Source organism: Taudactylus pleione, unplaced genomic scaffold (assembly GCF_031769625.1).
Source record: "Taudactylus pleione unplaced genomic scaffold, aTauple2 ptg000036l, whole genome shotgun sequence".
Taxonomy (NCBI): domain Eukaryota; kingdom Metazoa; phylum Chordata; class Amphibia; order Anura; family Myobatrachidae; genus Taudactylus; species Taudactylus pleione.
The window spans coordinates 7,094,588-7,238,766 of NW_028284438.1; the positions used below are offsets into that span (position 1 = coordinate 7,094,588).

A 144,179-nucleotide genomic window follows, 5' to 3' on the forward strand; every position below is an offset into this window, starting at 1 on the left:
GGGGAAAAATAGATGTAAGCTACAAGTAAGAATGATTATAAACAGAAAATTGACAGTCCTGCGCAGCACACCCTGCCCTGCAGTGCCCACGTGTCGCACCACCCTAGTTACAGTGCTGGACTGTTGTGCACAGGATATCTATCTATGTTAGCAGGTGCAGCCATCAGCTGGACAAGTAGAAAGCAACCCACTGTAGCCCTATTCACCACTGAGGCAGAATATATGGCACTTTCAGAGGCAGCTTAGGAAGCACTATTCCTAAAAGAGACTGTGTGAATTGACTCTGTTAGATCAGGATGAAACTATCAACATGGAATGTGATAACAAAGGTGCAATTGACATGTCCTACAACACCATGGACAATCCAAACACATTGCTATTAGACACCACATCATCGGTTTGTAGTAAGTAATAATAATCATGCAGATACTGTATGTTCACAAATGGACTAATGTCACAGTTACTAACCATGATAGGGAAATGTGGACTGAAAAGTACTTTAATTGTTGAAATGTTTTATTGTTTATTTCTTTGATGCATAACCCCTGTTTTTGGTTACAGGAGATTTACCTTAAGCCAATAAGGTAAAATTAATTTTTTGTAGCCAGAGACAGCCTGCAGTGAGGGGGGTGTTAGAGAGGAGTGTGCTCCAGCTCTTTCTCCGTTCCTGCATTGAGCCGACAATCGGCAATTCTTCCAGTTTTATGCTTACTAATAAAAGGTAATGGTCAATATTGTATAGTAGCTGCCTGTCAGTAATATGCTTAATAGATATCATAATCATAAATTAGAGTAATTATTTATTTTTCATTGCTAGTTGAAGATACTGTATTACAGATATTGGAGAATGATCCTAACATTTTTGTGCCATACTGCAATGTAGCGATGATTTTTTTACCCACTTTCATGTAAAATTTTATGTAAATTTCAGAGTTTGTTTATGCATAAAGATCTGCATTGTTGGTCTTGATTTCATTTGGGCCTGCATACAACTGTGATCTGTGGGCCCGATGCAGACCTGCTCGCAAGCGCATTACGCTCGCAAGCGGGTCGATGGTGGCCCAGTCAAAAAGCACTTGCTCCATGGCTCACTACAAAAGGGCGGCTGTCGATGTTGATCAGGCGTGGCGGGGGGGTGGCTTCACAAACGGAGGCGTTCCCATGCGAACGCCTGCCGTTTGTGGGCGGCCCCACTGACATCACCAGTGATGTCAGTGGGAGAGCTTCCGGCTCTATTAGAGCCAGAAGCTCTCTGGGGCTTGCGGCCACGAGACCCTACCACAAGGGTCTCGTCGTAAGCCCGATGGTCACGATGGTCTTTACCATCGCGACCATCATCCTGGTCGCTCGCATAAGCTGTGGGTGGTAACCTGTTGACAAATAGGAATTATATTAGTATAATTAATGTATATACTGTAGCACCACTGTATTAATCTACCACACGCACATGTTTGACAGCATTGAATTAATCTACAAATATAATTTTGGACTGTGCAGCACCTCTCAGAGCACACAGAGGAAACTCACACAAACACAGGGAGAACACAAAAACTCCAGTCAATAATATCCTAGTTGGAACTGGACCATACTTGCTTACTCTCCTGGAACCTGTAGAGAGGCTCCCGATTATTTTGGGTAGCACCAAGCACCGCCCAGAAGAGTAGGCACTCCTACCACATCCTGCCCACTTTCTGGTGAATCGGGCAGAATCTAAACTGGAAATGGCAGATCCATGAGGAGGGGCGGGGCATAATTATTAGAGATGTGCGCCGACCCTAGTGTTTTGGTTTTGGATCTGGATCTCCCCTTGGTGTTTTGGTTTTCGATTTTGGTTTTGGATCTGGATTTTTTCTTAAAATATCATAAAAACAGCAAAACTCACTTAAAATGGGCTTTTTTTGTTCCTACAGTATTATTAACCTCAATAACATTTATTTCCAGTCAATTCCAATCAATTTTGACCACCTCACAATGTTATTTTTTTCATCTAGTTAAGGCCAAAAGGTTGCATCCAGCTAGCTGGCTGACTAAGCTAAGCAACACAGTGGGCCGCACTAACATGTGGAAGTTCAGCTTCCTATTTCCAACATGGCTACATTGTGTTGTACAGTGTGGGTTGGATACAACAACAGTGCACTTACTGTGACAGCAGTGTCGGCAGAGCGGGGTTGCTGATGGTGTTCTCAGTACATGGGATGGCAGTGCTGCGGTGCTGGCAGTGTCCTCAGTGCAAGGTAATGGCAGTGTCAGCAGAGCGGGGGTGCCAGCGGTGCCTTCAGTGTAGGTTTGCTGGCTGTGTCAGCAGTGCGAGGGTTGCTGACGGTGTTCTCAGTACATGGGATGGCAGTGCTGCGGTGCTAGCAGTGTCCTCAGTGCAAGGTAATGGCAGTGTCAGCAGAGCAGGGGTGCTGGCTGTGTCGGCAGTGCGGGGGTTTCTGATGGCGTCCTCAGTACATGGAATGGCACTGCTGCAGTCCTGGCAGTGTCCTCAGTGAAGGGTACCGGCGATGTCGGCAGTGCCAGTGGCGTCTTCAGTGCAGATATGCTGGCTGTGTCAGCAGTGTAGGGGTTGCTGATGGTGTCCTCAGTACATGGGATGGCAGTGATGCGGTGCTGGTAGTGTCCTCAGTGCAGGGTACCAGTGGTGTAGGCAGAGCGGGGGTGCCAGCGGTGTCCTCATTGCAGGTTTGCTGACTGTGTTGGCAGTTCAGTGGTGTTCTCAATGCAGGGTGCCGGCGGTGTCGGCAGCATGGGGGAGCCAGTGGTGTCAGCAGTGGGGCTGCTGATGGTGTCAGCAGTGGGGGTGCTGGCAGCAGGTGTGTCGGCAGCGGGGGGTGTCGACCATGGGAACCAGCGCCATCTTCTTTTATTTTTTTCCCTGTGTTCAATGGGTTTAACTCTCATTGGCTGAGAGCCGTGACAGATGGCTCTGTTAGCTAATCAGCGCTTTGCCCATTGAAGGCAAAGGGATTTTCAAAAATGGCCGCTTGAGGCAAAAACCTTGAGATCCGACAGCACATCGCGAGGTTTTGCCTTGGGAGAGGGATCCGAAGCAGGCAGGGAGATCTGATCTGAGAACCGAACCCGCTCATCCCTAATAATTATGTGATTCTATGATAATCACATCAATTGGCTCCACCTCCTATTTAAAATGCTCGATTTGCAGAAATTTGCCACAATGGGTTTAATGAAGTGTCTGGCCTATCCCCCATCACCGCCCACCTGCGTCTCCTCTCCTGTCTTCTCCCAGAGAGGAGAGTCTAAAGGTAGACAAGCATGAACTGAACCCATGAGCCCAAGGTCAACTGAACATGCCCATTTGTTTGGAACTTAAGTCTACTTGATGTCAACAACTAAACTTGATGCCATGTACACTTAGTACTAGATAGTATCTATCCAGTACATATGTATACTTTCTTCTGTTTATTTCTTCCACTTGAACATAATTATAGGCATTCCATAACCAAGAACAACTACAATATAAACTATATATTATATAATATGAAAACAATAGCCTTCAACAACTAAACTTGATGCCAAAAGTTGGTCTATGATACAGTAAAACATATCAGAGCTTGGACACGATAAAATAAACTTTTGTAGTTACTTAGAGATCATACAGCACCTCTGTATACAAGACTCTCTGAAATATGGTAAAATGATATACAATGGACACTACTAAATTGGGCACCAGGTATGGGATTATATATTTTTTATGCAGCACTGATTGTGGGTCTATTCAATATATTTGGCTCCAGATGTGGCTCTACATACTACACATAACACTAGATATGGCTTATGCATATTAGTCTTAGTACAGACATACCATTGATCTACCTTGGACAGGCCTGGCAACAAAGTTGGCCCTGCATATACTCTTTGCACCATGTACACTTAGTACTAGATAGTATCTATCCAGTACATATGTATACTTTCTACTGTTTATTTCTTCCACTTGAACATAATTATAGGCATTCCATAACCAAGAACAACTACAATATAAACTATATATTATATAATATGAAAACAATAGCCTTCAACAACTAAACTTGATGCCAAAAGTTGGTCTATGATACAGTAAAACATATCAGAGCTTGGACACGATAAAATAAACTTTTGTAGTTACTTAGAGATCATACAGCACCTCTGTATACAAGACTCTCTTAAATATGCTCTATCAAGTAATGCAAAGTTGAAAAGGGTGCAGAACACAGCTGCTTTCTTACCAGTCTCTTTCTGGTTCACATCTGGAGGAAGCTGGCCTGGAAAATACCACTGGTAATCTGGCTACACAGAATAATAAAACCTTATTACAACAATATGGACTTCATGAATACTTCAAACAAAAACTCAGCAGCAAGCTCAAAATATAAACATACTAAAGGACTTTTTGTTTGTCGTACAGAAGTAATTTAGCTCAAGCTTTTTTGGCTCAGCAAAACCACTGTTATAACTCACTGGGTTGTTTGCTGTTTTCCCATGAGATGTACTTTGGCTGTCTGTACCCGTCATAAACATTTTATATATACCACAAGATGCTATCCGCAAAACACATATTGGAACAATTAATTAACACACAAAGAGACTAAGGAACAGTGAGAATGAGAGCACAGCTGAAGTCGAAGACTGCCACACAGGAAAGGTGAAAGAACGGTGTCTATATTTCAAAATATTCACTTTTTATTAAAATGTAACATTATTGGCATTTAAAGAAATTTCCATTTAAATTGTCAGCAGATGGACTTTTTAAAGTTTTTATGTCACAAAAACACTGGTGCTTAATGAATGGCAAATAGTGAATGAATGAAGGAATGAATGAATGGTAGAAAATACTACATCATGTTTACACTGAAAACATAAAGCGGTTGTTCATTATTATGAGTGATAAGGGTAATAGAGCAGTCTATTTATACCCCTAATGTACAATCTCATAGAATATACTGCTGCAACTATATAAACTTTAGTATTAGTAACTGCACTGCATACATTAGGCTTACATAAAACACCAGTGATAGTAATATTTATATATTAATTCCTGTAATACAATATCTGGATTACTTATAGCATCACTTAATTTAGTTCACTGTTGATTAAGAAGACTTGTGTGTCATAAGAAATAATGTATCGCCTACTGTAAATTATTATATTAGAATTCACACATAATAGAATATATATACATTTATATAATTTATTGTGTATTGTTTATTACATCTGGAGAGGTGGAACAAGGGAGGACAAGCATAGGCCGTGTAGTAGTAAAGATGTGTTTATTATATATTTGCAATGCAATTAGACATGGAAGTTTCAAAGTGTCTCTGTAGGGTTGGTAAAATAATATACAATGGACACTACTAACTTGGGCACCAGGTATGGGATTATATATTTTTTATGCAGCACTGATTGTGGGTCTATTCAATATATTTGGCTCCAGATGTGGCTCTGCATACTACACATAACACTAGATATGGCTTATGCATATTAGTCTTAGTACAGACATACCATAGATCTACCTTGGATAGGTCTGGCAACAATGCTGGCCCTGCATATACACTTTGCACCATGTACACTTAGTACTAGATAGTATCTACAGTGGCGTAACTAGGGTATTTGGAACCCAGGGCAAATTTGAAAAGGGAGCCCCCGCTCACCCCACCACCACAACCCCGATATGGGTGTGGTCACTTAAAAATGGGGTGTGTCAACATGACACACCCTCTTTATTTTCACGCTGAACATTCCTATCCATATGCACCTTAACCCCAGTAGTACCCCTTATACAGTACCCCCAGTATGCAGATGTGGTCCCTCTTATGCAGGCCCATAGTAGTGCCCCTTATACAGTATCCCCAGTAGTGGTCCCCCTTATACAGCCCCCAATTAGTTCCCCTTACTCAGTGCCCCCAGTAGTGGTCCCCCCAAATGCAGTGCCCTATGTGGTGTTCCCCCTTATGCAGTGCCCCCAGTAGCAGTTCCCACAATGCAGTGCACCCAGTAGTGGTATCCCCTTATGCAGTGCCCTTTATATAGTGCCCCCAGTAGTAGTCCCCCCCATGCAGGTTTCCCAGTAGTGGTCCCCCTTATGCAGGCACCCAGTAGTGATCCCCCCTATCTAGTGCCCCCTGTAGTGGTCCCCGCAGTGCCCCTGGCAGAAAGCCCCTTATATAGTGCCCCCAGCAGTAGTCCCCCCCCCGCTCCCATGCAGTGCCCCAGTAGTGGTCCCCCTGATGCAGGCTCCCAGTAGTGACCCCCTCTATCCAGTGGTCCCTGTAGTGGTCCTTCCTGTTATTGCCCCCAGTTGTGGTCCCCCCAGTGCAGTGCCCTAAGTAGTAGGCCCCTTTTATAATGCCCCCAGTAGTAGTTCCCCCCCAAGTAGTGGTCCCCAGTTGAGGTTCCCCCTCCCGATTAAGTGCCCCCTGTAATTGCCCCCCTCAGTAGAGGTCCTTCCAATAATGGTGCCCCCAGTAATAGCCCCCCCCCAGTAGAGGTCCTCCTAATAATGGTGCCCCCAGTAATAGCCCCCCCCAGTAGAGGTCCTCCTAATAACGGTGCCCCCAGTAATAGCCCCCCCAGTAGAGGTCCTCTTAATAATGGTGCCCCCAGTAGTAGCCCTGCCAGTAGAGGTCCTCCTAATAATGGTGCCCCCAGTAATAGCCCCCCCCCCAGTAGAGGTCCTCCTAATAATGGTGCCCCCAGTAATAGCCCCCCCCAGTAGAGGTCCTCCTAATAATGGTGCCCCCAGTACTAGCCCCCCCAGTAGAGGTCCTCCTAATAATGGTGCCCCCAGTAATAGCCCCCCCGTTGTGCCCCCACCCCAGTAGAGGGCCCCCCAGTGGTAGCCACCCCCGTTGTGCCCCCAGTAGTGCTGACAGGTTTTTAAAAATATATATATAAAAACATGCTTACCTGAATCCACGCTGCTGCTCCTCTAGTCCGCGCCGCCGCTCCCGCTGCCGCCGCCACCCGCCAGTCCTCCCGGGCTGGGGCGCTCAGCATAATGGGACAGACATCATGACGTCTGTCCCATTACCCACTGCAGGAGCCGGACGGAAGTCCGGCTCTTGCAGTGGGTGCTGCAGCAGTCAATGAGAGTCTATCTGACTCTCATTGGCTGCTGTTTAACACGCATCGCCGCCAGCGCTGGCGGCGATGCGTGTTATGCACAGCCTGAGCCCGCCTCCTGGCGCTATTGGGCAAGCGCTCAGGGGGAGGGAACGTGCTCAGGTGTGCAGCACAGGACTGGCGCTGGAAGCCTAGCGCCGGTCCTGTGTAAATGTGTAGCGCTGACCGCACTCATTGCGGTTGGCGCTACGCTGGTGGCTAACTAGGGCGGGCCGGTACCGTGGCCGGCGGCGCCCCCCCACGCCGCCGGTCCCACGGCGCCCAGGACATGCACCCTGCCCGACCCCCCCTAGTTACGCCACTGAGTATCTATCCAGTACATATGTACATATGTACTAGATATAGCTTTGCATATTGTCTTTGGCACCAGATATGGATCCATGTTATTTCCACAATTTATGCTGCGGGCATGTCTTGGAGACATGGCTGTGTGCCTCATAATTACATGCTGCAGGGACTTTTGCTTATTTATTTATTGTACGGTTCTTTAACATGCCATGTTTTCTAACATGTTTTCTACCATGTACAATTGCCTGCCATGTTTTTTTTTATATGAGATACGCTGTCCAGCCCATCCACTGACCCCGCTGTTTGTTGCTGTTTTTGCATACCATGTTGTCTACCATGTGCACTTGCATGCCATGTTTTCTCCCTTCCTTTTTCCTTTTTTTCAATTGTTTCCATTTTCCACTGCTCTTGCATTTTTCCATCACGTTTTTTTGGAGTTATAGTGATTGCCATATATATTCTGTTTTTTATCGTGGCACACTTGGTGGTTTGTGGTGGTGGCTTGGTGGTTTGTGGTTTGCTTTGTGTCTGCAGCTCCTCTGCTGTGAGTGACGGCGATACATACTACAGTTTTTGCTCTTTTGGACCCACACATCCAACTGACGACCTGGCAGCCAATGAGATTGCGGTTGTGGCAGGCTCGGCTGGAGAGTCCCAGCTTGTGGGCAATCTGGAAGTAATTTACATGTTTTTGCAGCCTTTTTGGCTACAGTATATACAGTGCATCCAGGAAAGTATTCACAGCGCTTCACTTTTTCCACATTTTGTTATGTCAGTCTTATTCCAAAATGGAATAAATTCATTTTTGTCCTCAAAATTCTGCACACAATACCCCATAATAACAATGTGTAAAATGTTTTTTTGAGATTTGTGCAAATGTAATAAAAAAAAAATCTAAGAAATCACATGTACATAAGTATTCACAGCCTTTGCCATGAAGCTCAAAATTGAGCTCAGGTGCATCTTGTTTCAACTGATTATCCTTGAGATGTTTCTACAGCTTAAGGCCCCCATACATCAGAGATGGATTGCAGCAATCGTGCAATTTGCAATCGATTGTGTATAAAAATCTGCAATGTATGGGCTTCACAGATCACAGATTGCAACCAAAAAGTGATTGGAATTGTTTAATCAGATTGTCCAACATGTTGGATTTCACAGATCGATTGGGGCTATAGATTGCTAGTGTATGGCCATGATCAGCAGATTTGCAGACCGTTTCTAGCAAAATGATGGGCCTTTCAAGATTGCCAGATCTGTTTTTGCTGCAATCGATCTGCAAATCACTGAAAAAGATCTGTAGTGTATGGGTGCAGATTGCTCAATTGGGAAATCCTAAGATCGGGCAATAAATCTTCAAATTGTTCAATTGTGGTTTTTTAGATTGCTGATGTATGGGGGCCTTGAATTGGAGTCTACCTGTGGTAAATTCAGTTGTTTGGACATGATTTTGAAAGGCATACACCTGTCTATATAAGAACCCACACTTGACAGTGCATGTCAGAGCACAAACCAAGCCTGAAGTCCAAGAAATTGTCTGTAGACCTCCGAGACAGGATTGTCTCGAGGCACAAATCTGGGGAAGGGAACAGAAAAATATCTGCTGCTTTGAAGGTCCCAATAAGCACAGCGGTCTCCATCATCCGTAAATGGAAGAAGTTCGGAACCACAAGGACTCTTCCTAGAGTTGGCCGGCTGGCCGTCTAAACTGAGCGATCGTGGGAGAAGTGCCCTAGTCAGGGAGGTAATCAAGAGCCCTATGGTCACTTTGTCAGAACTACAGCATTCCTCTGTGGAGAGAGGAGAACCTTCCAGAAAGACAACCATCACTGCAGCAATCCACCAATCAGGCCTGTATGGTAGAGTGGCCAGACAGAAGCCACTCCTTAGTAAAAAGCACATGACAGCCCGCCTGGAGTTTGCCAATATGCACCTGATGAGACAAAGATTGAACTCTTTGGCGTCAATGACAGGCGTTATGTTTGGAGGAAACCAGGCACCGTGGGGGTAGAAATCTTAAAGACATTCTAGTGAAGAGTGACATAATCCCTCTTAGACGGAAGAATAATTTTACATCTACAAAACAACCTGGATGCTATAGGTGCATTTCATGTACCACATGCAAATACTTGGAGATGGGTTCCACTTTTAAGCACCCACATACTGGTAGAGTGTTTAACATTAAACATGTGGTTACCTGTTCATCTCGTTTTGTGGTATATATGATAACTTGTCCGTGTGGTCTTTGCTACATTGGACAAACAATCAGAATGTTTAAAGAGAGGATGGCCCTCCATCGTTCGGCCATTAAAGAGGCCATCAGAGGCAAAGCAAGCGAGCAACCAGTGGCCAGACACTTCAGTGAAGCAAAGCACCAATTAAAAGATCTGAGTTATAAAATCATTGATCATATACCCCCATTGAGTCGAGGACAGGGCAAAATTGCTCTCGATAAGGGAAGCACGTTGGATATTTTCCCTTAATACAGTATCTCCTGGTGGGCTCAATGAAAAGCTTTCCTGGAATACATGTCTATAACTAGCCTGTATATTTAAGATTAAGTATAGGATTAAACTAATGCTGACTTGTATTTACCAGTATTGACCACATTGGATGTTTATAATATAAATCTTGGGACTTATATATATACTAATATCTATTTGCTGCTCTATACTACTTTTGCCGCTTACGTTAACCTGTGTTTTTTAAATATTTATCTGATTTGCTTTTATTTATATGTGCACTGTTCACTTTTGAATATTTGAATATATTATGATTTTGTTTGTTCACAGTTGCTCTCTCTGGGAGCAGCAGAGGTCCGCGGCCCGGGGCATCACATATTCCTTTCAGAGATGTTTGTTTACTATTGCCCGGTAACAGTTTCCTAGACAATGCTGGGGGAATTCCTTGCAGGTCTAGACGCAGAGTGATGAGGACCCTGTGCTCCACGAGACGACGCTGGTCACGGAAAGCAGCTGGTGCTAGATTTTTCTTTGATGCACTTGGGTATATAGGTAAGCTTATTTTTGGTTTATTTGTTTAATGTATATCCTGATGAAAAGACCGTGTAGGTCTTGAAACGTCGATTTTGCATGGGGGGGGCGGACTGCCACGTGGAAGGGGGGGGGATAGGCCAGACTGCAGCAGGGAGGGGGGGTAGGGTGCATTTGTGTGAAAGACGTGTGTATCTGTGTCAGTGTGTGTATCTGTGTCACTGTGTGTGTCTGTATCTGTGTCAGTGTGTGTGTATCTGTCAGTGTGTGTCAGCATGTGTGCTTATCTGTGTCAGTGTGTTTGTGTCAGTGTGTGTGTGTATCTTTGTCAGTGTGCATCAGTGTGTGTGTGTATCTGTTTCAGTGTGTGTGTGTGTCTGTCATGGCGTGGCTTAGAGATGATGCAGGGGGAGAGGCGATGGTGTGCCTGAGAGACGACGCAGGGGGGAGGTGATGGTGTGGCTGAGAGATGATGCAGTAGGGAGGTAATGGTGTGCTGAGAGATGATGCGGGGGGAGGTGATGGTGTGGCTGAGAGATGATGCAGGGGGGGAGGTGGTGGTTTGGCTGAGATGATGCAGGGGGATGCAATGGTGTGCTGAGAGACCACACGGGGGGGAGGCGATGGTGTGGCTGAGAGATGATGTAGGGGGGGAGGCAATGGGGTGCTGAGAGATGACACAGAGGGAGAGGTGATGGTGTGGTGAGAGACGACGCAGGGGGGAGGCAATGGTGTACTGAGAGATGATGCAGGGGGCTGAGGAAATGGTGTGGCACAGGGGGAATGAGTCTGGTTTAACCACTGTTGTATTATGATGACCATCTTAATATTCCTACACAATCAGGCATCTTCCAGACGATGTGACCTACAGTACATGAATAGTGAATACCGACTCAAGATACCGTCATCCCAGGGAGGATATATTTCATCAGAGGTTCCACATTGTGAGGTAAGGTGCATATAAAATGGAAAGGAATCTTCCCAGAGTGTCGAGAAATGGGTGGCTTGTCATGTTGGCACACCCCATTTTCAGTGACCATGCCCCTTCGGTATGAGACCACGCCCATTTATTTGCATTATGCGCGCTAATATATTTTGCTATCTGCTTGTGTATGTGAGGTGGGGCGACGTTCTTCAACTTGCCCTGGGCTCCAAAAAACCTAATTACGCCACTCATTTGGGGTGACAGTTAGTGCGGTTCCCCTATTTTACTTTTGGACTGCACTGCAGCATAGCCTCTGGTGTTACCACTGCTAAGGACTTAACACTTTGACTAGGTTTTTTTCAATTTAGATACTTGACTTGCTTTGTATTTGGATTTTTAATTTTTTCATTTTTTTGGTGACCCACAGCTATACGAGCGTCCAGGAGGACGCTGCATTTTAATGGAGGAGGGCCCTGATTCAGAGCGAGCGCTCTGGTCAGAGCGTCCGGCTCTGAATCAGGCCCCATGTAGGAAGGAACATACTGTAATTAAGTGCAAGAGACCAAACAGTCCAGCAACTATACTTGTAAATGTATAGAATTACTTGTAGACTCACAGCAATTTTTAGGTTCTGTACAGTGGAAATACAGTTCTATTACACAAATTATTGGCTGTAAATCTGATATTTGCTATGTGACTATTACGTTGAATTCTGTGATACTGACTGACAAAGTAGAGCTCTAACTTATTAACATTGCATTTACGTCTGGCAGAAAATTTGTACTCAGCCACAACTGTTAAGTGCAAGTTATACAACACATTCAGATGTCTGATTGGTTGCTATTGAACATTTTTTAATGCAAAATATTCCCCTAAATGCAAGGTTAGTGAAAAAGTCCTAATATCTACTGTTACCTTAGCATTTGCTATAATGTGAGTTAGAATTATGGGCCTGATACAGAGTTAAACAGAGATCTGGTGTATATTGCTCCAGAACTAAAAAGCTCATTCAAACCCGCTCGCTAAGATGTAAACGCTCGCTGCTACCGATGGCATGCAGTGTGTATGCATTGCGCGCATGCGTATGCAACGCAGTGCGCATGTGCATACCTTAGCGAAAGTTCACAATGTGTTCGATCGCTGCGCATAGACAGCCCAGCACAGTGAGTGACAGGGGAAGCCGTTTGTAGGTGGTAACAGGGGCTGCTCTGTTACGGGGGAGTGGAGGTGCAAACGCAGGTGTGCCTGACCATCTCAACGGCGTTTTAGAGGTGTGCATAATTAAAAGACAGCATCATAGCACACATCACCTGGCTTGTTTTTACAATGAAGTGCTCGCAGTGCTTGCGGCAGGGTATGGTCAACCTCAAGCGCTGCGATCGCATCCGATGTACCGATGGTTGCATACACTTCCTGGACATGACGTGCACAAGTGGGCATTTTAAGACAGGCTGGTGGGTGTCTGCATACACTGTGTGATCGCTCTCTAAGAAATACTGGGCATGCTAATACATTGCTGTGCGATTGCACTGCCTACGCAATTTGCACTGCCTACGCATCGTGGGAGTAATTGCATTTAGTGAGCGGCTCTGAATCAGCTCCTAAGTGTGTAGAAACAATATGTATATTAGCCCATATGTATAGTTGTGCCCCAGCTCCTATGTGTAACCTTGGTTTGCTATAATCATCATCATGCTATGACTATTACTATATACTGGTGATATACCTTAGAACTAGTACTTTGTCTATATTAGCTGTCTTTCTGTTATTGGTACTCAAATTCCGCCAGCATTTCAGCACTTGTGTAGTAAGGATTTATAATGTATAAATCATGTTTCCAGTCGCTAGATGACAGACGGCTAAGAAGTGTGATGGTGGCTCTCTGTTCTCATGCCCCGAGATCTATCACATCAGTGCACTCTTTCATCTACCCTATACTAGATGCAAAAAGATACTCCTGCCATCACTTATACATACACTTACATCCAACTCTGCATCACCTACAATTCCATTGAAATAAGTCTGTGCACTGACACATTTCTGCACTGCATCAGATTATGGTGTGCCAATGTGGACTTTGGGTTTCCCCTGATCAAAATATGTATCCCTTTGCCTGTTCTGAAGTGAAAATCACCCATTAATTAGATAAAACAAACATACACCAGGGGGTAAATTTACTAAGACTCGAGTCTGGGAGAGTTTGCTTTTTTTTTCAACTCGATTAGCTTCACTTAAACTCGGATGATTTGAAGCTCCTGAGACTCGCAAATTTACAAAGAAGGGAGTTTAGCTGAGAGTGAGATGTCCGATGGTGAAGCAGAATGAGATTTCTCCCCCGAGTAGCAGGTTTTGCAGGAGATGACTCACCCGAGATTGCAGTGTCTTCTTTCTGCAAAACTCTCCCGAGCAAGCAACCTGCACATATCAGTGAGATGTGTAAGCTGCTTGTTTTGTAACTGTAAAAAAAAGTGTTAAAAGTTTTTTTTAAAAATGGCATAGGCCCAACCCACCCAAAGCTTAACCAGCCCCGGACTTGCCAGCCTGTCCTGGTTTCTAAAATGATGGGGAACAAAATGTGTAGGGTTCCACCGTAATTTAGAAACCAACACCAGGCTGCAGGACCAGTCCTGGTTTCAAATATAGTGGGGAAAAAATTGCGTAGGGTCCCCCCTATATGTAAAACCAGCACCAGACTCAAAACGGCCGGGCTGTAATGCCACAGCCAGGAGACCCTATCACCGGGGCTCTGGGGCCAAAGCATTATCAGCCCAAGCCGGTGATCTCAGGGGAGGTGAGAACCCCCTCAAGAAGAGGTTCCCCCCCCTGAAACCCCAGGCTTGTACTGAAGCCCGGAGCTCTTTTCCACACCCCTGGAGCGTTGGGTACGGGGGTAAGTGGGGAAATATAAGTAAACTATTGTATTTTACACATTTTGTTCCCCGTTTTTTAGAAACCAGGACTAGCTGGCAAGCTTGGGGCTGGTTAGGCTTTTGGAGGGGGGACCCTATGTCATTATTTTTCTGATATTTAAATTTTTTTCTATATTTACAGGCAGAAACATACATGGATTACAGCGATCTGTGTATGTTTCTGCCAAACTGTCAGATCACAGGCAGGTGTATTTTTTTCGTGAGTTTTTACAGGAGAGTTTTTCCATCTCATGAGAGTTTAGAAACTCCCTGCTTGGTAAATTCCAGAATCCTATCTTCACTAGTGAAAAGGTCTAGTTCTGCCGATGGTGAACTGAAGAGAGTTTGCTAACTCTCCAGTATTTTCCCGTAGCAAAGGAGATCTCTTTTCCAACTTTGACATTAGTAAATCTGAGAGTGGGAAAAAATGCCCAAACTCTACAAAGTTTGCAAACTCTCCCAAACTCTCAGCTTAGTAAATTTGGCCCCTGGAATGCAGAAAAATACACCATGAAGAAATAAAAAGAAAGACAGGGACAATACTTCACCCCATTGGGCTTTTTCACATTTTGCTGTGTTACAACAGGGCACCATGATTGTTTTAATTGAAGTTTTCTTCCTACAAATCCACAAATTTTTCCCCAAAATTGTAATCCAACCATTTGTCAAAATTAATGAGAAACAAACAACTAAATATAAATAATTGCATTAGTACTCATCCCCTTGATATATCCATATTAGATTTCCTCTGCAGTAAACAACTATCTTCACAAGTCACATCAGGAACAAGGTCTTTAAGAAGCACCCATTTTCAAGCACCCCAAATTTGATAGGACTACTTATTTTCGCCCAAAAATAGTGCTTAATGCCATTCTTCACCACTTTTGCCTGGACGCTACATTGATCCCCAATGTTCGTGAATCTTTTTTGGGGGGGGTTAGGCTGATTTCCCTAAGTCTGACAGTACTTTCCACCTGTTCTACTTTCGCCTGTTTTGGAATTGAATATGGCGGAAAGCGGGGACGCGCATGATAAGTTTCCGCGTCCAAAACATGCGATGTCAGCGAAAAGTCCGGCAGGCAAACTTTTCCGCGGGTGCGAAACTAATTGAATTCCACCCTCAGATTAAAAGCTTGCCAATAGATATCACGTTTCATTTGGCAGTGTAAATAGCAATATTAGACCAAACCCTTATTATAGCCTTGACTCTTTCTGTCTATCTCAGTTTCTGTGCGGGAAGATTTTAAAGGAGATTGCTGGCTCAAAAGGGACCTTTCAGGCTCCGTATTTCTGCAGTCTGGAGGTCAGTATAGATTGCTTTGAATAGAGGGTTCATTATTCCATGTAAGATTTCCATTCATTTTACAGTGGACAGACATTTTTACAATATATCTGAAAGTCTCTTCTTACTTTGCTTTTACATATTTTTTTTTATCTATACAGTATGTACATATGATATTATAAGTAGTATTGATTTGTTAGTTATCATTGGTTTAATAAATATATTTCAGATACATATATATATTTTTTTCTTAATTTTATTTCTATTCTATTGGTTTAAGATAGTACTAATCTTTTCAGGAGCAGCATTATTAACATTAATAGTAACATACAGCAGCAGTTAGTTCTTCACAATGCGAATTGTGATAAATATGGTTCAAAGGGCTCTATTTACTACAATCCACATATTGAATGCGGATTGTAGTGTGATATTACCGAGTGAATTCGCATTGCGAATTCAGGCAATATCACAGGGATTTACTATAAATCCCTTGCAGGGACAGAGCTTGCAATAAAGCTCTGTCCCTGCGGATCCCATCTGCACTCTAGTCGCTGTATTTTTGGAAAAAATACCGCGACTAAGAGCCCGCGCATGCGCCGACCCACCGTCGCTGCTACCCCCCACCGACGCTAAGCCCCGCCCCCCATGATCGCGGACCCCCGCGACCATCCCTCCCCCCCCGCGACTTCCCCCTCCCTTCATTACACTTACCTGTATCCTCCTGGCCTCTGGTGATCTTCTCCGGGCTTCCCGATCAGGTGATCTCCCATACTGCACTGGGACCCGATCACCTGATGACCGGGCAGCAGGGCACTATGGGAGACCAGCTGAACGGAGAGGAGACATCACCGGAGGCCCGATCACCGGTCCCTGGATTCAGGTAAGTAAAAAAAAATGTTTCAATTTTTTTTTTCTTTTTTTTACAGCAATCGGCTTGCGGTCTGTTTAGACCACATAGCTGATTACTGGTACCGGCTCCCGCCTCTACTCTCCCTGTTAGAGCAGAGTGGGAGCCCGGTAACCGGGGGAGACCCTGGATAACGCCACCTCCAGGTGGCGTTATTATCACAGGGCTTCCCCCGGTATTTTTTTACATTTATTTTTAGTAACTATGGTCGGATCACATTTCCCATTACAATTATGGGAAATGCGATCTGCTTTACTAAAAATAAGTGATACTTAGGGGTTGGAGTAGAATTTTACTAATTCTACTCCAATTGCCCTGTAATAACTACAGGTGAAACTAAAATAATGTGAAAAGGGTGTGAAAACACCCTTTTTCACTTTATTTTAGTAAAAATAATGTTAATAAATAGAGCCCTTAGAGCCTAATTCATTACAGATCGCAGCTGCGTTTACGCACCCAGTTCTGCTGTGAAAATATGCTATTGTTTGCAACTGCTCAGCCAGCATAGAGACGACCACTACTGCTTTCTCACATCCATAAGACATCAGTAACATCGAGTAACATCGGCCCACCTGCAGAATTACAGCAGGTCCGGCCTGTCTCAGAAATAGCAAGTCATGTCGCACGCAGTGAGTACTCAAGCTTCATATGCTGTCGCAGTGGCTAATTTATGCACACCCATGTAACATTTTCAAACGGACAGGCTCGTCTGCATTTCTCCGACCACTCCCCCGTCACCACCACCAAACGCTGACGTCCAGTCACTTGTATCTGCGTGCGTGATAGCAGTGTGATCGCAATGCACACGTGCACTGCGGTGTAGCGTAATATATGCAATATCGGCTGATCTGTGTACGCGGTTGCAATTGTGATCCGTGCTAAATCAGGCTCTTTGGCCTCTATTTACTACAATCCGCACTTGATATGCGGTTGTACTTTAATATTTTCGCCTAAATTTGCATTGTGAATTTAGGAAATATCACAGGAATTTATCAAAATTGTAAAGCAGGGACTGAGCATTTACTGGGAGAGGATCCCCGGAAATGGCCACACGCACATGTCTAGCTAGCTTGATGACCATGTATGCAAGCTAGTGCAGTGGGATACCGGACCTGGAAATAAAGTGATCGCTTTAGCAACCTATCAGGCCCCGTGTCCCTGTATGCGATTCTTGCTAAATGCCAGTGATCCTTAATTCTTATTGCCTTGATAAGTGTTGATAAGAAATTAGAATTATCCAAGTATCTGCAGCTACTGCAACCCCAATTACTAAGCACTATTTCCTTCATGAAGAAGAATGGAAACTCAACACCAATATTTTTTATTATTCCCGTTGGAAGTGGGACTTGTAATTTACCTGATATATATAAGTTTACACATTATTATATTCTTTTCAAGGTCCCACCTTGTTATTCATTCTTAGCTGAAACATTAACCTCTGGTTAGTTTGCTGCAGTTCGTCTTTTTCTTTATTTATTCTCTCTCTGTCAGCTCTTTCTTGTTTAAAGTCTTCTTCATATATCCGGACCTATGAAGAATTTATCATATGTCAAATTGGGATACGTTTTCATAGAAATATGTAGGACTTCAATAAGCAAATTATCATCATAAGTGATCTTCAACAATATAGCAAAATATAATTTCAGGCTTTGTTCACTTTAATTACTGTAATTACCAAATATGTGCGGGTCTGGTTCTCAGAGACCTGACAATAACGGGTTTTGGATTGTATGTTAACAGGTCAAAATGATATCAGTTTAGCGTTTTTTTAATTTAAAAAAAACACAGATCCAAAACCAAAACACATATGAGGGTGGTTTTGCAAAACCAAAACACGAAGATGAATCTGGATCCAAAACCAAAACACAGGGGTCAGTGCACATCTCTAATTTTTACCAAAGGTGTCCACAACCGGCTATAACTGTCATAATGGCAGAATGTCCTTTGCTGTCTGCAGTTTCCATAATCAATGGGGAATAACATCTTTAACGGTTTTAGACACAATCATATTTCAACTGTTACAGTATTTGTAAATAGCTCCTCATGATTACTTTGCTCTTTCATATTTTCCCATCGCCAAAACTGCTTATATTTTCAAAGTATTAATTAAACACAGCTATATAAATAAAAATGCTAATAATGACCAACAGTCTATCAATATGTTCGATAAGAATATATAAAGTACACTACAAATAACACATGTTAAAGATTAGTAATAAAAGTTGATTTTGCTTAGGCATTAGTACATTACACAGCATGGGCAATCTAGAATATATGTACTGGATCAATGGAAAACTACTTCCTGGAACTGCATCTCTGGCTATTAAAACTTAGATTTTATTATTCTTTAAAAGGCCCCATGTTGTGAGCATTTTAGCACAAGGGATGATACATAATGAGGTCATGGATATTTTTTATCGTTTCTTATCCTTAATAGCCAAATACTGTACATGATTCTAAGAATAATAAAAAGACCTTTTAGGAGTCAGTAAATGAATTGCAAAACCGTTTTTGGAGTACCAACACACCTAAAATGCACATTGGTTTAAATCAAAGATCTGTGGATAACATCCACAAGGATTGGTGTAAATTACATGAGATTGCATTAGTAAAATACACTATATTACATGCTGATAATGGTAGTTATCTAACACTATAATTAAGTGCAGAGTCGTTTCCAATTGGAAAAATAGGACAAATTAGATCACACTCGAAGACACTCAAAATATGGGCCTGATTCAGAGCCGAACGCTCTGACCAGAGCGCTCGCTTTGAATCAGTGCCCTCCCCTCCATGAAAATGGAGCGGCCTAATGGCCGCTCGCATAGCTGTGGGTAACCACCCACGGCATATGCGAGCGTCCATGATGATGGTTGCGATGGTCTTGACCATCGCGACCATCGGGCTTGCGTCGGAGACCCTGCGGTAGGGTCTCGCTGCCGCAAGCCCTGGAGTGATTTTGGCTCTATCAGAGCCAAAATCACTCCCACTGACATCACTAGTGATGTCAGTGGGGCCGGCTTCAGACGGTAGGCGTTCCCATGGGAACTGACTTCAAGCAAATGAAAGATCTGCACAGAATGGGTGATATATTGCCAATCCCTGTTATTAATAAGCATATACTTCTCAAATTATTCAATATATGTTTATAATCTGCCTATATATAAGGGATGTGGTGCTACCAAACTCATAAATAGTTTCAAAAAGTAAAGGAGAAGAGAGAATGAGTTATTTAGGTGCACTCTAGGAAATAATTCACCGTAATGATGATATGGTATTTCTGAATTGTCCTATATAATAAAATATAACCTTTAATAGTAATGTTCTAAAAAATGCTAGAGATGAATGATTTGGCGAAATATTAAAAAATATGTTAAGAGTGAATAAAGTATAGAAAAGTGAAATAAAAATTATTAAATAAATTGCTATAACCAAGTGTGTGTGTATACAATCATTAATCAAAACCTGTTATTGGTCAATATATGACCAATAACAGGTTTTGATTAATGATTGTATACACACACACTTGGTTACAGCAATTTATTTAATAATTTTTAGTTCACTTTTCTATAGTTTATTCACTCTTAACATATTTTTTAATATTTCACCGAATCATTCATCTCTAGCATTTTTTAGAACATTACTATTAAAGGTTATATTTTATTATATAGGACAATTCAGAAATACCATATCATCATTACGGTGAATTATTTCCTAGAGTGCACCTAAATAACTCATTCTCTCTTCTCCGTTCCCATGGGAACGCCTCCGTCTGGCAGGCATGCCCCCGGCACGCCCACCAAAGGGGGCGGGCTGTCAATCAACATCGACAGCACACCCCCTTTGGTGCGAGACCCGGAGCGATGGAGAGCCCGTCTCTCGCCGGGTCTCGCGCATGCGCACGTCGGAGCTCCCTCCGTCGTGCGCATGCGCAGTGGGGGAACATCTACCCGCTTGCGAGCATCCTGCGCTCGCGAGCGGGTCTGAATGACCCCCTATGTTTCCAAGAGGTGTATTTACTAAAGTGCAGGTTTTTAGAAGTGGAGATGTTGCCCATGGCAACCAATCAGATTCTAGAAGGTGCTAGATAAATGTTAAGTATAATCTGATTGGTTGCTATGGGCAACATCTCCACTTCTAAAAACCCGCACTTTAGTAAATATACCCCACAAATCTCTGGGCATCTGGAAATTTGTATTGTCTCTTAAAAAAAAAAAAATTGGGCCTGCTGGTAGGATTTCACTAATACATTATATACCTACCCAGATATATCAGAAATAATTTCACAATGAAAAAATAAGAGAAGTCAGTAAAGTATAAATGTACTTGCAATATTACATATTTTATGACACCTTATATGTTTGGTCTCTGTCTCACAGGTTTTACGCTAGGTGACAACTATAGTGCACTTTGAAGTTATGAAAATGTGAAATATTTGGTGCGTTAGATATTACCTTCTCATGTATATAACAATCGGCTAACGTCTGTCAGGTTGTAATCGGTATGAAATACCGCCGCCGGCGGTTTGATTCCCGGCAGCGGCAGCCCGACACTGGAACAGATCCCGGCAGCGGCAGCCCCGACAGCGCTGGAAATCCCGATCGTCGTAAGGTAAGTAATGACTAACCTAACCCCCCTATCCCTAACCCTCCTTAGGGGTGCCTAACCCTAAACTTCCCCCCAAGTGCCTAACCCTAATCCCCCCTGTAAGTGCCTAACCCTAACCCTCCCCTTCCCCTCTAACTACACCTAGGTCCCCGGGGGGTGCCTACCCCTAAGTCCCCCCAGGGGGTGCCTAACCCTAACCCTCCCTCCCCCTAGCCTAACCCTAACCCTCCTGGGGGGGTGCCTAACCCTAAATCCCCCCTGGGTGTGCTAAACCTAACCCTCCCCCCCGGCAGCTGTCCGCTCGCGGCGCTAGGCATCCCTTCGATCGGGATGCCGGGCGCCGGTCTCCCGGCGTAGGTGAAATGAGCGGCATCTAGGCGCCGGGCATTTCACCCTCGCCAGGATATGACAGTCGGGAAGCCGGCTGTCGGTATAATGTCAGCCGGCTTCCCGATTGCATCCCGTCAGGTTGAACAAGTTGGTGAGTACAGAGGACAACTCTGCACCGGGAGTGACGGGGTAAGTATAGAGCGGGGACAGAGCAGAGAGGGGGCGGGTTGTAGATGAGAGGGGGTGAGGTGGAGCAGGGTGCAGACCGAGGTGTCCTGGCATATGCCAGATCCTTTTATTAGTATTAGATTAATGTAAATGGATTTTGTCTGTAGATCTCAAACTTTCAAAAATGCATAGAGTCAAATCCAAACTCCTCACATCTATAATGCCCTTAACCAGTACTCTCCCCTCTACTTCTTTGACCTCATCTCAGTCCACATGCCCACCCATTCACTTTGCTCTACCATGACTGGCACCTTTTTTCCCAACTGATTATCTCATCCCTCTCCTGCTTTCAGGATTTCTCTTAGCTGCTCCCCACCACTGAAACTTCCAGTTGACATGACATATTCGCCGCAATAATAGCCTTTGGGTCCTATGACCGTGCAATGTGTGAACTGTGGTGCCCCACACTTCTTGGTAGAGGAGATTAATGACCATTTTTCAGACTGCTGTCACAATGGAAACATTTCGCTCAATGTGCAATTTTAGCAGAACTCTTTATGACAAATACCCTCAAATTACAATCTCATATGTACTAACATATGTCATCAGTAGAGCAAAGGGCAGCTCTTCCGATAAAAGCTGTCCTTTGCGATCCGCTCAACCCCGTGGACTTCCGGGTTTATGACCTGGGAGTCCATCTGCGCATGCGAAGAGTGATGCAGCGACCGCGGGGCATGCTGGGAGGGATCCAGCGCGATGTGGTAGAAGCCCATAGGCTTCTATAAGGTAACACCAGCAAAAGCTGGCAATACCCTTGCATCAGAACCCCAGCGGCCACACATTAGTGCATATGGAAAATGCGGTAAATCCCAGAAACGGGGTTTTTATTGCATTTTCCATTTAGTACATCTCGCCATATATCTCCATTATATCCTATGTAACTAATATCCATAAAATCCTCAGCAACTAATATCCATAATATCCTCCATAACTTAGGCGGTTATCACTGGGATTCCCTAGTATTAATAATAATAATTATAACAACACTAATAATAATAATAGATTTTACTATTAAAAATGCACATTGGGAACTTTGGAAGGTCCATAGAAATATCATATTGGGAATTTTGTGGTCGTAGAGCCTTTAATGAGCATCTGCAACTACAAAGTGCAAGTGCAGTAACCATCATTATTGGTCATGCAATAGCCATCTGAACACAGAAGCTGTAGGCACAGAGGTGTTTCTGAATGTGGACTAGACACACAAACACTTTTTTTGCTTCCGATAGTAACAAGAGATTTTGTTTTTGAGGATAAGATGATGACATGAAATGGAAATTAGTTTGGAGGCCATTCTCATTGGGTGTATGTCAACTATGTATGTCTTTTCTCTTTTTGCGAGAGAATCCGACGTCAGGGCCCCACTAGTGTAGGGCAGAATGCAGTGATAGTGGTCTGCCCTACACACAGCTGTGTGTTTGTTATAGCAACCAATGAGAGTCAGACAGACTCTCATTGGCTGCTGCACGGAGGGAGCAAACTAGAGCTCGCTCATGAGCTCCATCTTCCAGCTCCCTCCACAATGGGTGATAGAGCAGAGCGGACTGCAGCAGGAGCGGGGATTCAGGTAAGTTTTTATTTCTTTGTGTGTGTGCAAGGGGGTGCTACTGGGGGCATACTACTGGGGGCACTGCTAATGGGGCTATACTACTGGGGGCACTGCTAATGGGGGCATACTATTGGGGACACTGCTAATGGGGGCACTGCTACTGGGGGCACTACTAATGGGGGCACAGTTAATGGGGCATACTACTGGGGGCATACTACTGGTGGACTGCTAATGGGGGCATACTACTAGGGGCACTACCACTGGGGGCATTACTACAGGGGGTATAACTATTGGGGGCACTACTACAAGATGCATTACTACTGGGGGCATTGCATAGGGGGCCCTACTACTAAGGGCACTGCATAGGGGGCACCACTACTGGGGGCATTGTGTAAGGGACACCACTACTGGGGGCATTGTGTAAGGAACACTATTGCTGTGGGCACTGTATAAGGGGCACTACTACTGTGGGCATTGTATAAGGGGCATTACTACTGTGGATATTGTATATAAGGGTCACTAATATGGGCATTGTGTAAAAGGGATACTACTGTGGGCATTGTGTAAAAGGGGCACTACTGTGTGTCGTAACATAAATAATAGACACTACTTTATGGTGTAATGTGAATCGGGCACTATGTGTGGTGTAATGTGAATAAGATTGTGCACTGTGACTCCTTGGGCTGTAGCCCACTTTGTAAACAAGTACTGTGATTCTGCTGGCTGTACCCCACTGGGTGGGTGGGAGGGCCCAAGGACAATTCCATCTTGCACTACCTTTCATTTCTACCACTGCTGTGTGGCAATGTTTCATAGATGTGTTTAGTAACCAGTCAGCTCTGTGCAAACTTTGGCCAATAATGGTGAAAACAATATTATAAGCTGTGAGGTGGTCTAAATTGACTGTAAATTACTGTAAATTAATGTTATGGAGGTTAATAATACTCTAGGAAGAGAAAAAAACAATTTATGTGATTTTACCTTTTTTTGTAAATTTTTGTAAAAAATCCAAATTTAAAAAGAGAGTCAATGCAGTTTGGTAAATACAAAGCCGGAAGATGAATTAGAACCAAATCCAAATCCGGCAAAAATAGTCCGGTGCACATCCCCAGTTTAACCCTTAGTTTGCTGAAATGTTGCAGCTACTACTAATTTGATTTTACTATACAACTGTCAAGCAAAATGAATCACCTGATGTATGAGAACTTCAACCTCTGTTTTCAAATCTTCATGATCCATGTTCTTTCCGGGTGAACTTAAGCATGTCTTCATCACATCAAACTTCTCTTTTCTTGTAGCTTTAAGGAGGTCCTTAAAATAAAATCACAATGTTATTACTATAAATACAGTAATGCTCTATATAAAAGTTACATAAAACAAATTTCTGATTTTTAAACTGATATAAAGTGTATCATAAAGCATGGTATAAATGACAAAGCATTGATTGAAATGTAAGATATAAACCACATAAACATGCAAAAAACAATATAGTGAAATGAGGTGAGGAACAAAATTTATTCTGACATACAATAGCATTTAAAGATATTTGCTGCAAGCTTTCCAGATAACATATAGCTTTCTGCCAGAAAACCCCACAATCTTTATTGTAATAAAGATGAGAAAGAACAATCTACAGTAACAGCACTCCAATACTGAGTCCTGTGATGTACAGTAGGTAATAAAAAGTGGAGGAGACAGCATCACTCTAAACTAGCAAAACAATGTACTGAAGGATATTCACGATTATTTTTGTAACAATGCATACACAATCATTAGCATATCATTCTAGCTTGTCTATTTCCATTTGCAGCTAGACTGTAGGAATGGCACACTAACGTACAGTAGATCTCAGAAGTGAACTGGATGAATAGTGTTTGCTGAGATGACATTATTATTCTTACATAAAATGTGTGGTTTTCTACTTTGGAAAATGAATACCACACTCTTGTATTTGGCGGATGTTTGAGGATTTTAGTAATTGTGAGGATCTAGTTTCAGCTCTAATTTATAATTCATACATTCTAAGTTATACATGTTATGAATACACATTGTGGGAATTATAAGTAGTGATTATAGCATATACAGCACTAAACCGTATTGAGGGGGAGATGTATCAAAGCTTGAAGACAGATAAAGTGGAGACAGATAAAGTACCAACCAGTCATCTTCTAACTGTCATTTTACAGGCTGTGTTTGAACTTTGAAGAAGATGATTGGTTTATACTTTATCTATCTCCAAGGCTTGATACATCTCTCCTGGGTGTTTTGACCATGCTGCATCTTGGTAACTGAAACCATAGCTGCAAAAGTAGATTAAACAAAATAGAGATGCAAACTTAAATTTATATCTGGTAATTCAACATCTTATTGGTTATAAATTCAGTACCAGATTAAGGGAGAGATGTATGAAGCACCGAAGCGGCATGAGCGCACGTTATGTGAGCTGATACCAATTCTCCCCATGTATGATTGGGGCCAGGGGCGTCTTAAGAGAGGAAGGGGCCCGTGTGCACTCCCCGTGTAGGGCCCCCTCCTCTCCTCTTGGTGGCCGGCAGCCGACTGATGCGGCTGGCCAGCCAATGGAGCATTAGTAGACTCCGGGCACCAAAGTGTGCCCAGAGTCTACTGTGCATGCGCAGAACGCCGGGAAAATGGCCGTGGTGGCCATTTTCTGGCATTCTGTGCATGCACAGTAAACTTTGGGTACTAGAGTGTGCCCGGAGTCTACGTGCATGCGCAGAGCATGGAAAAATGGCAGCGGTGGCCATTTTCTGGTGTTCTTAGCAGCGCTGACACCTGCCACGGGACCACGGACAGGTAAGTTTAAAATAATATGGGTGCAGGGTGTTGCAGTGCGGGGTCCCCCTGGACCTGGGGGCCCGTGTGCCCCGCATACACTGCACCCATTACAGATACGCCACTGGTCTGGGTGGAAAATGACAGGGGCGCCCCTGTCATTATCGGCACTGCTATCTATAGCAGCGCTGATAGGCAGGGCTATGTACAGGGCTGGATTAAGGTCTGTGGGGGCCCCTGGGCAACAAACATGTGGGGGCCCCTATTAAACATGGACGAAATGGGGGTATGCGCAATGGGGACCATATCGCTCATAAGTGGTACATTGACAAACAGCTATAAGCTAAGCTTAGCGCTGTTTGTTAAATACTGAACAGAGGACATTTAGCAAGTGACATAACCCCTTTAGCACTGTCTCCCCAGAGAAATCTAACTTCATACACACACAAGAAAAAAAACACAGTATACAACCACAGGAAAAAAAACACACATATAGGCACCCACATGAAATATTACTCACCAGTTGCACAATCTTATCCACATTACACCACACATAGTGCCCCAAATTCACATTACACCACATAGTACTAGTGTCCCTTATTCATGTTATGACACACAGTAGTGCCCCCTTTACACAATGCCCACAGTAGTAGGGCCCCTAATACACATAATGCCCACAGTAGTAGTGCCTCTTATGCAGTGCCCCCAGTAGTGGTGCCTCTTATGCAGTGCCCCCAGTAGTGGTAGTGCCCCTTATGCAGTGCCCCCAATAATGGTTGTGCCCCTTATGCAGTGCCCCCAGTAGTGACAGTGGCCACAGTGGTAGTGCCCCTTTATGCAGAGCCCCCAGTAGTAGTGCCCCCAGGAGTGGTTCCTCCTGTGGTAGTGCCCCCAGTAGTAATGCCCCAGTACTAATGCCCCCTGTAGTAGTTCCATCTGTATAAATGCCCCCACTAGTAATGCCCCAGTAGTAATGCCCCCAGTAGTAATGCTCCCTGTGGTAATACCCCAGTAGTTATGCCCCCCTGTAGTAGAGCCACCTGTATAAATGCCCCACTAGTAATGCCCCCAGTAGTAGAGCCCCCAATATTATTGCCCCCAGTAGTAGTGGCTCCTAAGTAATGCCCCCGAGTATTGCTCACAGTAGTAGTGCCCCTTATACCTTGACTTCTCTGCTGCATTTGACACTGTAGACCACCCTCTCCTCCTGCAAATCCTTTACTCTCTCGGTCTATGTGACACTGCCCTCTCCTGATATCTCCTGTGTTAAGAATTTTCATGAATACTAAAATAATGGTAATTAAGGTAAATGTACTTAAAAACTTTATTTTTGTGTTGATGAATAGGCCCCCAAGTGAGGTATGTCTGTAGTTGCCCAAAGTAACCAATCAGCTTCTAAAGCTAGGTACACACTGAGTGCTGTGTGTACCCAGTGATGCAACTGGTGACCCCCCGCCATCAGGCCGACATATCAGGTGGCCATAACACACTAGATGATCTGGTGCCAGACCGCCCGATAAGTCCGCCCGTGCCGCATCCCGCTTTATGGGGTCGTCAGTAGCATCGTCAGGTTGGCCTGCATGTCGGGCCGACCTGACGATGTGGCTGACGACCCCACAGGATCTTGCACCAGACAACATAGAGCATACACGCTAGACGATTTTGAACTATATGTCGTTTCGATGCATCAGAATCAGGCATATCATTCCAAAAATCATCTAGTGTGTATGCACCTTAACTGTTATTTCAAAGACTGTGCTAAATAAATAACAGAAGTTGATTGGTTGCTTTAGGAAATAATATATATGCTTATGGACAGAGCCGTAACTAGACTTTTTGGTGCCAGGTGCCAGAAAGAGCATTGGCGCCCCCCTCATTTTTCAAAGGGACATAATGCACCCAAAAAAGGGCCATGGCATCATGAGGAAGGGCCAAGGAAGAGATAGGAGAGGCCAGAAGATTCTGGGGATGAAATAAGAGGAAGCTACAAGCAAGAATGATAATAAACAGAAATTTGACAGGCCCAAACAGCACACCCTGACCTGTGGTGCCCTGTGCGATGGCACCGGCTGCACTAGCTACGGCCCTGCTCATGGACAATTGAATGCTAAGACCATGTGGATATTGAGTAGACTACTTCCATAAGAACATAGCTAGATGAATTAAGATGGACGCATGTTTATAAGGACTCTGTATTGGACTGTTGGCCTGATTCAGAGCTGGACTATCGCTCTGAATCAGGGCCCTCCTACCTAAAAATGGAGCGGCCTCCTGGCCGCTCGCATAGCTGTGGGTGACCACTGACATCACAAGTGATGTCAGTGGGAGTGCTTTTGGCTCTGTTTGAGCCGAAAGCACTCTAGGGCTTGCAGCAATGAGACCCTACCACAAGGGTCTTGTCGCAAGCCCGATGGTCGTGATGGTCTTGACCATCGCAACCATCTTCCTGCCCGCTCGCTATAGCTGTGGGTGGTCACCCACAGCTATGTGAGCGGGCAGGAGGCCGTTCAAAAAAAAAAATAGCACGGCCCTGATTCAGAGCGAGCGCTCTGTCAGAGCGTTCTGCTCTGAATCAGGGCCTCTCTACTGATATCTGGAGATTTCATTGGCACCTGCATATACCTATAGAAGTGTATATCAGTGTTTGTTTTAAAGTAGAATAAGGTGGTTCGGTTTAGGGTCACCTAGGCTAGCCTCTGTTAGAGTTGCGTCTTGGAAGTATACCATTTTTTGATACATTCATAAACATGTTCAAAGGAAATTATCATGATTGTAAATAACCCCAAATAAAGATCAGCAGTTCCTGTAGGATTTCCTTGTGGTTTTCTTGTCTATCTCCTACTAGAATATCCATTGTCTGAGAGCAGCTTTCAAAACATCAATAGGATTTTGTTGAAAAAAAAATTACAAGTACCATAAAACACTGTGAAGATTATAATTAATAAGTGGAAAAAACATGGCCAAATAGGGATATTGCCAAAATTAGGAGGCCCTTCCAAGTTTGATGACAGGAGAAGAACAAAACTGATCAGGGAGGCTACCAAGAGGTCCACAGAAAAAATAAATATTTGCAGGAATTTTTCAGAGGAACTACCCTCTCCCTGCATGTGACAGCAATCTCCTGTATTCTGCAAAGAAACTAGCCTCTACCTGCATGTGACAGCAATCTCCTGTATTCTGCAAAGAAACTAGCCTCTACCTGCATGTGACAGCAATCTCCTGTATTCTGCAAAGAAACTAGCCTCTACCTGCATGTGACAGCAATCTCCTGTATTCTGCATAGAAACTAGCTTCTCCATGCATGTGACAGCAATCTCCTGTATTCTGCATAGAAACTACCCTCTCCCTGCATGTGACAGCAATCTCTTGTATTCTGCATAGAAACAAGCCTCTCCCTGCATGTGACAGCAATCTCCTGTATTCTGCATAGAAACTAGTCTGTCCCTGCATGTGACAGCAATCTCCTGTATTCTGCATAGAAAGTAGCCTCTCCCTGCATGTGACAGTAATCTCTTGTATTCTGCAAAGAAACTAGCCTCTCCCTGCATGTGACAGCAATCACCAACAGTGTATTCTGCATAGAAAGTAGCCTCTTCCTGCATATGACAGCAATCTCCTGCATTCTGCATAGAAACTAGCCTCTCCCTGCATGTGACAGCAATCACCTGTATTCTACATAGAAACTAGCCTCTCCCTGCATGTGACAACAATCACCTGTATTCTGCATAGAAAGTAGCATCTCCCTGCATGTGACAGCAATCTCTTGTATTCTGCATAGAAACTAGCCTCTCCCTGCATGTGACAGCTGTCACCTGTATTCTACATAGAAACTAGCCTCTCCCTGCATGTCACAACAATCTCCTCTATTCTGCATAGAAACTAGCTTCTCCATGCTTGTGACAGCAATCTCCTGTATTCTACATAGAAACTAGCCTCTCCCTGCATGTGACAGCAGTCTCCTGTATTCTGCATATAATCTAGCCTCTCCCTGCATGTGACATCAATCACCTACAGCATATTCTACATAGAAACTAGCCTCACCCTGCATGCAACAGCAATCTCCTGTATTCTGCATAGAAATTAGTCTCTCCCTGCATGTGACAACTATCTCCTGTATTCTGCATAAAAACTAGCCTCTCCCTGCATGTGACATCAATCTCCTGTATTCTACATAGAAACTAGCATCTCCCTGCATGTGACAGCAATCACCTACAGTGTTTTCTGCATAGAAAATAGCCTCTTACTGCATGTGACAGCAATCTCCTGTATTCTGCATAGAAACTAGCCTCTCCCTGGATGTGACAGCACTCACCTGTATTCTACATAGAAACTAGCCTCTCCCTGCATGTGACAGCAATCACCTACAGCATATTCTGCATAGAAACTAGCCTCACCCTGCATGCAACAGCAAACTCCTGTATTCTGCATAGAAATTAGCCTCTCCATGCATGTGACAACAATCTCCTGTATTATGCATAGAAATTAGCCTCTCCATGCATGTGACAACAATCTCCTGTATTCTGCATAAAAACTAGCCTCTCCCTGCATGTGACAGCAATCTCCTGTATTCTACATAGAAACTAGCCTCTCCCTGCATGTGACAGCAATCTCCTGTATTCTTCATAGAAACTAGCCTCTCCCTGCATGTGACAGCAATCTCCTGTATTCTACATAGAAACTAGCCTCTCCCTGCATGTGACAGCAATCTCCTGTATTCTGCATAGAAACTAGCCTCTCCCTGCATGTGACAGCAATCTCCTGTATTCTGCATAGAAACTAGCCTCTCCCTGCATGTGACAGCAATCTCCTGTATTCTTCCTAGAAACTAGCCTCTCCCTGCATGTGACAGCAATCTCCTGTATTCTACATAGAAACTAGCCTCTCCCTGCATGTGACAGCAATCTCCTGTATTCTGCATAGATACTAGTCTCTCCCTGCATCTGCCAGCAATCTCCTGTATTCTGCATAGAAATTAGCCTCTCGCTTCATGTGACAGCAATCTCCTGTATTCTGCATGGAAACTAGCCTCTACCTACATGTGACAGCAATCTCCTGTATTCTGCATAGAAATTAGCCTCTCCCTGCATGTGACAGCAATCTCCTGTATTCTGCATAGAAACTAGCCTCTCCCTGCATGTGACAGCAATCTCATGTATTCTGCATAGTAACTAGCCTCTCCCTGCATGTGCCAGCAATCTCCTGTTTTCTGCATAGAAATTAGCCTCTCGCTTCATGTGACAGCAATCTCCTGTATTCTGCATAGAAATTAGCCTCTCGCTTCATGTGACAGCAATCTCCTGTATTCTGCATAATAACTAGCCTCTCCATGCCTGTGCCAGCAATTTCCTGTATTCTGCATAGAAACTAGCCTCTCCCTGCATGTGACAGCAATCTCCTGTATTCTGCAAAGAAACTATCCTCTCCCTGCATATGACAGCAATCTCCTGTATTCAGCATAGTAACTAGCCTCTCCCTGCACGTGACAGCAAACTCCTGTATTCTGCATAGAAAGTAGCATCTCCCTGCATGTGACAGCAATCTCTTGTATTCTGCATAGAAACTAGACTCTCCCTGCATGTTACAGCAATCACCTACAGTGTATTCTGCATAGAAAGTAGCCTCTTCCTGCATGTGACAGCAATCTCCTGTATTCTGCATAGAAACTAGCCTCTTCCTGCATGTGACAGCAATCTCCTGTATTCTACATAGAAATTAGCCTCTCCCTGCATGTGACAGCAGTCACCTGTATTCTAAATAGAAACTAGCCTCTCCCAGCATGTGACAAAAATCTCCTCTATTCTGCATAGAAACCAGCCTCTCCCTGCATGTGACAGCAATCTCCTGTATTCTACATGGAAACTAGCCTCTCCCTGCATGTGACAGCAATCTCCTGTATTCTGCATATAAACTAGCCTCTCCCTGCATGTGACAGCAATCACCTACAGTGTATTCTGCTTAGAAACTAGCCTCACCCTGCATGCAACAGCAATCTCCTGTATTCTGCATAGAAATTAGCCTCTCCCTGCATGTGACAACAATCTCCTGTATTCTGCATAAAAACTAGCCTTTCCCTGCATTTCACAGCAATCTCCTGTATTCTACATAAAAACTAGCCTCTCCCTGCATGTGACAGCAATCTTCTGCATTCTACATAGAAACTAGCCTCTCCCTGCATAGTAACTAGCCTCTCCCTGCATGTGACAGCAATCTCCTGTATTCTGCATAGAAACTAGCCTCTCCCTGCATGTGACAGCAATCTCCTGTATTCTGCATAGAAACTAGCCTCTCCCTGCATGTGACAGCAATCTCCTGTATTCTGCATAGAAACTAGCCTCTCCCTGCATGTGACAGCAATCTCCTGTATTCTGCATAGAAACTAGCCTCTCCCTGCATGTGACAGCAATCTCCTGTATTCTGCATAGAAACTAGCCTCTCCCTGCATGTGACAGCAATCTCCTGTATTCTGCATAGAAACTAGCCTCTCCCTGCATGTGACAGCAATCTCCTGTATTCTGCATAGAAACTAGCCTCTCCCTGCATGTGACAGCAATCTCCTGTATTCTGCATAGAAACTAGCCTCTCTCTGCATGTGACAGCAATCACCTACAGTGTATTCTGCATTGAAAGTAGTCTCTTCCTGCATGTGACAGCAATCTCCTGTATTCTGCATAGAAACTAGCCTCTCCCTGCATGTGACAGCAATCTCATGTATTCTGCATAGTAACTAGCCTCTCCATGCATGGTACAGCAATTTCCTGTATTCTGCATAGAAACTAGCCGCTCCCTGCATGTGACAGCAATCTCCTGTTTTCTACATAGAAACTATCCTCTCCCTGCATATGACAGCAATCTTCTGTATTCTGCATAGAAACTAGCCTCTCCCTGCATGTGACAGCAATCTCCTGTATTCTACATAGTAACTCGCCTGTCCCTGCAAGTAATAGCAATCACCTGTAATCTGCATAGAAAGTAGCATCTCCCTGCATGTGACAGCAATCTCTTGTATTCTGCATAGAAACTAGCCTCTCCCTGCATGTTACAGCAATCACCTACAGTGTATTCTGCATAGAAAGTAGCCTCTTCCTGCATGTGACAGCAATCACCTACAGTGTTTTCTGCATAGAAAGTAGCCTCTTCCTGCATGTGACAGCAATCACCTGTATCCTACATAGAAACTAGCCTCTCCCTGCATGTGACAGCAATCACCTGTATTCTACATAGAAAATAGCCTCTCCCTGCATGTGATAGCTATCTCCTGTATTCTACAAAGAAACTAGCCTCTCCCTGCATGTGACAGCAATCTCCTGTATTCTGCATAGAATTTAGTCTCTCCCTGCATGTGACAGCAATCTCCTGTATTCTTTATAGAAACTCGCCTGTCCCTGCATGTGACAGCAATCTCCTGTATTCTGCATAGTAACTAGCCTCTCACTGCATGTGACAGCAATCTAATGTATGCTGGATATAAACTAGCCTCTCCCTGCATGTGACAGCAATCACCTGTATTCTGCATAGAAATTACCATCCTGCATGTGACAGCAATCACCTACAGTGTATTCTGCATAGAAAGTAGCCTCTTCCTGCATGTGACAGCAATCTCCTGTATTCTGCATAGAAACTAGCCTCTCCCTGCATGTGACAGCAATCACCTGTTTTCTACATAGAAACTAGCCTCTCCCTGCATGTGACAGCAATCTCCTGTATTCTGCATAGAAACTAGCCTCTCCCTGCATGGTACAGCAATTTCCTGTATTCTGCATAGAAAGTAGCCGCTCCCTGCATGTGACAGCAATCTCCTGTTTTCTACATAGAAACTATCCTCTCCCTGCATATGACAGCAATCTTCTGTATTCTGCATAGAAACTAGCCTCTCGCTTCATGTGACAGCAATCTCCTGTATTCTGCATAGAAACTATCCTCTCCCTGCATGTGACAGCAATCTCCTGTATTCTGCATAGTAACTAGCCTCTCACTGCATGTGACAGCAATCTAATGTATGCTGGATATAAACTAGCCTCTCCCTGCATGTGACAGCAATCACCTGTATTCTGCATAGAAATTAGCATCCTGCATGTGACAGCAATCACCTACAGTGTATTCTGCATAGAAAGTAGCCTCTTCCTGCATGTGACAGCAATCTCCTGTATTCTGCATAGAAACTAGCCTCTCCCTGCATGTGACAGCAATCACCTGTTTTCTACATAGAAACTAGCCTCTCCCTGCATGTGACAGCAATCTCCTGTATTCTGCATAGAAACTAGCCTCTCCCTGCATGTGACAACAATCTCCTGTATTCTGCATAGAAACTAGCCTCTCCCTGCATGTGACAGCAATCTTCTGTATTCTGCATAGAAACTAGCCTCTCCCAGCATGTGACAGCAATCTCCTGTATTCTGCATAGAAACTAGCCTGTCCCTGCATGTGACAGCAATCTCCTGTATTCTGCATAGTAACTAGTCTCTCCCTGCATGTGACAGCAATCTCCTGTATTCTGCATATAAACTAGCCCCTCCCTGCATGTGACAGCAATCACCTGTATTCTGCATAGAAAGTAGCATCTCCCTGCATGTGACAGCAATCTCTTGTATTCTGCATAGAAACTAGCCTCTCCCTCCATGTTACAGCAATCACCTACAGTGTATTCTGCATAGAAAGTAGCCTCTTCCTGCATGTGACAGCAATCTCCTGTATTCTGCATAGAAACTAGCCTCTTCCTACATGTGACAGCAATCACCTACAGCATATTCTACATAGAAACTAGCCTCACCCTGCATGCAACAGCAATCTCCTGTATTCTGCATAGAAATTAGTCTCTCCCTGCATGTGACAACAATCTCCTGTATTCTGCATAGAAATTAGTCTCTCCCTGCATGTGACAACAATCTCCTGTATTCTGCATAAAAACTAGCCTCTCCCTGCATGTGACATCAATCTCCTGTATTCTACATAGAAACTAGCATCTCCCTGCATGTGACAGCAATCACCTACAGTGTTTTCTGCATAGAAAATAGCCTCTTACTGCATGTGACAGCAATCTCCTGTATTCTGCATAGAAACTAGCCTCTCCCTGGATGTGACAGCAATCACCTGTATTCTACATAGAAACTAGCCTGTCCAGGCATGTGACAGCAATCTCCTGTATTCTGCATATAAACTAGCCTCTCCCTGCATGTGACAGCAATCACCTACAGCATATTCTGCATATAAACTAGCCTCACCCTGCATGCAACAGCAATCTCCTGTATTCTGCATAGAAATTAGCCTCTCCCTGCATGTGACAGCAATCTCCTGTATTCTGCATAGAAACTAGCCTCTCCCTGCATGTGACAGCAATCTCCTGTATTCTGCATAGAAACTAGCCTCTCCCTGCATGTGACAGCAATCTCCTGTATTCTGCATAGAAACTAGCCTCTCCCTGCATGTGACAGCAATCTCCTGTATTCTGCATAGAAACTAGCCTCTCCCTGCATGTGACAGCAATCTCCTGTATTCTGCATAGAAACTAGCCTCTCCCTGCATGTGACAGCAATCTCCTGTATTCTGCATAGAAACTAGCCTCTCTCTGCATGTGACAGCAATCACCTACAGTGTATTCTGAATTGAAAGTAGTCTCTTCCTGCATGTGACAGCAATCTCCTGTATTCTGCATAGAAACTAGCCTCTCCCTGCATGTGACAGCAATCTCATGTATTCTGCATAGTAACTAGCCTCTCCCTGCATGGTACAGCAATTTCCTGTATTCTGCATAGAAAGTAGCCGCTCCCTGCATGTGACAGCAATCTCCTGTTTTCTACATAGAAACTATCCTCTCCCTGCATATGACAGCAATCTTCTGTATTCTGCATAGAAACTAGCCTCTCGCTTCATGTGACAGCAATCTCCTGTATTCTGCATAGAAACTATCCTCTCCCTGCATATGACAGCAATCTCCTGTATTCTGCATAGTAACTAGCCTCTCCCTGCATGTGACAGCAATCTCCTGTATTCTACATAGTAACTAGCCTGTCCCTGCAAGTAACAGCAATCACCTGTAATCTGCATAGAAAGTAGCATCTCCCTGCATGTGACAGCAATCTCTTGTATTCTGCATAGAAACTAGCCTCTCCCTGCAAGTTACAGCAATCACCTACAGTGTATTCTGCATAGAAAGTAGCCTCTTCCTGCATGTGACAGCAATCACCTACAGTGTTTTCTGCATAGAAAGTAGCCTCTTCCTGCATGTGACAGCAATCACCTGTATCCTACATAGAAACTAGCCTCTCCCTGCATGTGACAGCAATAACCTGTATTCTACATAGAAAATAGCCTCTCCCTGCATGTGATAGCAATCTCCTGTATTCTACAAAGAAACTCGCCTCTCCCTGCATGTGACAGCAATCTCCTGTATTCTGCATAGAATTTAGTCTCTCCCTGCATGTGACAGCAATCTTCTGTATTCTTTATAGAAACTCGCCTGTCCCTGCATGTGACAGCAATCTCCTGTATTCTGCATAGTAACTAGCCTCTCACTGCATGTGAAAGCAATATAATGTATGCTGGATATAAACTAGCCTCTCCCTGCATGTGACAGCAATCACCTGTATTCTGCATAGAAATTAGCATCCTGCATGTGACAGCAATCACCTACAGTGTATTCTGCATAGAAAGTAGCCTCTTCCTGCATGTGACAGCAATCTCCTGTATTCTGCATAGAAACTAGCCTCTCCCTGCATGTGACAGCAATCACCTGTTTTCTACATAGAAACTAGCCTCTCCCTGCATGTGACAGCAATCTCCTGTATTCTGCATAGAAACTAGCCTCTCCCTGCATGTGACAGCAATCTCCTGTATTCTGCATAGAAACTAGCCTCTCCCTGCATGTGACAGCAATCTCCTGTATTCTGCATAGAAACTAGTCTCTCCCTGCATGTGACAGCAGTCTCCTGTATTCTGCATATAATCTAGCCTCTACCTGCATGTGACAGCAATCACCTACAGCATATTCTACATAGAAACTAGCCTCACCCTGCATGCAACAGCAATCTCCTGTATTCTGCATAGAAATTAGTCTCTCCCTGCATGTGACAACAATCTCCTGTATTCTGCATAGAAATTAGCCTCGCCCTGCATGTGACAACAATCTCCTGTATTCTGCATAAAAACTAGCCTCTCCCTGCGTGTGACAGCAATCTCCTGTATTCTACATAGAAAGTAGCATCTCCCTGCATGTGACAGCAATCACCTACAGTGTTTTCTGCATAGAAAATAGCCTCTTACTGCATGTGACAGCAATCTCCTGTATTCTGCATAGAAACTAGCCTCTCCCTGGATGTGACAGCAATCTCCTGTATTCTGCATAGAAACTAGCCTCTCCCTGCATGTGACAGCAATCTCCTGTATTCTGCATAGAAACTAGCCTCTCCCTGCATGTGACAGCAATCTCCTGTATTCTGCATAGAAACTAGCCTCTCCCTGCATGTGACAGCAATCTCCTGTATTCTGCATAGAAACTAGCCTCTCCCTGCATGTGACAGCAATCTCCTGTATTCTGCATAGAAACTAGCCTCTCCCTGCATGTGACAGCAATCTCCTGTATTCTGCATAGAAACTAGCCTCTCCCTGCATGTGACAGCAATCTCCTGTATTCTGCATAGAAACTAGCCTCTCTCTGCATGTGACAGCAATCACATACAGTGTATTCTGCATTGAAAGTAGTCTCTCCCTGCATGTGACAGCAATCTCCTGTATTCTGCATATAAACTAGCCCCTCCCTGCATGTGACAGCAATCACCTGTATTCTACAAAGAAACTAGCCTCTCCCTACATGTGACAGCAATCTCCTGTATTCTGCATAGAATTTAGTCTCTCCCTGCATGTGACAGCAATCTCCTGTATTCTTTATAGAAACTCGCTTGTCCCTGCATGTGACAGCAATCTCCTGTATTCTGCATAGTAACTAGCCTCTCACTGCATGTGAAAGCAATCTAATGTATGCTGGATATAAACTAGCCTCTCCCTGCATGTGACAGCAATCACCTGTATTCTGCATAGAAATTAGCATCCTGCATGTGACAGCAATCACCTACAGTGTATTCTGCATAGAAAGTAGCCTCTTCCTGCATGTGACAGCAATCTCCTGTATTCTGCATAGAAACTAGCCTCTCCCTGCATGTGACAGCAATCACCTGTTTTCTACATAGAAACTAGCCTCTCCCTGCATGTGACAGCAATCTCCTGTATTCTGCATAGAAACTAGCATCTCCCTGCATGTGACAGCAATCTCCTGTATTTTGCATAGAAACTAGCCTCTCCCTGCATGTGACAGCAATCTCCTGTATTCTGCATAGAAACTAGTCTCTCCCTGCATGTGACAGCAGTCTCCTGTATTCTGCATATAATCTAGCCTCTACCTGCATGTGACAGCAATCACCTACAGCATATTCTACATAGAAACTAGCCTCACCCTGCATGCAACAGCAATCTCCTGTATTCTGCATAGAAATTAGTCTCTCCCTGCATGTGACAACAATCTCCTGTATTCTGCATAGAAATTAGCCTCGCCCTGCATGTGACAACAATCTCCTGTATTCTGCATAAAAACTAGCCTCTCCCTGCATGTGACAGCAATCTCCTGTATTCTACATAGAAAGTAGCATCTCCCTGCATGTGACAGCAATCACCTACAGTGTTTTCTGCATAGAAAATAGCCTCTTACTGCATGTGACAGCAATCTCCTGTATTCTGCAAAGAAACTAGCCTCTCCCTGGATGTGACAGCAATCTCCTGTATTCTGCATAGAAACTAGCCTCTCCCTGCATGTGACAGCAGTCTTCTGTTTTCTGCATAGAAACTAGCCTCTCCCTGCATGTGACAGCAATCTCCTGTATTCTGCATAGAAACTAGCCTCTTCCTGCATGTGACAGCAATCTCCTGTATTCTGCATAGAAACTAGCCTCTCCCTGCATGTGACAGCAATCTCCTGTATTCTGCATAGAAACTAGCCTCTCCCTGCATGTGACAGCAATCACATACAGTGTATTCTGCATTGAAACTATCCTCTCCCTGCATATGACAGCAATCTCCTGTATTCAGCATAGTAACTAGCCTCTCCCTGCATGTGACAGCAATCTCCTGTATTCTACATAGTAACTAGCCTGTCCCTGCAAGTAACAGCAATCACCTGTAATCTGCATAGAAAGTAGCATCTCCCTGCATGTGACAGCAATCTCTTGTATTCTGCATAGAAACTAGCCTCTCCCTGCATGTTACAGCAATCACCTACAGTGTATTCTGCATAGAAAGTAGCCTCTTCCTGCATGTGACAGCAATCACCTACTGTGTTTTCTGCATAGAAAGTAGCCTCTTTCTGCATGTGACAGCAATCACCTGTATCCTACATAGAAACTAGCCTCTCCCTGCATGTGACAGCAATCACCTGTATTCTACATAGAAAATAGCCTCTCCCTGCATGTGATAGCAATCTACTGTATTCTACAAAGAAACTAGCCTCTCCCTGCATGTGACAGCAATCTCCTGTATTCTGCATAGAATTTAGTCTCTCCCTGCATGTGACAGCAATCTCCTGTATTCTTTATAGAAACTCGCCTGTCCCTGCATGTGACAGCAATCTCCTGTATTCTGCATAGTAACTAGCCTCTCACTGCATGTGACAGCAATCTAATGTATGCTGGATATAAACTAGCCTGTCCCTTCATGTGACAGCAATCACTTGTATTCTGCATAGAAATTAGCATCCTGCATGTGACAGCAATCACCTACAGTGTATTCTGCATAGAAAGTAGCCTCTTCCTGCTTGTGACAGCAATCTCCTGTATTCTGCATAGAAACTAGCCTCTCCCTGCATGTGACAGCAATCACCTCTTTTCTACATAGAAACTAGCCTCTCCCTGCATGTGACAGCAATCTCCTGTATTCTGCATAGAAACTAGCCTCTCCCTGCATGTGACAGCAATCTCGTGTATTCTGCATTGAAACTAGCCTCTCCCAGCATGTGACAGCAATCTCCTGTATTCTGCATAGAAACTAGCCTGTCCCTGCATGTGACAGCAATCTCCTGTATTCTGCATAGTAACTAGCCTCTCCCTGCATGTGACAGCAATCTCCTGTATTCTGCATATAAACTAGCCCCTTCCTGCATGTGACAGCAATCACCTGTATTCTGCATAGAAAGTAGCATCTCCCTGCATGTGACAGCAATCTCTTGTATTCTGCATAGAAACTAGCCTCTCCCTCCATGTTACAGCAATCACCTACAGTGTATTCTGCATAGAAAGTAGCCTCTTCCTGCATGTGACAGCAATCTCCTGTATTCTGCATAGAAACTAGCCTCTTCCTACATGTTACAGCAATCTCCAGTATTCTACATAGAAACTAGCCTCTCCCTGCATGTGACAGCAGTCACCTGTATTCTACATAGAAACAAGCCTCTCCCTGCATGTCACAACAATCTCCTCTATTCTGCATAGAAACTAGCTTCTCCATGCTTGTGACAGCAATCTCCTGTATTCTACATAGAATCTAGTCTCTCCCTGCATGTGACAGCAGTCTCCTGTATTCTGCATATAATCTAGCCTCTACCTGCATGTGACAGCAATCACCTACAGCATATTCTACATAGAAACTAGCCTCACCCTGCATGCAACAGCAATCTCCTGTATTCTGCATAGAAATTAGTCTCTCCCTGCATGTGACAACAATCTCCTGTATTCTGCATAGAAATTAGCCTCTCCCTGCATGTGACAACAATCTCCTGTATTCTGCATAAAAACTAGCCTCTCCCTGCATGTGACATCAATCTCCTGTATTCTACATAGAAACTAGCATCTCCCTGCATGTGACAGCAATCACCTACAGTGTTTTCTGCATAGAAAAAAGCCTCTTACTGCATGTGACAGCAATCTCCTGTATTCTGCATAGAAACTAGCCTCTCCCTGGATGTGACAGCAATCACCTGTATTCTACATAGAAACTAGACTGTCCCTGCATGTGACAGCAATCTCCTGTATTCTGCATATAAACTAGCCTCTCCCTGCATGTGACAGCAATCACCTACAGCATATTCTGCATAGAAACTAGCCTCACCCTGCATGCAACAGCAATCTCCTGTATTCTGCATAGAAATTAGCCTCTCCATGCATGTGACAACAATCTCCTGTATTATGCATAGAAATTAGCCTCTCCCTGCATGTGACAACAATCTCCTGTATTCTGCATAAAAACTAGCCTCTCCCTGCATGTGACAGCAATCTCCTGTATTCTACATAGAAACTAGCCTTTCCCTGCATGTGACAGCAATCTCCTGTATTCTTCATAGAAACTAGCCTCTCCCTGCATGTGACAGTAATCTCCTGTATTCTACATAGAAACTAGCCTCTCCCTGCATGTGACAGCAATCTCCTGTATTCTGCATAGAAACTAGCCTCTCCCTGCATGTGACAGCAATCTTCTGTATTCTGCATAGAAACTAGCCTCTCCCTGCATGTGACAGCAATCTCCTGTATTCTTCATAGAAACTAGCCTCTCCCTGCATGTGACAGCAATCTCCTGTATTCTACATAGAAACTAGCCTCTCCCTGCATGTGACAGCAATCTCCTGTATTCTGCATAGAAACTAGCCTCTCCCTGCATCTGCCAGCAATCTCCTGTATTCTGCATAGAAATTAGCCTCTCGCTTCATGTGACAGCAATCTCCTGTATTCTGCATGGAAACTAGCCTCTACCTACATGTGACAGCAATCTCCTGTATTCTGCATAGAAATTAGCCTCTCGCTTCATGTGACAGCAATCTCCTGTATTCTGCATGGAAACTAGCCTCTCCCTGCATGTGACAGCAATCTCATGTATTCTGCATAGTAACTAGCCTCTCCCTGCATGTGCCAGCAATCTCCTGTACTCTGCATAGAAATTAGCCTCTCGCTTCATGTGACAGCAATCTCCTGTATTCTGCATAGAAATTAGCCTCTCGCTTCATGTGACAGCAATCTCCTGTATTCTGCATGGAAACTAGCCTCTACCTGCATGTGACAGCAATCTCCTGTATTCTGCTTAGAAATTAGCCTCTCGCTTCATGTGACAGCAATCTCCTGTATTCTGCATAATAACTAGCCTCTCCATGCCTGTGACAGCAATTTCCTGTATTCTGCATAGAAACTAGCCTCTCCCTGCATGTGACAGCAATCTCCTGTATTCTGCATAGAAACTATCCTCTCCCTGCATATGACAGCAATCTCCTGTATTCAGCATAGTAACTAGTCTCTCCCTGCATGTGACAGCAAACTCCTGTATTCAGCATAGAAAGTAGCATCTCCCTGCATGTGACAGCAATCTCTTGTAATCTGCATAGAAACTAGACTCTCCCTGCATGTTACAGCAATCACCTACAGTGTATTCTGCATAGAAAGTAGCCTCTTCCTGCATGTGACAGCAATCTCCTGTATTCTACATAGAAATTAGCCTCTCCCTGCATGTGACAGCAGTCACCTGTATTCTACATAGAAACTAGCCTCTCCCAGCATGTGACAAAAATCTCCTCTATTCTGCATAGAAACCAGCCTCTCCCTGCATGTGACAGCAATCTCCTGTATTCTACATGGAAACTAGCCTCTCCCTGCATGTGACAGCAATCTCCTGTATTCTGCATATAAACTAGCCTCTCCCTGCATGTGACAGCAATCACCTACAGCATATTCTGCATAGAAACTAGCCTCACCCTGCATGCAACAGCAATCTCCTGTATTCTGCATAGAAATTAGCCTCTCCCTGCATGTGACAACAATCTCCTGTATTCTGCATAGAAATTAGCCTCTCCCTGCATGTGACAACAATCTCCTGTATTCTGCATAAAAACTAGCCTTTCCCTGCATTTGACAGCTATCTCAGGTATTCTACATAGAAACTAGCCTCTCCCTGCATGTGACAGCAATCTTCTGCATTCTACATAGAAACTAGCCTCTCCCTGCATGTGACAGCAATCTCCTGTATTCTGCATAGTAACTAGCCTCTCCCTGCATGTGACAGCAATCTCCTGTATTCTGCATAGAAACTAGCCTCTCCCTGCATGTGACAGCAATCTCCTGTATTCTGCATAGAAACTAGCCTCTCCCTGCATGTGACAGCAATCTCCTGTATTCTGCATAGAAACTAGCCTCTCCCTGCATGTGACAGCAATCTCCTGTATTCTGCATAGAAACTAGCCTCTCCCTGCATGTGACAGCAATCTCCTGTATTCTGCATAGAAACTAGCCTCTCCCTGCATGTGACAGCATGCTCCTGTATTCTGCATAGAAACTAGCTTCTCCCTGCATGTGACAGAAATCTCCTGTATTCTGCATAGAAACTAGCCTCTCCCTGCATGTGACAGCAATCTCCTGTATTCTGCATAGAAACTAGCCTCTCTCTGCATGTGACAGCAATCACTTACAGTGTATTCTGCATTGAAAGTAGTCTCTTCCTGCATGTGACAGCAATCTCCTGTATTCTGCATAGAAACTAGCCTCTCCCTGCATGTGACAGCAATCTCCTGTATTCTGCATATTAACTAGCCTCTCCATGCATGGTACAGTAATTTCCTGTATTCTGCATAGAAACTAGCCTCTCTCTGCATGTGACAGCAATCACCTACAGTGTATTCTGCATTGAAAGTAGTCTCTTCCTGCATGTGACAGCAATCTCCTGTATTCTGCATAGAAACTAGCCTCTCCCTGCATGTGACAGCAATCTCCTGTATTCTGCATAGTAACTAGCCTCTCCATGCATGGTACAGCAATTTCCTGTATTCTGTATAGAAACTAGCCGCTCCCTGCATGTGACAGCAATCTCCTGTTTTCTACATAGAAACTATCCTCTCCCTGCATATGACAGCAATCTTCTGTATTCTGCATAGAAACTAGCCTCTCGCTTCATGTGACAGCAATCTCCTGTATTCTGCATAGAAACTAGCCTCTCCCTGGATGTGACAGCAATCACCTGTATTCTACATAGAAACTAGCCTGTCCCTGCATGTGACAGCAATCTCCTGTATTCTGCATATAAACTAGCCTCTCCCTGCATGTGACAGCAATCACCTACAGCATATTCTGCATAGAAACTAGCCTCACCCTGCATGCAACAGCAATCTCCTGTATTCTGCATAGAAATTAGCCTCTCCATGCATGTGACAACAATCTCCTGTATTATGCATAGAAATTAGCCTCTCCCTGCATGTGACAACAATCTCCTGTATTATGCATAGAAATTAGCCTCTCCCTGCATGTGACAACAATCTCCTGTATTCTACATAGAAACTAGCCTCTCCCTGCATGTGACAGCAATCTCCTGTATTCTTCATAGAAACTAGCCTCTCCCTGCATGTGACAGCAATCTCCTGTATTCTACATAGAAACTAGCCTCTCCCTGCATGTGACAGCAATCTCCTGTATTCTGCATGTGACAGCAATCTTCTGTATTCTGCATAGAAACTAGCCTCTCCCTGCATGTGACAGCAATCTCCTGTATTCTTCATAGAAACTAGCCTCTCCCTGCATGTGACAGCAATCTCCTGTATTCTACATAGAAACTAGCCTCTCCCTGCATGTGACAGCAATCTCCTGTATTCTGCATAGAAACTAGCCTCTCCCTGCATCTGCCAGCAATCTCCAGTATTCTGCAAAGAAATTAGCCTCTCGCTTCATGTGACAGCAATCTCCTGTATTCTACATGGAAACTAGCCTCTCCCTGCATGTGACAGCAATCTCTTGTATTCTGCATAGAAAATAGCCTCTCCCTGCATGTTACAGCAATCACCTACAGTGTATTCTGCATTGAAAGTAGCCTCTTCCTGCATGTGACAGCAATCACCTACAGTGTTTTCTGCATAGAAAGTAGCCTCTTCCTGCATGTGACAGCAATCACCTGTATCCTACATAGAAACTAGCCTCTCCCTGCATGTGACAGCAATCACCTGTATTCTACATAGAAAATAGCCTCTCCCTGCATGTGATAGCTATCTCCTGTATTCTACAAAGAAACTAGCCTCTCCCTGCATGTGACAGCAATCTCCTGTATTCTGCATAGAATTTAGTCTCTCCCTGCATGTGACAGCAATCTCCTGTATTCTTTATAGAAACTCGCCTGTCCCTGCATGTGACAGCAATCTCCTGTATTCTGCATAGAAACTAGCCTCTCACTGCATGTGACAGCAATCTAATGTATGCTGGATATAAACTAGCCTCTCCCTGCATGTGACAGCAATCACCTGTATTCTGCATAGAAATTAGCATCCTGCATGTGACAGCAATCACCTACAGTGTATTCTGCATAGAAAGTAGCCTCTTCCTGCATGTGACAGCAATCTCCTGTATTCTGCATAGAAACTAGCCTCTCCTTGCATGTGACAGCAATCACCTGTTTTCTACATAGAAACTAGCCTCTCCCTGCATGTGACAGCAATCTCCTGTATTCTGCATAGAAACTAGCCTCTCCCTGCATGTGACAACAATCTCCTGTATTCTGCATAGAAACTAGCCTCTCCCTGCATGTGACAGCAATCTTCTGTATTCTGCATAGAAACTAGCCTCTCCCAGCATGTGACAGCAATCTCCTGTATTCTGCATAGAAACTAGCCTGTCCCTGCATGTGACAGCAATCTCCTGTATTCTGCATAGTAACTAGTCTCTCCCTGCATGTGACAGCAATCTCCTGTATTCTGCATATAAACTAGCCCCTCCCTGCATGTGACAGCAATCACCTGTATTCTGCATAGAAAGTAGCATCTCCCTGCATGTGACAGCAATCTCTTGTATTCTGCATAGAAACTAGCCTCTCCCTCCATGTTACAGCAATCACCTACAGTGTATTCTGCATAGAAAGTAGCCTCTTCCTGCATGTGACAGCAATCTCCTGTATTCTGCATAGAAACTAGCCTCTTCCTACATGTGACAGCAATCACCTACAGCATATTCTACATAGAAACTAGCCTCACCCTGCATGCAACAGCAATCTCCTGTATTCTGCATAGAAATTAGTCTCTCCCTGCATGTGACAACAATCTCCTGTATTCTGCATAGAAACTAGCCTCTCCCTGCATGTGACAGCAATCTCCTGTATTCTGCATATTAACTAGCCTCTCCATGCATGGTACAGTAATTTCCTGTATTCTGCATAGAAACTAGCCTCTCTCTGCATGTGACAGCAATCACCTACAGTGTATTCTGCATTGAAAGTAGTCTCTTCCTGCATGTGACAGCAATCTCCTGTATTCTGCATAGAAACTAGCCTCTCCCTGCATGTGACAGCAATCTCCTGTATTCTGCATAGTAACTAGCCTCTCCATGCATGGTACAGCAATTTCCTGTATTCTGCATAGAAACTAGCCGCTCCCTGCATGTGACAGCAATCTCCTGTTTTCTACATAGAAACTATCCTCTCCCTGCATATGACAGCAATCTTCTGTATTCTGCATAGAAACTAGCCTCTCGCTTCATGTGACAGCAATCTCCTGTATTCTGCATAGAAACTAGCCTCTCCCTGGATGTGACAGCAATCACCTGTATTCTACATAGAAACTAGCCTGTCCCTGCATGTGACAGCAATCTCCTGTATTCTGCATATAAACTAGCCTCTCCCTGCATGTGACAGCAATCACCTACAGCATATTCTGCATAGAAACTAGCCTCACCCTGCATGCAACAGCAATCTCCTGTATTCTGCATAGAAATTAGCCTCTCCATGCATGTGACAACAATCTCCTGTATTATGCATAGAAATTAGCCTCTCCCTGCATGTGACAACAATCTCCTGTATTATGCATAGAAATTAGCCTCTCCCTGCATGTGACAACAATCTCCTGTATTCTACATAGAAACTAGCCTCTCCCTGCATGTGACAGCAATCTCCTGTATTCTTCATAGAAACTAGCCTCTCCCTGCATGTGACAGCAATCTCCTGTATTCTACATAGAAACTAGCCTCTCCCTGCATGTGACAGCAATCTCCTGTATTCTGCATGTGACAGCAATCTTCTGTATTCTGCATAGAAACTAGCCTCTCCCTGCATGTGACAGCAATCTCCTGTATTCTTCATAGAAACTAGCCTCTCCCTGCATGTGACAGCAATCTCCTGTATTCTACATAGAAACTAGCCTCTCCCTGCATGTGACAGCAATCTCCTGTATTCTGCATAGAAACTAGCCTCTCCCTGCATCTGCCAGCAATCTCCTGTATTCTGCATAGAAATTAGCCTCTCGCTTCATGTGACAGCAATCTCCTGTATTCTGCATGGAAACTAGCCTCTACCTACATGTGACAGCAATCTCCTGTATTCTGCATAGAAATTAGCCTCTCCCTGCATGTGACAGCAATCTCATGTATTCTGCATAGTAACTAGCCTCTCCCTGCATGTGCCAGCAATCTCCTGTACTCTGCATAGAAATTAGCCTCTCGCTTCATGTGACAGCAATCTCCTGTATTCTGCATAGAAATTAGCCTCTCGCTTCATGTGACAGCAATCTCCTGTATTCTGCATGGAAACTAGCCTCTACCTGCATGTGACAGCAATCTCCTGTATTCTGCTTAGAAATTAGCCTCTCGCTTCATGTGACAGCAATCTCCTGTATTCTGCATAATAACTAGCCTCTCCATGCCTGTGACAGCAATTTCCTGTATTCTGCATAGAAACTAGCCTCTCCCTGCATGTGACAGCAATCTCCTATATTCTGCATAGAAACTATCCTCTCCCTGCATATGACAGCAATCTCCTGTATTCAGCATAGTAACTAGCCTCTCCCTGCATGTGACAGCAAACTCCTGTATTCAGCATAGAAAGTAGCATCTCCCTGCATGTGACAGCAATCTCTTGTAATCTGCATAGAAACTAGACTCTCCCTGCATGTTACAGCAATCACCTACAGTGTATTCTGCATAGAAAGTAGCCTCTTCCTGCATGTGACAGCAATCTCCTGTATTCTGCATAGAAACTAGCCTCTTCCTACATGTGACAGCAATCTCCCGTATTCTACATAGAAATTAGCCTCTCCCTGCATGTGACAGCAGTCACCTGTATTCAACATAGAAACTAGCCTCTCCCAGCATGTGACAAAAATCTCCTCTATTCTGCATAGAAACCAGCCTCTCCCTGCATGTGACAGCAATCTCCTGTATTCTACATGGAAACTAGCCTCTCCCTGCATGTGACAGCAATCTCCTGTATTCTGCATATAAACTAGCCTCTCCCTGCATGTGACAGCAATCACCTACAGCGCATTCTGCATAGAAACTAGCCTCACCCTGCATGCAACAGCAATCTCCTGTATTCTGCATAGAAATTAGCCTCTCCCTGCATGTGACAACAATCTCCTGTATTCTGCATAGAAATTAGCCTCTCCCTGCATGTGACAACAATCTCCTGTATTCTGCATAGAAACCAGCCTCTCCCTGCATGTGACAGCAATCTCCTGTATTCTACATGGAAACTAGCCTCTCCCTGCATGTGACAGCAATCTCTTGTATTCTGCATAGAAAATAGCCTCTCCCTGCATGTTACAGCAATCACCTACAGTGTATTCTGCATTGAAAGTAGCCTCTTCCTGCATGTGACAGCAATCACCTACAGTGTTTTCTGCATAGAAAGTAGCCTCTTCCTGCATGTGACAGCAATCACCTGTATCCTACATAGAAACTAGCCTCTCCCTGCATGTGACAGCAATCACCTGTATTCTGCATAGAAATTAGCATCCTGCATGTGTCAGCAATCACCTACAGTGTATTCTGCATAGAAAGTAGCCTCTTCCTGCATGTGACAGCAATCTCCTGTATTCTGCATAGAAACTAGCCTCTCCCTGCATGTGACAGCAATCACCTGTTTTCTACATAGAAACTAGCCTCTCCCTGCATGTGACAGCAATCTCCTGTATTCTGCATAGAAACTAGCCTCTCCCTGCATGTGACAACAATCTCCTGTATTCTGCATAGAAACTAGCCTCTCCCTGCATGTGACAGCAATCTTCTGTATTCTGCATAGAAACTAGCCTCTCCCAGCATGTGACAGCAATCTCCTGTATTCTGCATAGAAACTAGCCTGTCCCTGCATGTGACAGCAATCTCCTGTATTCTGCATAGTAACTAGTCTCTCCCTGCATGTGACAGCAATCTCCTGTATTCTGCATATAAACTAGCCCCTCCCTGCATGTGACAGCAATCACCTGTATTCTGCATAGAAAGTAGCATCTCCCTGCATGTGACAGCAATCTCTTGTATTCTGCATAGAAACTAGCCTCTCCCTCCATGTTACAGCAATCACCTACAGTGTATTCTGCATAGAAAGTAGCCTCTTCCTGCATGTGACAGCAATCTCCTGTATTCTGCATAGAAACTAGCCTCTTCCTACATGTGACAGCAATCACCTACAGCATATTCTACATAGAAACTAGCCTCACCCTGCATGCAACAGCAATCTCCTGTATTCTGCATAGAAATTAGTCTCTCCCTGCATGTGACAACAATCTCCTGTATTCTGCATAGAAATTAGCCTCTCCCTGCATGTGACAACAATCTCCTGTATTCTGCATAAAAACTAGCCTCTCCCTGCATGTGACATCAATCTCCTGTATTCTACATAGAAACTAGCATCTCCCTGCATGTGACAGCAATCACCTACAGTGTTTTCTGCATAGAAAATAGCCTCTTACTGCATGTGACAGCAATCTCCTGTATTCTGCATAGAAACTAGCCTCTCCCTGGATGTGACAGCAATCGCCTGTATTCTACATAGAAACTAGCCTGTCCAGACATGTGACAGCAATCTCCTGTATTCTGCATATAAAATAGCCTCTCCCTGCATGTGACAGCAATCACCTACAGCATATTCTGCATATAAACTAGCCTCACCCTGCATGCAACAGCAATCTCCTGTATTCTGCATAGAAATTAGCCTCTCCATGCATGTGACAGCAATCTCCTGTATTCTTCATAGAAACTAGCCTCTCCCTGCATGTGACAGCAATCTCCTGTATTCTACATAGAAACTAGCCTCTCCCTGCATGTGACAGCAATCTCCTGTATTCTGCATAGAAACTAGCCTCTCCCTGCATCTGCCAGCAATCTCCTGTATTCTGCATAGAAATTAGCCTCTCGCTTCATGTGACAGCAATCTCCTGTATTCTGCATGGAAACTAGCCTCTACCTACATGTGACAGCAATCTCCTGTATTCTGCATAGAAATTAGCCTCTCGCTTCATGTGACAGCAATCTCCTGTATTCTGCATAGAAACTAGCCTCTCCCTGCATGTGACAGCAATCTCATGTATTCTGCATAGTAACTAGCCTCTCCCTGCATGTGCCAGCAATCTCCTGTACTCTGCATAGAAATTAGCCTCTCGCTTCATGTGACAGCAATCTTCTGTATTCTGCATAGAAATTAGCCTCTCGCTTCATGTGACAGCAATCTCCTTTATTCTGCATGGAAACTAGCCTCTACCTGCATGTGACAGCAATCTCCTGTATTCTGCTTAGAAATTAGCCTCTCGCTTCATGTGACAGCAATCTCCTGTATTCTGCATAATAACTAGCCTCTCCATGCCTGTGACAGCAATTTCCTGTATTCTGCATAGAAACTAGCCTCTCCCTGCATGTGACAGCAATCTCCTGTATTCTGCATAGAAACTATCCTCTCCCTGCATATGACAGCAATCTCCTGTATTCAGCATAGTAACTAGCCTCTCCCTGCATGTGACAGCAAACTCCTGTATTCAGCATAGAAAGTAGCATCTCCCTGCATGTGACAGCAATCTCTTGTAATCTGCATAGAAACTAGACTCTCCCTGCATGTTACAGCAATCACCTACAGTGTATTCTGCATAGAAAGTAGCCTCTTCCTGCATGTGACAGCAATCTCCTGTATTCTGCATAGAAACTAGCCTCTTCCTACATGTGACAGCAATCTCCCGTATTCTACATAGAAATTAGCCTCTCCCTGCATGTGACAGCAGTCACCTGTATTCAACATAGAAACTAGCCTCTCCCAGCATGTGACAAAAATCTCCTCTATTCTGCATAGAAACCAGCCTCTCCCTGCATGTGACAGCAATCTCCTGTATTCTACATGGAAACTAGCCTCTCCCTGCATGTGACAGCAATCTCCTGTATTCTGCATATAAACTAGCCTCTCCCTGCATGTGACAACAATCACCTACAGCGCATTCTGCATAGAAACTAGCCTCACCCTGCATGCAACAGCAATCTCCTGTATTCTGCATAGAAATTAGCCTCTCCCTGCATGTGACAACAATCTCCTGTATTCTGCATAGAAACCAGCCTCTCCCTGCATGTGACAGCAATCTCCTATATTCTACATGGAAACTAGCCTCTCCCTGCATGTGACAGCAATCTCTTGTATTCTGCATAGAAAATAGCCTCTCCCTGCATGTTACAGCAATCACCTACAGTGTATTCTGCATTGAAAGTAGCCTCTTCCTGCATGTGACAGCAATCACCTACAGTGTATTCTGCATAGAAAGTAGCCTCTTCCTGCATGTGACAGCAATCACCTGTATCCTACATAGAAACTAGCCTCTCCCTGCATGTGACAGCAATCACCTGTATTCTACATAGAAAATAGCCTCTCCCTGCATGTGATAGCTATCTCCTGTATTCTACAAAGAAACTAGCCTCTCCCTGCATGTGACAGCAATCTCCTGTATTCTGCATAGAATTTAGTCTCTCCCTGCATGTGACAGCAATCTCCTGTATTCTTTATAGAAACTCGCCTGTCCCTGCATGTGACAGCAATCTCCTGTATTCTGCATAGTAACTAGCCTCTCACTGCATGTGACAGCAATCTAATGTATGCTGGATATAAACTAGCCTCTCCCTGCATGTGACAGCAATCACCTGTATTCTGCATAGAAATTAGCATCCTGCATGTGACAGCAATCACCTACAGTGTATTCTGCATAGAAAGTAGCCTCTTCCTGCATGTGACAGCAATCTCCTGTATTCTGCATAGAAACTAGCCTCTCCCTGCATGTGACAGCAATCACCTGTTTTCTACATAGAAACTAGCCTCTCCCTGCATGTGACAGCAATCTCCTGTATTCTGCATAGAAACTAGCCTCTCCCTGCATGTGACAACAATCTCCTGTATTCTGCATAGAAACTAGCCTCTCCCTGCATGTGACAGCAATCTTCTGTATTCTGCATAGAAACTAGCCTCTCCCAGCATGTGACAGCAATCTCCTGTATTCTGCATAGAAACTAGCCTGTCCCTGCATGTGACAGCAATCTCCTGTATTCTGCATAGTAACTAGTCTCTCCCTGCATGTGACAGCAATCTCCTGTATTCTGCATATAAACTAGCCCCTCCCTGCATGTGACAGCAATCACCTGTATTCTGCATAGAAAGTAGCATCTCCCTGCATGTGACAGCAATCTCTTGTATTCTGCATAGAAACTAGCCTCTCCCTCCATGTTACAGCAATCACCTACAGTGTATTCTGCATAGAAAGTAGCCTCTTCCTGCATGTGACAGCAATCTCCTGTATTCTGCATAGAAACTAGCCTCTTCCTACATGTGACAGCAATCACCTACAGCATATTCTACATAGAAACTAGCCTCACCCTGCATGCAACAGCAATCTCCTGTATTCTGCATAGAAATTAGTCTCTCCCTGCATGTGACAACAATCTCCTGTATTCTGCATAGAAATTAGCCTCTCCCTGCATGTGACAACAATCTCCTGTATTCTGCATAAAAACTAGCCTCTCCCTGCATGTGACATCAATCTCCTCTATTCTACATAGAAACTAGCATCTCCCTGCATGTGACAGCAATCACCTACAGTGTTTTCTGCATAGAAAATAGCCTCTTACTGCATGTGACAGCAATCTCCTGTATTCTGCATAGAAACTAGCCTCTCCCTGGATGTGACAGCAATCGCCTGTACTCTACATAGAAACTAGCCTGTCCAGACATGTGACAGCAATCTCCTGTATTCTGCATATAAACTAGCCTCTCCCTGCATGTGACAGCAATCACCTACAGCATATTCTGCATATAAACTAGCCTCACCCTGCATGCAACAGCAATCTCCTGTATTCTGCATAGAAATTAGCCTCTCCATGCATGTGACAGCAATCTCCTGTATTCTGCATAGAAAATAGCCTCTCCCTGCATGTGACAGCAATCTCCTGTATTCTGCATAGAAACTAGCCTCTCCCTGCATGTGACAGCAATCTCCTGTATTCTGCATAGAAACTAGCCTCTCCCTGCATGTGACAGCAATCTCCTGTATTCTGCATAGAAACTAGCCTCTCCCTGCATGTGACAGCAATCTCCTGTATTCTGCATAGAAACTAGCCTCTCTCTGCATGTGACAGCAATCACCTACAGTGTATTCTGAATTGAAAGTAGTCTCTTCCTGCATGTGACAGCAATCTCCTGTATTCTGCATAGAAACTAGCCTCTCCCTGCATGTGACAGCAATCTCATGTATTCTGCATAGTAACTAGCCTCTCCATGCATGGTACAGCAATTTCCTGTATTCTGCATAGAAACTAGCCGCTCCCTGCATGTGACAGCAATCTCCTGTTTTCTACATAGAAACTATCCTCTCCCTGCATATGACAGCAATCTTCTGTATTCTGCATAGAAACTAGCCTCTCGCTTCATGTGACAGCAATCTCCTGTATTCTGCATAGAAACTATCCTCTCCCTGCATATGACAGCAATCTCCTGTATTCCGCATAGTAACTAGCCTCTCCCTGCATGTGACAGCAATCTCCTGTATTCTACATAGTAACTAGCCTGTCCCTGCAAGTAACAGCAATCACCTGTAATCTGCATAGAAAGTAGCCTCTCCCTGCATGTGACAGCAATCTCTTGTATTCTGCATAGAAACTAGCCTCTCCCTGCATGTTACAGCAATCACCTACAGTGTATTCTGCATAGAAAGTAGCCTCTTCCTTCATGTGACAGCAATCACCTACAGTGTTTTCTGCATAGAAAGTAGCCTCTTCCTGCATGTGACAGCAATCACCTGTATCCTACATAGAAACTAGCCTCTCCCTGCATGTGACAGCAATCACCTGTATTCTACATAGAAAATAGCCTCTCCCTGCATGTGATAGCAATCTCCTGTATTCTACAAAGAAACTAGCCTCTCCCTGCATGTGACAGCAATCTCCTGTATTCTGCATAGAATTTAGTCTCTCCCTGCATGTGACAGCAATCTCCTGTATTCTTTATAGAAACTCGCCTGTCCCTGCATGTGACAGCAATCTCCTGTATTCTGCATAGTAACTAGCCTCTCACTGCATGTGAAAGCAATCTAATGTATGCTGGATATAAACTAGCCTCTCCCTGCATGTGACAGCAATCACCTGTATTCTGCATAGAAATTAGCATCCTGCATGTGACAGCAATCACCTACAGTGTATTCTGCATAGAAAGTAGCCTCTTCCTGCATGTGACAGCAATCTCCTGTATTCTGCATAGAAACTAGCCTCTCCCTGCATGTGACAGCAATCACCTGTTTTCTACATAGAAACTAGCCTCTCCCTGCATGTGACAGCAATCTCCTGTATTCTGCATAGAAACTAGCCTCTCCCTGCATGTGACAGCAATCTCCTGTATTCTGCATAGAAACTAGCCTCTCCCTGCATATGACAGCAATCTCCTGTATTCTGCATAGAAACTAGTCTCTCCCTGCATGTGACAGCAGTCTCCTGTATTCTGCATATAATCTAGCCTCTACCTGCATGTGACAGCAATCACCTACAGCATATTCTACATAGAAACTAGCCTCACCCTGCATGCAACAGCAATCTCCTGTATTCTGCATAGAAATTAGTCTCTCCCTGCATGTGACAACAATCTCCTGTATTCTGCATAGAAATTAGCCTCTCCCTGCATGTGACAACAATCTCCTGTATTCTGCATAAAAACTAGCCTCTCCCTGCATGTGACAGCAATCTCCTGTATTCTACATAGAAAGTAGCATCTCCCTGCATGTGACAGCAATCACCTACAGTGTTTTCTGCATAGAAAATAGCCTCTTACTGCATGTGACAGCAATCTCCTGTATTCTGCATAGAAACTAGCCTCTCCCTGGATGTGACAGCAATCTCCTGTATTCTGCATAGAAACTAGCCTCTCCCTGCATGTGACAGCAATCTCCTGTATTCTGCATAGAAACTAGCCTCTCCCTGCATGTGACAGCAATCTCCTGTATTCTGCATAGAAACTAGCCTCTCCCTGCATGTGACAGCAATCTCCTGTATTCTGCATAGAAACTAGCCTCTCTCTGCATGTGACAGCAATCTCCTGTATTCTGCATAGAAACTAGCCTCTCCCTGCATGTGACAGCAATCTCCTGTATTCTGCATAGAAACTAGCCTCTCCCTGCATGTGACAGCAATCTCCTGTATTCTGCATAGAAACTAGCCTCTCTCTGCATGTGACAGCAATCACATACAGTGTATTCTGCATTGAAAGTAGTCTCTTCCTGCATGTGACAGCAATCTCATGTATTCTGCATAGAAACTAGCCTCTCTCTGCATGTGACAGCAATCTCATGTATTCTGCATAGTAACTAGCCTCTCCTTGCATGGTACAGCAATTTCCTGTATTCTGCATAGAAACTAGCCGCTCCCTGCATGTGACAGCAATCTCCTGTTTTCTACATAGAAACTATCCTCTCCCTGCATATGACAGTAATCTTCTGTATTCTGCATAGAAACTAGCCTCTCGCTTCATGTGACAGCAATCTCCTGTATTCTGCATTGAAACTATCCTCTCCCTGCATATGACAGCAATCTCCTGTATTCAGCATAGTAATTAGCCTCTCCCTGCATGTGACAGCAATCTCCTGTATTCTACATAGTAACTAGCCTGTCCCTGCAAGTAACAGCAATCACCTGTAATCTGCATAGAAAGTAGCATCTCCCTGCATGTGACAGCAATCTCTTGTATTCTGCATAGAAACTAGCCTCTCCCTGCATGTTACAGCAATCACCTACAGTGTATTCTGCATAGAAAGTAGCCTCTTCCTGCATGTGACAGCAATCACCTACAGTGTTTTCTGCATAGAAAGTAGCCTCTTTCTGCATGTGACAGCAATCACCTGTATCCTACATAGAAACTAGCCTCTCCCTGCATGTGACAGCAATCACCTGTATTCTACATAGAAAATAGCCTCTCCCTGCATGTGATAGCAATCTCCTGTATTCTACAAAGAAACTAGCCTCTCCCTGCATGTGACAGCAATCTCCTGTATTCTGCATAGAATTTAGTCTCTCCCTGCATGTGACAGCAATCTCCTGTATTCTTTATAGAAACTCGCCTGTCCCTGCATGTGACAGCAATCTCCTGTATTCTGCATAGTAACTAGCCTCTCACTGCATGTGACAGCAATCTAATGTATGCTGGATATAAACTAGCCTCTCCCTTCATGTGACAGCAATCACTTGTATTCTGCATAGAAATTAGCATCCTGCATGTGACAGGAATCACCTACAGTGTATTCTGCATAGAAAGTAGCCTCTTCCTGCATGTGACAGCAATCTCCTGTATTCTGCATAGAAACTAGCCTCTCCCTGCATGTGACAGCAATCTCCTGTATTCTGCATAGAAACTAGCCTCTCCCTGCATGTGATAGCAATCTCCTGTATTCTGCATTGAAACTAGCCTCTCCCAGCATGTGACAGCAATCTCCTGTATTCTGCATAGAAACTAGCTTGTCCCTGCATGTGACAGCAATCTCCTGTATTCTGCATAGTAACTAGCCTCTCCCTGCATGTGACAGCAATCTCCTGTATTCTGCATATAAACTAGCCCCTTCCTGCATGTGACAGCAATCACCTGTATTCTGCATAGAAAGTAGCATCTCCCTGCATGTGACAGCAATCTCTTGTATTCTGCATAGAAACTAGCCTCTCCCTCCATGTTACAGCAATCACCTACAGTGTATTCTGCATAGAAAGTAGCCTCTTCCTGCATGTGACAGCAATCTCCTGTATTCTGCATAGAAACTAGCCTCTTCCTACATGTTACAGCAATCTCCAGTATTCTACATAGAAACTAGCCTCTCCCTGCATGTGACAGCAGTCACCTGTATTCTACATAGAAACAAGCCTCTCCCTGCATGTCACAACAATCTCCTCTATTCTGCATAGAAACTAGCTTCTCCATGCTTGTGACAGCAATCTCCTGTATTCTACATAGAAACTAGTCTCTCCCTGCATGTGACAGCAGTCTCCTGTATTCTGCATATAATCTAGCCTCTACCTGCATGTGACAGCAATCACCTACAGCATATTCTACATAGAAACTAGCCTCACCCTGCATGCAACAGCAATCTCCTGTATTCTGCATAGAAATTAGTCTCTCCCTGCATGTGACAACAATCTCCTGTATTCTGCATAGAAATTAGCCTCTCCCTGCATGTGACAACAATCTCCTGTATTCTGCATAAAAACTAGCCTCTCCCTGCATGTGACATCAATCTCCTGTATTCTACATAGAAACTAGCATCTCCCTGCATGTGACAGCAATCACCTACAGTGTTTTCTGCATAGAAAAAAGCCTCTTACTGCATGTGACAGCAATCTCCTGTATTCTGCATAGAAACTAGCCTCTCCCTGGATGTGACAGCAATCACCTGTATTCTACATATAAACTAGCCTCTCCCTGCATGTGACAGCAATCACCTACAGCATATTCTGCATAGAAACTAGCCTCACCCTGCATGCAACAGCAATCTCCTGTATTCTGCATAGAAATTAGCCTCTCCATGCATGTGACAACAATCTCCTGTATTATGCATAGAAATTAGCCTCTCCCTGCATGTGACAACAATCTCCTGTATTCTGCATAAAAACTAGCCTCTCCCTGCATGTGACAGCAATCTCCTGTATTCTACATAGAAACTAGCCTCTCCCTGCATGTGACTGCAATCTCCTGTATTCTTCATAGAAACTAGCCTCTCCCTGCATGTGACAGTAATCTCCTGTATTCTACATAGAAACTAGCCTCTCCCTGCATGTGACAGCAATCTCCTGTATTCTGCATAGAAACTAGCCTCTCTCTGCATGTGACAGCAATCTTCTGTATTCTGCATAGAAACTAGCCTCTCCCTGCATGTGACAGCAATCTCCTGTATTCTTCATAGAAACTAGCCTCTCCCTGCATGTGACAGCAATCTCCTGTATTCTACATAGAAACTAGCCTCTCCCTGCATGTGACAGCAATCTCCTGTATTCTGCATAGAAACTAGCCTCTCCCTGCATCTGCCAGCAATCTCCTGTATTCTGCATAGAAATTAGCCTCTCGCTTCATGTGACAGCAATCTCCTGTATTCTGCATGGAAACTAGCCTCTACCTACATGTGACAGCAATCTCCTGTATTCTGCATAGAAATTAGCCTCTCGCTTCATGTGACAGCAATCTCCTGTATTCTGCATAGAAACTAGCCTCTCCCTGCATGTGACAGCAATCTCATGGATTCTGCATAGTAACTAGCCTCTCCCTGCATGTGCCAACAATCTCCTGTACTCTGCATAGAAATTAGCCTCTCGCTTCATGTGACAGCAATCTCCTGTATTCTGCATAGAAATTAGCCTCTCGCTTCATGTGACAGCAATCTCCTGTATTCTGCATGGAAACTAGCCTCTACCTGCATGTGACAGCAATCTCCTGTATTCTGCTTAGAAATTAGCCTCTCGCTTCATGTGACAGCAATCTCCTGTATTCTGCATAATAACTAGCCTCTCCATGCCTGTGACAGCAATTTCCTGTATTCTGCATAGAAACTAGCCTCTCCCTGCATGTGACAGCAATCTCCTGTATTCTGCATAGAAACTATCCTCTCCCTGCATATGACAGCAATCTCCTGTATTCAGCATAGTAACTAGTCTCTCCCTGCATGTGACAGCATACTCCTGTATTCAGCATAGAAAGTAGCATCTCCCTGCATGTGACAGCAATCTCTTGTAATCTGCATAGAAACTAGGGATGTGCAGGCTCGGATAGGTTCGAGTTTGCACGTGGAGATCGGATTTTTCCCTCCAAAAAAACGGAACTCAGAACGAGGCAAAACGTCATCTTACATGGACGAACATCATCATTCCTGGTCTTTTGTCCAGGAATGATGATGTTCGTCCATGTAAGATGACGTTTTGCCTCGTTCTGAGTTCCGTTTTTTTGGAGGGAAAAATCCGAACTCCACGTGCAAACTCGAACCTATCCGAGCCTGCACATCCCTAATAGAAACTAGACTCTCCCTGCATGTTACAGCAATCACCTACAGTGTATTCTGCATAGAAAGTAGCCTCTTCCTGCATGTGACAGCAATCTCCTGTATTCTGCATAGAAACTAGCCTCTTCCTACATGTGACAGCAATCTCCCGTATTCTACATAGAAATTAGCCTCTCCCTGCATGTGACAGCAGTCACCTGTATTCTACATAGAAACTAGCCTCTCCCAGCATGTTACAAAAATCTCCTCTATTCTGCATAGAAACCAGCCTCTCCCTGCATGTGACAGCAATCTCCTGTATTCTACATGGAAACTAGCCTCTCCCTGCATGTGACAGCAATCTCCTGTATTCTGCATATAAACTAGCCTCTCCCTGCATGTGACAGCAATCACCTACAGCATATTCTGCATAGAAACTAGACTCACTCTGCATGCAACAGCAATCTCCTGTATTCTGCATAGAAATTAGCCTCTCCCTGCATGTGACAACAATCTCCTGTATTCTGCATAGAAATTAACCTCTCCCTGCATGTGACAACAATCTCCTGTATTCTGCATAAGAACTAGCCTTTCCCTGCATTTGACAGCAATCTCTGGTATTCTACATAGAAACTAGCCTCTCCCTGCATGTGACAGCAATCTTCTGCATTCTACATAGAAACTAGCCTCTCCCTGCATGTGACAGCAATCTCCTGTATTCTGCATAGTAACTAGCCTCTCCCTGCATGTGACAGCAATCTCCTGTATTCTGCATAGAAACTAGCCTCTCCCTGCATGTGACAGCAATCTCCTGTATTCTGCATAGAAACTAGCCTCTCCCTGCATGTGACAGCAATCTCCTGTATTCTGCATAGAAACTAGCCTCTCCCTGCATGTGACAGCAATCTCCTGTATTCTGCATAGAAACTAGCCTCTCCCTGCATGTGACAGCAATCTCCTGTATTCTGCATAGAAACTAGCCTCTCCCTGCATGTGACAGCATTCTCCTGTATTCTGCATAGAAACTAGCCTCTCCCTGCATGTGACAGCAATCTCCTGTATTCTGCATAGAAACTAGCCTCTCCCTGCATGTGACAGCAATCTCCTGTATTCTGCATAGAAACTAGCCTCTCTCTGCATGTGACAGCAATCACCTACAGTGTATTCTGCATTGAAAGTAGTCTCTTCCTGCATGTGACAGCAATCTCCTGTATTCTGCATAGAAACTAGCCTCTCCCTGCATGTGACAGCAATCTCCTGTATTCTGCATAGTAACTAGCCTCTCCATGCATGGTACAGCAATTTCCTGTATTCTGCATAGAAACTAGCCTCTCTCTGCATGTGACAGCAATCACCTACAGTGTATTCTGCATTGAAAGTAGTCTCTTCCTGCATGTGACAGCAATCTCCTGTATTCTGCATAGAAACTAGCCTCTCCCTGCATGTGACAGCAATCTCCTGTATTCTGCATAGTAACTAGCCTCTCCATGCATGGTACAGCAATTTCCTGTATTCTGCATAGAAACTAGCCGCTCCCTGCATGTGACAGCAATCTCCTGTTTTCTACATAGAAACTATCCTCTCCCTGCATATGACAGCAATCTTCTGTATTCTGCATAGAAACTAGCCTCTCGCTTCATGTGACAGCAATCTCCTGTATTCTGCATAGAAACTAGCCTCTCCCTGGATGTGACAGCAATCACCTGTATTCTACATAGAAACTAGCCTGTCCCTGCATGTGACAGCAATCTCCTGTATTCTGCATATAAACTAGCCTCTCCCTGCATGTGACAGCAATCACCTACAGCATATTCTGCATAGAAACTAGCCTCACCCTGCATGCAACAGCAATCTCCTGTATTCTGCATAGAAATTAGCCTCTCCATGCATGTGACAACAGTCTCCTGTATTATGCATATAAATTAGCCTCTCCCTGCATGTGACAACAATCTCCTGTATTATGCATAGAAATTAGCCTCTCCCTGCATGTGACAACAATCTTCTGTATTCTGCATAAAAACTAGCCTCTCCCTGCATGTGACAGCAATCTCCTGTATTCTACATAGAAACTAGCCTCTCCCTGCATGTGACAGCAATCTCCTGTATTCTTCATAGAAACTAGCCTCTCCCTGCATGTGACAGTTATCTCCTGTATTCTACATAGAAACTAGCCTCTCCCTGCATGTGACAGCAATCTCCTGTATTCTGCATAGAAACTAGCCTCTCCCTGCATGTGACAGCAATCTTCTGTATTCTGCATAGAAACTAGCCTCTCCCTGCATGTGACAGCAATCTCCTGTATTCTTCATAGAAACTAGCCACTCCCTGCATGTGACAGCAATCTCCTGTATTCTACATAGAAACTAGCCTCTCCCTGCATGTGACAGCAATCTCCTGTATTCTGCATAGAAACTAGCCTCTCCCTGCATCTGCCAGCAATCTCCTGTATTCTGCATAGAAATTAGCCTCTCGCTTCATGTGACAGCAATCTCCTGTATTCTGCATGGAAACTAGCCTCTACCTACATGTGACAGCAATCTCCTGTATTCTGCATAGAAATTAGCCTCTCGCTTCATGTGACAGCAATCTCCTGTATTCTGCATAGAAACTAGCCTCTCCCTGCATGTGACAGCAATCTCATGTATTCTGCATAGTAACTAGCCTCTCCCTGCATGTGCCAGCAATCTCCTGTACTCTGCATAGAAATTAGCCTCTCGCTTCATGTGACAGCAATCTCCTGTATTCTGCATAGAAATTAGCCTCTCGCTTCATGTGACAGCAATCTCCTGTGTTCTGCATGGAAACTAGCCTCTACCTGCATGTGACAGCAATCTCCTGTATTCTGCTTAGAAATTAGCCTCTCGCTTCATGTGACAGCAATCTCCTGTATTCTGCATAATAACTAGCCTCTCCATGCCTGTGACAGCAATTTCCTGTATTCTGCATAGAAACTAGCCTCTCCCTGCATGTGACAGCAATCTCCTGTATTCTGCATAGAAACTATCCTCTCCCTGCATATGACAGCAATCTCCTGTATTCAGCATAGTAACTAGCCTCTCCCTGCATGTGACAGCAAACTCCTGTATTCAGCATAGAAAGTAGCATCTCCCTGCATGTGACAGCAATCTCTTGTAATCTGCATAGAAACTAGACTCTCCCTGCATGTTACAGCAATCACCTACAGTGTATTCTGAATAGAAAGTAGCCTCTTCCTGCATGTGACAGCAATCTCCCGTATTCTACATAGAAATTAGCCTCTCCCTGCATGTGACAGCAGTCACCTGTATTCTACATAGAAACTAGCCTCTCCCAGCATGTGACAAAAATCTCCTCTATTCTGCATAGAAACCAGCCTCTCCCTGCATGTGACAGCAATCTCCTGTATTCTACATGGAAACTAGCCTCTTCCTGCATGTGACAGCAATCTCCTGTATTCTGCATATAAACTAGCCTCTCCCTGCATGTGACAGTAATCACCTACAGCGTATTCTGCATAGAAACTAGCCTCACCCTGCATGCAACAGCAATCTCCTGTATTCTGCATAGAAATTAGCCTCTCCCTGCATGTGACAACAATCTCCTGTATTCTGCATAGAAATTAGCCTCTCCCTGCATGTGACAACAATCTCCTGTATTCTGCATAAAAACTAGCCTTTCCCTGCATTTGACAGCAATCTCCGGTATTCTACGTAGAAACTAGCCTCTCCCTGCATGTGACAGCAATCTTCTGCATTCTACATAGAAATTAGCCTCTCCCTGCATGTGACAGCAATCTCCTGTATTCTGCATAGTAACTAGCCTCTCCCTGCATGTGACAGCAATCTCCTGTATTCTGCATAGAAACTAGCCTCTCCCTGCATGTGACAGCAATCTCCTGTATTCTGCATAGAAACTAGCTTCTCCCTGCATGTGACAGCAATCTCCTGTATTCTGCATAGAAACTAGCCTCTCCCTGCATGTGACAGCAATCTCTTGTATTCTGCATAGAAACTAGCCTCTCTCTGCATGTGACAGCAATCACCTACAGTGTATTCTGCATTGAAAGTAGTCTCTTCCTGCATGTGACAGCAATCTCCGGTATTCTGCATAGAAACTAGCCTCTCCCTGCATGTGACAGCAATCTCCTGTATGCTGCATAGTAACTAGCCTCTCCATGCATGGTACAGCAATTTCCTGTATTCTGCATAGAAACTAGCCGCTCCCTGCATGTGACAGCAATCTCCTGTTTTCTATATAGAAACTATCCTCTCCCTGCATGTGACAGCAATCTTCTGTATTCTGCATAGAAACTAGCCTCTCGCTTCATGTGACAGCAATCTCCTGTATTCGGCATAGAAACTTGCCTCTCCCTGATTGTGACAGCAATCTCCTGTATTCTGCATAGAAACTAGCCTCTCCCTCCATGTGACAGCAATCTCCTGTATTCTACATAGTAACTAGCCTGTCCCTGCAAGTAACAGCAATCTCCTGTTTTCTGCATAGTAGCTAGCCTCTCCCTGCTTGTGACATCAATATCCTGTATTCTGCATAGAATGTAGTCTTCTCCTGCTTGTGACAGCAATCTCCTATATTCTGCATAGAAACTAGCCTCTCCCTGCATGTGACAGCAATCTCATGTATTCTGCATAGTAACTAGCCTCTCCATGCATGTGACAGCAATTTCCTGTATTCTGCATAGAAACTAGCCACTCCCTGCATGTGACAGCAATCTCCTGTATTCTACATAGAAACTATCCTCTCCCTGCATATGACAGCAATCTTCAGTATTCTGCATAGAAACTAGCCTCTCGCTTCATGTGACAGCAATCTCCTTTATTCTGCATAGAAACTAGCCTCTCCCTGATTGTGACAGCAATCTCCTATATTCTGCAAAGAAACTAGCCTCTACCTGCATGTGACAGCAATCTCCTGTATTCTACATAGAAACTAGCCTCTCCCTGCATGTGACAGCAATCTTCTGTATTCTGCATAGAAACTAGCCTCTCGCTTCATGTGACAGCAATCTCCTGTATTCTGCATAGAAACTAGCCTCTCCCTGGATGTGACAGCAATCACCTGTATTCTACATAGAAACTAGCCTGTCCCTGCATGTGACAGCAATCTCCTGTATTCTGCATATAAACTAGCCTCTCCCTGCATGTGACAGCAATCACCTACAGCATATTCTGCATAGAAACTAGCCTCACCCTGCATGCAACAGCAATCTCCTGTATTCTGCATAGAAATTAGCCTCTCCATGCATGTGACAACAGTCTCCTGTATTATGCATAGAAATTAGCCTCTCCCTGCATGTGACAACAATCTCCTGTATTATGCATAAAAATTAGCCTCTCCCTGCATGTGACAACAATCTCCTGTATTCTGCATAAAAACTAGCCTCTCCCTGCATGTGACAGCAATCTCCTGTATTCTACATAGAAACTAGCCTCTCCCTGCATGTGACAGCAATCTCCTGTATTCTTCATAGAAACTAGCCTCTCCCTGCATGTGACAGTAATCTCCTGTATTCTACATAGAAACTAGCCTCTCCCTGCATGTGACAGCAATCTCCTGTATTCTGCATAGAAACTAGCCTCTCCCTGCATGTGACAGCAATCTTCTGTATTCTGCATAGAAACTAGCCTCTCCCTGCATGTGACAGCAATCTCCTGTATTCTTCATAGAAACTAGCCACTCCCTGCATGTGACAGCAATCTCTTGTATTCTACATAGAAACTAGCCTCTCCCTGCATGTGACAGCAATCTCCTGTATTCTGCATAGAAACTAGCCTCTCCCTGCATCTGCCAGCAATCTCCTGTATTCTGCATAGAAATTAGCCTCTCGCTTCATGTGACAGCAATCTCCTGTATTCTGCATGGAAACTAGCCTCTACCTACATGTGACAGCAATCTCCTGTATTCTGCATAGAAATTAGCCTCTCGCTTCATGTGACAGCAATCTCCTGTATTCTGCATAGAAACTAGCCTCTCCCTGCATGTGACAGCAATCTCATGTATTCTGCATAGTAACTAGCCTCTCCCTGCATGTGCCAGCAATCTCCTGTACTCTGCATAGAAATTAGCCTCTCGCTTCATGTGACAGCAATCTCCTGTATTCTGCATAGAAATTAGCCTCTCGCTTCATGTGACAGCAATCTCCTGTATTCTGCATGGAAACTAGCCTCTACCTGCATGTGACAGCAATCTCCTGTATTCTGCTTAGAAATTAGCCTCTCGCTTCATGTGACAGCAATCTCCTGTATTCTGCATAATAACTAGCCTCTCCATGCCTGTGACAGCAATTTCCTGTATTCTGCATAGAAACTAGCCTCTCCCTGCATGTGACAGCAATCTCCTGTATTCTGCATAGAAACTATCCTCTCCCTGCATATGACAGCAATCTCCTGTATTCAGCATAGTAAATAGCCTCTCCCTGCATGTGACAGCAAACTCCTGTATTCAGCATAGAAAGTAGCATCTCCCTGCATGTGACAGCAATCTCTTGTAATCTGCATAGAAACTAGACTCTCCCTGCATGTTACAGCAATCACCTACAGTGTATTCTGAATAGAAAGTAGCCTCTTCCTGCATGTGACAGCAATCTCCTGTATTCTGCATAGAAACTAGCCTCTTCCTACATGTGACAGCAATCTCCCGTATTCTACATAGAAATTAGCCTCTCCCTGCATGTGACAGCATTCACCTGTATTCTACATAGAAACTAGCCTCTCCCAGCATGTGACAAAAATCTCCTCTATTCTGCATAGAAACCAGCCTCTCCCTGCATGTGACAGCAATCTCCTGTATTCTACATGGAAACTAGCCTCTCCCTGCATGTGACAGCAATCTCCTGTATTCTGCATATAAACTAGCCTCTCCCTGCATGTGACAGCAATCACCTACAGCGTATTCTGCATAGAAACTAGCCTCACCCTGCATGCAACAGCAATCTCCTGTATTCTGCATAGAAATTAGCCTCTCCCTGCATGTGACAACAATCTCCTGTATTCTGCATAAAAACTAGCCTTTCCCTGCATTTGACAGCAATCTCCGGTATTCTACGTAGAAACTAGCCTCTCCCTGCATGTGACAGCAATCTTCTGCATTCTACATAGAAATTAGCCTCTCCCTGCATGTGACAGCAATCTCCTGTATTCTGCATAGTAACTAGCCTCTCCCTGCATGTGACAGCAATCTCCTGTATTCTGCATAGAAACTAGCCTCTCCCTGCATGTGACAGCAATCTCCTGTATTCTGCATAGAAACTAGCTTCTCCCTGCTTGTGACAGCAATCTCCTGTATTCTGCATAGAAACTAGCCTCTCCCTGCATGTGACAGCAATCTCCTGTATTCTGCATAGAAACTAGCCTCTCTCTGCATGTGACAGCAATCACCTACAGTGTATTCTGCATTGAAAGTAGTCTCTTCCTGCATGTGACAGCAATCTCCGGTATTCTGCATAGAAACTAGCCTCTCCCTGCATGTGACAGCAATCTCCTGTATGCTGCATAGTAACTAGCCTCTCCATGCATGGTACAGCAATTTCCTGTATTCTGCATAGAAACTAGCCGCTCCCTGCATGTGACAGCAATCTCCAGTTTTCTATATAGAAACTATCCTCTCCCTGCATGTGACAGCAATCTTCTGTATTCTGCATAGAAACTAGCCTCTCGCTTCATGTGACAGCAATCTCCTGTATTCGGCATAGAAACTTGCCTCTCCCTGATTGTGACAGCAATCTCCTGTATTCTGCATAGAAACTAGCCTCTCCCTCCATGTGACAGCAATCTCCTGTATTCTACATAGTAACTAGCCTGTCCCTGCAAGTAACAGCAATCTCCTGTTTTCTGCATAGTAGCTAGCCTCTCCCTGCTTGTGACATCAATATCCTGTATTCTGCATAGAATGTAGTCTTCTCCTGCTTGTGACAGCAATCTCCTATATTCTGCATAGAAACTAGCCTCTCCCTGCATGTGACAGCAATCTCATGTATTCTGCATAGTAACTAGCCTCTCCATGCATGTGACAGCAATTTCCTGTATTCTGCATAGAAACTAGCCACTCCCTGCATGTGACAGCAATCTCCTGTATTCTACATAGAAACTATCCTCTCCCTGCATATGACAGCAATCTTCAGTATTCTGCATAGAAACTAGCCTCTCGCTTCATGTGACAGCAATCTCCTTTATTCTGCATAGAAAATAGCCTCTCCCTGATTGTGACAGCAATCTCCTATATTCTGCAAAGAAACTAGCCTCTACCTGCATGTGACAGCAATTTCCTGTATTCTGCAAAAAAACTAGCTTCTCCATGCATGTGACAGCAATCTCCTGTATTCTGCATAGAAACTAGCTTCTCCATGCATGTGACAGCAATCTCCGGTATTCGGCATAGATACTAGCCTCTCCCTGCATGTGACAGCAATCACCTACAGTGTATTCTGCATAGAAAGTAACCTCTTCCTGCATGTGACAGCAATCTCCTGTATTCTGCATAGAAACTAGCCTCTCCCTGCATGTGACAGCAATCTCCTGTATTCTGCATAGATACTAGCCTCTCCCTGCATGTGACAGCAATCTCCTGTATTCTGCATAGAAACTAGCCTCTCCCTGCATGTGACAGCAATCTCCTGTATTCTGCATAGAAAGTAGCCTCTTCCTGCATGTGACAGCAATCTCATGTATTCTGCATAGTAACTAGCCTCTCCATGCATGTCACAGCAATTCCTGTATTCTGCATAGAAACTAGCCTCTCGCTTCATGTGACAGCAATCTCCTGTATTCTGCATAGAAAGTAGCCTCTTCCTGCATGTGACAGCAATCTCATGTATTCTGCATAGTAACTAGCCTCTCCATGCATGTGACAGCAGTCACCTGTATTCTGCATAGAAACTATCCTCTCCCTGCATGTGACAGCAATCTCCTGTATTCTGCATAGAAAGTAGCCTCTTCCTGCATGTGACAGCAGTTACCTGTATTCTGCATAGAAACTATCCTCTCCCTGCATATGACAGCAATCTCCTGTATTCTACATAGAAACTATCCTCTCCCTGCATGTGACAGCAATCTCCTGTATTCTGCATAGAAACTAGCCTCTTGCTGCATGTGACAGCAATCTCCTGTATTCTGCATAGAAAGTAGCCTCTTCCTGCATGTGACAGCAATCTCCTGTATTCTGCATAGAAACTAGCCTCTCGCTTCATGTGACAGCAATCTCCTTACTCTGCATAGAAAGTAGCCTTTTCCTGCATGTGACAGCAATCTCATGTATTCTGCATAGAAACTAGCCTCTCCCTGCATGTGACAGCAATCTCCTGTATTCTGCATAGAAACTAGCCTCTCCCTGCATGTGACAGCAATCTCCTGTATTCTGCATAGATACTAGCCTCTCCCTGCATGTGACAGCAATCTCCTGTATTCTGCATAGAAATTAGCCTCTCCCTACATGTGACAGCAATCTCATGTATTCTGCATAGTAACTAGCCTCTCCCTGCATGTGACAGCAATTTCCTGTATTCTGCATAGTAACTAGCCTCTCCCTGCATGTGACAGCAATTTCCTGTTTTCTGCATAGTAACTAGCCTCTCCCTGCATGTGACATCAATCTCCTGTATTCTGCATAGAAACTAGCCTCTCCCTGCATGTGACAGCAGTCACCTGTATTCTGCATAGATACTAGCCTCTCCCTGCATGTGACAGCAATCTCCTGTATTCTGCATAGAAAGTAGCCTCTTCCTGCATGTGACAGCAGTTACCTGTATTCTGCATAGAAACTATCCTCTCCCTGCATATGACAGCAATCTCCTGTATTCTACATAGAAACTATCCTCTCCCTGCATGTGACAGCAATCTCCTGTATTCTGCATAGAAACTAGCCTCTTGCTGCATGTGACAGCAATCTCCTGTATTCTGCATAGAAAGTAGCCTCTTCCTGCATGTGACAGCAATCTCCTGTATTCTGCATAGAAACTAGCCTCTCGCTTCATGTGACAGCAATCTCCTTACTCTGCATAGAAAGTAGCCTCTTCCTGCATGTGACAGCAATCTCATGTATTCTGCATAGAAACTAGCCTCTCCCTGCATGTGACAGCAATCTCCTGTATTCTGCATAGAAACTAGCCTCTCCCTGCATGTGACAGCAATCTCCTGTATTCTGCATAGATACTAGCCTTTCCCTGCATGTGACAGCAATCTCCTGTATTCTGCATAGAAATTAGCCTCTCCCTGCATGTGACAGCAATCTCATGTATTCTGCATAGTAACTAGCCTCTCCCTGCATGTGACAGCAATTTCCTGTATTCTGCATAGTAACTAACCTCTCCCTGCATGTGACAGCAATTTCCTGTTTTCTGCATAGTAACTAGCCTCTCCCTGCATGTGACATCAATCTCCTGTATTCTGCATAGAAACTAGCCTCTCCCTGCATGTGACAGCAGTCACCTGTATTCTGCATAGAAACTAGCCTCTCCCTGCATGTGACAGCAATCTCCTGTATTCTGCATAGAATGTAGTCTCTTCCTGCATGTGACAGCAATCTCCTGTATTCTGCATAGAAACTAGCCTCTCGCTGCATGTGACAGCAATCTCCTGTATTCCGCTGCTGCGTGCCCGGGTGATGGGGGCATGGACTAATCGCTGGAGGTGTGGCCACACCCCCTTCCCAAAAAAATAAAAGGTTTGCAGCACTGCGAAGCGGCACTGCGCGCTGGGGAGGAGGGCGCTCGGGGCCCCCTCAGCCCTGCTCTAAGCCAGGGGGGGCACGATCGGTGTGATCGCTCCCCCCCACAGGCATAGGAGACTGCTGTGGCTGCTGCTCAACAGCCACGAGCAGTCTCCACTGCAGCTCAGCACACGCTGTGCGCTGGGCTGCTCTGAGGGAGGGGTGCGGCGCCGGACCCGGGCCCCCGCCGGGCCCCTCAGGAAGCTCGGGCCCCGGTAATCTGTACTTACTCCCCTCCCTCTCAGCGCCCCTGGATGCAAAGGGTGCAGCTGCTACGGCGCCCAGAGCTAAGGGAGGCCCATCTTCCTTCTCAAATTTATATGATTTATATTCTTTTTTACAATGTGTTTTGACAAAGTTAACATTATGCTCTGTATGTTCGGCCGCCATCTTGTAATGTTGGCAATATTGGCAGCCTCCTTGTACCATTTTGTGCTAAATGTTATTCATGAACCTATTTCACAGTCAGCTACATGACTTGCAAGAAACAAGATACGTTTAGAAATGCTTAGATTAGAGACTCTCACCCACTTAGCTAGCTATTTCTGAGAAGCAATCTCAAGGATAGGACTTTTTGCACATTACAATGCCAGGCTGTGCATCCCCCAAAGCAACTTCTAGATGTAGCCTGCAGCTTCATATTTTATTGCCAGGCAGAATATCTAGTGTGTGGGATGTTAGAGACTTTTACCAACAGCTACCAAAGTGCTAAAAAATGTAACTGAACTAATACACTGTATTCTCCCCGACCTGTGATAAGCTGCTGATTCCTGACACATATACAGAGCTCTCTTTGGGTCTGGTGAGGTCCAGAGAACCAGATTCAACAGGTTGTACATAGGGGACCTTACAAATTTTTGCTATGGGGCCTTAAGCACCAAGTTACGCCCCTGGATCTCATAATTTGATGGACAGAAGAACTTTTGATGTATGTATATGCAGAAGACAAATCCACTTGTTCTTTGCACTGAAGTGGTTAAGAAGGTTTGTGGTGGTACCTGTAAGCCACAATACTATTATTGATATCACCATCCCTGGTTACAGATTGTCCAGTGAAGCAGTAAGTCTCTTCTTACCACTGCCAAACAGTATTGTGAGAGTTGAGTTACAGAATGAGAAAAATTAGATAATGATAAATAGGTCCCATAGGTCACTTTCTCTTTTACATTAAATATATTTTTAGTTGTAAATGTACTCTACTCACTACGACAAGTTATCCTTGCAAGTCCTCTTTATCGCCTGCTCCTTCTCACAGATGCTGGTGACATCTCTCCCAATCCTGAGCCAATTCTGCTCATGTTCTTTGTTCCACTCCAAAACTTTTCATCAACTGTGTGCTTCCAATCCATCCAGCGTTATCCACATATCTCAATTACTGTTCCTCCCCTTTTAGTGTGTACTTTGTGATGGAAGATCTGTTTGCAACAAACTTGCATCCATCCACAGTCTATTAATTTGAAAATTCCTAAATATTCTTTCCTTTAGAGAAACTTGACTTACCTCTTTTAATACTACATCCTCTGCAGCCTATGGGGAGATTGTCCTTCAACTACATGCCTAGATCCAGAAAGTGACAGGATGATGGAGCAGGCATTCTACTTTCTCCATACTGTACTTTCTGAATCATACCCCAAAACCCTCACTATCTTTCTCTTCCTTTGAAGTGCACACTAAGTGCCTTTTCTCTTGTCTCCACCTTCTTATTGCTGTAATTTATCACACACAAGGTCCTATTTCCAAGTTTCTTGCAAATCTGCTGCCAGAAAATGTATTTACTTTCTTCTTTAATCTCTCTCATCATCCACCCACTGTAATGGACACTACCATGACAATGTCTTTCCATTGTCTGCTTAATCTCTAGTTATCCTAGTGAGCCATGCCTTTTTCTATACTAGAGAGCAAAATTCACTTCAATCCAAGATAAGCTACAGCTACCATAGAGTCTCAGACAATTCAAAACTCAACCATAACACAACACATAGATTACTAGCTGAAAAGGTTCTCCTACACTGCTAAATGCCACTGGAGTATAACTCGCTCCTATGCAAATTCCTCTACTGTATATCTTTGTCCTGACAACAATATCCTTTTGTTAGTGAAGCACACATAATTTACATTACATGACTTTGGCACCTAATTCAAAGACAATATCAACACCATTTAAAAAAGTTGCTACCATATCCACCCTCTCCTACACTTTACATTCCTCCTTCAGTTCTTTACCTCCATTATCTGAAGATTGCATTCATCTCATTCTACAACCAGCACCTTCACCCTGTTCCCACCACACTTTCCTGCTTATTTTCCTCCACTGTGTTCTCACCTATAGAGCACCTCTTTAACCTGTCTCTCTCCACTGGTACATTACCAACCTTCTTTAAATATGCCATCATCTCACCTATCTGAAAGAAACCCTCTTTTGACCCAGCCTCTCTCTTTAACTATTGCTCTAGTTCTCGCCTCCTACTTCAGTGTACAACCACCTGTGTTACTTTTTCTCCTCTCACTTATTATTGATTGTCTGCATATTGCTTATGCTTCCAACACTCCACTGAGACTGCACTCACAAAATTGATCAATGATCTACGAGTGCTATTCATTTCTCCTGGAGCTCTCTGTTGCTTTCTAAACTGCTGATCAACCTCTTCTTCAGCACAACTTTCAATCCATTGGTCAATTTCAATCCACTGTTCTTTGTAACACAGATCTATCCTGTTCACTTCCTACCAAAAAACAACTCATTTAATGTCTTTACTTGTGGCACATCCTCCTTTCTGCTCCCGCTATCTCTTTGAGGGGCCTATTCATCATCGATAAAAGACCCGGTAACCATACTGAAATGCTAGTTTCTACATATCTAAATTACCAGGCCATTTATCATCAGGGGTCTGATAGGACCCCCTTGGTATTCAGCAAACTCTGAAAACTGAAAGTTTTCGGAGTTTGCTGCCGAGAACATGCGCCATCTAAGGACAGTGCTTGTTCTTGGATCCCCGCTCTTTCCCATGGGAAGGAGTCCCGGGTATGCAAAGAGGGATCCGAGAGCATGCACATCCGGGATGACGGTGAGCAGATGAGTAACGCAGCTACAGAAGTAGCTGCAATACTAACCACAGGGACGACTGCTTTTCGGAGCAACTGTCCTCTCACAGCTGTCACGTTTCCCCCGCTGCGAGTTGGATACTTAAGTATCCCATGCAGTGAGTTCAAAACTTCATCATCAGAGTCCATATGGCCTTTTCTGATGAATAGGACCCTGAGTCCCACATGGCTGTCTACTTTGTACCTATGCTTTTCCGGCGCTTCACATCTTCTCGTTTGGAGCACATTTTCTAATTTAGCCTGCAGTACCAACTCTACACTTTTGAGACCTAAACCTTCTTATTTTCTCCTGACCTCTCCAATTCTGTACCATCTCATGTAACTAACTGCATCTCTGCTATCTCCATATTAGAAATATTGTCAGAATACACTTTTTTCAGTAGGAAAGGAAGATTTGTTAATGGTCTGTTGTTACAAAGACAGACTGCATCTACAGAAGTTTTCATGCTGGGCTGCAGAGCTTCTCTCTGCAGTACTGTTTTATGGTATTTCACCTATACAATTTGAAACCTTCATTTATGCTTTAATGATACTTAGTTATATAAAATGATGACTACTAATATTTCAGAAATAAGCAAATAATGAAACTTTTCTAGTGTGCAGAGTAAATACAAAAAAGAGCATTATGGGCCTTATTCAGTGGTGGACGTTGTGTCGGTGTCACACACAAGAAGCAATATTTTATGTCTGCGCACGCGTCAAAGTCGCACTGCGCATGCATCCTGGTTGTTACCGCCAGGAGACACAGGGCGAATTTGGATGCAATAGTCCTGGATTTCAATGGGCATTCCACATAGGCAAATGCAGGGGGGGTTTCCATCTGCCTGGAAACCCCCCTCCCCACAGCACACACCATGACCACAATAGAATTAGTAATATAATAGAATGTTACTAACACTGCATGTTCATCTCCGTGTCACAAATTAAATGATTAGCACCACCTGTAGATCTTTTAAAATGTGTCAGCTAGTAATAAATATACCTGTGCAATAACTAGGACATGTGGAAAACATGCACTGTTAGGGGTGCACTGCTATACACCATCAATAGGTTTAATTATTAATTCTGTATAATACACTATCCAGTACAAAAGGAGACCAATATGTACATATATATGTCCAGTGCAGTGCTAGGTTTTTCTGCCGCTCCCCCAGACTCCCGGACTTGCTCCAATGCTCTGGAATGGTGTCCACATCTGAAGAAAAACATTCTGCTCAGACAGGATGGACCTACTGCTGCATCTAATGGCATACTGTTATCGCTGGTCCCGTATATGCTGGAATTATGCAACAGAATATACTTTGTATGTAACATATTAAAGCTGGATAAATACTAATTCTGCCCTCTTTATGGACTGGCCACACTCGCTCTAAAATCAAGCATGTGGAAACCCCCCTCTAGAAATCCTGCATTTGCCACTGTTCCTGGTACTGTAGGTAATAGTACTTTTGCTGTAGTAGCACAGAAACAGGACGCCATGTTCGGATGGAGAAATTCAACCTGCCATAGGGCTAGTGCAAGCCATACTTGCCTACCCTCCACATTCAGCCGGGAGCCTCCCAAAAATCGGGTGCCGCTACCGGCCCCCCGGAAGGGCAGGCAAGTCTCCCAGCCCTGGCAACCCCTCTGTGTAAACCCCAGCAGTGCGGGGGGAAGCGGTGACTCTGCGTCATTGTGGCCCCACCCCTGCTCTACAATGACATTCATTTCAGTATTGTGAAGAGGGGGCGGGGCCATGATGATGTGATTGCACTGTCATGCCCCATGCCCCTGCCCCCAATGACTCCACATTTGCCTGGCCACGCCCCCCTTTTTGCCGCATCACACCCCCTGTGTGGAAGCCCGACAGCTCCCTCCCTGAAGGAGCAAGCTAAATGTTGGCAACCCTGGTGCAAGCTTTGATGGTGCAGCGAAAGGTTGTCTAAAGTAGCACTGAGACGGATTAGCACCACAGCTAGTGGGCGTCTCAGCAGGAAGATCACCGGTGGCAGCATTATCATAAAGGTTGGAGACGCAGCTGAGGCATATGACTCGGGCCCAATGTCTGCATGTTTCACAAGGTGATGGTCTTCATAAATTATGGAGCTTAATACTACTCTCACCCTTAACCTCATGATAAAGTATCAGTAACAGTAAAGTGGAAAAGTTTTGTGTTTACTTTTTCAGATTATACTGATGTAATTTTCTTTTATTCGTAAAGCTCAATCTGTTTCTATAAATAACATGTAGATAGATAAAAACAGCAAAAAAAAAAATATATATATATTTGTCACATTGAATTCTGATGAAACACAAGAGGCAAACAGTACAGCTCTGCAATACCTCAGTTTGTCTGACATTTTAGGACTGTGTAGGAATTATTGTCTCATGTGAGTGCAGTATGTTTCCTCAGGAAGCCTTTGCGGTATTGATACATCTCACATGCCACCACTTACTATTTTTGTCACTTTCCTAGCAATTTTAGAAAACCCAATTGACAGCATTAACGTATTTACAGCAGGCTCTGTCTACACATCCTTCAATGGTACGGCTGCAATATACACATGTTAGAGTATACCCCTTTCCTATTGCAATGTAGATTTACTGGGGTTAGATAAAAAGCTGTATAAAGTATATGTACTTACAGCATATAAAGGAAAATAAAAACAAACAAACAAACCACTATATACTTTACGCTTTCTTTCTAAGTATGTGTCTGTATGATGAATATAAAATAGGGATACCCCATAAAGAATATACATCTATTCAAAGTAAGGAATGAAGATTTCTGTGCAGAAAGCCCATGTCTATTCTATTTACTGGAGATTTCTATATTTGCAATGTGTATGACAAGGCTGGACAAGCGGCAGCCTGTGGTGTAGATTTACTAACGCTTCTAAAACAGACAAGTGGTTGTGTTGTCCATAGGCATAGCAACCAATCAGGTTCCGTCTATCATTTTGTAGAATGCAATAATAGTGAAATGAAAGTTAGAATTCAGAGGGCAAAGACTTATTTCCCATAAAAATGTTAAAAGCAGGAGTTTTTGCCAGAGATAGTGCTTTACTCTATATACTGTATGAGGGGGTTACTGCTAATCACTCACTGCTTCTTCTAGTCAGCTCTTCACACACCAGATTCTTACTTGAAAATGCACAATCTACCTACGATATAAGTACTGTATCTCCTGGGAAAACATGTGTGTTGAAAAAGGCATATTACCGTTATGGAAATATCCTTTGATCCAATCTTTGATCCAATAATACATTTTCACTTCAATGTTTCAAGTGAAAAGAAAAGTATTTTTTATTTGAAAAATATTGGATTACAACATATGTACAGTATATAGGAACAATTCTAATGTAGAAAGTTTCCTTTGAAGATGACCCTCTAGGCTCTTATATTACAAATGACGCATACATATCACATGATTATTCTTTCAACACCATATAAGCAGGACATACATCCACATGATTCATCATAGCTTCATACCAGGTACTTTCTTCATAATTATGGTTAGTAGTTACAAGTGGTGGATTGGGCATAGCTGTTATTGTTAGTAGCTTCTTGGAAATTATTGCTACATGACACATATGAGGCAATTTCTGGTAAACTGTTATAATGCTTTTAACTACAGTGGAGCCATCTTGGTAAGCTACTGGGACTAAAATTTGGCCCGGAAATTTACAGCACACATGCCCACCTTGTCGGTGGTGTTCAGCTCATGTTGTCCTCCTCCTGGCTCCTTGAGCAGCTCTCAGCCACTCCCAGTATGCACGGTGTGACATTGTGCCATCCATCCATCCCGTCAAGTAGAGCACTGGGAGGTGGAGCTGCTCTGCCAGGCCTCTGAACAGCTCAGCCTCTGATTGCCAACATAGAGCGCAACTAAACTTTTCTTTTAGGAAGGGTGTTTTAACAATTAATTTAGACTACTCCCGTTTATAATAATAACCTTCACTGACTTAGGGGGAAATGTAATAGCCTGCGACTTGCTGGCATCAACACGATCCAAGCGAGTCTGCCAAATATTTTAAAGTGGCAATTATTTAAAAGCCAAAATCAACCTATGTGTAGCTTTTTACTATTTTGGAAGGTGGCGTATTCCTTTAAAAGACGAAAAAAAAAATCATGTTTGCTTTGCTTCCATTTCTTGAAATTTCAATAAAAAAACACCTTTTTGCCCATTTGGGATAACATTTTTGAATGTGTTAGAATGGGTAAAAAGATTAATGATATTTACTGAAAATACAGAGTCTTCTGAAAAAAACAAGGTACAGTATAATTTGTGCCAGTACCACATAATAAAAAATAATTCATATTGATGTTGGAATGTGAAAAATGACCTCAGCACGGGTGAGAAAACCTTCGGCAGGGGTTAAACCTACCTGTATTTAAAACACAGACTGCTCAGCACGCCTTGCAGGGGAGTTGAACTCACAACTTATTGTACAACAGGCACCCTAGCACACATAAATAAAAGCAGTTTGCTGCTGTGTATCGCTAATGGTGCATACACACATGGCCTGATTCAGACCCGTTCGCTAAGCTGCGAACGCTCGCTAGGGGCAATTATCGCACATCTTAGCATGCGTATGTGTCAAAGTACGCATGCGCGAACCAGTCACTGTGGCCGGGAATCCTGTGCTCACAGTACACAGACAGGATGCTACTTTAAGTGACAGCGCATTTGTGGGCGGTGACGAGGAAGGTGCTTGTGAACGGGGGAAGTGGATGTGCGAACGCAGGCATGTCTGAGCGTCAAAACGGAGTTTAATGGGTGTGCATAATTAGCAAAGTTGCATCATTGAACACGTCACTTGGTTGTTTTTTAGCCTGAACTGATCGCAGTATTTGCGATGGGGTAGGGACCACCTCAAGTGCTACGTGCAGCTTCGATGAGTCTCGATGTTACCGATTAATCAGACACTTCCTGGAGATGACGTGTGCTAAGAGAGAAATGTGGGCGGCTTTATACTCCTGCGTACGCTCACTGCCGTCGCCCTCTAAGACATAGAGGGCATCCTTAAGCCAGACAGTGCGATCGCGGGATTTGCATACCTGGCCCCTTTTGGCAGCGAGCATTCGCAGCCTAGCAACCGGGTCTGAATCAGGCCCACTGAGAGATATAAATGAGCGATTTGAAAGATAACTATATTGTTATATTTTAAATTGTTAATTTTTAGGTCCCTACAAACTCACCGAGGACCAGCGATGCGCGGCCACGTATGGACGATAACGATATCGTCCATCGCCCGTGCATGCGGGTCAACTTGTTCAATATCGAGCAAGTTACTATAGTCGTTGGTGAGTAGGTGGTGTGCTGGATGATCGATATCGATCATCCAGCACACCAGGGAGGGTGCATGGCGATCAGACAGCGATATCGTTATCGCTATCTGATCGCTCAGTGTGTTTGCACCATAAGGGATTACCAAGAGCCTGATATATAGAGGGAAACCAAGGAATACACCTGTAGCAATATTGCTAGCTTCACATGAGATGCAAAAACACAAAAAATAATTGCGCTGGTGTATCCTACCAAAATCTGCATACAACAGTATTTAATTAAACATATTTAATATATTCAATAAGATATTCACATAGAAACCACAATCACATGTGACTCTAAATAGTTCTAGTTTGTTTCAATTGCAAAGACAATTTAAACAATAAAAGTTACTTAATAGTAAAATAGATTGTCTTTGTTGTATTTAGTTGAAATGCAAACATCTAGAGTAGGGAATGATTGCTCCAATTCAATTTAACCAGTTTGTTAGTAATTAGCAGCCAAATCCCAGGTATATTTGTATTATTTGCAGCCTATCACTGTAGCAGTTGTTAGTATTAAAATTTCAAACTGTACCGTACCGTATAAAGTGCTTTAAAGGTGTTATGGTGCATACACACATAGCGATTTTAAAGGACGATTTGAACGATAATGATATCATTATCATTACTGTTATCTATCAAATCATATTTTTAAATGGTACCTACCAACTTACCTTCAAGCAGCGATGCGCGGGCACGTATTGGCGATATTGATATCGCCCATTGTCCCTGCATGCTGGCCAACCTGTTCGATATCGAGCAGGTTACTATAGGAACCCGCGAACGGCTGATCGCAGGTCACTATAGTTGGTGGCAAGTTGGTGGTGTGTTGGATGATCTATATAGAGCATCCAACACACCAGGGAGGGTGCAGTACGATCTGCCACCGTTATTGTATCGCTGATAGATCGCTACGTGTGTATGCACCATATGTCCAGGCAGCAAGATTACCAAGACTACTCTTATACTGGAGGAATATTGCAACAATAAAGTATGCATATTTTTAAATATAATACACCAGTTATTTTTTGTGTTTTTGATACAGTGTATCAAGCATAGTAGTTGTAACTATGTGTAAGCTAGCTGTAATTATTCACTTAGACAACTGCAGCTAAGCAGATTTATGTAATATGTAGCTGCAGGCTAGTAGGGGATGCAACAGGGACTGACTCAGCCTCTTACTAGCCTGCAAATGCACACTACATAGATTTGGTTAGCTGCAGTGGTCTAAGGGCCTGATTCACTACGGATCGTAATATTGCGTACGCAAGCAGTTCAACTGCGATAGCAAGCTAAGGGGGTACTAGCTGTGGAGTGTTTTATGTTTATGATTCCTAACTAAATGTTTTAAATGAAAATGGACTCTGAATAAAGGATTCCTGACCATCTTTAAGAACGTCTCTGTATGATACATTGGGCGATACAAAGAAACCTTTTGGGGAACATCAATACCTGGTCCTGGGTGAGTTTATTCCCTACGGGGAGAATTTGCATCTTAGCCAGAGGGAACTGATAATTAAAGGTGGTGGAGAAAAACAAAGAAATTGTTACAGGCATATAGGGCATATAGGTGAGTCTCCCTGACGATCATTCCATTTTTATTACGAACCTTTCTTCTGTTGAAGCTTGATTGTTTTCTATATTTTTTTTCCTTACTGAGAAACACTACTTCAAGGAAGAAATAGAGGAAAACTGAATATTGTGACAGCGCCTGAGGAACGTTTTCTATTTTTCTTGTATGTTTGGAGGAGTGGTGCTCTTTAACGTGTACTGGGCTGCAGTCACAGGGCGCAGGCGGTTTGAAACTCTGTATATTTCCTATGCACCACAAACAGCCTAAATGTAATTTGGTATTCAGGACCTAATTCTTAGATGTATGCATCCTGATGACTTGTGTACAATTATGATGGTGGGTTGCCTGCGCTTGTACGTAATCGCACACAAGGCCCCCTAAGCCGCAGCATGATTTAGAGGCTGCAGCCATTTGGGGACAGGGAGGGGTTGGCAATGGGGTTAATTTTACTAAAAGGCAGCATGTCATCCTCGTTTTGTAGGCTTGCTGAGGCCAGGGTCTGCGTCCTTACGCAGATTTGCTGGCTCCGGCAAAGGAGTTCCGGCGGGCATTCTGGCCGATGGCTGTGATCATGGTCGCGATGGTAATCCGAAGCTGCATCTTCGGATGCAGCACTTGGATCTGCGATGCCGATAGAAGGCATCTTCTTACTTCAGATGCCTTCTGCAGCATTATCATAGTTTTGCACCGTAGTTATGCGACAATCGTACAAATCTGAATCAACCCCTCAGTTCTGTAAGTCTGCTCTTCCTCAGTATTATTACATTGAATTTAGGGTTGTGATAAGTGAACATATGTATTTAGGCATTCCATAGCATAGCATTGCAGTAGGGAGATCACCAGTCACACTGCATGATTGTACCGTATTCTGATATAGGAGCAGTCTTCTGAATTCATTATACAGTAAGTACATTTTAAGAAACGCAGCATTTCTGCAATTCCTTTGAACTACTGGAATTCAATACTATAACACAGACATTAGTAGGGCTATTGCTAGGTTTTGACAAATATGACTGGATCACACTTGAAAGTAAAGTGAAGTCCAGCAATACTTGGCTGTTGTGAATAGTGAAGAGGGTGCTGTGTATGCAGTTGAGACAGGAAAGACTAATTATATCCTATATGTCAGCACAATCACCTGCAGGGTCGTAACTAGGGTAGTGCGACCTGTGCCATGGCACAGGGCACCGCAGGGCAGGGGGCACTGTTTGGGCCTGTCAGTTTTCCTGTTTATTATCATTCTCACTTGTAGTTTTGTCTTATTTTATCCCCAGCATCTCCTGACTTCCCCTATATCTTGTATGTAGAGGGAAAGGGGTATGGGGAAGCCCTAAGCACTGGTACCAAATAACTGTATAAATAGAAAAATGAGGCAGATAGGACTCCACTAATATCAGGAAAATCAATGCGAGGGATATGTCCCAAAGAAATAATGGTGAAAATGAGGTGCACCCATGAGAGTAAAATGTAGTATAAAGGGAAGGAAGAGAAGTACTCTCTTGTGTTGGGGCACAGTATCTGCCTATAAATAGTAAAACTTAACTTTTATTGAGTATATAAATATAAGAAAGGACAAACAAGACTTAGACAATGAATAACAAATCTAACTAAATGTATATGACAAAAGTTAGCAATGACCATCATATTTCATGTATAGCATAACACATAGTTGCCAAAAAATGACAGTAATAGGCTAAGCTAAATAACCGATGATATATGCTATCAGAGCAAAAAAAATGTTTTAATCAATATACAATCGATGGTGTCAATGACCTTGAGATTTTAGCTGTAATAGCAAAGGAGTATATAATTAATACAATCGGTGAACATATGTAAAATAATATAAGATAAATATACAGATAAATTCTGAAATGAAACCTGGAACATGAATCCGTCGTTGCAATTATGATGCCCAAAATGAAAGGTGCAGGGTAAATAATTGTTGACAAAGCACTGTATACATATCCCTGAGGATTCACTTGGTACAGGTGTACAAATGTAGGTCACCATACGTTAGTTTTGACATATGTCAACATCGAAAATTGTAGCAGGTACCAAGGTAATAGAATATGAACAATATAAAACTATCTGGTATCTCTCACTAGAAATTGAAGGCACAGGGCCAAATCTCACATATATAGAGATATCACATAAGCATTATGGACTGGTTACACCTATAGGTAATGCCCCTGTCTTATTCGTATTGTAGAGGGTAATAGTCCATAGCTATATGAATAGTGCAGTGACAGTAGTGACAGATTAATATATAAATTGAAATAACACAGTCAAGATACCACTCACTTAAGGTAAGGGGATAGGTGGCTTCTGTATCCCATATACACCAGTATTGAATGGGATATGAGTGGACCCACCGCATATACCATGAGGGTATGAAGATAGAAAGATAACAGAAATAAATGTCACCTGTATAAGTCCACCTAGAGCCAGGTATATAAATGTGCTACACTGGTGGACCACTGGAAAGGTGAGAGAGTATACAGAAATAAACAGTTAATGAGAATAGAAAAATAAACCAAACACCCCTGTCAGATGCAAATGTCAATAGGCTAATGGAGATAGCCAGTGGTACAAGATAGCGCCATGATAGTAAGTAAGAACGGAACAGCGCCGGTCTCTGCTTATGAACACACCTCACCCCACTGATATCATCAGACAGTGCAGTGGGAACAGTAAATGAGGTGGTGCAGTCCGGATGTCCGTTGAAAAAGACAGGGGAGATACCTGTGTATGTACAGCGATGGAGAGTCCAGGTAGCGGGAGTCCCAACGTGCACTCCGGGGGCTCCCAGTGAACAGGCAGCAGACGCGGGTTTCACCTACGGCTTCGTCAGTGAGCTCCGTGATGTCACGAGGGGCTGGCCTCTTTTATACATACAAGGCCAATCAGATACTTAGCTGAGAAACAGGTTCGTTTCACTTGGTTAGTAGCCTAATAGCCGCGTCTCCATGGTAACTAAAACTTTGTGAATCGATCTTGGAAATCGCTGATAGACAGGTTAGTTTCTATAGGTTAGTGGCCTAATAGCCGCGTCTCCATGGTAATAGATCTATGTGAATGGATCTTGGAAAAAGACTGAATAATAAATCCAGGTTGCTGGATTAAAGAAAATAAATACAATATATCATATAAGAAGTAAGAGCATACAGATAAATTAGTGATAAACATAAATCATATAGTAATTCAGAATATTGCGTAACGTTATAAATCCACATAATCAGGTGCAGGGCTAGGAAACAGGTTCGTTTCAATGAGCTGTCGGCCAAATAGCCGCGTCTCTATGGTAACTAATAAATGTGATTAGAACTTGCAGAAGAACAAAACAAGACAAATATTTATATATAGATAGCTAGATAAGAAGAATCTAGATATAGTACCTAATATAAAGAAACAAATGAATGGTTAATAGACCAAGAAATAAATCGTAGAATTCAGAGGTGAAGAGTATTACATTAAAGTTGCATATCCATATGCAATGAGAAAACAAGAGAAAAGCAAATAATATGTATGTGGTGAGGTGAAGTGTTAGTGAAGAATATGATGTATGGTAGGACAGTGCATATAGTGATAATTCGGAGGATAAGATACAACAGAATCATGTGAATAAGGTAGACAGTGGAGGTGTTCAAAAGATGAAAGAATTGATATATAGTGAGATGTGAAAAATGACGATAATAAATAATAAAAAATGGGGTGTGTTCATAAGCAGAGACCGGCGCTGTTCCGTTCTTACTTACTATCATGGCGCTATCTTGTACCACTGGCTATCTCCATTAGCCTATTGACATTTGCATCTGACAGGGGTGTTTGGTTTATTTTTCTATTCTCATTAACTGTTTATTTCTGTATACTCTCTCACCTTTCCAGTGGTCCACCAGTGTAGCACATTTATATACCTGGCTCTAGGTGGACTTATACAGGTGACATTTATTTCTGTTATCTTTCTATCTTCATACCCTCATGGTATATGCGGTGGGTCCACTCATATCCCATTCAATACTGGTGTATATGGGATACAGGAGCCACCTATCCCCTTACCTTAAGTGAGTGGTATCTTGACTGTGTTATTTCAATTTATATATTAATCTGTCACTACTGTCACTGCACTATCCATATAGCTATGGACTATTACCCTCTACAATACGAATAAGACAGGGGCATTACCTATAGGTGTAACCAGTCCATAATGTTTATGTGATATCTCTATATATGTGAGATTTGGCCCTGTGCCTTCAATTTCTAGTGAGAGATACCAGATTGTTTTATTTTGTTCATATTCTATTACCTTGATACCTGCTGCAATTTTCGAAGTTGACATATGTCAAAACTAACGTATGGTGACCTACATTTGTACACCTGTACCGAGTGAATCCTCAGGGATACAGTATGTATACAGTGCTTTGTCAACTATTATTTACCCTGCACCTTTCATTTTGGGCATCATAATTGCAATGACGGATTCATGTTCCAGGTTTCATTTCAGAATTTATCTGTATATTTATCTTATATTATTTTACATATGTTCACCTATTGTATTAATTATATACTCCTTTGCTATTATAGCTAAAATCTCAAGGTCATTGACACTATCGATTGTATATCGATTACATTTTTTTTTTGCTCTGATAGCATATATCATCGGTTATTTAGCTTAGCCTATTACTGTCATTTTTTGGCAACTATGTGTTATGCTATACATGAAATATAACTTTTGTCATATACATTTAGTTAGATTTGTTATTCGTTGTCTAAGTCTTGTTTGTCCTTTCTTATATTTATTAGGGGTGTGCACCGGACACTTTTCGTGTTTTGTGTTTTGGTTTTGGATCTGGATCTTTCTTCGTGTTTTGGATCTGGATTGGTTTTGCCAAAACCACCCTTCCGTGTTTTGGGTTCTGGGTTTTGTGTTTTGGATCTGGATTTTTTCTTAAAAAATAAAAAAAACCCGCTAAAATCACATAAATGGGCCTTTTTTTGTTCCTACGCTATTAATAACCCCAATAACATTAATTTCCACTCATTTCCACTCTATTCTGAACACCTCACACCTCACAATATTGTTTTTAGGCCAAAAGGTTGTACCGAGGAAGCTGGATGACTATGCTAAGCGACACAAGGGGGCGGCACAAACACGTGGCCCATCTAGGAGTGGCACTGCAGTGGCAGACAGGAAGCCAATCAGCGTTATGGTGCCCATTTGCATGTAGCACGAACCCGGGAGATCCGTGCTACATGCATCTGTGTGATTGGCACAGAGCAATGACAGGTCCGTGAGACCCGTCTGTGCTGCTGTGGTAAAAAAAAAAAAAAAAAACCTGTGTAAAAAAAGAAAAAAATGGCGTGCACCCCCCCAAAAAAGAGCAACCAGCCCCGGGCATTAGTAACCCAGTGCTGGGTGTGCTTAAATACAGGGGACAAACGACGTAGGGGTCCCCTGTACTTAAGCACAACCAGCACCGGGCTAGTCAGAACCAGCGCTGGTTGCCAAAATACGGGGGACAAACGACGTAGGGGTCCCCTGTATTCTGCGCAACCAGCTCTGGGCTCTGATCCGGTCCTGGTTCTGGAAATATAGGGGACAAAAAATGAGTAGGGTTCCCCTGTATGTTCCAGAACCAGCACTGGACTTTTTCTAGCGGGGGGCTGATGCCACAGCCAGGGGAGCCCTTTCACCGGGCCCCCCAGCCGCAGCATCAACCCTGACCGCTAGTCAGCCCAGGCCGGGGATCCCTGGAGAGCTGGGGACCCCCCCAATAAAGGGGTCACCCTCTCCAGGGCACCCCAGGCCCAGGCTGATAGCCCGGGGCTATCCCCGCCACCCCTGGTGGCGGTGGGTGGCGGGTTGATTGTGTGGTGTGGTGTAAATAAAGAATATCAAACATTGTCTTTACAAGTAGAACTGCAAGTCCCAGCTAGCCTGCCCCGCATGCTGGTACTTGGAGAACCACAAGTACCAGCATGCAGGGCATTAAGGGCCCACTAGTACCTGTAGTTCACCTGTAAAAAAAATGTTTAAAAAAACACAGGACACACACACCGTGACAGTATAAGTTTATTAAACATACATACACACACACACATGTACACATACTCACCTATGTAACCTGTAGCATCGGTCCACTTGTCCGGTAAAGTATCCCTAGGGGACCTGTGAAAAAAAACATACTCACCATCTCCTATGCGAGGTTCTGTCCTCTTCGTTCCAAAGTAGGCATCCCCGGACTTGGCAAAAAAAAAAAACGAAAACGCGATCCACGAACTTAGTACCGTTCTATAGAACGGTACTTCCCGAATGAGAGCTTAGCGGCGGGGTATCACCATGGAAACCCCGCTGCTAAGCGTTCATTGGCTGAGAGAGGTCATCTCCCGTCTCTCAGCCAATGAACGGCTCCCTCCATTGTAGTCAATGGTGGGAACCGCAGGGGAAACTTTAATAACCTTGCGGCTCCCAGCATTGACTACAATGGAGGGAGCCGTTCATTGGCTGAGAGAGACGGGAGATGGCCTCTCTCAGCCAATGAACGCTTAGCAGCGGGGTTTCCATGGTGATACCCCGCCGCTAAGCTCTCATTCGGGAAGTACCGTTCTATAGAACGGTACTAAGTTCGTGGATCGCGTTTTCGTTTTTTTTTTTTTGCCAAGTCCGGGGATGCCTACTTTGGAACGAAGAGGACAGAACCTCGCATAGGAGATGGTGAGTATGTTTTTTTTCACAGGTCCCCTATGGATACTTTACCGGACAAGTGGACCGATGCTACAGGGTTACATAGGTGAGTATGTGTACATGTGTGTGTGTGTGTGTGTGTGTATGTATGTTTAATAAACTTATACTGTCACGGTGTGTGTGTCCTGTGTTTTTTTTAAACATTTTTTTACAGGTGAACTACAGGTACTAGTGGGCCCTTAATGCCCTGCATGCTGGTACTTGTGGTTCTCCAAGTACCAGCATGCGGGGCAGGCTTGCTGGGACTTGCAGTTCTACTTGTAAAGACAATGTTTGATATTCTTTATTTACACCACACCACACAATCAACCCGCCACCCACCGCCACCAGGGGTGGCGGGGATAGCCCCGGGCTATCAGCCTGGGCCTGGGGTGCCCTGGAGAGGGTGACCCCTTTATTGGGGGGGTCCCCAGCTCTCCAGGGATCCCCGGCCTGGGCTGACTAGCGGTCAGGGCTGATGCTGCGGCTGGGGGGCCCGGTGAAAGGGCTCCCCTGGCTGTGGCATCAGCCCCCCGCTAGAAAAAGTCCAGTGCTGGTTCTGGAACATACAGGGGAACCCTACTCATTTTTTTCCCCTGTATTTCCAGAACCAGGACCGGATCAGAGCCCAGAGCTGGTTGCGCAGAATACGGGGGACCCCTACGTCGTTTGTCCCCCGTATTTTGGCAACCAGCTCTGGTTCTGACTAGCCCGGTGCTGGTTGTGTTTAAGTACAGGGGACCCCTATGTCGTTTGTCCCCTGTATTTAAGCACACCCAGCACTGGGTCACTAATGCCCGGGGCTGGTTGCTCTTTTTTTGGGGGGGAGGACGCCATTTTTTTCTCTTTTTACACAGGTTTTTTTTTTTTATTTACCACAGCAGCACAGACGGGTCTCACGGACCCGTTAGTGCTCTGTGTCAATGACACAGATGCAAGTAGCACGGATCTCCTGGTCCGTGCGTGCATCTGTGTCATTGAAATACACAGCAGCACAGACGGGTCTCACTGACCCATCTGTGCTCTGTGTCACTGTCAATCACACAGATGCATGTAGCACGGATCTCACGAGTCCGTGCTACATGCAAATGAGCACCATAATGCTGATTGGCTGAGAGCCGTGACAGACGGCTCTGTCAGCCAATCAGCACTTTGCCCATTAAAGGCAAAGGCATTTTTTTTTAAATGGCCGCTCGAGGCAAAACCTCGAGATCCGACAGCAGATCTCGAGGTTTTGCCTCGGGAGAGGGATCCGGGGCAGACAGGGAGATCCGAGCTTGGGCTCGGATCGCCCCGGATCCCCGAAGTTCGGGTGGGTTCGGTTCTCAGGGAACCGAACCCGCTCATCCCTAATATTTATATACTCAATAAAAGTTAAGTTTTACTATTTATAGGCAGATACTGTGCCCCAACACAAGAGAGTACTTCTCTTCCTTCCCTTTTCCCCTATCTCTTCCCTGGCCCTTCTCCATGAGGTTTTCAGGTGACTATTGTAACAGACCCTAGTTAAAAAATGGGAGGGGGCGCCAATGCTCTCTCTGACCAAAAAGTCTAGTTACGATTCTGACACCTGTGTTCAGTTTTCTCTGCCTATAATTTGGCTCTTCCCATGACTGGAGCTGTAGGTGCCCTTGAGCCCTGGACAGTCGCCCCATATTACCCATTTTAATTCATCAATGCCGGGCCCCAAAGGTTGTCCTGTACACGTATCACTCTCCCCTCCCCATAGTACTTTTATTATGTTAATGGCTGCAATAGATATACATAATGCATAGGAAAAATTTACCTTGTTAAGGCGGCTTATTTCACATTCATGGTGATGATTTCTTTGGCTTAGAAAATAATTTTGTTTTCTCAGCAACCAATTTTCTTCTTTTATTTTTTGGAATTCCACAGTAAGAAATTCTTGTGACTGCCAAAATAAAAAGATGTTATTTTGCCAAATTATAATGTGGAACAGTGTATTTTATTATGCTTTTCTTTCTATCAATCCTATCTATCTATCTATCTATCTATCTATCTATCTATCTATCTATCTATCTATCTATCAGGTCTGTCCTGTCTCCAACAGGCATGTGTCCCACTGCTAGGCAGTTGGAAGAGCCAGGAGAGGAGCAGGAACCAGGAAAGGTAGAGGAATGTGCCATCAGGAACAGTGGCCCCTTCATCAATACTGAGTCATATGTCATCCCCTCCCTCTGGAGCTGTTATGCCAGTCACTCGAACACCATCACCCCTGATGATCAGGGATTAGATCTGGATACAAGTGCTACTCTCACTGTTCAATTGATGTTCCAGGTGTTTATGGGATTCCATGCTGATCTGTTAGCTGGGGTTGAATCTTCTGTGCAATTGTTGCATAAAGATATTACAGAGCTAGGCGGTCGCACAGACCATTTGGAAAACAAAATGCAAGAAATAATATCTTCACACAATGATCTCCTAGCAGCCCAAGCAGAACTACAAGCTACAATTTCAACAGGGAAAGATAAACTGGCTGATTTGGAGAATAGGTCAAGGTGGAACAACTGGTGTACCAGACTCTATTTCCCCACGGCTCTCAATGCCCTCTGACTATATCAGTATAATTGGAAATCTGATTCCCTTCTTTTCCTCTGCATTAATGTCCCAAATAGGACAGCAGGTTTTACTGAGGGAAATTTATACCCAATGCTTGCACATATAGCTGACGCAGTGAAGTGTAGGCTGTAGGGTTTCAAAGTCTCCTGGCAAAGATGGTTTAACCAAAATGTATGTATCTTTTCCGTACTATTTCCTGTATGATCCCTAAAAGGTTTCTTATAAGCTCACACAATTTAATTCTCTCTTATATTTGGAAAAATTAGAAACCTCATTTGACGTTTCTTCTAGAAGCCAAGGAGGGATGGAGTTCCACCAATTTATCTGCTTATCACTCTCAAATGAGCAGGGGCACAGAGAGGGGGGGTATACTATTTACTCGAGATTGCTGGAGGGGCCTAGCAGGGGCCCGGATCTGGCGCCGCCCCCCCTCTTACCTCACAGCAGCCCAGCATACGCTGCTGTGTGCTGGGCTGCAGTCGAAGACTGCTCGCAGCTGCAGCAGTCTCCTATGCCTGTGGGGGAGAGCGATCACACAGCACCCCCTCCACAGCGCGCAGCGTAGCAATTTGTTTTTACTGTTAATGGGGCGTGACCACGCTATTGTCTTGTATTATGTTTTCTATAAGCATTGGTTTATGTGGATTGCCTTCTTTTCACTTTTTTTCTTTTCTGTACCTTCCCTTTCCTTTTTATTTTGACCCCTGTTTTTGAAAAATTTGATAAAATCAACTGATGAAATAAAAATAAAAAATGAGTGGCCCTGGAGGAGGCGGGTGGATTAAATTTATATTTCCATTGACACATGGTGGTGGTGGGGGTGCCACAACGAGGGTCTATGGACACTAGTGACTGGGGGGATTATAACACTGGGGATTTATTACAACTAGGGGGGGAGTGAGGGTTGATGCCCCTGGAGACATAGTGCCGATGGGGGTTCTATTTCCACTCATGGTTGGGAGGTACTATTACAATGGGGACCTATGAAGATGGGGCGTTGTGAGACACAACCTAGGCTTTTTTTTCAAAAAAATATTTAAATCCATTTTAAAAAATTATTCTAAAGTTAATTAAATGAAAAAGAAAGCGACAATCTGAACGTTTTTTGGGGAAATAATTAGTCATCTAAGTGCTAACTCCCCCTTTGCTCTGCAAATGATTGGTGTCTCACCTCCCTAATCAACACTTCCTACCCTAATATTGAGGATTTCTCAAAAACTGCTGCTTACCTCTGGAATGCCCTCCCTCACTCCATTAGACTATCCCAGCCTTTAACCATGCCATTAAAACCATTTTAGTCATTCTAGCTTACCACCCCTCCTCCTAACTGCAGAGTCTGCATTCCTCTTCAGTTTCTCCCCATTGTTTTCCCCATATCCCTATAGCTTATTAGCTCAGATGAGCAAGCCCCTCTACCCTTTATCTTTTCTATATAATTCCATACTTTAATTATATAACTTTGTTACTTTATATGCTGTCTGTATTAGTTTATATTTAGGTTTCTAGTTGTTATTTTATCCTAATGTATGGCACTAGCAAAACCTTGTTGCACCTTATAAATATAAAAGAATAATAATAATAATAATAATAATAATAATAATAATAATAATAAATTAGCAAACAGGACCCTCTCTTCATATAGTAATAGCACCACAGTTCATTATTGTGCAGCATTACAGAACATCCTGGTGCTAAATATAGTTTAAAAATGTTAATAATACTACCTGTTGGATGTTCCTGTCTTCATCTTGATCCCTATACTCATCATCCTTCTTATGCAACCTCTGTACTTCTCCAGTATTCTGTTGACTTAGTGACAGTTTCATTTTCAGTTCTGCAACCTGAATACAGAGAATTTTATAATTAAAGCCCAGACACACATTTCAGTTCCACAGTATATATCTTTCTTTTTAGAATAATTTTAATTTGGAAAGAAAATAAAAATGCTTTAATTGTACTATTAAAAAGGGCTTGGGTATGGGATGCCGGCGCTCAGGATCCCAGCAGTCAGAATCCCAATGCCGGCATCCCGACAACTGTCGGTAGGTATCCTAAACCTCCCCCTCTCCCTAACTTCTGACCCTAACCCTCCCTTCCTGGTTCCTAAACCTAACCTCCTCGCTAGTGCCTAAACCTAACCTCCCTCTTCCTGCAACCTAAACCTCCATAATCCTCCTCTAACCCCTAACCCCTAGTCCTCCCCCTAACCTCGCTACTTACCTTCAGGATGCCGGGGGTCAGAATGCCGGCGCCGAGACTCTGACAGGTATCGGGTCTCCGGCGCCGGCATTCTGAGTACCAGAATCCACACGGCCGGTATTATGACTGCATCTCTTAAAAAGAATGTTTTTAATCTCTTGTTGCCACTTGGGTACAGTAAGTTTGCGATTGATCAGTAATAGGCAATGTAAATAAGTCATATGATGTGTTATATATATGTGGTAAACTGTATGGTTTTGTTTAACTTTTCATTAAAAATTAGACAATAAGAAACAACTTGTGGTGAAGATAAGTATGTGAGAAAGCCTGACTTATGAAATGTAACATACTTGTTATTGCATTGTAATATTATGTTAAAATTGTTTTGACCAAGAGAAATGTATTTTTAATAATACATGGTTGAGCAATGTGTAATGAAACCTGTTTCCAAGTTTTAGTTGTTTAAATTTAAACGCTGTAAATTGATTTTGCTTATAATATATAGTTTATAAAAACTTTGATTACAATGCATTAATTATTTGGTGTGCAAAAAAAATATTGATTGAATTATGCATTTTTTTTTCAATTTCAAAAATGCATACCTTGGATTATACTTGTGCTATTCTCTGACTTTCTAATAAATCATAAACAAAATAATTGAATAGGCTCCATCAGAAATGGGTGTTATTTTGTACAATTATTCATTATGGATGATCAGAATTTATTATCCGATTATCTATCAACCATATTGTCGCCATTCTGTCATTTTGATTATACACATTTTGACTGTGTCTACATTTTGCTTGTTAACATTTTTACTTTGTCTATATTTTCCTTCTCAATATTTAGATTGAGCTATAGTTTGCATGTCAACATTTTGATTCGACATTCTGTCTGTTGTCATTTTGATTGTTGACATTTTGTTTTTTCATTGTCGACATTTTGACTGTAAAAAGATAATACTAGCTGAAGTACCCGGCGTTACCCGGGTTTAAATCTTCAATTATTAAGTTTTGTTATGTGATGTCATCCAAATCCATCCAGTGGAAGGCCCAGAACAGGCTCCCTGGGTCAAAGTTCTTGCCAGCGCACTTTGCTGTGAGGTCCGACCAGGACCACAACCACTCCATTACTCATCCCAAACCAATTGCCACCCCTCTGTGAAGTTTTCATCCAAATGCATCTAGCGGAAGGCCCAGAACAGGCTCCCCAGGTCAAAGATCTGCCCAGCGTACACCAATGGGAGGTCCGACTGGGACCCTAGCCCCCCTAAAACCTGCCCAGGATCCAACTGGACCACCTTGCATTGGTTTCATCCCAATTGGTGCAAGGTGGTCTGAATACATAGCCGGACAGTCAAACAAACAAACAAATAGACCAATGAATTTTATATATAAGATTTGACGCTCTGACGCTTTGTCGCATTGTTGCTTTGTCACTATGTGGTCTAGTAGCTTACTTTTTTGATACTAAATAACTATTTTGGCAGCTTTACCTTGAGCCTTGAGAGCTGTGGAAGATATTCGCCAAAAAACAAACTTCTTATTATATATATATAGCAATTATTTGTGAATATTCAACTCAGTCTGATATACCAGCTACTAGATTTATCACCTTCAAGAATAAAGAGTAAAAAAAATGCAATGTAACCTTACTAAACAAGGGTAGAGAGCTCAACAAAGAATGTCCCAATTGGCTGCAAAGTATGGAGATGATAAAAGCAAGGGGCCAATGCATGGACAATAAGCTGGGTATCTTCTCCATACCTTACAGCCAATTGGGCATTCTTTGTTAAGCTATCCTACCTTGTTTAGTAGGGTTGCAGCAGCTGCTACTGCTGTAACGCTGAGATCAGGATTTTCAGCCTTGGCATTTATCTTTCTACAGCCGTTCACAGTACTGAGACTAGACGCCGTCAGCAGCCGCTTCATACCCTGCACAGCGGCCACAGATTACCGGATCCCATTGAATGATTATAATGGAAAAGTGGACCCTCTCATGTGAGAATTCTTGTGAACACTATTACATTATTCAGTTACTGAGACTTTCAGTTCCTCATTTATTTATTTATTAACAGTTTCGTATATAGCACAGCATATTCCGTTGCGCTTTACATTTGGAAACATAAATAGAACAAGACTGGGTAGTAACACACAGATATATAGGTAGGAAGGCCCTGCTCGCAAGCTTAGAATCTATATTCCTCATTTTTCATTCATTCATTTACTACTTTCAGTGCCGCATTTGCCATTTCAGTTCTATATGTTTAAATGCAAAAAGAGCTCTATATAGGTTTAAATTATTTCCTGGGATCTGTAGTCCATCAAAACAATTTTTATATACTTGCATTGCAGTTTTTTACTCTCTATATTTAAAGGAGATATATTCAGTAGATATGCGTGCCTGAGCTGGTACATTAGCCCAAGTTGGTATATTTGCAATTGATTACAATTCATTTATATGTGCTCAACTGTTGTGTACAAATTGTTATGTTTTTTTTTTATATAAAGATATTATCTATATCTAATTTTTTTGAGGTGTCTTGAATTTGTACTGCCAAATCAGTATACTTTATTTTATATAAGCGCATATCCACTAGTGGTTATTGTTTGATAATTGTTTTGTGAGTGCACACATACTCACATTTGGAGTTTGCAGCTATATGAATTACAATATCCAATTTAGGTGCACTATTTTTGTGAAAGTGTATTTCTTCTTTAACTTTTTACTATCAGCGCCTGGTCACTTATTGAGAAATTTTATGTCTATATTTTAACCGTTGACCTCATGACATTTCGACCATATGTCTATGTCAACCTTTTGGTTGTCATCATATTTTAACAATGTCAACCTTATGACAGTCCACATTTTGGTGTTGACCTTTTGATTGTCTATGTTTTGACTGTCTAGATTTGACTACACTACATCCCAACTAGTGTACAGTTAAAATGTGTCAAAAAAAAGTGTAGCAAGAAAATAATCCATAATAGTTCACATTTCTAAAAACCATATTGTTCTGCATGACTTAGCACAGGAAAATCATCTTGTTGGTGCTGATTCAGTCACAAGTACACCAAATACTGCTTGTTGTACATTATATGCTGCTGCAGTTCCTGCTGGTACATCTGCCTTTTCAGAGTAGCCCGACTCATTGTGTGCACAGTCAGCAGGGCTTAGGGGAAAATGAATCCCTGCTCATGTATGTATAATAATCATGGTACTAGCTTCATTATTGCAAAAGGATATTTACAAAATGGTTTTTATAAAGGTCACCACATGACATTTGCAAGCTGTAATAATTTAGTACAAAACAACAAATATAATCAACACAATTACTTTTATTCAGAAGAGCAAATTGCAAAGTTCAATTATACAACATTTGGCACATCATATTTTACCAATGGCTTTTCTGCAATGTATATTGATTTAGTGAAGATCTAGCTAGAACAATGTGCAGCATACAGTGAGTCTATATTGTATGCAGAATAAAATTCTAGTGATTAAAGCCATTTAAAGCCTATTGAAATCACCGGATACATTGTTTGACACTAATTTACAAGCATGAGTTGATAAGAAAATTACCTTGTTTTCATAACTCTGTTTCATTTTCCTAAACTGTTGATCCCACTGTTTGTTGACTTCTAGTAACTGTAATATAAAACGGTAATGATTTATAACAAATTTTATTTTCAAATAAAGAATATTTTTCTAGGAGTCTGTTTATCATTTTATTTCTGATCTGTCTTTTCACATGGTGCAGTAGGTGAGAATCAGCTGAATTAGACTATAATGAAATGTTATTCACATAGATGCAATACCTACCTTCACCGGTTTATACACTTATTCTGCTTAATCTGCAGACCTCTTGAGTGTACATCTTTTTGAAGAACAGTCCCTCTTTTTTCAAAATTGTTCTACTTTATGGAGTTGGTTCGGACCTGGAAGAGCTAATGCATATTAAAGGCCATCGGCCCATGCAAGTGCTGTTTAATGGAGTGGGATCTTTTGGATCCCATTCTAATAGCTTTTGCAAAGTTGTAGCATATAAACTACCAGGGGTGTGCAAGCGGTGCCATCGCACAGAGCGCAGGGCTCTGGGAGCTACACCACAGTCCTTGCTTTTGGCTAGAAGAGTGTCTGGTATGGCACCATGTAGTCAGTATCCCTGCCACAGTGCCACACAGAGCATCCGTTGGATGCTCAAGGGAGGTATCCTGCAGTCTGTGCAACCACTTGGAGCATCCTCAAGGTGCTCTGGACAGTGCTGTACTTCCTGGTGCTTGTGGCCCCACTCCCCCTGTTCGACATCATGATGTAATGAGCTTAGGTGGCGGGCCCGTCTTCATATTTTAGTATGATAAATACAGTAGGTAACTAAGTGATTTTATACAGAAGAACACTGAAAACATGTACAGTACAGTCCTCCCTCTAGAATATTGCAGCACAGTTATACACTGTGTACAGGATTGAGTTTGCATTGAGAAATACAATAAAACATAATGAAGAGAATTACAGTATTACCTCTGCTCTCTGGTTTTCTAGAATTTGTATTCTATGCTCAAACTCCACTCTCAATATATTGCTCTCCTTTTTTGATTCTGTAAAGCACTAGAAATAAAATAGGAAAAAAAGATTGGGAGGGGAGTACATTGAAGTCAATATGTTGGTGTTAAGTTTAAAATGATAATGTGCAACATCAAGTTTATGTAATTCATAGAAGTCACCACAATATATGTCACTTTTAAAGGGAATCGTTATGATTCTGTTTCCTCTCAGAATACCGGCAGCGGCATCCCGATGGTTGGTATCCCGACAGGGGTCAGATAAGTATACTTACCGCCCCCCCCTAATCCTAACCCTTCCTTCTGGTAGCCTAAGCCTAATTATTCCCACCCCGCACTCTAACCCTCCTCATTAGTTCCTGAACCTAAGTCCACCTCCTTCATGTCTAAACCTAACCCTCCCCCCTTAGTGCTTAAACCTAACCCCCCCCACCCTAGGGGTGCCTATCCCTAACCCCCCCCCAAAACCTAAAGCTAACCCCGCTAACTGCCCTAACCCTAACCACCCCCACGGCTAAAAAGACGGGCGCCCCGGACTTACCTCATTCGGACATCCGTCCATCTGCTTTCTGGCGTCGGAATTAAGATATGTGTCAGCATTTCGACGCCTATCTTAACTCCCTTGTCAGGATATCGGCATCAGCATTGAGACCGGCGGACTCACACTCGCCGGTCAGCTGACTACATCCCCTTTTAAAGTACCAGACACAGAAAGGCCTTAATGGTTACAGATTCCTACTAAGTCAGTTGTAACAATAGATTTTAGTCTAGGAAAGAAGACATTTTATGGTTTTAACAATGGGCAAAAAATTTGGGATTATAGGTTAGAAGATTATAACCTGATTATTCAGTTTTTAGTGACATTTTAAAAAAAACAAAAGAACAGTGTGATATGATTGAGACTCTTTAAAAGTTGCTAATTGTTTGGTATAAAACATCTAACAATGTCATATGAGTGACCAGGGATTTGTTTTTATTTTTTTTGTTTACAGCTTTTAATATGCATAAAACACACTATATCAGCTTCTAACGTATCCTACAGTTTATGTGGCCTTTCAGAGTATGTTTTTAATTTTGTTTAGATATAAAGCAAATGCAAGACAGATTCGTATGAAACTAGAATGCTTTTAATTTAACTGTATAATAGCTAATATCATTAATTGCCTGATTCAAAGACAGACAAATATAGCACACTGCTGTGTCTTTGTACAGTGGCTATGCAAAAATATGCAAATGGCTCTGTAGTCAGGACTTGTATGGAGAGACGCCCACCTGCGTCGTCTCAGATCCGCCACTTGCATACAAGTCGCACACTGCTCAATCATCAAACTTCTGAGTAACCCTATGGTTACTCAGAATGGCCATTGGAACTGAGTCGCCGGAGTCTTTGCAACTGCATACAGGATTGCAGTCGCAGGTATCCCCCGAAAATGGTCACGACATGCCTGCATTTGAGTCACGTACAAATGGTCCCTGTCAGTCAATCACTTTGTGAATAAATCCCCACTCCAATTGCCATTGCAGAACCATCGCGGCACATGCGGACTGTGATAGAGGAATCTATGTATTAAAAAACTAAAAAGTTTGGCGCCACCCCCTCCTAGAGTGAAGATCTACAGAAAAATATATCAGACAGTTAATCAGACTGCCCTAAAAACCAATGTGGGAATTATATCAACCCGCCAATTAATAAGAGAAAAGTAATTCAGGGCGCTGTCATATTACTTCTATTTAATCATAAAAAGGTATAGATCTAAAATACCATAAAGAAAGGAACATATATAATTTTCAATAAAGTGCATACATATTATACTAAAACATACCCCCAATAATAAGTACTGGATCCAGACACATAAAAATAAAATAAACAAAATATAAATTGTATCAGCTTAAAAAAAAAAAGCTTTTCTACTGCCCGTCAGCCTCACCTCAAATAGGGCAGCTCGTCAAACATTGAACCTGCAGAGTGCTCTGAAAGCTGCCCATATTGAGAGTCAGTGTAATTCTCAGACATGCTGCATGTGATTTAAAGCACTGGTATACTTGACATATACGAGACTGTACATACAAACAAGTGCTTACTAACTTATTTCTGCATAACAGCGTTATACATCTAGCGGAACACACTGCTCTATATACTGTGTATATAGAGTGTATATTTCACTCTGTGCTATACATCCAATGGAAAATTGCACCACTAAGATATCTTGAAATTTAAAAGGAAGTTACATTTATTCTGTGTTGGATATAACTTTTTGCTGACTTACAAAGTAACAATTATGGTGCCAATACTTTTGGATACAATTTATTCGCTGGTGGATACAAATTATGTTCCTCTGGATATAATCACTAAACAATATGTTTTTAATCATAAGCAATTTTTCTAACTTGCTTTTTATTTTTATTTTTGATGCTGATACAATTTATATATTGTTTATTTTATTTTTATGTGTCTGGATCCAGTACTTATTATTGGAAGTATGTTTTAGTATAATATGTATGCACTTTATTGAAAAGTATGTATGTTCCTTTCTTTGTGGTATTTTAGATTTATACCTTTTTATGATTAAATAGAAGTAATATGACAGCACCCTGAATTACTTTCTTCTTTTTTTGTCTATGTACTAAGCTTTTAAGACAGATAAAATACCAACCAATCAGATCCTAACTTCACTTTACAGGCTGTGTTTGAAAAATTACAGCTAGGAGCTGATTGCTTGGTACTTTATCTCCATCCACTTTATCTTTCTCGAAGGGGTGAATTTACTAAGATCCATGTCCTACCCTTCTCTGTTAATTTTTAAATATGGGTAGGAATGATCAGAATTGGGAGGTCTTTTTTAAAATAAATTTGGAAATTTACCAAGCTCCCGTGTTTGTCAGGATCGTGTTTTCCATGGTGTATGTGATTGTTCCTACCTGTGTTTAATCTCATGTTTCCTGCCAGTGTTTCCCTCCCGTACAAGCAGCCTGCACATACTTATCAGTAAGATACGTGCAGGTTGCTTGTTTGTGTTAAAGTTATTAAAGGGTAAAAAATAATGTAGGGTCCCCGCCAAAGCATAACCAGCCCAGGGCTCCTAAGCTAGTCCTGGTTCTAAAAATATGGGGGGAAAATGTTTAGGGCTCCCCCGTATTTTAGGAACAAGCACTGGGCTCCCAGAGCTAGTCCTGGTTTTAAAAATAGGGGAAAAATGGCGTGGGGTTCCCCCTATTTTTAAAACCAACTCTGGACTCAAACCTAGCCGGGGTGTAATGCCAAAGCCAGGGGACCATCTCACTGGGTCACCCTGGCCCAAGCTAGTCAGCCCAAGCCAGGGATCTCAGGGGAGGTGGGGAACCACCCAATAAAGGGGTCCCCACTCTCCCGAGCACCCCAGACTTAGTCTGAAGCCCTGGCTCTTCCCTGCACCACTGGCCAGTGGGTGCAGGGGTAATGGTGTCAAAAATAAATAAGTATAAGGACTTTTGTTTTTTTACAGTGGAACTACAGGTGCCAGTGTGCATGCCCTTTGGCACTTGTGGAACTACAAGTACCAGCAGACGGTCGGCACCCGTACCCCCACTGTAAAGAAATTGTAAAATAACGACAGGACTCACACACCGTAGAAAGTATAATTTTTAAAGCTCAATGTATTGTAATATGGATACAATGAATTTAAAAATGCTGATAATAGGGTAGACGAATTATAACATACATGGTTAAAGTAAATAAATAATAAAAATAAATCAAATATAATTATATCAATAAAATTAATAATATCAATAATAAAATCTTAAAATGTATTATTCTCTTGTACCTTACATCATGCTCACATATTTGGTTTCTCTCTGCTCAAAATAACTACTGTAAATAATTGGGGGTTTTTAAACTGAATTTCTAGGAAAGCACTAACTGGGTTTAAAATAAATATTGTAAGAATCCTGAAAAAGTTTACTTCCTAAAGCCTGCTTCCCCCGTATAATGCTTGAAAGATAAAGAGTTACTTATTTTACTATAACAGCAAAAAGAATCATTATCTGCCTCAAAAAACATTGTGAACTTCATTGGAATACATAAAGCAGTTTCAAAATGATTCTTAACCAACACATAGCAAAACTGTCATATGTGGTCTGATTGTGAAAGTATGAATACCCTGATCATGAAGGTGTTAAATTAGTCATTTGTACCTTGATTATATGATATTATATATATTGCTTGTAGCTCACTAAAATAGCATCAGTGTATATATTTCAATAAATAAGGTATGTGGTTCAAATATATGAATGTATTAGATATAGCACAGTATGTATTAAAAGGTGAACAAACATGTCCTTTTATGTGAATGACGGGATGGGCCGAGGGAAGGAGGATGGGATGGGGCGGGGAAAGGAGGACGGGATGGGCTGGGGGAAGGAGGAGGGGATGGGCGGGGGGAAGGAGGATGGGATGGGCCAGGGTAGGGATGGATCAGCAGGGACACAGCAGTTACAGAGATTAAGGTGACCCAATGTACGGTACTAGTATACCAATATATGCGCAAACTTGCGCAATTATGTTAATCTTTGTTGTTATTTATACATCATCTACATACAACATAACACTTTACAGATTGTATTTAATAACTCACATCAGACACTGCACTAGTAGAACTTACTGCCTATATTCAGGGCCATAGATAGCCGGTGTCTGGACCATTACTATCGGGGGGCGTGGCCCTAATCGGGGAGACATGGCCACGCTCTCTTAGAAATAAAGCCCTATTTGCAGAACACAATGTTCTATGAACCTTGAGTAGTGTTTGTTTTTAAACTTTTCAGATGCAATTTAACTTTTACTTGATATGTATTTTTCTTGTGTGCTCACCTCATGGGTACATAAAGAATTCTGGCATAGCACCTCTTCTTTACTGAACTTATTTTGTTGAATCTGTTTCCTGATAAGAGAGATAAGTTCCATGCTGTCACACCTGTATACAAACATACATTCAGATTAGTTAGCTTTAGAATATAAAAGGATTAAACCTGCATATATATACAGTATATGGGATGCGGGCAATATCCCGACCGCGGACACCTGTCAGAATGCTGGCGCCAGCATCCCAACCTCCAGAATCCTGAAGGTAAGTAACGGGGTTAGGGGGAAGGTTAGGATTAGTGGTTAGGGTTAGGCACTAGGAGGAGGGTTAGGCACAAATGGGGGAGTGTTAGGTTTAGGATGTGGGGAGAGGGAGGTTAGGTTTAGGCATTGAGGAGGGAGGGTTAGGGTAGGGAGAGGGGGAGGGTTAGGGTAGGGCGAGGGGGAGGATTAGGATACCTACCAACAGGTGTCGGTATCCTAACCCTGGTGGGATGCCGGCAAACGGGATTCTGACGTCCAGGATCCCAAGTCTTGACATCCGTACCTATCCCATACACTGTATATATATAATATATATATATATATATATATATGTAGATAGATAGATAGATATGTACATATATATGTATTTGTTTATTATTGCTATGTATATATATATATATATATATATATATATCTACACATAATCAAACTGAGTGCTGATACTGTTTAAACTAATAGTATAATGTAATCTACTTGAAACATCCCAATGTTTTAAGATATGTGAGCATAAGATCACATTTCTTTGTATAAAGCATATAAACATTATTTGTTTTTTAAATATTGTTTGAAATCAATAATAATCCAGCTTCTTTACAAATCTTCTTCCAAAACATACAATGGTAGAGTAAAGGTGCATACACACGTAACGATTTTGTAACCAATGATTTTCTGTCAGATTTTCTGTCAGATTTTCCCTTGAAAAAGTGAACGATTTTTCATTTTGTTTTTAAACTACCATAAGTCTTGCTGAATCTTTCTCTTTTCTCAATGTAGCAAGCAGTAAAGCCCCTGCTTGTACCAGAGCAATGTTTGTTGTCGCCCCCCCACCCCCTATCTGGTATGGGTCCATCCACTGCTTATATCTATGTTTATTTTCATTTGCTTTATACCTAAACTAATTCAATCTCATGTGTGGTCTTTACTAGTGCTTATTCATCACAAGAACTTGCTTTTTATTACTCTGTTTTCATTGCTTTTAGTGTAAATTACTAATAAATTGTTATTGCATACAATTTTTTTATCTAAAAGTTATTTGCACTATATGTGCCTATTTGTCTTATCCTTGTTTTATATATCATCGACCATGTGGAACATCCGCCTGTATACAAGTATAGTATAATTCTTGTTATCTTTGATGTGTTCACAACTAGCGCCCAAGGGGCTTTACTGCTTGCCACTTTGTTCACTATACCTTTATTGGGTTTGTGAAACCCGATGTGAAGTACCATAGGCTGCTTTTATTATTTGATTTGGCATGGTACTTTTTCCTAGAGATTTGCGGGTTCGGTTTTATTCGGTTCTTATCGCCAAATTAGAGTAAGTTAGGATTAGTTCGGATTTATTTTATTGGCTATCCAAAACGGTATGTAGTGATGTGACCGGCGGCCGCAAGGCCACCGGTCACAATCTTGATGGCAGAATGCTGGCTAGGGATTTATGTCAGGCGTCGAGATACCGACGCCTGTCATAATCCCAACGCCGGAATCCAGGACGATGTGGGCCCAAACGAGGCAAGTACAGTGAGCCCATCCTCTTAGCCACGTTAGGTTTAGGGCACCCGGGGGGGGGGGATTTAGGGTTAGGCACCCCCCCGGGAGGGTTAAGGTTAAGCTAGGGGAAGGGGGGGTTAGGGTTAGGCACCCCCCCTGGGAGGGTTAGGTTTAGGGTGCGGGGAGAGGGGTTCAGTTTAGGCACCCCTTGGGGGAGGTTAGGGTTAGGCACTAGGGGGAGGTTAGGGTTAGGCACCTCTAAAGGATGGTTAGGGTTAGGGGGGGGAGAGGGGAGAGTTAGGGTACTTACCTCTCGCTATTCGGATTTCCTCCTGTGAGGCTCACAGTGTCGGGATTTGAACCAGCGGCTAAACAATCCCATTCCATCCAAAACACGTGAGAGCTTTGTAGCCAATATGATGCCATTTCTAAGAATCGAACATATCCGAGTAAATACAAGTAAAACCGAACTGCTCATCTCTACTTTTTTCTGTTTTATCTTTCTCTTTTCTCGTTTAGGTCACAGTGCATTTCACTGGCATTGTATGAGGGTTTATCTCAAAGCTAATAATCACAAGTACAATCTATTTCTGGAACATATGGCATACGTGAACTTCAAGTATAGTTTGCTTTTGAGGTTTTAGATAATTTTTAGTTTGGTACCAGCACTCGGTGGGATGTGTTTATGAGAACAGCGTCCGCAATGCCGCTGGTCTAAATCCCAACGGGGGAAGCCCGACAAGGGACTTAAAATAGGTGTCGAAATACCAACACTTATCTTAATCCCGACACCGGAATCCAGAAGGACACCAGCCCAAATAAGATAAGTCGGGGTCGCCCTTAGTGTTAGCGGCAGGTGGGAGGGTTAGATTTAGGTAGCGTAGTGGGGTTAGCATTAGGTTTTAGGGGGGGTTAGGGTTAGGCACACCTAGGGGATGGGTTAGGCACCAATAGGGGTCAGTTAGAGTTAGACACTAAGGGGGAGGGTTATGTTTAGGCATGAAGGGGGGAGACTTAGTTTTATGCACTAATGGGGAGGGTTAGGGTGCGGGGTGTGGAGGGTTAGGCTACAAGAAGGGAGGATTAGGGTTATGGGGAAAAGGGGAGAGGGTAAGTATACTAACCAGACCCCTGTTGGGATACCAACCACCAGGATGCCGCTGTCAGTATTTTGACAGGAGGCATCCTGACAGCCGACATTACATACTGATTCCCACTGGGTTATCTAATAATTTCAATGGACAAAGTTTTATTGCTGAACAAACAAAGAAGACGGATAAAGTGGTTGTAGCAGTTGCTCAGTAATTTGTGAGGATCAGTGTGGTACCAGATGCATGTTATAAATGCCCACTTACAAGTTCCATCTAGCATCAAAAGTACTGTAGATATAATTGTAGGATGATTTAATTTTTATAGAAGACAGCTGGTGTGAAGAACACAGTTCTAGACAAAAGTTTATGTAACCTTGGTCAAACTGGATATTTCACTGCAGTAGTGTATCTATAATCGGTGTAGGTTGTGTGGTGCACCCTGGCCTGTACCACACACCCTGGTCTCAGGAGAGATTTGCAAGTATTTGCAGGCTGGCAACTACACTAGTCCTGCTCCTGGCTGTGCCATCTTTCCAGCGATGATGGCGCTGGCACAGCAGATAGCAAAGACACTAGCACTGTGTCAGAGTCTTTGCTCCCTCCTGTGCATGAATCTAACTGGAAAGCTAACACAACCAAACTAACAAATAGATTCATATTTCTGAACATTCCAATGCTGTTTATTTGCTGAATTTAACAAACTGAAAACAAAAAATAAACAACATTAAGTGCAAAAATATGGGCACCCTGTCAGGCAATATTTAATACTAAACCTCTGGCAGAAAAGTAATTGTACAAATTGTACCTGTCACCACATATGGGTCTATTCTTGGTTTAGGATTTTTTCCATTTTTGTAGTTCAGAAAGAAATATCCCTACATCTTCTTGTATGCATTGCTTGTTTGAGAAATCATTTTGAGCATTATTCCTAATCCATAATCTTTCATTCCTGTAAGACTTTTATGGTTAATTTCAAAATATGTTTTGGATCATTGTCTTGCTAAAATATCCAACCTATGTTCTGCTTCAATTTGCTCACTAACTCTGGGGCATTAGTTTATAGGATTAACGCCACAGCACTTTATATAGATTATATAAGGATTTTGTTTTGATCTAAATTAACTTAATTTCAATTGAAAAAATTTGAATATCTTTGTAGGGGGTATAGTTACATAGTGCAGGTTTTTAGAAGTGGAGATGTTGCCCATAGCAACCAATTGTATTGTAACTATTATCTTCTAGAAGGTGCTAGATACAGTAAATGTTAAGTAGAATCTGATTGGTTGCTATGGGCAACATCTCCACTTCTAATAAAAATGCACTTTAGTAAATATACCCCTAAGTGTTTGTTTTCCCTCTAGTTTTGGAACATCTAGCAAAAGCCTCTATTCACTTGCGATAGGTTTGAGACTGATCATATAAAGTGCAAGGAACACTATTGGGTCTGTGAAGCACCACAATCCCAAACTGTTAACATCTCCTGGTGAGAAACTTTTCCAACTAGTCACATTTCCACATGCTTACCTACATTTTCACTTTTATTAATAAAGGAAGTGGTTTAAATCTCATAAGAAGTAACTATAGTAACAGCTATTGTTGTTGACACAGGTTGGGCATGAAATCCCAGCTGTCAAGATGCTGTTCGTCAGAATACCGACAGCGGTATCCCAACAGCCAGAATCCCAGCACCCATAGAGAAGAGCGGTAAGTATATTTCTATCCCCTTCCCTAATCACTACCTTAAACCTATCCCTCCCTTCCCAGTGCCTAACCCTAACCACCACCCCTAGTACCTAAACCTAACCTCCCCCTCCCTGCACCCTAAACCTAACAGCCCCTCCCTGGTGCCAAAACCTAACCTCCACCCTAGAGGCAAAACCTAACCTCCTCCTCCCTGCACCCTAATCCTAACACTCCCTCCCCAGTACCTAACCCTAACCCTCCCCCTAATACCCAACCCTACCCTCGCTAGCTAACCTCCCCATAATACACCAAAACTTACCTTTGTAATACCCTCGGTCGGGATACTGGTGCTGGTATCCCGACCTGTCGGGATTTTGGCACCGGTATTCAGACCATCGGCATCCTAGACGCCGGGATGCAGACTACATCCAGTTGACACTTGAATATAACTATGTGACAACTTGGAGTTGTTACTTTCACATGTAAATTCAAACTTAAAATAAGTACAGACAGCATGAGCAGTGCTGCTTAGAGGTTGGTACATAGTGGCCTAAATATTAAGGAGTCCATTTTCTAAATTGCAGGTTTGCTAAGCTGCGCTGATGCTGTGGAGATAATGGGCAGAGCTTTTTTTCACTAGGTAACATACATATTTCAAGAAGAGTATTATAAATGTTTTTTGTGGTACAGGGATGGAAGATCTACAGTGTCTAGATAGAGTGTCAAAAGATTGACACCAGGTCAACAAACAAATGGTTAACAAGGTCAAAATGTGGACAGGGTCTAATGTCTTACAGTAAAAAGGTCGACATGTGTCAATGGGGTCAAATGGTCAACATGGTCAAAATGTTGACACAAAAAAAGTTGACAAATAGTTATTTTATGATCCTTCGTGATTTTTAGGGTTAATTTTAGGGTTAGGCACTTGGCAGAGGGTTAGGGTTAGGCTGCGGAAGGGAACATGCAATGGTGTCTCTATAATGGGTGCCCGGTGTTCGGTGCACACAGGCCCCTGGGTCCAGGAGGGCCCACACCTCACACCCTGCACCCATATATAGTTATACTTACCTCTCCATAGTCCTGAGTCTGACAGCAGCTGGAGCTGCTACTATTTTCCTGGTGTTTTCATGCGCACTAGAGATGAATCTGAGAATAAGGTGCAGATGGCATTTTCCCAGAGGCCTGCACATGCATAATAGACTCTGGAACCAAGTAAGAGTCTACCACATGGGCCCCCTCTTCTTGGACATCCGGACATTCAAATGGCGCACAGGATCAAGTTCACTACCTGGTACACAGTGCCATACCTCCACTGCCTGACCAATGCGTTTCTACGCTGACTGGCGTCTTTTTCAAGGTATGTTAGTGGCGGTCAGTGAGTCTCTTAAGTCCCTATTGGATTTCCCGAGGTCCGTGTATAGTGGTGACCAGGAGCACTTATGCAGATCTGGTTTTAGTGCACCTTTTTTAACTTTATCTTTTGGTGCTAAATAAATTCTTTTTAAAATACTTCACCATGAAATCCCCCTGCATTTCTTTACATATGAAGTCTGTCTAACTCCTGAGGATAGGATGACACTCGCATAAAAGATACAATGTTGTGCAGAGATCCTGAGTATTTTAAGTAAGCTTGATGTAAGCACCTATTGTTAATACTCACTCTATTGATAAAGAGGTGGAGAAGCACTAATGGTGAGCAAAATTCTATGGAGTAAAATATACCTTTTGTGGATTTAAAAGAACCTGATTGGTGTAAGCATACATGTGAGCCACTATCCTAAATGTGTATAGTTCATTTGGGACATCATTACACATAGGGGCATTGGAATAATCCATAAATATACTTTTATGAGAGTGTACCTACTATGCCACATGTAAGCAACATGTGAGTTAATAATTAATGCTGGGTACACACTATACAGATATATCTGCAGATGATGATCGTTCATATACACTGAACAGCCATCATCTGCTTCTGCCCATGGGGGCGTGTACTGCCCTCCTCACCGCAGCTGCAGCTGTGTGTACAGATGGTCAGTAGATCGCCCGTACACACTTGCTGATGGACAGATATGTCTGTGCATCACAGGCAATGCAATATGTCTGTGAATTACGTCATTCACAGACATATCATGGGTACACACTGGCCAACGGGCAGCAGATATATTGGCTAATCAATTGATCGGCCAATGTATCTGTCAGTGTGTACCCAGCTTAAGGTAGTGAATGATCTGATCACTTCTAAGTCTAAAGGCCATTACTCACTTATTATTCTAGATCTCTGCTGCATTTTACATTGTTGACCACTCTCTTCTCATACAAACACTATAATCCCCAGTTCTTGAGGACACAGCAATATCCTGGTTCTTATCCTACTTATTAAGTTGCTCTTTCAGTGTTTCTGATTCTACCTCCTTTTCACTACCTCTAACAGTTGTTGTACCGCAAGGCTCAGTCTTAGGTCCCTGCTTTTCTCAATCTATACCACATCTCTGGGCAAACTTATCAGCTCTTTCAATTGTCAGTATCATCTGTATGTGGATGATACTCCCCAGATTTGTCACCATCTGTATTGGTCAGCATTACTGAATGTCTTTCTGCCATTTCATCTTGGATGTCATCTTGTCATCTCAAACTTAATTTTTCTAAAACTGAATTAATAATAATTCCACTTGACAATAGGAGTGTAGTTACCAACCTGATATCTCTATCAGTGTTGATAACTTAACAATCACCTCTACCCCACAATCTTGCTGCCTAGGTGTCATACTTGATTATGAACTGTCCTTTGTTCCACGCATTCAATGGGTCTACAAATCCTGTTACATACAATTACATCCCCTGTATACAGTCCACACAAAACTACATATCTTCTCCTTCACTTTCACATCCCCCTGACACATGGCCAACATTCCTGTGTGACTGGACCATACAGCCCAACCAAGAACCTCTGCAATCTGGCTGGGCCAATATGGAATATGTAGCACTTATCCTTGTGTATCTGCTATTAATCATAATAATAATAATAATTATTATTATTATTATTATTATTAATAATAATAATAATAATAATAATATAGGAGTCCTAAAGTCTGAAGCAGGTCTTTTATATTAGATGATGCTCAGGTTTATTTAAATTTAGTATGCTGTCAAAGTATATCACTGTAAATGAGTGTAATAACTTTCAAGACATGATAAGAGCCTCAGATGCCATAGCTACCAGTATATATATAAGCAGGGGAGGCACTCCAGGACTTGCACAGACAGTAATCACAGCAGTGCTTTAAAGCAATGTTTTGATTTATTGACAAACTGTCATCATTATTTGTCAATAAACCGAAACGGTGCTTTAAAGCACTGCTGTGATTACTGTCTGTGCAAGTCCTGGAGTGCTCCCCTGCTCTCAAGTATTTGTATCCATGTTTTGGCTGCGCACGTGGTCCTGTTGACTGCCGGTATGGTGAGTGCTGAATCTGTGAATCTATAGTATATACAGTATATATATATATATAAACTGGATCAGCAATGCACTGTACTACCCCTTTTACACCAGAACTAAAGCCTAGGTTATTGCAGGGTTAACCCGGGTAGCTACTTGGTGTAAAAGGGTAAAGGGTTGGATTGCCGGGTCGAGTGACCCGGCAATACAACTCAGGTAAGTTGCAGGGTTTAACATGGGAATAACCAGTGAAACCCTGCAGTGTGAACAGGCGTGCTCCGGATCATGATGACTTGGAGCGCTCCACATGCGGGCCGATTGGTACGGCTTCAGTGGCGCTTGGAGATGACGTCATCTCCAAGCGTCCACTTTAGCCATGGAAAAGCCGGGTCAATGCAGACCCGGCTCTGGTGTGAACGGCGCCAACTCAGGAATATCCTGGGTCGGCGCCGGGGAAATTCCGGGTCTGATTTGGGTTGGAACTCAGTTCCAACTCCAGGTCAGACCTGGAATTTCGGTGTAAAAGCAGTATAACTCTGTTGCTCCAACTGCAATGCAGTATCTGACAGAAATTAGAGGTTTTATTTACATACCTTCTCCAGATACTTTAACTTAGCTCACAATTACTCTCCAGGAGAATATATGGACTGTCCTGTGCAGCTATTTATCTCCAACAATTGCCATCCTGAGGTTGCGATAGCAAAGATGCATACTGCCACTACATGTACGTCGACGTTCCTTGTTAAATATTCTAGCAGTCACTGAGAAAGCCGTCAAATGGCAGTAGTCACTAATAGACAGGGTGAAGCCCTACTGTATATATGTTGAAGATACACATTTTCACTTGAGAAATAGATATTACACCTTTTATATAGACTCATGAGGACCAAACTCAGTGCTGTTTTGCTATCAAAAGCAGTACTGATACTGGTACCTAAATTTACAAGCTGATAAAACATACAGTAACCTCCATACTCTGGACAAGTCTTCAGTTGCTTATATTGTTTACTTCTGAAATGATTTCACAGACTATTTCCTGGTTTTAGAATAAATATGATACAAAAAAGTGCTGGTACTACGTAAGTATAGTTGAGTAAAATCAGTTATACAGTGGGAATTGATGTTGGCAAGAACTTTGAAGTGATTGTATTCTGTTTTCACCATGCATATTCTCGCCAAATTCACAATTTCATAAAAATAGGCATAAAACAGTTTTCTATGGGCAGCAAGAAACACGTGCGGGCATGGACCCATTTTTACGCTTTCAAAATTGACCAATTATAATACCTATGTTTGTATAAATGAATGTAAAACCAGCTTTTCTCTTTGTAAGCAAATAAGTAATAAAATAAGCTACAATGATCATTTTGGTCTTATGTGCAAAGGTACAAAACCACTGTCCTGCACAAATACTGTTTTGTCACATTCCTTCTTTTGTGTAAAAGTACCTATTTTGTGGTGTAAGTGCACTCATGCATTTATAGGCCAAGATGACAGTATCTGCAGGGGTGTAAATAGCCAATTGGAAAAGATGCTTAATGGCGTTCTTAGCTTATTTTGAGCTAGCCATCTGATGGCCTTATTTATCATTCACAACGAGTGATAAAACACCTTGTGTATGATAATGGTGCTACACACAATCAGCTCCCTACTGTCATTTTTCAAACAGATGACAGTTGGGAGCTGATTGGCTGGAGCACCATTATCATATGCAACAAGTTTTATCACTCGTTGTGAATGATATAACTCACAACGACAAAAGTTAACCTTGCGCTAACTTTTGCATCAACATACAATTTACAGGAGCATTCCCTGCTCTATGGGAGGGCACACAGTCTCTTTCTTACTGCAAAAGGACTTCATTTTTTGCCACCTTTGTGGTACTGAAGAACAAGTCTCATCTTATTATTGACCTAATAGTTATTTGGACAAATTTTGCACATTTCAGTCACACTTTGACACCCCCCATAACATTTATAGTCAAACAGTGCTTCAAATTAATATACTGTAATAGGAGCCTACAAATGTACATAGTGACTGCCCAGATTGATTCCTAGCTTCTAAGATTGAACTATAAGAATGAACTAAAAATAGTAGTAGTAGTAGTAGTAGTATTATTTTATCAGGAAAAGTTGAAACTTATTCATAGGTATGTTCTAAAATGTAAGTAGTTAAAATGTTGCTGCAGAATAATTTTACAGGAGTAATTACAAACAATAGAAAATATAACGGCAGGTAGAAAAGAAAGCACACTTGTGCACCTAACAGTCTGTAAATGAGACATTGCTGTCTTTATAACCAGTGCTGGAACCAGATTGCCCAGCAACTAGGAAAAAATATGTACAAAGACTATGACACATACAGCTAATGCAGTAAAAGATAAACATATGAAATTTCTTTTACAGAGAGGTGCCATTTACACCACAATCTTTGCATGCTGGTTTTAGAGACATATCACATCACTAATCTGTGCTGTTGGATAAAACGGTTCCTGCCACTAAAGTCTTCTACGTACCTCATCATGACACTGCACTTGTCACATCCAGCTTTATCATCACTTAGGGGCATATTTATCAAAATAATAATAATAATAATAATAATAATAATAATAATAATAATAATTTTTTTACAAAAATATGTGAAAATGGGTGTTTTCACAACCTTTCACATTATTTTAGTATCACTTAAATGTGTGGACCAAAAAAATATTAATTACAGACCATGTCATTCATTTTCTGATAGTTGACATCTTATAGATATTAAAACTAATATTCATGATTTTGTACTCCATACTCCATGTTACATGTTCAAAAAATGTTTATATACATTTTATACAAAAAAAAATTACATCCAAATGTTTCAAACAAACACAACGTAGTATTTAATTGTCTGATATCTGTACTAGTGTGAAAAGGCTGCAATTCCCTCACATGTTTAGTACATGCATTTATGACCAACCACAGGCATGCAAAATTATACATTGAATAATAACACTAAAATATAATCATGTCTGTTGTTATTTTCTCACAATTAGTGTTATCTTCGCACAATACTATACCTTTATATTTAGGGGGGAATTCAATTAGCTTCGGTAATTTACCATGGGCTAATGGATCCCCTGGGGCTATTCAATTAGCCAGAAGTGAGACCACCACCAGTACTTATCAGGAATTTGTATCCACCACTGCATAGGCAGTGAAAAAATATCCCCGAAAACTAAGTGGTTAACGGATGTCGCGACCCTGTTACTGTATGAATCATAGATTCTGTGTGTTAACGACCATTAACCCCTGTTAACGCCCGTTGAGACGTCAATTTAACGGGCGTTAACAAAGGTATCAGTTGAAAAAGGCAGCCTAATTGAATAGCCTTGGGCGATAAAGCCTGAAACTACCTCTCTTTTTCACCCCCGTTAAGTTATTGGTGCTAATTGAATCCCCTCTTATTCTGTTACTTTTTATGCTTATGGAAATGCTGTATATATGTATTTTAATTGAGGCTAAGATGTGCACATTTTCTTATGTATCTTTATTTTGTATATCTGTTTTAAATATTTGTTTTACTCTCCTTAGCATGGCAGCCACATTTCCAATTGAATCACATTTAATTATTGTTATAACTATCACAAGAGGGCAAGATCTTAGTGTAATTAGGTAAAAATGCCAAAGTAGTGATCGGGGGACCAGAAGGCTGCCCTGTTATTGCAGAGGATGTTTTCCGTGCATAGATACAGCAGTTAAATTCATTAAGTAAAGCTATCTGGTATTGGCAGCGCATGGATGGTAGCGTTACAAAACAGTTAAGAAAGGAGTCATCTATGTACCTGCTATTTTAATAATATTACGGGACAGGAAGTGAGACAGTTATTGCAAGCTTATCCAAATTATATACCTTCAGATAAATATTGTATATACCTTTCTGAGTCCATACATTCATTCCGGAAGAATTTCACTCCATTTATTTCACAGTTGTTTCCATCTTGTCCACATGGGGTCTAACGGAAGAAAAAACAGGGCCAGGTGTTTAAATGGGGAAATATTATTTAATAGGAGCACTTTATATGTACCTCAGTAAAGTTATAAAAAAGGCAATTGTTTCCAATGACTATTATTTTGCTAGATGGTAATAGCATGAAGAACTCAGTGGCTGTTTTCCATATGCTAAGATATTGTAACAAAGGTCAATTGCTTTAATTATAATGAACTACATTGTAGAATGTCATTGTGTGTCAACTAGATGCAAAGACAAAAGTATTAACTATGCTGAAATCACACACAGGTCTCCTTCCCCTTCAAAGTATCACATTAAATTTGTTTTATTACTGAAAACCTATTGCAAATATCACTGTAATGTGAATTGATCACAGCAGCCACATTACTATAGTATTAGCATAAGTGGGTGATATTCAGATATAGGCCCATATTCAATTGGAAGCGTTAAGTCCGGATCCGCGTTAAGTTACCGCCGATGACGTAATTATCGCCTGTTTTGGTTTTACCCCGTATTCAATTTGAAAGACTTTCTGCCTAGGTGGAAAGAAAAAACAGTGTAATAGGCGGTAAAGTATCGCCTATGAATGGCAGGCAGAAAAAAGTGCAGAATTTGGGTTTTGGGGTGCAACATTTCGGGAACCCCCGTGCAGCCTTCAGATAGTCCCCCAAAGGTAATCTGTGTCAAAAAAAAACTTAAGGACACCCCAAAAATTAACTTTGAAAAAGGGAGCGAAAAAAATGTTGGGGTATAAAGTTAAAAACTAGCGAACTTGACTCTGGGGGGTCCCCAAGTATGCCCCAGGTGTTTTTTTGATTGCAGGTGTTTGTGGCATGTAGATTTTTCATGATTTTTTCAACTTCACTTTTGCAACTTTAAATATGCTGACCCCCATTTTCAAGTACCCCAAATTTGCTGAGATAAGTTATTTTCTGGAAAAAATACTAAAATACTATTCTGCATCAGGTATAGAAAAACGCTATTTAGCAGCTATTGAGCCCATTTAAAAACCGCAAATACCTTCAGCAAGCCAAAGCGGAGGTATCATAGCTAACCCCCATGTCAGAGTATCATTTGGGAGGTGACAGACTGATTTCCCCAAAAATGACAGAATTTTCTGCTTGTTACAGTATCGCCGGGTGCCGTTTACACGTACTTTGAAATTGAATACGGGGTAAAGCGTGCACGCGCGCGATACTTTAACGCCTACAAAACAGGCGAAGTCGGCGTTAAGTCCGGGCCGCGTTCATTTAACATGGCTCGGCTCAAATTGAATACGGCTCATAGTCAGCTAATCGCAAGTGGCTGCTAATTGTCGTCATCATCATCGGTATATTGCACCAGGAGTCTTGCACCCGCAAGCAATTTGCCTACTATGTGGTCAACATAGGATTCATCTGACACTCTGACTATACCATGGCCATGCTTACATATCCCCTACAACCTCTGTGCTGTCCCCATAGCTCAATGGGTTGTAAGCTGAGTTTTTCAGTTGTCTAGCATCAGTGAAATCCATAGAATTCTATTTGAGATCCACAGCAATTTTAGGTACAATAAATACATGCTAAAACCTAATATGGATCACATTGGCTAAAAATATCTGAATACTGTTGTGAAGTCATAAAACTTACACAATTTCCAAAGCCTGCAAACTGAAATATTTATCTTACTGATCTCTGCTGCTATCCTAGGTGGAATTGCATCAAGCAATAACTATACATGTACAGTAACATATTATTGGTAAAACTGATACGTGTTTTAATTAATATATTTATTGCAAGGTACAAGAAGAACCCCAGCAGTCATATTGTGCAGGTGCTGTATTGTAACAATGGGGCAAATGTATGAAGCTCTGGGAAGTGATAAAGTGGAGAGTGATAAATGACCAACCAATCAGCTCCCAACTGTCATTTTTCAAACACAGCTTGTAACATGACTGTAACATGACAGTTGGGAGCTGATTGGTTGGTCGTTTATCACTCTGCACTTTATATCTTTCCAGAGTTTCATACATCTGCTCCTGTTATAGTTGTGTGTATTGTGAGTAAAACCTAATATGGATCACATTGTCTAAAAATATCAGAATACTGTTGTGCAGTCATAAAAATTCCACAATTTCCAAAGCATGCAAACTGAAACAATTACCTAAATGACCTTCACTGCCATCCTAGGTGGAATTGCATCAAGCAATAACTATACATGTAGAGATGGCAATAAAAAACAGACAAAGGCACTTAACCTACTGGATAAAAGTGTCAAACATTATATCAGTGCTAATTAGCACAATTACACTGACAGCTGCCCCTCCACAAAAGGGGGGATACTGTATACCCCCAAAAACACAACAGTACAAGAAAAAAAAGGGGTAAGGTGCTAGTCAGTAATAAAAAATCTTTAATAACATAAAAAAGAAGAAAAAAGAAAAACTATATATCATAACATGCAAAATAAAAGAGATATATTAAAAACAATTATATTGCACCAACATAATACGAGAAATGATAATCTTATAATGTAATTATCAGCATGACCACAATTTAACAGACACAGTATTTCTACTAAACAGTAATTTAATTAGAATCTAGCACCATATACTCTACATCAGTGGTTCTCAAACTCGGTCCTCAGGACCCCACACAGTTCATGTTATCCAGGTCACCCAGCAGGTGCACAGGTGTAGTCATTACTCACTGACACATTTTGAAAGATCCACAGGTGGTGATAATTTTTTCACTTGTGATTATGTGAGGAGACCTGGAAAACATGCACTGTTTAGGGTCCTGAGGACAAAGTTTGAGAACCTGTGCTCTACATAATAGGAAAAATAAAAGCATGTCCTTAGATCTCGATGCCACTGTAAAATTACTAAAGCGCAAAATTATTTCTATAATTAGTATCCTGTTGTATAAAGAATGGTGTGTATAATTTCCATAGATTTGTAGCAAAAAAGTATCTTTGAGCCCAAAAAATTTCAGATGGACTTTTTTGTAAGCAAAAGTATTGAATTGTTTGTATGGCTTGTAGCAGAAAGCAGTCCAAAACAAATGAATTGGTATTCCAGGCTTTTAAAATAGCAGAAATGTGGATGTATTGGGCGTGGGTGTTTAGGGAGAGTTTAATTTAGCTGCACGCATAGTGGTTTTATAGTCCAAAACTCAATCCCCGGTGGCATCCCTGGTAATAAGACATCTTAGTTCAAAGACCACAAATATTTCACCAGTTCACGATGTTCTTTAGCGGGAAGTAATGTTTTAACTGTGTCCAGAGAAAAGAAGCAGGGAGCCACACTATCCAGCACTAGCCCGTATATATTCAGGCTTCTCCATACCTGGGCATTAGTGTACGTGTTTCTTCGCCTTTCCAGCCTGTAGGTGGCTTCCTTCTGAGGAATAAATCCCTATTTAAAAGCCTGGAATACCAATTTATTTGTTTTGGACTGCTTACTGCTACAAGCCATACAAACAGTTCACTACTTTTGCTTACAAAAAAACAGTTTGAAATTCTTTGGGCTCAAAGATATTTTTTTGCTACAAATCTAATTTAATTTTTTCTATTATGTAGAGTATATGCTGCTAGATTCTAATTAAATAACTGTTTAGTAGAAATACAGTTTCTGTTAAATTGTGGTCATGCTGATAATTACATTATAAGATCATCATCTCTAGTATTATGTTGGTGCAATATAATTGTTTTTAATATATATCTTTTATTTTGTATGTTATGATATATAGTTTTTATTTTTTTCTTCTTTTTTTATTAAAGAATTTTTATTACTGTATAGCATCTTACCCCTTTTTTTCTTGTACTGTAGAGATGGCACCTGGATATATAAAAAACAAAACAATCAGAATAATGAAACGATCCAGTGTTTTCCAACATTTCAATAAATTTACAGTATGTACCTGAAAACCTCCTCCTAACGTACGTGTGTGTGTATATACAGTACACTGTACACAAAACAGACAGATAGCACATGAACAAATTGTTATGGTTCGATATGATGCTGTAAATTTGCAGTGGAGGGTTTATCATCACAGAAATACCTGTAAACTATATATAATAAGCATATTTTTAAGCTACATTAAAGAGTAGATGAATATTTAGTAACACGCATTGTTTTCAAAACTTACAGTTATATCATCCATCTAGCTCTGCACCAGTATAATCCACTGCACAAGTATGTGATAACTGCATACACAGCACAAAGGTCATATAACTCGAATGGCAATAAAGTAATTGATCAGACTTATTTATTAAAGAAAAGGTGAACCTCCCCTGCACTGAGAAAACCCCCTTAATAAAGCACATTAAATATACATTTCTACCACTATCGACATTACTATCTTGTCATTCTCCCGCCCACACTTTTTTTTTAAACAAGAAACAGAAAGTAAAAATAATGTATCTGTTTAAAGGATTCCCTTCTGCTTTGTATAAACAAAGGAACACCGCCTACAGGTTATGGGGAAACACTAGAGGAAACCCTTCAGCCTCCACACTGGAACAATTGTATCAGTGCACACAAATGTCAACAATCACTCACTATAGTTTACTGTAAGATATGTAATGTGTTTCATCTGTTTCTAGGAATTGGATTTATTTCCAGACATTTCAGTATACAGTAACACATTATTAGTAAAACTGATACGTGTTTTAATATATTTAAGGCAAGGTACAAGAAGAATCCCCCAGTCATATTGTGCAGGTGCTGTATTGTACCTGCATCTCTTGTTTTAGTTGCGTGTTTTGGGAATAGCAGAGTATGTGAACAATATTTTGAACTATGGCTAGTGCTTAGCAATTGTTATGCTGCTGTTACTGAGTGACATAGCATATATAACCCACAGTCCAAGTAACTGAAATATTTGTACGCCTCCATTAAAACCTTTTAAGTGATCTTCCGGTTCCAGTTGTATGGAGTGAGCCGCATTTACCGGAGTAAACCGGACATTTAACCTTTTAAAGGCTGATGAGTTCTTCTGTCAGTGACCAGGAATACTTTGCCGTTGGGTCCCACAACGAGCAGCTCCCGCCATGACAGAAGAAACGCCGGGCAGATCTAAACATGGCACTGGGCACAGAGATGGAGGCATTCTCACCAGCACCTAAGAAGGTTGCAGCAATTTCTGAGGGTGGAGACACAGCTCAGGTATGCAGGTCCTCGGACTCTCCTGTGACATATGGAGATGTAGTGGAGGCAATTAAATCCACTATGGGTCCTTTATTATCGCAGGCTGTTGCTGATATAACCACACAGCTGCAGCGTTTGACACAGTATGTCACTGACACAGAGCACAGAGTGGGAGATATTGCTAATGATATGGCAGATGCCCAGTGTAATATTAAGAGGTTGGAAAGAGGAAATTACCAATTTTGTAATAAATGACACAATCTGGAAAATAAGTCCTGCAGGAATAACATTAGATTAGTGGGACTAAAGACACAGCTTTGGCTCACTTCGTCCGCAACTCACTTCCCTCTCTCCTGGGTATTGAGGAAGCCTGCCAAGATCTAGTGATAGAACGAGTACATAGTGTGGGCATCCTCTGATGCCTGTCTGAGAGTTGTCCTGCTTAAACTATCTCCACAAAGTTTCTTTTTGGACAGCTTCTAGGAAGCAACGTTCTATTTCCTGGGAAGGAAAGAGGCTCCATATATTTCAGGACTTTTCTGTTGAGCTCACTAGAGCATTTAAAGCTTTCTCTCCACTATGGTCACAGCTGGTTAGAGAAAAGAGAAATTTCGCCCTGATATACCCATCCAGGTTGCATCTTTTCGAGGGTGACTCATTTAAAGACTTCACCAATCCCTATGATGCTTGTGCCTATTTTCAAGAGGCTTATTAGGCAAATTCCTTGGATATTGCTGATCCTTCCTCTGAGGCAAACTGATTTCTCGTAGACACCCCCTTCATCTGGATAAATGGTTCCTTGTTTTCTAGACTTTCCACTGAGATGCATTTATGTATCCTGACATATCACTATGTTGTTTTCACCTTTCGCTAGGTGTCATACTTTACATTTTAACCTCTGCGGAGGTAACATAATGTTAAGTGATGCTTCTGTTAAATTTACTACTTCATTATTACGCACTGAAGCCTATTGTCTTTCATAATATTTATTCTCTCTCTTTCTTTACAAGACACCAAACATAAGTTTCAGACAGCCAAAACTAATTTTGATAAATTCTTGCACACTATGGGTGAAAAATATCTTTTCACCATTAATTACCGCTTTCACAAATTTGGCAACAAAACAGCCTGCCTCCTTACAAATTTATTGACAGGATTTTGTCCTCCTATGTCAGTTCAACCTCTAAGAACCCCCTCTGGCTCTCTTACTACTTCTAATAACCAAATGACTGATATTATGTGCTCTTTCTATGAATCTTTGTATTTAGACCCTATCTCCATTCCACCAATAGGAATGGTAGAAAACCCATCCCAGGGCATAGATTGGAACAAACTGTCGATCCCTCACACCACCGAGACCTGAAACATACTCTAACTGACCCCATCACTTTAGAGGAAGTGATGAATGCCATTAAAAACCTTAAACTGTCCTGCAAAGGCTCCTGAACCAGATGGTTTGGGGGGAGATTTTTTATAAACTCCTCTCTTCTAATGTTTGTAATACTCTGGTGGATGTCTTTCATTTTATTATAACCAGACACTCTTCCATTATACTTTAATTCAGCCACTCTGAAGCTGCTTCCTAAATCAGGAAGAGATTTATCCCTGCCCAGTTCCTACAGACTGATCTCGCTGCTAAACTCAGATTACAAACTACTTACCAAAATTTTAGAAGAAAGATTGAAATTCATTTTACCACATATCATTCACATGGACCAGACTGGTTTTATACATGGGAGGCATTTTGTAATAAATGTTACAAGAGTTTTAACTGCCATGCAACACTTACAAAATGCTTCCCCCACATCTCCAAGTCTAGTTCTTTCTCTTGATGCCGAAAAGGCATTTGACCTTGTTCATTGGTCACATCTTTTTGATATGTTAAGTTGTTTTGGGTTCCCTCAACAGTGTATTCTCATACTTCGAAACCCTTTTGGATAATTCACATTCCCAGATCTCTTGTAACGGTACTCTCTCATGTCCTTTACCTATTCTGAAAGGAACTCATCAAGGATGCACCATTTCCCCTTTATTGGTCGCAATAGCCATTGAACCACTGGCTATTGCCCTACGCATCTCGCCTTTGTTTAGGGATATCTTGGTTGCCGATGTTGACCTAAAAGTCGCAGTTTTTGTTGACGACATGCTTTTATTTGGCTCAGATTCTGCACAATCTATTCCTGCAGTGATGGATATCATCTCATCATTTAGCTCATTCTCTGGTTACAATTTCAACATTGATAAATTCGAGATACTGCAGATTTCAGGTTGCCTGTCAGAAATTTGTAATATTCCGACTTTGCAGGCGTTCAAAATAGCGCACTCCAAAATAATATAATATCTAGGCGTTCATACAGGTTGAGTTTCCCATATCCAAATATTCCGAAATACAGAATTTTTTTTGCATGACTGAGATAGTGGAACCTTTGCTTTTTGATGGTTCAATGTACACAAAATTTGTTTAAGGCACAAAATTATTAAACATATTGTATAAAATTACCTTCAGGCTGTGTGTATAAGGTGTATATGAAACATAAATTAATTTCATGTATGTACACAATCTTGTATATCTTGTATCCGGATGGTAGATAGACAGTAACTAGATAGACAGTCAATAGATATACACCATTTGCATGTCACCCTTTTGACCATGTCGACATTTTAACCCTGTCGACCCAAAGCACTGTCAACCATTTACCTGTCGACCTATTTATTGTCTAACTTCTGGTGTCTATCTATTGACTGTATGACTTAGTACTGTCTATATTTCACTCCACAGCCTCTTGTTCCTCTTACAGGACAAGAGTGTAAGAATTCTGGACCAATCTTTGTCCAGAATCCTCTATTATATAAAGTAGAGTCAATAAAAAAAGTAACATTTACTTTAAATAAAAGCTTACATTTATTGTTTAAATATATTTCTGCTTGAAGTTGTTTTTATTATGAATAAATGCTCTCAAAAGGTGAAGAGGCTGAAGTGAGGCCTGGTGAGGTAAATGAGAGCAGAGTTGGTAATGGAAGTAATATGGCGGAGGGGAGGCTGAGAGGATGAAAGCTCAGCTTAGATAAAGTATAGGTAAAGGTGTGAGATCTGCAGAGTTGGGAGCTCATTCAGACCCACTCGCTAGATGCTTTTGTTCGCACCCAGCATATGCAAATTCTGCAAAGTGACGGCACGGCAAGCAATCGCACAGCAAGGCATGTCGTGGGGTGTGATCACTTTGTGTATGCAGATGCCCACCAGCCTGTCTTAAGACGCCCACTAGCGCACGTCATCTCCAGGAAGTGTATGCGAGCAATGGTACATCGGGTAGCATAGGAAGTGAACGCAGCGCTTGAGGTAGACTATACCCTACCTCAAGCACTGCGATCACTTGAGTATAAAAAACAGCCAGGTGTACAATGATGCTTCCTTTTAATTATGCACGCCTTTGAAACTGCATTGGGATGCTCAGGCACGCCTGCGTTCGCACCTCCACTCCCCCATTTCTAGTGACCAGCCCCTGTCACCACCCACAAACTGCTTCTCCTGTCACTCACTCTGCTGGGTAGTCTATGCGCAACGAGCGAACGCATCCTGATCTTTCGCACTGGTTCGTGCACTGCACAGGTCACCGCAGGGCAGGGGGGTGCTGTTCAAGCCTTTAAATTTTCTGTTTATAATCATTCTCACTTGTAGCTTCCTCTTATATTATCCCCAGCATCTCCTGGTCTCCCCATCTTTTCCCTGGCCCTTCCCCATGAGGCCATGGCCCTTTTTCAAGTACGTTTTGTCCCCATTTGAAAAAGTCTAGTTACGGCTCTGCGCACTCGCACTGCGATGCATGGCCATGCGCAGAATGCGAACATCGGCCAGCTATGAGCGAACACATCTTAGCATCGTGGTCTGAATCAGGTCCTTAGAGCCTAAAGACTGAGGTGACAATGCAAAGAAGAAGAAATTAATGCAAGTTGATAATATCATCATATAGGGGTGATACAGTAGTGGTAGTAATAATAATTAATATGATTATTATAATACAAATAATATGAATAATTTTATTTATATAGCACTTTTCTCTACTGGGACTCAAGGCGCTTTACAGATACTATGAACATAATATGGAGGTTTAGATTTTCATAAAATCCATAAACCATTAATAAAATACAAAAGGCTACCGTTTTAGGTGCACTACATAGGGGTTGGGTATGAAATCCCGACGCTGCAAGCTCGGACATGCAGAATCCCGACAGCAGCGGTAAGTATACTATCCTTACCCCTTTCCCCCCCTAACCCTAACCCTGCCTTAGTGGTGCCTAACCCTAACCACCCAGGGTGGTGCCTAACCCTAACCTCCCCCCCAGTGGTGCCTAACCCTAACTCCCCCTTTCCGCACCCTTAACCTAACCCTCCCAGGGGGGGTGCCTAACCCTAACCTCCCCCCGATAGTGCCTAATCCTAACCCCCCTCCCCGCAGCCTAACCCTAACCACTCCCCGGGTCTGCCTAACCCTAATATCCCCCTGGGGCTTCCTAAACCTAACCCCCCCTTCCCCGGGCTAACCGCACATAGTTACCCAGATCCTCGTTCGGGAGTCTGGCAGTCGGGATGCCAATGCCGGTACCCTGATCCCATTAGGGATAGCGGCGCCAGCATTTTGCTGGGTGGCGGGATTCTGGCATCGGTATATGTACGGCGGAATCCCATCTATCGACATATTGACTACATCCACTACTTAGGATTACACAGGGAAAAATAGGCAATGCTTGAAAGAGATGACAGATAATTGGGGGAAATACTACGAGAGATCCTTACTAAATCACCAGAACCATGCATTGTTTATTCTACACAAGAGAGTACCAGGCGAGGCAGCCATCCTGGGTGCGCTACACAGGTTACAATGTGCAATTAGCAATACATGAAAATAAGACATACAAGGGTAAAATGAAAAGCAACTAACAGGATACCCACTGCATAAATGGTTATGCAGCTTACAGAATGAGGAATATGGTCTTACTCTATAATTGCTTTTATCCATTTTTTTCCTTTACAAAAATGTTAAGTGAACTGAGGCAAAAATATCAAGAGGTGCCAGTCACATGGAATAATGTACAAAATATACTGAAAAAAAATAAAATAAATAAAAATAAAGTTATATTAATCCTGTGACGCTCAGATGTTAAACTCTATACAGGTTGAGTCTCCCATATCCAAAATTCTTGGAACCAGGGGTATTTTGTATAACGGAATATTCTGTATTTTGGAATAATTGCATATCATAATGAAATATCTTGGGAATGGTTCCCAAATATACACACAGAATGCATTTATGTGTTATATACACCTTATACACACAGCCTGCAGGTAATTTTATACAATATTTTCAATACTTTTGTGCCTCAAGCAAAGTTTGTGTTAAGAAATATGAGACAATGTGAACAAAAATCAAATAATATTTTGTCTGATATCAAATAAACCCTGCAAGATGCAAGAATGAATGGCAGCTGATACAATTACCAGGTGTAGGCAGCTGGCACTGTCCATGGTGGATAACCACACATTCGTACGGTCCAAGATGATGGGTTTATATCCTGGAGGATGGAAAGCTCTTTGAGAATGGTCCAGTGGAGTAGTCCGCACTAGTATCCGATTGGGAGAGCGCCGTTGTGAGAGTTCCAGCTACTGATGGCCCAGTGGAGTAGTCCACACTAATATCTGGATGGGAGCAGGCCAGTGTGAGAGTTCCAGCTACTGGTGGCCCGGTGGAGTAGTACGCACTAGTATCTGGATGGGAGTAGGCCAGTGTGAGAGTCCCAGCTACTGATGGCTCAGTGAAGAACAAAGCCGTAACTAGACTTTTTGGTGCCCTGGGCCAGAAAAGGCATTAGCGCCCCCCCCCATTTTTCAAATAGGGACATAAGATGCACGCCCAAAAAAGGTGTGTGACCTCATCGGCTGCCATCAGAAATTGTGGGGCAGATACTGTAGCTCCTTGTGTAAGGTGTCTGACTGCCACGCGAGAGATGATTGGTTTGAGTCCCGAGTATGACAGTATTTTCAAATGTTTGTGTAAATAAAAGAGGATGTGACTGAAGGCGCATGGGGAGGTGGTTAGATGGGGGGGTCAGCCAGGGAGAAGATAGAGCAGGCCAGGAGATGCTGGGAATAAAAAAAAGAGGAAGCTACAAGTGAGAATGATTGTAAAACAGAAAATTGCCCTGCGGTGCCCTGTGCCATGGCACATCTCGCACCACCCTAGTTACGGCCCTGCCCCACCCCCTCACGCCAAAAGGCAGCAATTGGCGGGTCAATGGGGAGGAGGGGGAGCCAATATGATGCAATTCCATTAGAATGGCACTATTTAGCCCCATTCCCTCTGAGTGACCAGTGAATCACTGCAATTTGCCTAGGGGGAGGGACTTAATAACTGTCAGGGGGCATTTCTGTCACATGTTAAGGTCATGGTGCCTGCATGTTGTGTGTGTGTTTGCATATATATGTATGTGTGTGTATATATATATATATATATATATATACACACCATTTCAAAAATAACAGCCAGCTCACGCTGTATGTTCAAAGTTCAGGCAGTGTCTGGGGTGATAACATCAATGGTGATGTATAACCACCATATCCATAACAGAAAAGAACAGAGGTCCTGATTCAGAGCCGCTCGTAAGCGGCCGCTCGTTCGCTCCAAGCGATGTTCGCACATCTGCGCATGGGTTGTAATGCGCATGCGCCAACCAGTCAGTGCGGTCAGAAATTGTGTGTTCGCAAAATAGTGAATGCCTGCTAATTTGAGTGACAGAATGAGGTGTTTGTGGGTGGTAACAGGGGAAGGTGCTTGAAAACGGGGAGTGGAGATCCGAACGCAGGTGTGCCAAATGGTCAAAACGGGCGTTTTAAGGGTGTGCATAATCAACAAAGCAGCGTCATCGACCACGTCACTTGGTTGTCTTTTAGCCTGAACTGCTCGCATGATTGCGGTAGGAAAATGCTACCACAAGAATAGCGAGCAGTTCATACGCCTTTCGATGTACTCGATTAATCTAATAAATAGCGGAGATGACGTATGATGCGAGCGGCCAAGGGGCGTCTTTACAAAATAGCGAGCGCATGTTTCATTAGCTTGCTCAGACATAGAGGTTTTAACAGACCGCAAAGAGCGAGCGCTCAATTTAAATAGCCAGCCCCTTTTTCTGAATGAGCGTCCGCAAATAGCGTCCGGCTCTGAATCAGGCCCAGAGTTCACTCACCAGGGCTTTTCTTCAAAGTGTAAAAACACCTACTTTAATAATCACAGCATTGGTGCAATAAAAAGAGTCGACGTTTCGACTGCAAGAACGCAGTCTTTTTCAAGACACCTCCAGTGCAAACAGACAGGACACCCAGCTCATCTACTCCATGGGACCCATTATATACCACTGCTGATCAGTCATTAAGCTACTGTAACCCCACTCTCACTCAAAATCCAGAAACCGGAAGTACATATATGGTCATCAACAATAATAATGGGTCAACAATATATACCTAACACTGATGGCCCACAACAAATCTAATAGGATCATGCGGTGAGCGCGCACTACATTCCTGCACTTCATATTCAATGTGCCCGCCAGCACAACACTTCAGTCGCACTATTCAATGATTCCCGTTTGCGTTCCACAAAACTGGAAGTTACGCGATCTGCGCTTCAATACTAACAGGAACTACAGACAACAGGTGTGCTAGATCGCGCTTCCAGTTTGCGTACCACGCAACCGGAAGTCGCATACCATGTGTTCCAGCTGCGGTGTGCAGCAAAGTACTGAATCTAAACCCCGCATCTAAACAACTTGGTTACCAATAAAATAATTTAAGACCAATAGCCCTCATCAGGGTATACAAGCTCGGCCTAGGACTTAGAGCTATCTAACCAAATACGAACATAGTGACAACCATCACCAACAATAAACAAATATTAAAAATTACTTAATTAATTAATAATAGTTGATGAGCTTCTGAAAAAAAAATTTTGCTCAAAAAATATATATGAAAAAAAAAAAATAATACTGATATGAAAAAATTAAAAAACTTCATCCGGGACGGCCAATAAAACCGTATCCAATCTTCAATGTAAAAAATGATGCAAATTGTTTTATTCGTTAACCCAGGCAGGGCCACAGTGTCCAGCAAGTGTATACATTTGGACTCTCTCTTTAGTAACAGGAGGTCTCTATCACCTCCTCTCTTAAGGGGAGGGACCCAGTCGATAATCATATATTTTAGAGTCGCGAGCTGATGTCCCATATATAAAAAATGAGCTGCCACTGGCTTATCAGTGCTGCCCTTCCCGTACCGATGCTGTGTCATTCATTCCCAAAATGTTCTAATAGTCTTGCCAACGTACATCAGCCCACAAGGGCAAAGTAAGATGAAGATTAGATGATCCATTTGGCATGACAACTGATATTTCAACTGAATCCGTCTCCCACTGTGCGGGTGAGGAAATGAGCTTCCAATCAATAATACTCTACAAGTGTTGCATCCGAGGCATCAGAAATACCCTTTCTTCTTGGATAACCAACTCGTGGACCCAATCAAACCTGCGCATTGGTTCTGTAGGGTAGATATTTCAAATTGGAACCTCTACTTACGCTTAAGAGGGTGGTTTATTTCCTATCCTATTCAGAGATGCATCAGTACTAAGGAGTGGCCAATATTTCTTGAATGATATCTGCACAGTTCATAGACCTGTGTCATGTTGGACACAGGTCTATGAACAATATAAGTCTATCCTGCTGGAGAGATTTAGCTGTTGCATCTCTAGCATCATTGAATAATTTCTGAGCCCTGGAGAGACTTTTATCAATAATCAATTTGTTATAACCTCTTAACTTAAACCTCTACACAACCTCCTCTAGCTGAACCTCAGCTAAGTAATTTTCAGAGTTATATCTGAGCACCCTCATAAACTGTGCCACCGGTAGGTTGTTCTTTAGGGCATCTGGATGATGACTGGTTGCCAGAAGGGTTGTATTTCTGTCTGTAGGTTTAGGGTAAAGCATGTACACCAATCTACTATCCTTTTTGAAGATTAGAACATATAGGAATCTCATCTGTTGTTTATCAATTGAGGAAGTAAAGCATACTGGACTATCAATGCTGTTTAAATAGCCAAACATTGACTGAAAAGACTCCATGTCACCCTGCCATATAAAAAAATATCATCAATAAATCTTCGATAGCAGAGTATATACTCATTCAGTTTTTAAAGGATATGGCTTTGTTCATATACATCAATATATAAGTTGGCATAAGCCAGAGCCATATTTGACCCCATGGCCGTCCCGGACTTTTGAACAAAAAAATCATCACTCTAAGAAATGGTTACAATCTAATACTGTGCGTAAAAGTGTTAACAAAAATGTAATAGGTGGGCCACGGTACGTGCCTTTCAGTAAGCTATGAGTGAGGGTGGGGTTACTTAATGACTGATCAGCAGGGGTATATAAGGGGTCCCATGGAGTAGATGAGCTGGGTATCCTGTCTGTTTGCAGTGGAGGTGTCTTGAAAAAGACCGTGTTCCTGCGGTCGAAACATCAACTCTTTTTATTGCATCAATGCTGTGATTATTAAAGTCAGTGTTTTTACACTTTGAAGAGAAACCCTGGTGAGTGAACTCTGTTCTTTTCTGCTGTATATATATATAATAGGTGCATATGTTGTAAGTTTATAGAAAAAAACTAACTTTATGCAACAAAATGAGAACGGGAGAATGGGAGGAAGTATGCATTGCAAGAAGTTGTCACCTGTTTAACTAATTTTGTAGTATATAGAATTACCTGTGAATGCCGGTTAGCATATATAGGGAAGACAAAGAGGAGCGTGAAATTACGCATACAGGAACATCTACGTAAAATCAAAAATAATGTTAAGAACCACAGTTTGCCTAGACATTTCTCGGGTGTACATAAATCAGAAACAAAAGGACAAACTTTCACAATTTTAGACCATATAGTGGATGATTCAAGAGGGGGTAATAGAGAATTAACACTGTCCAAAAGAGAGTCTTATTGGATATATACGTTGAATACCCTTTCTCCGAATGGCTTAAATGAAGGGATCGATAAAGTCTCTTTTCTATGAACTTATTGATATCTATGAGGTATATGTAAATTAATTCAGCAAAATAGGCAATGAAATGTAAATCATATGTAATGTTATGGAGGTTTATCAAATGTGAAACTGGAACATTTTTTAAATAAATTAAATGGATTATTTTGGGTATAAGGGCATCATGAGGTATTATTAATAATGGAATTTATTAGTGATAGTTAGGATAAAAATTTGAATATTAATAAGATTATTTTTGTCTTATTGACATCATAATAAATAAAAATAATATAAAAAATAACATTAATGTATATTGTTATAATAATTGGTATAATGGGCACAAGGGGTATTGAACACATAAGTTATGTATTTCAATATAGATAGGTTAATATTTAGATAAATTATATTAGATATAGTCACATTATTTAACTAGAATGAGGTAGGTCTCACCTATATACTAATGATTTGCATATAATTGCTTATTATTATTTAGCTATGATAATTATTTACTTTTCATATTTAATCACTTATTGGAGTAATTTAGATACATTATTTAGATACATTAATATTAGATATAGTCACATTATTCAATTAGATTGAGGTAGGTTTCACCTATATACTAATGATTTGCATATAAATTGCTTATTATTATATAGCTATGTTAATTATTCAATTCCTGTATTCTATCACTTATCGGAGTAATTTAATGTAATAATTATGTTATTGATATATATATATAGGTCTCTTATTAATTAGCTAAGGAGATTGGTAGTATAAATATTGTGGTATAAATTATTAAAGATGGTGGTCGTCACTATGGTAATTGTAAATAAAATTGATGTTATAGCATAAAATACATTTTAAAGATGTTGCCCACTTTTATAGAAGTATGAATAACATGTAATATTAAGGATGATTATATCATCCTACAAGGTTAGTAGATACTATTATATGATAAAGGATTTATGTGTTTAAATAGGATTTTTAGGATGGCGTCTGTTGCCATGGTTACTATATACAAAACCGAACATATGATGGAATTTAAAATGGCGCCGGTTTCCAAGGAAACGAGCTCTATACTTCATGGTACCGCTGAAACGGCACACACATACATATTACAAGGAGTATGTAGCTGACCTGCTGTAATACAACAGGGACGATGTGCGCATTGTGAGAGTCTTAAAATAGGCGGGGACGCCGATCACTATAAGCCGGGTAGCAGTATTTGGGTAAGCCTTGTGGTCACATGATGAATAATACCATTTAGTTTATGATGGTCACCATGGACATGAAAGCCGTACATAGAGCACGGATGGATCACATGGGTTTTACTAAGCCAATTATATGAGATCTACAGAAATGTGGGGGAAGCTGGGATTGATCTTTTAATTACTATATTACACTGATTTGAATGCAATGGGATTTTAAATAGATAAGCGTTTTTTTAGCAGAACTATTTTGTCATATAGTGATAGCACTTGAGTTTATTAGAACTACATATAAAAGAGTGTATTTCTTATTCATTTATACTCCAATGAGATATGAGAGGAAGTGATGTCACTGTTTTAAGGGTTTAAAAGGCAGGATTATTGAGTTGGATTCATTGTGGCAGTAGGACAGAGAGAGCGAAGGACTTAAAAAGTAAGTAGTGGACTGATTTACTAAAGGAATGTTCCAGTTATTTTCTGGGTTGGAAATGTCTATGATTTATTTTATATGCAGCCTCCTTGTGTTGTTAAATTTAAGATGATTATCACAAGTGAAGTTATATTATAGTGGAATTGCATTGTGTATATTTGCACAAGTTATTCATTATGTAAATTATGGAGATCTTAGTATCTAATTACGTATATCAATTATGTAAATAGTGGAGGTCATTATTATGTAGAGTTTAAAAACTATGGTAAATATTGATGGAGTAAAATTAATAGATTGAAAGTATTGGAAATAATAATATAGGGAAAATTGAGATATATAATTGAGAATTTATATTTTTAAATATTTAAAGGTTTTGTATAATCTAAAGTTGATGATAAAAAGATCAGACTTATTTCAATATATACAACAATTGTGAGGTATGTAATTTAAATAAAAAATTGGTAAATGTTTACTTTTGCATATAATGATTATGACATTAAGTTACAATTATGTGACCTAGTGGAATCTATATTTTAATAGGTTATATATCAATTGATTCTAAGAAGCATCTAGACCACTGTCGAGCCATGTCTTTAAGTAAGCATATTTATTCTGAGGTACGTTATCTGTTATAAAAGCATTGGTTTATCATTTTGTGTTTGTATCCGATTTTTGTACCAGAAACACCTAGTATGTATGTATATGTATTTTTAGATCTACCCCTGATGAAGTCTTGGTATAAGATGAAACGCGTAGGGTTTATGCGAATGGTGGACATCGCACTGTAAACATTTCCCTGATTTGGAAGGTGTAGAGAAATCTATTTTATTTGTATAAACGGATGTTGACATATCAATATATTCATGTAAGATCATTTGTCCATCTGAAATTGTGAATTTTTAAAAAAATTTATTTTAATGTTCATGAATTATTAATATTGGCCTTTGGGCCTTTTTTGGGTGTTTTTTTGGTATGAGGGTATCTTTATAGAACCTCAAGGAGGACGATAAACAAGTTTCACCGTATGAACTTTCTGATCGGTTCCGAAAAGCAAGAACGGATATTGACATTTAAGTCCGTAAAACGGAAAAAATTGGAATCTATAAGCCGTGAAGGGACAGTTATATACAGTATAAAGAATAAAAAGGACTGTTTTTATAATTAATTTGTTTGAAGCGCCCCAAAAGTAATTGTGTTGTGTGTGTGAATGTGTATATATATATATATATAAATAAATAATGCTGATAGCAAATTAAGGGCTTGATTTAGACCCGCTCACCAGGCTGCGTTCGCTCGCAGACAGCCAATTGTTACAAACTGCGCATGCATAAAAGACACAGTGCACGTGCGCAAACCAGTCATAGCAATTGGGAAACTATCACTCTCAGCATACAGCCAGCCCGCTAGTTTTCCTACAGAGGAATTAGCTAATTTTTTATGGCTTGGACTAACCTCATAGGAAAATATGTTGATCTGCTTCTAGATCATCTTTAGCAGTTGTTCAGCACATTTTTTTCCATTAATATTGATGAAGAACAATATTTTGACCAGTATAAAATAGTTGAAAGGTGGCTTAAATCAAGTTGGGAAATATGGACTTCTAATTCAGAAGCCTGTCTGTCCTTGAAAGATAAATGGTTTCATCTTTTCAAAACATTCATTGAGGAAGAACTTGATGTTTATCAGTTTTCAACTGTTTTAGAATTTGTATTCTTACTCCCAGCAACTGACTCTTCAGTGGAATGTGTATTCTCACTTATAAGGTGCATACACACGGTCAGAATTGTCCGATTTGAACGATTTGAACTACGAATGATTTTTGACTGCATTAAAATGAATGGAATCGTCCAAATCTGACTGCAAATACATCAGATGTCAGATATCGTTATCTGACCATCGGGAACGTACATCGTTCATCATTCAAACATGTCAGATATGTCAGATTCTACTTCAGATATGAAGAAAAATATGACCGTGTGTATGCACCAATAGACTCACTATGGACAGATGAGAAACACAGATTAGACAGTGACACAGTAGGATCCAGTCTGATACTGAAGACTCAGGGCCTGATTCAGCAAGGAAGGCAGTTGCTTATACCCACGCAATAGGCGCAATCGGCCGATTGTCGCATTCTGTGCATGCGTATGCATCGCAGTGCGCGCGTGTGAACCCATCATTGCAATTGGGACTGCGATTGACAGGAAATGCCGTTTGTGGGTGGTGACGGGGGGTTGGTCAGCCCTAACGAAGGCGTGCCAGTGCGTTTGAACACCGTTGCATTGGCGTGCATAAATTATCCACTCTGATACCATACGCAGCCTGAGGCCTCATAGCGCGCGCTGAAGTAAGCAATTATTGAGTAAGGTCTGATCTGCCTTAACTGTGTGTATGGGTCCGATGGTACTTGATTGTACCAATGTTTTGGCAGTCTTGCTCACCATTACAGATGTGTGTGTAAGGTGGGCACCCTTATGTAGTGCTGCAGAGGCGTTGTGATCACTATGGATTAGCATACTATCGCGCTGATCTGCATGCGTATGCTATATTGAGTTCCGTAATGAACCAGGCCCTCATTTTGTGTAACTACCCTGTGTGCAGTTTTATCACTGTTCATGCAAATTCTCCTACTCTCAAAGACAAAATTAAAGCAACTGTCCACGAACATCATCATCTACATCATAGTAGTGAGTGTTTAAAAATAACATTTAAATTTTTCAGTGGACACATTTTTTTTAATGAACATGGATACAGTCAGGATAAATTGTGAACTTTAAATCATAAAAATCTCCAAACATGACCAAAATCTATGTACAGCCTGTATTTTGCCTTCACAATATTGTACTTCCCATATTATGGGGTTTATGTAATATAGGACCTCATTCAGAGGTGCTCGCAAAATGCGAGCGCTCACTCTGAATGAGAGCGGCCTCACCTATTTTCTGAGCCAGCCTCCTGGCTGCTCGCTAGGCTGTGGGTGACCACCCACAGCTTTAGTGAGTGGCCAGGTTGATGGTTGCAATGGTCAAGACCATCGCGACCATCAGGGCTTGCGACGAGACTCTTGTGATAGGGTCTCGTCTGATGCAAGCCCCAGTGAGCTTTCGGCTCTATTAGAGCCGGAATCTCACCACTGACATCACGAGTAGTGTCAGTGGGGCCGCCCCCAAACGGCAGGCGTTCCATCGGGAATGGCTCCATTTGGCAAGCCACCCCCCTGCCCCGCCTACAAAACGGTGCGAGCTGTCGATCACCATCGACAGCCGCCCCTTTTGTTGTAAGCCCCGGAGCGAGAGAATTTCTCTCTTGCTTCGGGGCTTGCGCACGCGCAGTGTGGCCACTGCGCGTGCGCAGGGCCTCTACATCGACCCACTTGCGAGCGCATTGGCGCTTGCGAACGGGTCTGAATGAGACCCAGAGTGTGGTGCAGGAAACCATGCATATGTGTCCATTTTTATTTTTTAAATATAGAAAATAGCAACCCTAATATTGCGTTATAATTATACTGTTAGACCAGCATATACTCTTAACCTCTGCACTACAAATATATTTGCAAGCTTCCAATATCTTCAACACAGACTGAAGCATAAATAACAGTAAATAAACAGCAGATACAGTACACAGTGTTGCTCGGTGCAACAGTTCCATAGCATGACACAACACTACACTACAAATACAAACAGATGTACAGCTGGCTCATGATCGGAAGTTCTCGCATCTTGGGGTATATTTACTAAAGATTGATTTTAATCAACTTTACTCAATTTAAAATTGATTCATATTGATCAACATCGATATTGAGTTTCTAGGGCTAAATCACACATTTATACTGACAAGTTTTGATTTGGTTGTCTAAGTGTCAGTAAATGTGTCATTTAGCCTCAGAAACACAACATTGATGGTGATCAATTTAGACTGATTTTAAATCAATTAAAATCGACCTTTAGTAAATATGCCACCTTGACAAGGGGCCTGATTCAGACCCACTCGCAAGCGGCTGTCCGCTCGCAAGTGGGTCGATGGTGTGCACTGAGCATGCGCACGACGGAGGGAGCTCCGTCGTGCGCATGCGCCAGACGCGACGAGCGAAGGAAAGTCCTTCGCTCATTGTGTCTGATCAAAGGGGGCATGCTGTCGATGTTGATTGGCAGCACGCCCCCTTTGGTAGGCGTGCCTCCCTGACGGGGGCGTTCCCATGGGAACGCCTCCCGTCAGAAGCCGGCCCACTGACATCACTAGTGATGTCAGTGGGAGTGATTTTGGCTCTGATAGAGCCAAAATCACTCCGGAGCTTGCGGTTGAAAACCTCAACCGCAGGCTCCGGCTCGCAGTTTCGATGGTCGCGATGGTCAAGACCATCGCGGCCATCAAACTGCACGCTCGTATAGCCTGTGGGTGGTGACCCACAGCTATACGAGCGTCCAGGAGGACGCTCCATTTTCATGGAGGGCGGCCCTCATTCAGAGCGTGCGCTCTGCTCAAAGCGTACGGCTCTGAATGAGGGCCAATGTCCCAAAAGGGCAAATGGTATGGTTGAGATGTAATTGTTCAGAGATAAATACTTTCGATGAACAGTCGAAACATTTAATAATACAATTTAATTATATGGGGTATTAAGTAAAAAAGATGGAGAAATCTTTAGAGGAGGTACGTGGTATGGATAGGGATAGACTTAATGTTGAGAATAGGGATAAGAAGAAATCCAATGAATACACCCTTAATTTTTCCACAACTTTCAATAAACAGTACAAAACTATGTAGGAAGTGATATGAAAAAATTGGGGTATTTTATTAAAGGATGCAGTACTCAATCAAATAATAAATCCCTTCCCCAAATTTATCTATAGAAAATCAAAAAACATCAAACTTAAACTAGTATCAAGGGCACTTCCACAGGTACAGCAGAGAAACCTTCCTTGAAATAAAGGTTTCCACAGATGTGGGGAATGTAGAATGTGTTTTGAGTGTAAAGGTGAACGTAAAATCACAGAGTTCAAAATGACAAATAGGATCATAACTATAAAGGACTTCCTTACATGTCACTATAAATATACAATCTATTCAATAGAGTGGACCTGCCCCTTAGTATATATAGGAAAAACCACTAGGGCAGCCAAAGTTCGGTGAGCAGTGCATATTAGGAATGTATTGAAGGGGAAGGAAGATCATCCCTTCTCACAACATTTCAAAGAAAAGCATAATTGCTCCACTGCAGGAATAAAAAGGTTTGCAGCCTTATCACAAACAAAGGATGATTGGAGAAATATTGATAAAGAGAAGAGATTGGCCAAAGCAGAGATGAGAGCCATATTTGAACTGGATACATTAAAACCTGCTGGCTTACATGTAAATTTCGAGGTAAAATGCTTTGTGTAGTTGGAGTTTGTATGTACTCTCTAAGAAACAAGAAAAATCTGAAAACTTAGGTATATATATTTCTAGTGTGTACTGAGGGAGACTTTTTGGCACTAAAAAGAAATATTATATATATTGTATTTTTTGTGTTTGTATGTACTCTCCAAAAAAAATTGGGGGGATTTTTGTGATGAGCAGTTGTAATGTAAGTTTTATATTTTGCTAATATTTTTAAAATGTGTAAGAGATCATATGTACATGGAGAAGAAAACCAGGTTCTATATAGTCACCTTGGTTTGGTAAAGTGCTTTTCCCTGTTGTGAAGGGATTTAATAAGTGTAGGACACTTCTTCCAGTACAAGCTAGACTGAGGAAGGGAAGGAACCCATTAAGTGTGGTACACTTCTGCCAGTACAGGCGAGACTGAGGGAAGGGAATTAGTGGTGTTGTTTCCGTCTTGCTGATAGCCGGAAGTGACGAACACGGATGTCTGTGTTATGGGTAATCTCTATTTAATACCTCACATGCAGCTATGATGGTGCCGCAGTTGGATGCTTCCACATACCAGCATACGATGTGAGTATTCAGTGAGTTATGGGCCGGTAATGCTGATCCGGTTGTTTTAATATTTATATAGAAACTGAATGTTTTTTAGCCACAAATCTTATTTATTATTTCTTTATTTATTACCAGTTATTTATATAGCGCACACATATTCCGCAGCAGTTTACAGGGGATATTTTGGCAATTCACATCAGTCCCTGCCTCAGTGGAGCTTACAATCTATATTCCTTACCACATTCACACACACATACACACTAGGGTTAATTTTGTTGGGAGCCAATTAACCTACCAGTATATTTTTGGAGTGTGGGAGGAAACCGGAGCACCCGGAAGAAACCCATGCAAGCACAGGGAGAATATACAAACTCCACACAGTTAGGGCCGTAGCTGGAATTGAACCTACGACCTTAGAGCTGTGAGGCAGTAATACTAACCATTACACCGTTTGTTGTGCTGCCCTTGAAAAAGATGAATACGGGCATCGAAACGCGTTGGTTAAAGTGGTAAGTGAGGAGTCCATTGTTTGATGCATTACACAGTTTCTGTTGTTCACCCACTTGAACCCGGGTTTCTGTTCCATCTGTGAGGTGTCTTGAGGACTGTATATGCACTATGGTATGGATGTCCCTTAAACTTTTTAGAATGTGGTGTCATTTAATAAAGATATAAGCTGTTTTTATACACCTGGAGTTTTTTCCCTTTATGCACCCCTTTGAAGTGGGAGGGAAGAGAGAAGATTAAAATATATCTTTATGAGTATGATCCATGCTTTTTTATGTAAGCATGAAATGTAAGCAATCACTGGAATTACCTGTACACACTGAGGTGTTATTCCATTTCCTATTGAAAAACACAGAGGTGTCGGCTGGAGAGTACTGTTTCACCTGCAGTAATTTTGAAAGGAATTATTGTTCTCATTAGTGTTTCTATCTTCTTCCACATATATAAACCCACTCGCATTGGAGATATATCATCAGTGGAAGGCTGTGTGAGAATTTCTAACCACAGAGACGCCCCTTGGCTGACTGTACTATCGCTACCACTAACATCAGTGACTTACTGCTTACTAATGGACTGGCTGTTCCGGATATTACAATTGATATTAATTATCTGATTACCACAATATTTATTGGTCTGATTCTTCCTGGATTGATGTTTTTTTACTGTTTTATTTTATTTTATTTATTATTTTTTTCTTACATGTATTTTATGATCTATTAGTATTTCTGAATAATTGTTTTTGATTAATAAAGTATTTACCATTGTCCAGTGCTCTCCTTTAGTCTTTCTCTCACCTGCAGTATGTGGACTTTTTTATTCTTATTACTTCTGCTGGAGCATTCAATATGGAGCTTCTCCTCTCTCTAAGCCTTCATCTTATTGCATGCACACTGCACTACTCTGGAAGCGGTATGAAATCCTGGCGGCCACATGGCCGGGAGTTTGAGTCCCGGCAGCATCAGGCAGACAAAAAGCAGAGATCCCGGCAGTGGCAGCCCGACAGGGCTGGAAATCCCAATCGTCCTTAGGTAAGTATCTACTAACCTAACCTAACCCCACTTCCCTAACCCTCCTTAGTGGTGCCTAACCCTAACCTCTCCCCCGTGCCTAACCCTAATCCCCCCTCTAAGTGCCTAACCCTAACCGTAACCCTTCCCCGCTGCCTAGACCTAAGTCCCCTGGGGGGTGTCTAACCCTAACCTCCACCCGGGGGTGCCTAACCCTAACCCTCCTCCCCCTAACCTAACCCTAACCCTCCTGGGGGAGTGCCTAACCCTAAGTCCCCCCCGGGAGCCCTAAACCGAACCCTCACCCCCCCGCGTCTGTCCGATCGCGGCGTCTGGCATCTTCTTCCCCAAACCCAGGAACTCTGAGTCTTCAAAGACTTTGGTCCCCATGAGGGCTCCCTTTCTCTGGCACTGGCAGTGTTCATGCCATACCACTGGCTCTGCTACTCCCGGTGACATGGCTGCCACACCTCTTTCCCTCTGAGATCAGTGCCTCTCTACTTACTAGTTCTCCAGGTAACTTTGGGCTTCACAACAAGGGAGCAGGGCCTAAGCCTGTATGACAACAGGTGCTACTGCTGATTATGATCATCAGTGTGTATTTTACACCAGTGGTCTAGCACCCACAAGAGAAATGGTGATTCATATGGGTTTGTGTTGCAGTCTGGCTAAGCTGCATTAAAGAGAACATCCCCTTGCAGTTACTGCTTACTTTTGCACAGCACCACTTCCCCTATTCTGCCTCTCTATGCGTAAGAATTAGTAAGCGCAAAATCTGACCAATTCTACATATGAATGGAAGTGTAATATATTTTCGTGCTCATGGATCCTCACATACAACTTTTCATCAGAGCCGAGCCCGGATTTCAATATTTATGGAATGTAGATTTTGTTAAAGACCAAACAGAACAGAAGGAAGCAGATTAGGATAAAAGATTTAGTCATATTTGTAATTGTAGCTACTGTGCAATAACTACTATCATGTCCAATATGCTAAAATATCATAAAAAATTGTGTACTGGAAATAGAAAAGTAATAATATTCTGCAGTCAGTATTATGACTCTAGGTTAATCTGCAACCTCAGTGGTTCCCCTGCACCTGTCAGTATTCTTGTGGCTAGAAGGGCTCATATGAATTTAAGAACTCATAATGTGGGACAAGAGTGTGTGGCTTAGTTGAAACTGTTATTGGAATGGCTTTAAATGTTTCCACTGACTATGTTTCATTCTTTTTTAATGCAATCTATTTTTATTGAAATGAAGAATGGTTCACAAACATCCTGTAAAAGGAGTACAAAACCAACATAAATATGTACGTAGAACTAGCACAATGGTCTTTATGTCATGTTGGATTTTTTAAGAGCAAATAAATTAGTGATGTAGAAGATTTATTAATTTTACAACGTCCGAAAACTTTTTCAAATGTCTGTTGTTTGCTAAAATATCAATATAAGTAAATCTAGCAACATAATAGTGTTTAGAAATATGGCTGCACCATGTAATCCCTTGTATAAAGTTTATAGTTAAAGAACTAGGAAACCTTGATTAAGACTTTGTCCATATTTTTCACTAGGTATTGAGCTAAGTGAAACTAAATATCCAAGTGAGCATATTTAACCCTCTAAGTAAAGTATACAAAAGATTAGATGCATGCTAAACATAAATACATTTGCTTTGTACATTGCCTGCTTGTTTTCCAGTGCCAGGCCCAGGCCATACTTCTTTAAAAGCCACTGTGATTCTCTTTATTCATGTCACATATGTTTTCCTCTCTCAGTTGTTTACATTTCCAGAAACCATTTGGGAGAAGTTTCATCTCAAAGGAGCCACTGAGATCATTGTGGCAGTCACTGGAAACCCTTTATGGTATTTTTAATGAAAATGTAGTATATATTCTCTCATCATTGTATTGAGGTTTCTTGTTTTAGTTTCCTGGTTAAATCGTGTATGTGTAGAGAGTAGGCTCCACTTTCTGAGTAAAGACAAAATGGAAGTCAGGAGCTATGAACAGACTACTTTCCTTAAATTAACACCTCTGGTGACAGAACACATGGCTAGTATTTGCAAAAACACCTTATTAATAACGGTATATCAATAGGTTATAAGTACACTGGGTAGTCATTATATACAAGTGATTCCATTTCATAACAGAACAGATGCTTTAAGGTCAGACGCCTAAAATAAATGTGTATTTCTAATATTAACATACCTCAGGAGAAAACAAATGTTGGTGTAAAGGATATTATGAAGTGAAATAAAATAACCAACTAAAAAGATATATATGTTGAATGTTTTATAACTACTGAAGGAACATATTTTTTTCTTTAATCACATTGCTAAAAGTTATAAAAATTCCTAATGCACATTTTGTACTAAATGTTACAAATGACAAATCCCTTGTTATTAACACATGGATTCAGGATATTTGCAGTTTTAGTTAATTTATTGTCACCTGATGAACCTTTTTTTCTGGTTTCACACTAGGGGATTTGAAAGGAAATGAATAGGAAAGAAATAATAACTTTTGAAGGCAGCCTAAAGTGTTTGATCCTGAGTGAATTGTAAATGTTTCAATTGTATCCACGTGTTTGAAGTGGTGAAAAGGCAAAATAAACTAATCTAATTCATTGTATGTGTAACATATTCTTGAGAGTGTTAGTGGTAATGTAAACTGTATATGACATTTACTCTTTCTCTTAAATGATTTCTAAAATACTAAACAGGCATATTACTGACAAGGGGTATACTTTATTCATTGAAAGTACAATTTACATTAATGATTTACATTGCTACAACTCTCATGCTGTAGAGATTTTCATTGATGTCTAGCAACAGAGGAGCAGTTACTAAATAAATAATATTGTTTGTGCTTAAATATTGGGGCTTCAGTTAAGAAGCATATTCAAGTACCAGTCATTTGAAATGGACCACTGGAATAACAATCTACAGCAGTGACTGCTGTCAGGGGAGGCAGAGGCTTACTGTCATACTCAGATGATTTTTCCACTGATCTGTGTTATAAATATCTTCTTTGTATTATTCTGAATTAGAATAATACAAAGAAGATATTTATAATACAGTGTTGACTATAAAAATTATTAGGATTGCAAATTTGAAGTGTTCCGTAGCAAACACAGTCAGAGACGAGAGGTGAGACAGCAATGCATTATGTCAAAGTAATGCCCCTTACTACAAATTATGTCACAGTAAGGCCCCTTACACATTATGCCACAGTAATGCCCCCCCAGTGACAGCAGCCCCCCAGAACTGACAGATGAAACACTATTAAAATCGGACTTTCACTTTATAATGTGATCTCCCAGTAAGCCAGCTCCCCCTTTTACCTGCCGGTGCTGCGTGGTGGGTGAGCTCGGGTGGCGCTGGACGGAATGGAGATGCCACGAGCCGGGGATCAGTCAGTGCATTCTAATGTGGCACCGGTTGCAAACTTATTGGAGCTCGCGGACCAGCAGGCCTGCTGATTGGCTGCCGGTCCGCAAACTCTGATTGGCTTGTGACCAGCGTCATATTAGACTGATGGCTGCACTGTATCACCTAAGGCCAGACTGTAGATGGCTGCCTGCAGGTCCCGGTGTGTGGCCCAAACCCACACTTGCAACTACCTGGGGCCGTCCCACCTTGGTAGCCTCTCCTCGTCACCCCCTCAAGTCCATTGCTCGGGGTATGTGCCCCCTTAGCCCTTCCCTAATTGCGGCCCTGCTCTGAGATATATATATAGCTCCATATTTTATATTCATATAAGTGAATCAGAAGCGCAGGTCATTGTAGTTCTCCTTTGTATAACTACTCTTGGGTTGAGAGTTTAGAACATAAACAAAGATGGCTGCCAGACCATTTCCTGATAGTTGGAACATAAACAAAGATGACCACTAGACCAGTTCCTGTTCGTTGGAACACAAACAAACTTGGCCATCGGACCATTTCTTTTTAGTTGGAACGCAAAGAAAGATGGCCGAATGCAAGCCAAGAAGACAGTCCAACCCTTCCTGGGGACGATGTCACTCCCCATAAAACCCAGTGCTATAAAAAGGGGACCACTAAAATTGAGAACAATTAACTTAAGAAAGGGATACCTATTCCAAAACGCATTGTCTGGGGCTCTCAAAAGGACTGCTACTCCACTCCAACCACCAAAGGGGACTTACTGTTTGATTGACTAAACAGGGAACCAGTAACCAGGTCTTGTTTACCTGCTTTATGTTACATGCTTCAACTTCAGCATAACTTTGATAGGAGACTGAGGAGATCTTTAGATCAGATTTTTGTATTTTGAGGGGTAAATTTACAAAGCAGAGTTTTTTTATGTTCGGCGGTTTTACAGCAGAAACCCTGCGGATATGCAATCTGCAGATTTACTATAGTCCAAACCACCAGGAATCTGCTACAAAGCCAGAGTTTAGAAACCAATTGAACATCGGCACACTATCGATATTGTCTACTATAGGAATACTGAATTTACTAAGCAGTGGGTTCAGGGCTTGAATCAGCAAGGAACGCAGTTGCTTATATGCATGCAATTGGTTGATTAAGTCACACTGTGCATGAATCGCAGTATGCATGCGCAAGCTAGGTGCTGCTTTAGGAATTGCGAACGCAGTGATTACGCAGACCCATGGCAAAGTGATTGACAATGTCATTTGTGGGTGGTGATGGTGGTTTGGTTGTTTGACTGCAGACACGCCAGTGTGTTCAACGCTGTTGCAGGGACATGCATAAATTATCCACTGCGATACCAGATGCCACCTGAGGCATCATAGCGTGCGCATAAGTAAGCAATTCCTGAGTAAGGTCTGGGCTTCTCTGTCAGATGTTACCCGATGTTACTGATTGTTTCACTATGTTGGTCAAGTATATGGATGTGAGTAAGGGTAAGTGGGTGTCCTTATGTCAGGCTGTGATCGCAATGCGAATGCAAACATTTAATTATCGCCGCTGATATTAGCAATGCAGTTGCGTGCGTAAAAGCGGAATAGCGTTCCGTAGTGAATCAAGCCCTCACCAAACACCGGGAAACCATCGGACAAACCGCCCAATCAAATGACTTGCTATAGAGAGGCTAATTTAACTTCAACAATATTCAACTGCTTTGTGCTTCATGTTGATGTATATACAGAGCCGCCTGTACATCTGTCAAGGAGATGCTAATATTTTATATTTTAAAATAATGTAAAAGTGTTACAATATTAAAATAATGATGTGCCCAATGACACTTTGGGGATGATCAGAAATAGAAGCAGTTTACCATGCTGCTGCGGGTGCTGAAAGGGTGCATCTGTATCATGGACATTCATGCCATGTACAATCTGTGTAGGAATGATCCGTCCCTCCTCCTCATATTCGGTGTAATCAGTAATGATAGGGGACCCACCACCTGTCCTAAATGCCACCGGACATTTTTGCTTTCATCCTCCTCTTTATATCAGCAAACCTTTTTCGGCAATGCATCTCAGTACGCTTATATGGCCCTACCACATTATAGATGTCTGCACATTATTCCACAGTTGGTGCTTACGCCTATGTGGACTTTTTGATGCCTTGAAGCCCAAAATCATGTCAGAACAGGGGACAATTGCTGACACTAATGCCATATTTTCCTCATATGAAAAACAAATGTTTCTGACACATGCTGTTTTGCCTCAGCCTCCTCCATCACTGCTGGGTCCTTCTCCTCCTCATCCCTATCTCTCCTCTGCCCCTCCATACTGACACAAAAGACTGAACAAACAAACACACAGGACTGACAGACACTTAAAAGGAAAAACTATACTAACCCTGGCACAACAACCAACTACCCGAAAACAACAATACAACTGTGATTAGCACAAGACACACTTCCACTTAGAAATTGCAGCAAAAATCTTCCAAACACCACAGAACTCCAGTAAGAACCTCCAAACACTCTACAAACACCTCAGGACAGTATTACATCAGTATGAGCCAGTTTCCAGCATTTGTAAGGGGGTTTGTGATGTCACAATTACATGTGGGAGCTTAAACCAATAGTAAAGTATCAGGAAGTTTTGGCTGGTTTGGCAGTGGTTTAAAAATGGTTTCTATCTGTTTGACCAGTGCATATGACTGTGGAGATCATCGGAAAGCATTAAACCACCACTGTTTGTCACACGAAGAACAGCTGGAGATCGCGGGCAGTTTGACAATGACAGGCAAAACTGCTGCTTAGTAAATACTGTATTTTCTGCAGCAAATCCCCCAGTGATGTCCGGCGGTTTCTGTTTGAAGACCAAACCACCGCTTAGTAAATATACCTCTAAGTCTGCATTTGTTTTTACTCTTGTGAGTGAATTTGTTTTTAGTCCTTGCGAGCACAAATAAGTACTGTGTGTTTAATAAATTGTCTTTACAGTATAGTGTGATGCCTTGCATTTTTGCTTCTATGGGGGAACACACTGAAAGAGCAATAGCTGTATTACTCCGATAGATTATAGCCTTGGAATACCCTGAGGTGTTTAACACGGTAGGACAAACAGGGGCGTCAAGAGGGGGGGAGCGGGTACTATTTACCCAGGCCTGGGCTTCCTCCTCCCTTCTCCATCCCTCACATCAGCCCAGCACACAGCCACAGCAGTCTCCTATGCCTGTGGGGGGAGCGATCACACTGATCATGCCCCCCTGGCTTTGCGTCGGGCTGAGGGGGCTCACAGTGCCCCCCTCCCCAGTGCACAGGGCTGCTTCGCGGTGCTGCAAAAGAGTTTTGTTTTTTTCTTAAGGGGGCGTGGACATGCCTCCCATGATTAGGCCACACCCCTTCACCTGGGCCTGGCAGGGCTCTCTACGCCCCTGAGGACAAATGCCGAAGGTACAGAGTACACAAAGTGTGGGATTTAGGTAGCATGCCACAAGGTACATGAATCATATTTGCCTACTTTTGAAAAAGCATTTCAGGGAGATTGTGAAAGCAACAGCTATGAGCACATGTTGAAGTGGGCGTGTACTGCTACATCTGAGAGGCGTGCCATAAAATTGACTTACATCAAATGTAAATGAGCCCCAAAGCAGTTAGTAAAATCTATTTGTTGTTGATTAAAACACACTAAAACTTTCCAGAAAATTCATAGCCATAGGGATCATTGTGCCTTATAACCAATGCAGGGAAACAATACTAATGATCCTATTTGAATGTATATATATCTTTTTTAATACAGCTACATAATGGGTGTAAATTGCAATCAGGGAGATTGCTAGACTCTTCAG

At 42.3% G+C, this 144,179-nt stretch overlaps 1 protein-coding gene across 1 annotated transcript; it reads right to left on the minus strand.

Moving 5' to 3' along the window:
- Positions 1-3,942: 3,942 nt before the first annotated feature.
- TNIP3 (TNFAIP3 interacting protein 3) lies at positions 3,943-102,895 on the minus strand. The gene is made up of 9 exons (XM_088452291.1): positions 102,780-102,895; positions 100,725-100,827; positions 95,838-95,924; positions 94,899-94,964; positions 90,842-90,958; positions 24,330-24,449; positions 17,829-17,951; positions 4,227-4,287; positions 3,943-3,992 (listed from the first exon to the last, which is right to left on the minus strand). The coding sequence occupies exons 1-9, from the start codon at positions 102,893-102,895 to the stop codon at positions 3,943-3,945; spliced, it is 843 nt and encodes a 280-aa protein (XP_088308417.1).
- Positions 102,896-144,179: the final 41,284 nt, after the last annotated feature.

Bases quoted from the DNA above. Each gene is read 5' to 3' on its own strand.
- TNIP3 (XM_088452291.1), bottom strand. From the start codon at position 102,895: ATGGCATCATATTGGCTACAAAGCTCTCACGTGTTTTGGATGGAATGG. The intron at 90,959-94,898 runs GTAATTTTCTTA...CTCTGTATTCAG, and splicing joins AACAGAGTTATGAAAACAAG to GTTGCAGAACTGAAAATGAA. The intron at 4,288-17,828 runs GTGGGACCTTGA...TATTCTGTGTAG, and splicing joins AGCTAAGAATGAATAACAAG to CCAGATTACCAGTGGTATTT.